The sequence below is a fragment of the Chaetodon auriga genome, chromosome 18 (genome assembly GCF_051107435.1).
Source record: "Chaetodon auriga isolate fChaAug3 chromosome 18, fChaAug3.hap1, whole genome shotgun sequence".
NCBI classification, from domain to species: Eukaryota; Metazoa; Chordata; class Actinopteri; order Chaetodontiformes; family Chaetodontidae; genus Chaetodon; species Chaetodon auriga.
Genome location: NC_135091.1, coordinates 2,058,775 through 2,187,500, shown reverse-complemented (window position 1 = coordinate 2,187,500; position 128,726 = coordinate 2,058,775). Strand labels below are relative to the sequence as shown.

The following is a 128,726-nucleotide window of genomic DNA, read 5'->3' as shown; positions in this document are numbered from 1 at the left end:
TGTCTACTGTGAGCCCACTGGCTGCGTCCAGTTCGACCAAAAAGTGTCTCCTCCCGCTCAGATCGTGTGATTTAAATCATATTTGAAGGCCAGAAGATGCAAAATAATCCAGTAATTCTGTCTGAGTCTGAAAAACTTTTCGTTTCACGTAGAAAATTAATGTTCTTTATACTTTCCAGTTCCATTAATCTTGTAATCTCAGATTTATTCAGAGTTCCAGGTTGGAAACTGCTGCATATAATCAACACTATCGTCACTATCTTGTGTCTGTGCTGTTTTGTAATGAGATCTGGATCTCACTTTGTGTTGAAACCTCTTCAACCTGCGTTTCTCTGTCTGCTCAGAGGCCTAAAACTCAGACCAACACGAGGGGCCCAGCAGTGCAAAGCACGACACCGACAGCTGCGTGTTAAAGCGTTTAAGGCTGGACTGTTTCTTTAAGTTTCACTATCCACGCCTGAAATATACGAGGGCTTAAAAACTCTGTCTTTAATCTGCCTCCGCCTCTTCTTCTCCATCTCGCCTTCACGACTGAAGTGGATTTAAGAGGTGAAATCAATGAGACATCTGCTTCGCTCAGATCCACCGTCTCAGTCTATTTCAAGGACCGGCTCTGCCTCATGTTTCAAACACTCGGTGTGTTTTCTCTCAGTGTAATTCCCTCTAATTCACTGCACTCATTAACAGAGCACAAAATACAAAAGAAAATTAGGAAATTGGAGGAAACCGCCGCAGAAAAGATGAAAAAAAGGACAGGATTCAAAAGCACCGAGGCGAAATAAGAGGCGAACAAATGTGATGAGGTATCAGAGCAGATACAGTTGTAACGCCGTCTGCTCCGTGATCGTTTCGACACGCAGCCGTCTCAGAGACAGAGCAGGACGGTTAGCTCAGGCGCTAGCTACGGTAAAGCCGCTTAGCATCACTGTCACTCCGCGCTCTTGTAGAGCACCGGGGTGCTTCACAGCTCAGGTTCCACATCAGCAGATTACCCACAATACACCAAGGGGATTTCCTCGCCTCGCAGAGAGCATTCTGCCGCGGTCTGTGCTGTTTGTTAGACTCAGTGTAAACAGTGGTAAACATGACAGGAGTCGCAGCGTGCCTTCTGACAAAGGAACTTCTGGACCGGTGAACCAGAGTTCAGGCTCAAGCTGAGGACGTTCGATTGTGTCCTGTTTGATCAAAGACATTTGATCACTACAAAGGCAACGCTGAATCTGTCTCATTGACTTTAAGACTGATGAATATTCATGAATCCAGAACTTGTTCAAAGTGATCTGAGTGAAAGCGTCACAGCTGGAATCAGTCCAACCTCACTGGCTTGAACAGGCACTTCCACTACTTTTAAACCGTGTTTTTCTCAACAGACCTTTCAGGTGTGCAGATTCCATTTTTACATCACATTATTTAGCTGACACTTCCATCCAAAGCCACTTATAATAAGTGCATTCAAGCAAAAGTACATCAGCTTTATCAGACACACTGAACTGCTTCAACATTTTTGCCACCCAATCTATAAAATGTCATGCATTGTAATTCCAACCTGATGGAGAGAAAACACCATTTCTATTCAGCAATAATTAAAGTCACTAATAGATTTTTCTCAAGGAATAATTACATTTTGCAGCATGCTCATTACATCCTATAAATAACGATGTAAAATAGGCTGAAATGGGAGTCTGAAGTGTCAAAGTTGACGGCTCTGAGGGGCTCTGAATTAGCTTGGTTCGTCGCCCAAACCCCTGACTTTTCAGTAATTCAGCTCGGTCTGGTGTTGCGCCCTCTGACAGTCCAGAGGTGACATAAGAAGGTACATAATCTTGTTTTCATCTGGGGGGGTCAAAAATCAAGCTGTTCCCTCGGTGCTCCCCCTAGAGGCCTGGAGAACATCTGTTGTGGTAACTGGATTTGCAGCATGTGTGTTTCTGTGTGTTTCAGACACTGTACAGTTTCTGTTTGCTGCAAATATATTTCGTTTGGCATTCTGCAGCACATTTTGCTTGTGGTGGTTGAGCCTAACTTGATGTTTGTCATGCTGACTGGATTAATATGTCGATTTAGGAGTTGTTGTACGTCAACTTCTAACAACCTGTGTAGTTATGTAAATCTCATCCACACCAGTTTTCTGGCTCCGGCACAGAAACAGGACGTCGCCATCCTTAATCCTTTCAACAAAGCTCTGATTGTCTGAGTTGTTTTTCCAAACAGGAGAGCAGTTGTCAATGAGCACGCCATCAGACCTATTTCATCTGCGATGTGGGCGTCTATTCAGAGGTCTGGAACCAGACTGGTTGAAACAACCTCGATATCCGAAAAACTTCGCCTGTTCAAACAAATTTCGCCTTTCTAATCCAAACGTCTAGACATATATTGACTTGCAAATCACCAAATCAGTGTTTTCCTGGGAGGAAGTGAACAAAGTAATGCAGTGAATGATGTTTAAAGTTGTTGGAGGTCAAATGTGCTTTTTGAAATCCCAGGCTTTTTGAGTTCATAGCGAATCAGAGCCTCCAGGGTGTTAAATGTTTCCTCCATCTGCTTTTGATGCCAGACTCTGTGATCATTCATCACTGGAGCAGGTAATCAAATAAACGAGCTTGACGAGGAAAAATAAAAATCATTCAGTGTCGGGATCCAGGGGTTTTTTTCTTCTTTGTGTTTTTTCAGGGCTGTGATCTGAGAAGGATGAGGAGCGTCGGCGTAGGAGGCACCAAAGCTAATACACTGATTAATGTTTAGCTGCATGTTGTGATTCATGGAAACATGACTAAGAGGTTGACTGAGTGTGAAAGACACTGGCGCCAGTGTAGACACACACACACACACACACACACACACACACACACACACACACACACACACACACACACACACAGACTGCATGATCTAGTTAGTGTTCAAGGATCACTGGATCACAATGCAACTTCATAATTACTAACCAACCAGCATCCATTGATCTTTTCCTGACAGATATGAGGCGGATCATGCCTCCACTTTGGAGCAGAGACGACAAAACACTGGAGCGTTATTGCGTCTCCCACCGTGGCTTTAACACAGAAAATGACAAATGTGTGCCGGCTGGTGTGTTTTTCAGTCGTGCATCAGTGGAGAGAGAAGTAATAATTTTACACCCTTTCAACGCTTCAACGTGCTGACATTTCTCTGGTGACCGGCGGACCCCTCTGTTGTTTTAGTGGAAAGATGTTTCCTTGTGCTGCACATCAATTACCGGAAAGTGTTTGTTGCTGAGCCACACTATTGTCTGTTATTGGAACATCCCTTGTGTTTGGTTGATCTGAATGGTCATACTCACTCACCCTCTGTGGTGTCTGGCTACGCTGATAATTCGGGTTGTATCTGCAGATGTTCTGAGATATGCAAACGAATGAAAGAACAGAAGCTCAATGCAGAACAAACACTCCAAAAGAAGTAAAGTACGAAGTGATAAACGCAGCTCTGACCCTCGTCTGTGCGCGGTGACGTGAGCACGAGGGAGAGGAAGACGCAGCAGAGGAGGTTGTAGTGAAGCTACAGGCTAGCTGCCATCTATGTGTGAGATACAGTCCCTTGTTGTCTTGTAGTCTAACTTTAAAGGCGGTGAAACGATCTGCTCAGGGACAAAAGACACCGAGCTGCTCTTATCGCAGCACGTTCACAAAAGTTCCATGAAATCACTTTTCCTCCTCTGCATTGTTCAAACAGCTTCGTTCATCTTCAGCACATTTCCTCCGTGTTCTCCTTTGTCTTGCATTCGAGCAGTTGTCTCGCGCACTTCTTGTTGCCATATCAACCCGCCGTGTCCTACCGTCGGACGTGTCTCCACTGCGTACTGCGTCAGTCCATTGTCTCCATGCTTGGATCTAATCCCTGCAGCGGAGCGGCTGTTGGGCTTATAGACTGTCTGTCTGTCAGAGAGCAGACGGAGGGAGGTTCCCCTGTTCACTGAGATAATAGCAGAGCACTGGAGTGGAGTGGTTTACACACACACACACACACACACACACACACACACACACACACACACACACACACACACACACACACACACACACACACAGCCTCTCAAGCTCTGCATGTGGCAATTATCTCTCCTCTCAGCAGATTGTGGCATCTCCCCCATCTCCTCTCCTCCTCCACCTCTCCTTGCCTCCTCTCCCTAATCTCCTCTTGACTTTTCTTCAGCAACCTCTTCTTCCTCTTTCCTCCGACAACCACCTCCTCTCCCCTATCTCCCCATCTCTCCCTAAGCCGCCTATTGCTCTCCTATCACCTCCTTCCTCGCCTCCTCCTTCAAACTTGAGATAGTGACAGAGCACTCCTCCCTTACATGATAACAACCTGAACAATCTGCCTCCCCTCCCAAAAAAATGAAAGGCTGCCTTAAAAGACAAAGCTCTTCACACCTCACTGGTCCCCCTTTCCACCTAAAACATAAAAACACCACTATTTTCAACGCAGTGACTGTAACATGCACAGACACACAGACACACACACACACACACACACACACACACACACACACACACACAGACACACAGACAGACACAGACACAGACACACACACACACACACACACACACACACACACACAATGCAACTGATGGCCTGAGTGAACAGAAGTCAAAATCACGCGGCTGCAGACACGTCAACCTGCAGGGACTCTCTGTGTTTGCGGTGTGTTTTTGACACACTCTTCAGGTGCTAATATCTGCTCTATCTTTGTGTGCAAAAACACTAAATTTCATCACATAACTGGGATGTCTGAATCAGATGCTTGTTGAAAAATGGCGCCTGAATGTCAGTTTTTAAAAATGAGTTTATACTTGGAAGTCCGGCTCTGAAGCAAAGACTGAAAAATGTTAACGTTGGCTGCTTGACGAGGAACTGCTTCATTCATTTTATCTATTCAAACATGGGAGGAAACATGGAAAACAGGAGTCTGAGTGTGGACAAACATCAGGTACCGTCCCACTGCTCCCTCCTCTAAAGATTAATAACCAGTAAAATGTTCCCACTGAGAGTCGACTCTCCGCCTGCACTGCATCCGTCTCTGTGGAAGCTGTCCGGTGCATCCACGCTCTTTGACTGTCCAGGATTAAGTATCTTATTATTTTCCCAGATTTCTTCCAGCCCGCAGGCTATACGAAGACCAGCATCTCTGATCTTTAGGTTATCGTCGGCCCACTGGGAAAATAACAGACCTGGAGCCTCTTCTCTAAGCCTGCTGTGCTTTCTCTACTGGAGCTTTGCTTTAGAGTGCTAATCTAGCAGCTTCTCTTCTAGCTGTGTGCCTTTATTTTTTAGTTTTTAAGACTACAGCTGAGGTGTCTCTGCAGTGCATTACCAAGACATCACCTGCCAATCAAACAGCATCTTTCCTTACATTTCTCAGTGGTGAGGTTTTGATTTTCTCTCATCTTCGAGCACTATGAGAACTGTTGCTGCTGATGTGTTTATTGTTTGTTTGTTTGGTTTAAGGATCCTTATCGACATAAAACTGCAGAACGTCCTGACTGAGATGAAGAGCAAATCCTTCAACTTGGATGGACTGTTTGTCACAAAAATGTCTTACAGCTTGATCACAAAAGAGTAAAAGCACGTAAATCACTCTGAATAATTTGGTATGAACATGACCTTATTTTCCTACGAGGGTAACAGTGAGGCAGACGAGGGTCATGATTTCAAGCTATATAATGATCCTGCTATCATCAAGATGTTTCCCATTGGGTAACATCTTAATAACAATAATAGTGACCTTGTTAATAATGCTGGAAGCAGCATGTGAATGCATGCTTGTCATGTTGAAAGCTGTTTGTCATTCAGGTGCCATTTACAGTGAAGTGATATTTACAGTGCAACAGCTGGTAAGAAGCAGGAAAAACAGATAGAAATCTGCATTTAGGGGCATATTTGAAGTACACGTGAATGAAAATGAATGTTGATATGAGTCATGACTCAATGACCGTGAGGGAAAGACGAAGGCACACAGAAAAATAATCAGTATTCTCTGAAACGAGTGCGTGTGAGCTGTCACAGAACGAGGTTCGAGGAAGAATCCTCACCATCACTCCATCAACGTCTCCGCCGGTCCAACCGGAGAAAAATAACTCCAGCTCCAGATTCACTTCACATGTTATCAAAATGCAGCTTGCTCAAAAAGATGGATTTCCTCCTGCAGTGAGAGCACAAACTTCCACTTTGAAAAATGCTCGTTTGGGTTTTTCTCCCTGATGCTGGTGAGAAAATGATCCTTTAAAATCTTACTGGTGCCTCAATGGTGCCTGAACGCACACTGCAAAAACCAAACAAAAACAAAAGAGACTGGAATAAAATGACGGTCGATGACATTAAAAAATTGATTTTTTTTTTATTACCAAAGCAAATCAGAACTTGAACAACTTATTAACAGTTAACCATTTACACTATATGAAATATATAAATATAAATAAATCTGAAACACTACAAATTTACCTAACAAATTCACATAATAAAGAAAACCTTGTCCAATTACAATAACTTAAAACTAAATATAAAATACAACCGTATTTTCTCCCTTTCACAGTCCAGCATGTAGGATTCAGGGGATCTATTGGCAGAAACATAATATAATATTCATAATTCTCTTTTCATTAGTGTATAATCACCTTAAATATTGTGTTTTTGTTACCTCAGAATGAGCTCTTTATACGTCCGTCATGTTTCTACAGGAGCCCAGAGCAGACAAACAAACACACTGACTTTCAGATGCCTCTTTAATCCTACACACTGGTCCTTTAAATCTTCATTTTGGTAGCTTTACAGTGTTTTGACTGTAATGTATTTATGTATGTTCCTCAGTGTGGTGTCGACCACCATGAAGTGAATTTTCAACTGCTCCACCTTCTCAAATCTCCTCCGACCAGCTCTTTAACAGTTATTCCCTTTTTGTGCCCTTTCTTCACATTACCGTCGCACCACCCTGAACGCCCCGCGTTGGAAACAGACCCAGAGTGCACCTCGGCGAGTCCGCAGCAGAAGGCGTTTCTAAGAAAACGAAACCTCGGCGGCTTCAGTCGGGAATTTCACTGCTGTTGTTTCTCCATCCTAGAAGAGCTCGGGGTGCTATCACTTTCCCCTGTCAAGCACTCCAGAGCTCCACAGTAACTGAGTTAACAGATAATCACATAACACAAACCGCCCTCATCCACACACACACACACACACACACACACACACACACACACACACACACACACACACACACCCACACTCACCCTTCATCGCTGTCCTATATGAGATAAATGAGCACTATCAGCCCCCTACCTCCCTGCTAACAGATTAATGTGTAAGTGTTTCCCTGGTTTCCCGCCTCCTACACACACTTCTCACTTTCTCTGTCACACACACACACACACACACACACTCTCACACACTTCTCAGCTGCCTTATGTCTGCTCGACAGCAGATGATGCAGGCGATCGACACAACGCAATTACACGCATTAGCATAGACATGTGTATACGTAGAAACACACGCACACAAACACACACTGGAGCGCACACGCAGTTTAACACACGCCGTGTCAGAAGCAGCTCGCGCTATGATTGAGTCAGACATCATACATCCCATCATCTGCAGGATACATCCTCAAAACGTCACACACATGCACACACACACTGAGTGATGTACGTGCCAGTTATGCTAACAGATTTTCGCTTCCTACGTTTGTCGTGGAGCCGCAGCCTGCTGTGTTCACCACCACCAGCTGCAGCGGCAGCAAACACCCAGGACTTAGTCATGTTCACCGCAACTGCCAGAACAAACAGCCACCCAATTAACGCCCACATGCAGCTTCCTTTTAGAGAGCTGGGTCACCACGAGCTGCCTGGTAACCTTTAATCACACGGCGAACATCAGCTGAAAGTCACCACAGGGACAAACGGATGTTCCAGCTGGACGTGTTTGTCTTTAGCATTAAGCTACCTTTTCTGTGCAGCTCCAGAAAATATAGGAAACTACCATCCCTCAGTGGATGTAAAAAGTCATTTCGTGAATGTCAGCCAGTGTGGAGTGGAGCTCTATAGCTCGGAGATATGGTTTTGATAAGCACACAGTACTTTTCAGTAGAATTAATTCATTGTTGCTTTTGGACTTTTCAAGGTATTTGTTAACAACAATAATAATAATAATAATAATAATAATAATAATAATAATAATAATAATAATAATAATAATAATAATAATAATAAAAAGAGTATATCGCCAGCCTCAGACAATACAAATTCAAGCTGGATGCACAGAACACGTTAAGCTTGACACAACTTTAAAAGTGCATTCAGGGGCCCAAAGTTTAGAAACATTTCAAATATGTCTGGTCGAATCTGAGGAAACGTATAAATTCATGCCCCGCACATCTCGAATATTCCCATCTGAAGTAAAAACTAAACGCCTCATGCATGAATATTTAATTCAGTGATGACATAAACCACAAACAGCAGATGCAGAATATATCTGATTCTGACACACAATGAAGAAAAGGTCTATTTGCTCATTTGTGCAGGAAGAATAAAAGACATTTGATCACAAACATCCCTTTGTGAACATCATCAAATCATTCATGAGACCAAGACAGAAAATACTCTGATGTAATGCAATGAAAACGGATCTATGTTGACACACAGTGTTTTTGACACATGACCATAATAAAATATGTCAAAAATGATTCAAATAAAAGTTCAAGTATTAATAGTGTAATAAAAGATCAAAGTTCTCAAAGAACCAGTGTGGATTTCGACAGATCCACTGGCACAAATGGAATATAACCATCTGAAAATAAAAACCGGTGTGTGTTCACGACCTCAGAACAGCCATGTTTCTACAGCAGCCCAGAGCGGACAAACCAAACACCGGCTCTACAGGAAACCTTTCATTTTTCAAGTTTCCCGTCCACGCTGGGTTCTCCGACGTGCTTTGACAGGGAAGGTGAAGTGAGGGGCACTCAGCTGGCTGCAATCTGCAACCTCACCACCAGACGTCACCTTGATTCCTGGGAGCATCGTGGAAACAGTAGTTCAGGACAGGTGTGTGTGTGTGCGTGTGTGTGTGTGTGTGTGTGTGTGCGTGTGTGTGTGAGATCCCAGCAGCCCGGCCACACTGGACCTCTTCACACTTTGCACAAGTGCCTGGAAGTTTTTATCTCCTGAACTGTGTAAGAAGGCGGCTGCTGTCAAAGCGGCGCGCTCCTTATCTTCCTCCTGAGCGTCTTTCCAACAGACGAGGACGGCGCTCCGCTAAGAGGATTTCTATTTTGGTGTTTAATTTAATTTCTTCGCGGACAGACAGATTGTAATTTGGTGGTTTTTCTATGAAAATGTGTTTGGTTCCATAATCTAAATTTGTTTTAGCACAGATAGGGGATTAATTACGAGCTCGGGGAGCTGCTGCTGTGTTACTGTTTGACTCTGTGTGTGTGTGTGTGTGTGTGTGTGTGTGTGTGTGTGTGTGTGTGTGTGTGTGTGTGTGTGTACCTGTCATACTGAGAGTTGATCTGTAGGGTCCTGTGTGTTCTATGATGTGTTTGTTCATGTCTGCAGGCTGTTTGGGTTCGTACTTGTACTGATAAGCTTTATTTCTATGCAGTGCACTTGGGACAGATTCATACATTGCACTGGTGTGTGTGTGTGTGTGTGTGTGTGTGTGTGTGTGTGTGTGTGGAATATATACATATTCCTCCAGAGGTTGGATTGAACTCAGCAGGTTGCACAGATACAGCTCGCCACACAGGATCTGACTTCTTACACACCGACTCAAACCAAAAAAATGAGCAACAGGAGAAGAGTGTGCGTGAGTTTTCGTGTGTGTGTGCGTACCTGTAATGCCGCGTGTCTCTCAGGGCGCGGTTGCTGGGGATACGTTCGCTCTCTCTCTGGTTGAAGGCGTACAGAGTGTACGGGTCGTCACCGGGCTTCCAGCGCCGAGCGTTCAGGTAACTCCGCTCATCAAACCCCTCCAACATGTCCTCCCACTCCGCATCCGAGATCTGTCAATCAAGAGTCGGCCAGTCAGCTGGGGCTACAGCTAATAATCATTTCTATTTTCAGTTAATGTTTTTTTCATTAACGGTTTAGTCTTCAGAAGTCCTGAAAATAGAGAAAAATTAGAAGTTTTACCAACAGTCCAAAAACAAAGAGATTCACAGAAGAGCAGCTAATCCTCAAATTTAAGAAGGTGGGACCTGAAAATAGCATTTTCTTCAGTTGATTGATTAATTCATTGATTTTCTCCACCTTCTGTACATCTAAATGTGTCTGGACTTTAGCACGTGGCACACATCAACACCCTCACCCTGCTGTCCATGTCCGGTGTGTATTGATCCAGTAATTGTGAGATTACACACATCAGGATGTTGGGATATGCCACTGCTCTTTTTCCCAGAAAGTCAATTAGCGAGTGATTTTTTTTTTATTTTTTTTTTTTATCATTATTCACTGTAGATGATAAGTCACCATCACCACCAGCACACATGCTGCACATCCATACTGTTTACATGCGCGGGAGGTTATCAATAAATCCATGAAATTATTGAGCTGTTGCGGGTCCAATTTATCAGCCTGTCAATCAATCAGCTGCAGCAGCGTATCAGCTCATCAGTTACCAAACTGTGCTGCAGGCTGGTGTCATTCAGTTAACCCAGTCAAACATCTCAGAGCAGAGCAACACTGTCCCTGAGTCAGTCATCGGCCGCGAGGACGAGTCCATGTGAGATTTAGTCATAAATGTCACAAACTGAGTCTTGGCTTGTAACCTGTGACTACCCAGCAAAGACGTGTCGAGTGTGAGTGTGTGTGTGTGTGTGTGTGTGTGTGTGTGTGTGTGTGTGTGTGTGTGTGTGCGCGTGTGTTCAGCTGTCCACAGCAAAGGCCTTTTTAAAAGCATCAGGGGAGCTTTTAGAGGTAATTTGACTTAAAGAAGATTCAGGGGGGTTTTAACTTTTTGCTCTTCGGCATTTAAGAAGATGAATGTTGAACTTCGGCTTTTCATCGTCTTTGTTCTCTCCTTGTTTTGTGACTAAATGCTGCACTTTGTCTCTCAGCAGCTTTTGTTGTGCTGATCTGTGCTTTGCTGGAGGCTTTATGTTGGTTTGGGCTTTAAAGTCACAAATCTTGATTTTCTGATCACATTCATTTGACCGAAATAAATGCACATATTTAACTGTCCCGTTTTCAATCCTGCCTGCGTTTCACTATACATCTGTTTCTATTTGGATCACAAAGCAGTTCAGTTCACTTGGCGATAGAGACCAGGGATAAAAATATACATGACGCCTTTTAATTTGGGTTCGTTTCCGAGTCGTTCTCATGTATCACATTTAGGAAGTCGCTGCCATGACACTTCCCACAATCAGCAGATGGATGCAGCAGTAGTTCAGCTTCGGCACAAGCCTAAACAAACCCGACCAACTGGGCAAACACACCAGAGTCGGCTTCAACCACGCCAAGCCGGGAAGGTCTGAAACCCTGTCATAAGGCTTCATGACAGCCTCTGCTTTCTGCTCCTCTCTGTAATGTATGAAAATCACATGCAGAGGCTGCAGGAGGTGCTCCGTCTCACCTTATCTTTTTGTCTTATTTTTAGTGGAGATGAATGTGCATTTTCACATTGGAAAATTAATGGCTGGCTGTTTAACTGCACTGCAGTCATGTTTTTTTTTTTTTGCTGTTGGAAAATCAACCTCAGAAGACAAATCGTGAACACACATGAATGTTGTGAAAAGAATAGTGAGAATGTGCTTGCTTCTTGCATTTAAAATTCCTTTTCAGGTGTCCTTGAACAAATCAATCAGGGCAGACTTTTCAACTGCAGAGCCACACAACAGAAACCTTGACTGACAATGAAATAAAGATAACTGTAAGTTCACTGTGATGAATATCTGAGCTCAGGCTCGTTTGGGGTCCCTGCAGGTTGAGTTCCTTGCACCAGGTAATAAATGGAAATCAATATGACTGTCTGGAAGGTAGGAAATCAACCTTAAAACCTGCAGAATAGGCACAAATAATGTAAAATAATGAAGAAACTGACACCTGCCCGATGCTTCAGATCCTTCGTGGCAAGGCAAGGAAAACTAGCAGCTGGCTAACACTGGCACACGGACAGAAATGTCGATTAATGTGCAGCGTATTTATAAATAAATGAAATTAGCTTATATAACACATCCACAATTTGTAGTTAATGGCGCTAAAGCACGCAAAAGCAGCTGTACGGACCTTTAATATGCTAATCAGAGACGACGCTCTCGCTGTGAGAGCAGTAAAAGACGGTCTCTCTTCATGTCATTCAGCACCAAGAAAATTCAGAAACAAGAAACAACCAACTCTGCAAAACCCAAACTTCAACTCCAGAAAACACAAATGTTATAAAATAAGATGTAAAATGTTAATGCAGCTCATAAATCCCACTCAGCTCGTAACAGCTGGTGGAGAAAAACACAAGGTGGCAGCGACTTAAGAAAAAAAACAGCTACAGCTGCACTTTCTGTCTGTCGGAGAGTGTGTGTGTGTGTGTGTGTGTAGTTTAAAAGAGAGCGTACATCATTTATGAGACAGTACAGATGCCTGTTTGCATGCGGGAAGGAGTGTGTGTGTGTGTGTGTGTGTGTACAACTGAGGGAGTAAATGTGTTTGTGTGTGTATCATTTATGAGTGTGTGTGCTTGTAGGTATGTGTGTGTCAGTTGACAGAGAGGGAGTGTGGGTTTCCGTGTGTGTTTGTGTGATGCATAAGAAAGCAAGAGAGAGAGAGGATGTTCCTTTGAGGGCGAGAGGCATAAAGAGCGTACATTATCATTCTCTCTCTCTTTCGCCCTATCATAAACATAACACAGGAGCTTCAGCAAAAACCCCAGAGGCCATATTTCTCCCCAACGACCACACACACTGGCACATAGTGGAGATGAATGGACACGCTCGCTCGTTCTCACACACACACACACACACACACACACACACACACACACACACACACACACACACACACACACACACACACACAGGGTCACAGAGCTGATGGTGTGTGTAACAGAACAACATTTACGGTGGGGCAGCAGCAGTCAGGATGGAAGGATGCGGAAAACGACTGACACTCCTCCTTATCTTCTTCCTCTCTTGTCCTCCTCCTCCTCCTCCTTCTTCTTCTCTCCTCATTATTCAGCCATACGACTTGCTGATGCGACACATTGTCTAAATGGGGCCATTAGAGGGCTGGGAGTCAGACTCTTTGTGTGAGTGTGTGTGTGTTAGTCTGTGTTGCTAGTTCTTCCCCTGGTGGCTGTAACAACGAAGCATGAAGAACAAGGGGGGGGATAAAGAGAAGAAGAAGCACAGAGGAGGAAACAGAAAAAAATGAATGACAAGAGAGGATGAGTGGGAGAAGGAGAGGGAGGAATGGAGTGAGGAAAAGAGACAGAGGGAGAAGAAGGAAGGAAGAAAGAGGGAGAGACGGGAAAAGGGAAGGGACAAAAGCAGAGGAAAGAGGGTGAGAGACAAAGTCACAGAGGATGAGGAGGGAGACAAAACAGAAACTGAGGAAGGAGAAAGAAGAGATGTGAGGAATGAAGGAGAGAATGTCCAATGAGAGGAGAGACACATGGACACAGACAGAGGAGAGCGGTGGACACAGGAGACGAGATGAGAGAAGACGTGAGACAAGGCCGGCATTCGATTAATCTTCACACACAGACACACACCCACCCACACCCACACCCACACACACACACACATACACACACATACACACATACACACACACACACCTGCGGACTTCTTGTCTCCTTGTAAGATTTGTTTGCATCTCGTCTCGCTAGGAGCTCAGGAGAGGTTGCGTTCAAGGTCCTGTGGATTTTATCCTATTTATGAAAGACACACACACACACACACACACACACACGCACACACATGCACACGCACACACGCACACACACAGCTTGTCCTCCTAATGCACCGTGGCATCCTCTCAATGCCTCTCACGGCCTCTTACATGAACACAGACATTCAATTAACAAACCTGAGGCACGACGCGCTGGACAAACAATGTGTGTGAGTGTGTGTGTGTGTGTGTGTGTGTGTGTGTGTGTGTGTGTGTGCGCCAAGCCACCAAGGAACCTATTAATTCATCCAGACGAGACAGACTGATACATTTAGAATCATAATGAGAAAGCCTGAAGTGTGAGTGCACACACACACACTCTCTCTCTCTCTCTCACACACACACACACACACACACACACACACACACACACACACACTCTCTCCCTCTCTCTCTCTCTCTCTCTCACACACACACACACACACACACACACACACACACACACACACCCCGTGTATCAGGGCCATACTCTTTGACAGCTCACATGAAGAGAGGGAGGAGAGGACACTGTGTACTAAAACCTACTGGTCGTGGAACTGGAAGGTTGCTGGTTTGAATTCCTCTGACCAGTTTGAAAAGGTCAAGCAGAGACCAAACCAAACCTCAGAGGACATTATCCTAAACTATGATGAGAGTTTCAGTTACCAAAAATACACTTCCTGTAAATTTAACTGGAAAGTTTCCTCACAGTTAAATAACTGTCTAGTCCAGTTTCTTTTTATCTTGTGGCTTTTCACTTCCTGCTCATACTGGTTAGAGGTAAAGGTAGAGAAGCGTGAGTCCACTGTTCATCCCATCTACCAGCAACACTGCATGGACTGGTCCCAGTTGACAGTCTGGGTGTTGTGCATCACTCATTCATCTGACATCAAACCAGCGATGGAGTGTGTCTGCCCTGTGATCCGGACGCATTCCAATATTTTACGTGTTCTTCCTTGGCTTGTGCCGCACCCTTCCTCCAAGCGAGCGCACAAGCAAACCGGACTGAAAACACCACCTCCTGGCAGAGGCACTAAAAGGGTGGAAACACAGCATCTTGCTGGGATACGACTGAAGTACAGCATCACACACAGCACATCCGTTTGGTGTTGTTAGCAGCAGGAGAAAACGCTGATCTATAAACCTAAAACTCCACCGCAGAGGCTCCTACTAACCTTTTGCATCAACCATAAATCCAGCTAATAGATCAAGATGTTATAAAACTGTAGTGGTGATAACACAGAGGGGCAAGAGAAACAGTACAAGTTGTAATAGTAGTAGTATTAGTAAAGGCGATGATGGTCACAGAATGAAGTAACATGAACACTATTATTGCAGTATTAGTACCTGCATCAGTGTCACTGCCTGTTTTTATCAGTGTCAGGGTTGTTCAGATGTATATTTTCAGCCTGATTCACACACAGAAGCAAACAGCTGAAGAATTACAGAAGAGAGACATCAGCCTCTGAACGCAGGACTGCTGCTAATGAGACCACGGCTCTTTGAAGACATGTGTGTCTCTGTGTGTGTTGGGGGGTGAGACAGGGACAGATTCAGCTGGACTTGTGAGGACACATCAAAATGTCTTCATTTTTAAATCGACCATTTCTCCTTGCTGACATTTTATCCAAAGTGCTTCACAGTTTCATGTCGTTCTCACACACACTCACACGTCAATGGAAGCGAGCCGCCGTGCAGGACGCGGCTCTAACCATCAGGAGCGTCTGGGTTTCAGTGTGGTGCTCACGGGCACTAAAGCTCCAGCCTGGGATTAGCGGTCAACGCGCTCTGCTGGCTGAGTCATCTTCAATGTGGGTGTTGATGCAGAATAGTGTGCAAATGTCTCCACATCTGGTGCGGTTATTAGCAATTTTGCCAAAGCTGAAAAACGATCCGTTCCCGTTTTTTGGATGTCGGCCTGTAGTCCACACTTGGGTGTGTTTGTGTGTGTAACTGGGAGAGTCACAGATTACCCAGCACAACGCAATGAAGAAAATACAAGATAGTTTCAGAAAAACAGCCGTTACAAATCAAGCTCTCGACGTACTGCTACTGTTATTCCTGATAAACCAAAGAGCGCTGAGCTCTCTCAGCGTCTCTTCACCTTAATATGAGACCCAGTCAGATGATGAATTACCCATTATATCCAAGGCATAAATCATGTATGGACTGTGTGTGTGTATGTCTCTGCTTTATTATCCCCTGTTCATGTGCACCACATGAACAAATGACCTCCCTCCTGCAAACACACACACACACACACACACACACACACACACACACACACACACACGTCAACCCCTGTGTTATATCGTGATGTATCACCTCTGTAACAACAGTAACAAAACGGAAAAACAAATGTGATATCTCCATTATGTTTGTTCCTTCTTAAATTATCTCTCAAAGGCGAGCTTCAACCCAGACAGCTGGCGGTTATCAGAGGCATTATGACGAAGGTAAGAAGAATATCATCCTCCATCTCCTCCAGCTTCAAAATGATCTGACTCAGGTTACAGAGGTGGGATTAAGGCAGAGAGGCTGCTGAGATAAGATGGCTCCAACGCTCTTAGTTTCTCTCTTTTCCTTTTTCTTACTTCGCTTGTTCTTTGTCCGTCAGTGAATTTGGTTCTGTAACATGACACTGCCTCCGTTTGGGCTCGGGTTATTTTTAAAAAAGAGATTTAGCGCCTTCTAGCTAAGTAAAAGTAGAGTAAAAAAAAAAGCTTCAGATGCTGGTGATGCAAAAGAGGCAAAAAAAAAAAAAAAGAGAAAGACGAACATCTGAATATTCATCTTCAGCTCCAGATTAACGCAGCACAGAAAGTCAAATCCATAATTCAAAAAATCTGACAAAAACAGATAAGAATCAGACTGATTATACAAGGTAAGCAATAAACAAAGACAGACAACATAAAAAGGCGGGATTAGCTTCAGTCCAGACGCTGCAGGAAGCATCCATGTTTAAAAACAGACGAATCTGCAGGACTCTTTAAATCACTCACAGCGACAGACCTCATTTGCATGGACTGTTCTGTAATCCTGTTATCTCAAACTCGCCAATTAGTTTTTGTGCCACAACGAGGTATCAAACTTTTCTTATCTCCAGGTCACGACTAACTATCTTGTTACGCTATGAAAGTGAGAAACAGTTTTGTCAGATGGTGACTTCAGATCTGGAGATCGACATCAGAGCGGCTCGGGGGGGCGTCGGCCTTTGTAGTCGGGCTCACTGAAGAGAAACCAAAGCGGAGGAGATACAGTCGGAGGAAGTGATTGATCAGCGCTCCACAGGCTGCTTTAATCAGAGTGGAACAGGCGGGAACTGCACCGAGCTTTTCTGTTCCAGATAAAATTCAAAGTTCACTTGAACTAACAGCTTTTATATTTTGCTGTCTTCAGATAATGAGATTACTAAACCTTCATCATGACAAAATGGAGTTTGATATCTTTTGGCAATGACAATTAATTTGTTCAAGGGCAGACAAGTCTGAAAACAAAAGTTCACTCCTAAACTTCTGAGCTTCATAAAGAAAGAAACTGTACTTTTTATTTGTTTGCTTTCTTTTTGAGACGAGCGTTATTAGCGGACGTTAGCATTTATACATGATGTGAACTTTCTGTGTTGATAAAATATGAATTTAATGTGTAGAAAATTTTTTTGTTTTGTGGCAAAATTACAGAAATGTATTGTTTAGTGTCCTCAACCTCTAGAACTTTCTGGATCGAAGCTGAATGGATGAAATGACCAATGTGTGATTAGATGATCTCATTTTTTATTTCCACCTCCTTCAGTCGTGTTTACAATCAACCAGATGAATTTACAGACATCATTTTCAAAGAATCCCAAAAGTTTTAACACATCAGCCACTAAAACAATGCTTTGTCCTCTGTTAACTGAATGTTTTACATCCACATTCACACCAGCGAGCAGGCTGATTCTTCCCTGAAGTGTTGCTATCGTACGTCTTTATATCATCACCATCACCAACGCTCGATCTGCAGAGCAGCATGAAACCATCTGCAGGACTTTGGTCTCCTTGGTGTTGTGGGTAACTGCAGGAGCTCACTGATGAATCGACACACGGATTTCCCAAATCACAACACTGCACGGAGGTGAGTTTTAAACAGACGCATTAAGATTTTCCCAAAAATCTGTGTAAAGAAAAGTGTTGTAAAGGCAAACAGAAGTGCTCAAAGCATCGCTTGATGGCACAGATAGTGGTGAGAAGCCTTTTAGTGACACCAGTCCAACCCAAACGCTTAGAGACAGCTGAACTGTGACTGGTCAGACTGAGACAAAATGATGTAAAGCAAACTGAGTTTTGATCTGAGCAATTTTCTCTGTAAATACTCGTTAGTACGAGACTGAACACAGTGAAAAAATCCTCCCTCTGTGCTTGAACACATCGCTGCTCCTCTGAGATTAGAAAGCCAAGACGTGGTCACATCAGCTACATGGAGCTTTTTTTCCACTTCTCACCCTTTGTCTCTCCTCATCTTCTTTCTCCTCATGCTCCGGCCCCTCCTCATCCTCCCTCTATTCTCACCTGTCCTCTCCTTTCCAGTCCTCGCCTCTTCCCTCATCTGTCGCTCTCTACCCACATCGCTCCTTCTCCTTGGTTATTCTAAGCTCCCTCGTCCTTCTCTCCTCTGCTATCCCTTTATTTATCTTCACCTCCTCGTCCTTCCTCCCCCCTCTCCTCCCTTCTCCTCTCCTCCTGCGTGAAGTGGTTGCTGTTTGTTTGAAGTCGGGGCTTATTGAGCTCAGGTCTGGAGAGAGCAGCGCTACGTCAATACTACACACAGGCAGACACACACACACACACACACACACACATACATACACACACACACACACACACACACACACCGAGACAAACACCCTCTCCTCTTTCTCCCTCTCGTCTCCCTTCAAAACTGTCTCACACACACACACACACGCACATGCACGCACCCACACACACTCCCCAGTCATCAATTAAGGGTGTGTATAGATCTCTCCCTGCAGCAGTGGTGCTTGTTTGGTTTCTACATTGTTTTCTGTTCCAGCTCATACATCTCTGTCTATGACACACACACACACACACACACACACACACACACACACACACTAGCATACTGCTGCACATTTAGACTTTTTTGCCACAACGGGAGATGTTTTCCCAGAATCTTTTCAGAAGCTAGAAGAACTTAATCTGCATTTAGACCTCGAGGGTGAGGTTCTAGTTTTGAGTTCTGGGCTCTAAAAAGTTCCTGATCGCAATAAATAAAACCCCACTCCTGAGGTAAAACTCACTGATGGCACACAAACTATCAGTGGATGGATGCTTAAACAGAAAATCTGGTTATTATAGTGAGAAATTCAACATTTCATTTGGACAAATTTGTTTCAGGGACTTCCTGACAGGGCCAAGAACAACAAGGGTAAAGACTTCGTAAAGAGCCGAGTGAATGTAACGATGCACTAAAGCAGAAGAATAAGTGGACAGAGCTCTGTTCCAACGTTAGTCTGTCCCCCTCTGCATGTCTCACACCCAGCACTCAAACAGGAAATTAGACTGACATGATGTCTCTTTGTGATCATCTCATCAGATGCTTTTAATTATGTAAATCAAACACAAAGGTAAACAAAGGGAATTATCAGGCGACAACAAAGCTGCAAAAGCATCATCAAAAGACCACACACACACACACACACACACCTGTATCATATCTCATAACACAGATACAAAACTCTCCACTGAACCTGCAATCTTCCAGCAACGCAATGAATCATGGGAACACAGGGACATGAGTGGAATTGGTCCGACAGCTGTTGGGTGGCGTTGCAGTGTGCATGTGTGTGTGTGTGTGTCTGTGTGTGTTTCTCTATAGCTAAATGCATGACGAGGTCAGTGGCTGACAACAGAAAGCAACAACACTTGTCTTCCCCTTAAAAGCACAGAAATGGTTTCGACATCGACCCAGCATGCATTATGTGTGGTCACATGACTACACACACACACACACACACACACACACACACACACACACACACACAGTGTACAGTGAAGAGGCAGAAATGTGTGTCACTCAACGCTTTTCTTTTTTTTAAAACAGAAAAAAATGAAACACACAACAAAGCTTCACCTGCCTCCTTTTCTTCAACCAGGACACTTACAGTCCAGGTGAAGTGTCCGTAGGTAAGGCACTGAATCTGAGCCTGACCTCTGACCTCTTAACCCCCCTGTGGAGGCGGCAGAGCGTAGACAAGGCACAACTTCCCCACAGGGATCAAGAGAGGATCACATCGCATATTCATGGTACGGCAAAGAGCCGGGGATGAAAGCATCCACCATAAAGCACACAGAGAGAGAGAGAGAGAGAGAGAGAGAGAGAGAGAGAGAGGACGACATGAACAGAGAGAGAGAGAGAGAATATGTTTGTAGGTGTTTACATCGAAAATTCTCCTTGAATTTAAAGTGTTTTTCTTTGCAGCTCTCCAAGGCTTTCTGTGTGTGTTCAGCTGAGCTCAAAACTGTGGAGAAAAACAACCAAGGCTGCTCGTCTGTGCGTGTGTGTGCGTGTGTGTGGCTCTGCATGCATATGTATGAGGTGACAGATGGGGTGTAATTTAAACGTTACCTTGTACAGATGCACATTTTACCCTTCACACACACATATGAGACGCCTCAGAATGAAAACTGATGCACTGAAGTACTGTGATAAACTGCTATACTGTAAGTCAGCAGTTATGAAAATAATGTATCTGTACTACTGAAACCGTACACATTACTGAAATACTCTTAAACACAACACTGAAGTATTGTCAGAAACTACTCATCTATTGCCGCAAAAGACTGTGATGACCAGTAATTCACTATTAACAACACAACCCTGATTACAAAACAGCTGGGATGATCCGACATGAGCAGATGTGGCCTCTGCACTGTACGAGGTTTTTGGATAAATACTCGGTTTCTTAACATTGACATTCAGTATCCATGAAGGAAAGTAAGGTATCGTTATGGTCAGCCACGTAAAAACTTCTTTGTTGGTTAAAATGAGGAAAAGAACTGCGACCACAGTAGAAACACTTCAAACTGCAGGTCAAAGCCTCCTTCCACACTGACTCTCTCTAAAACTAAAAACACTGTATGTGCAGCTTTGCTCTCCACAGCTCTTGACTTCCTGCATGTGGCTGCAAAACAGAAATGCGCTTTCCTTACCTGTTGCAACAAGCCAATCAGAGCCGTCTGTGAAACCAAACAGTGTCATTTTTGAAATTTGAGCAAAACTCATTGACAGTTTTCATGCTCTGACTTGCATTTTTTAGCACTTTGCAGCCGCACTGTCTGCACGTAGACGGAGACTGGGCATGAATCCAGTGCTGGACTCGAAGACTGAATACACACAAGAGTCTGCCACCCCGTCTGTGCCTCCACACCTTCCCTGTTCGACATGAACGTCACTTTACTTCCTGCATAGTGAATGTAATCCGTATTTTAAACTGCCTTTCTGTCTTCCTGGCTGGGTAACGTTTGCTAATGCACAACACTGCCACACACTCCTGGAAACCAGAACGTTTCCTCACTCCTTTACAAAATAACACCACATCAACTATTCAGGTGCTGTTGTTGCCATAGGATATTGCTGCTCTCTCTCTCTCTCTCTCTCTCTCTCTCTCTCTCTCTCTCTCTCTCTCTCCACCCCCCCCCCCCCCTCTCTCCTCTAATCCATACACATATCCCACTGGACACCAGACTGGGAAACTGTTTATCCAATCACAGCTGTTCAAAATTCCTCACCTTCTCCTGCAAAACCTACCTTCACTGGTGAATATAAATAAAGTGTGTTTGTGTGTGTGTGTGTGTGTGTGTGTGTGTGTGTGTGTGTGTGTGTGTGTTTGTGTGTGTGTTGTGGAAAGGGATGCTTAGCAAACACTGCAGAGCAAGCAGTCTGGAAGCAGAGCAATAATTCACCCTCTGCAAAAGCCATGAATAAAAACAAACTTAAAAGATGCCACAAAATAGAAAATGTGCTCGTTCTTTTCTACTATTCCTCTGTCTCCTCTCGCTCGCTCTGACCTTCTGTCTCTGTCCATCACAGAGGACATTACATTGACTGATATTCAGAGGCCTGGTTCAGACAACACGATTTCGTCATGCCCGACAAATGACCAGCGTCGTGGCAGATTGTGAACGATCATGTGTACTCATGTAGCGTGACATGCTAAACGACACCCCGACACAAACACAGGCTTGTCAAAATGCTCCTGAGCGTTGACCAATCAGGTGCTCTCTCCAGAGCGCAGTCAGGTGGCCATGACAAAGAGGAGGAGGGATGCTGAGATTGCTGCCATCAGGTGGGACAATGAAAGAGAGGAACACCTGTCCTGCTTGATGTTTCTTCAAAAAAAAAAAAAAAAAAGAAATTTTGGCGAGAAAAGGCGGGAGCTCTTCATCAGCCCAGCGGTCATCACACTATCCCGGTCCGAACTGCAGGAATAGGCTTATCGTTACTGATTCCAGACCTGACATTGAAAGAGCCTGTTTGTTATGTTAAATCTGACACGATGACAGTCCCTGAGGACAAGAAACCGTGCAGTCTGATCCAGACCCAACCCTAACCATAACGTGAAGTCTACACACTAAAATTCTATCATTTACAAACCTGTGTTTTGTCCCCGAAAGGAAGGCAAGTCCCCACAATTCTCCTGTAAACAGATTTATGTCCTCACAACATGACTAATATATGTCACACACACACACACACAAAGAAACACACCCTCTATTTCACCTGTGGTGTGAATCAAGTCTTCTTCAATGAAAATATATTTTTGGAAATTCAACCCAGGTAACCAACAGAAATGAAATAAATATCAAGTTGAAACAGCTGTCAAACACACACACACACACACACACACACACACACACACACACACACACACACACACACACACAGAGTGCACTGTTATCAAACAACAAACAGCAGAAGTAATAAAAAACTAATAAGAATGGCCTCTCTGTGAAAACACACTCACACACACTTAAGGACGAAATCACAAGACACACACAGATTCATTATTAAATGTCATGAAGGCATCTGTGTGTGTGTGTGTGTGTGTGTGTGTGTGTGTGTGTGTGTGTGTGTGTGTGTTTTAGAGGTGTGCGCAGAGTTTAGAGCTTTCAATCTAATCCCGTTCTTTATTGGCCACAGGCAGTGGGACCAGTCGTGTAATACACAATAACGTGCCTGCGTGCGTGCGTTTGTGCCTGTGTATGTGTGTGTGTGTGTGTGTGTGTGTGTGTGTGTGTGTGTGTGTCTTTGTTGCTGAGGAAGAAGGAAAGATTTGAGTTTTCAGAGGGGAGTTGAGCAGGAGGAGGAAGAAGAAGATAGAGGAGCGCTCGTTTAAATCCTCCTGGTAATATTGCTTTCTTCACTCTCTTGGCAAGGAGATTAGCTGCTAATGGAGAGGATATGTCTGCTATTAGCCCCAACAACAACAGCGGCAGCAGCACTGACTGCGCCGACAGCAAGGCAGTGCCACTGTGTTGATGGCGACTACGTCGACAGCAGAATGTACAGAGACTGTTTCCTGGGAAGTGAAGCTGAGCGTTTCGAACCAACGTGAGTTTGAGCAGCATCATCAGCCGGACTCCAGCCGGACTGAACGGCAGAGGGATTTTTTGGTCTCTGCTTGTGAACATGCTCAAAGATGGCCCCCGCTAGCCGGCTCAACCTGGTCTCTGCATTGTTAGAGTCCCGCCCTCACACTGTGCACACTGTTATCCACTGGGGACTGCACACCCACCGCCCTGAAAGGTCCTGAACACAGCAAAATAAGGAAACACAGGCAGAGGGCAGGGTCTCTGCAGATACCACCACACACTTTAAGAGCGTCAAAAGTGATGACTAAAGGATTATTTTTGAATGACTTGTACATTGCTTTTCTATGAAAATCCCCCTCGTTCTGCCTCTAAGTCACAAAAATCTGAGCCTGACTGCTCTGAGACTTTCGTTTTGAAGACAGACGAATGAAACGAACCTTCACACGCTCTGAAATTCAACTTTAAGACGTGCGCCTGTAGCTTCTCCAAGCAATGAGGCATTTTATCCAACACTTCAGGTGCGCTCACTCTCAGTTCTGGGAGTTTGTGTGCGACCTGTGTGATGTGGCCACTCACGTCCTTTCCCTGTTGGACTCTAGCAAGAACATAAGAGACAAAAATGTTGATGTCTCTGTTAGAAAGATGGACAAAAATCTGAATAAGTCATCACATCAAATCACATTTAGGATATCCACGTTGCCCTCTGAACAAAGGCAGCAACTTGGGGCTGCGATGGGGCTTCTTGTACGCTTCACCTCGACACCTGGACCGTCCTTGCAGCTCTGCAGCTGTATGGAAAGGAGCTGCTGCTCACACAGAGGCAGCGACAGGAGAAGCTGGCTGTAACTGGCACGGAGCACAGAAATGACACATTGAGCACAAATGACTGGTGACAGCGAAAACAGCTTGTACTCTGTCTGCTTTAAACCAGTTCATTTGCTCCCTGTCGCCTCACTGTTGTTGTTCGTGTGTGTGTGTGTGTGTGTGTGTGTGTGTGTGTGTGTGTGTGTTGGCTATTTCTCTCTCTCCCTTTGTCTCTCTTTTCCTCCCACCCTCTCTATTTTTCTATATTTTCCTGTTTTTTTCTGTCTTTTATCCATTTTTTTCTTCTTTCTCATTTTTGTTCTCATCTTGCATCACGCTCTCCTCCTCGTCCTCCTCCGCCACTCCTATTCTTCGTCTTCTCTATTCTCTCCCAATCTCATATTCTTTTTCTCTCCACTTTTCCATCCTCCATTTCTGTCACTGTTGTTGTCTCTCATTTCTCTCCCTTTCTTTGACTCTCTCTCTCTCTCTCTCTCCATTCTTTATCTTGTTCTCTCAGTTCATCGTCTTTGGTTCACCCCCCCGCCTTCCTCTCCCTCCCTCCCTCTCGGTTATCGTTCTCCCTCACTCTCTTTATCCTCACTTTACCCTCCGCTCTCTATAAACTAGATTGATGGCTTAATCCTACATGCATCAAGGTGAGAATTACAATTTTCACACCAGCACACACCAGCACACACACGTACACACTCACACAAATGGCAGTAGACAATGACAGGCCTATTCACACACACTACCTCCCCCACACACATTATCCTTTCCTCTCTTTGACTATGTTGACATTTGCAAAGTAACCCGTTTACTGGCAGAAATCAGGTTTAAGGAGTTTAAAGAGGCCATATGATGCTTTTTGACTGAGCCTTCAGTGTGTGTGTGTGTGTGTGTGTGTGTGTGTGTGTGTATGTGTGTGTCGTAGCTTTTCTGTGCCAGTAAAACATCTGCAAGTGTCAAAGCCCAAAGTCCACGACAAAGAGAGTTCAACTCTCCCACAAAAACTGCTCCTGAATTACCTGAAACACCTCATCAGCAGTCCAGCCTTCACTTCAGCTACTTGTCTATGTCATTATGTAACACAGCACCACCTCCACCTTTGCGACCAGCCTCCGCCTCTGTGTTGCTGTTTCCATACAAAGGTGTGGAACATAACGTTTTGAGCAAAGCAGCCATTTTCTGTTATTGGCTGCAGGAACCAACACATAAGTCTTGATCTGCTCCGAACATCTGAGTGCAAACGCAGTGGATTAACTTTATTTTTGATGGAAATGTGACGGAAATTTCCCCACAAGGACTGGAAAACTCTGCTAACCATTTTACTTCAGACTGCTTTGAGGGCCAGCATGAAGCTAAGAGCTAAACACAGAAAAGCTCTACTGTTGGCTGCAAGAAGCAACACATAAGTCTTGATGTACTCACACCATATGAGAATGTCGAGACCCCATGGACCTCGAGTCTACCTCATTTTTAATGGAAATGTCCCCACAATGACAGGAAAATGTTGTAATATTGAGGGACAGTCAAGAGAAACTGTGTCAACGTTAAGCCTCGTTTGAAGCCAGCTAAATAACGAGAGCACTCGATGCCAGTAACTGTTTTTTCCTGTTGCTTTTTGTGTGTTTGTACTGCAGCACGAGCTCATTTAGCCTGAGCAAATGTGAACACTGGAAGTGATGTTGGACTAATTTTGTAATACGGACAGTCAAGAGAAAGTGTGTGTGAATGTTAAGCCTCATTTGAAGCCAACTAAATAACAAGAGCTGTAGGTTTGATGCCAGTAATTGTTTTTTTTTCATGTGTTTATACTGCACTGCCAGCTCAGCTACTGTTAGCGTTGTTGTTATACAAAGCATGGAAATGTGCTGCTGCTGTATGTAAATGTAATTGAAAGACAAGCTCTGAAGGTAACAGTTTAGCCATGTGTGAAAAGCAAAGGGTCAAACTGCATCAGTTCATTTGCTTGGTCACATTGTGTATGTTATAAGTGGTTACTGTGGTGATATTCACCGCAGATGTGCAGCTAGCTGGAAGCTAAATACACAGGAAGAGCTGACAGGAAACACAGTGAGCGATGCCTGCTGTGGCCTGTGTGAACTGACCAATCAGAGCAGACTGGGCTATTCAGGAGGGCTGGAGCTAAAATAGAGCATTTCATAAACAGCAGCACTGCAACATTGGCCAGTATGAGAAAAGTAATGTGTTTTTGAACATTAAAGCACGTAAACCTTTTCTGTTGGACACCTTAAATCAACATTTCAACCTGAAAATGAACATAATATGGCCTCTTGAGATGGAACTGGTCAATAACCAGATATCTTCTCTCCAAATATTTCTGAACAGATGGACGCACAGTATTTAGACCACGGCCACCAGAAATACTGATCCCGCTTGGCTTGCAGGTGCATTAAGATCCTCAGGTCTCTGGCTTTAAAGGTTCACTAATATGAATCAGAAAACTGATATGAAAGTCAAAGATGTGGCTGCATCGGTACAGAAGCGCAGATCTGACCCAAATTCTGCTTTATGAAATAAATACAGCTGGATTTATTTCTTAATGCAAAAAAGGCATGATTTTTCAAAGTAAGTCTGGTTTCTTCAGCAGCCATGTTAACCTGGTTTCTCTTAATCCCTGCACCGATTAAAGAAGCTGTTTTCAAAAACTGGTCACCGTGGAAAGCTGACAGTGAACTGGTTGCTCAAACTCATGGGAACATAGACTCTCTTTATTCCTCTCTCACGCACTCAAACACGCACACACACGCACACACACACACACACACACACACAGACCGTAGCGTAAAGCATGTGTTGTGTAGCGTGACAGAGCGGCGCATGTCTTGTCACTGGCAGTTCAATTTCAGTGAATGCTTGACATTTATACAGACACAGAGACACAGAGTGTGTGTGTGTGTGTGTGTGTGTGTGTGTGACACTCATATGGTACTGATATCAGTGTAACATAAATGAAATACGTATAAATGTAATTTCAACACACATACGGTTGTGATTTATTGACACTGGATGAAGCCATCCCAAAGCTAGACTTATCAGCTGCTTTCAGTCCTTCCATGCCTGTTTATCTGTCTGTGTGTATCGCACACACACACGCACACACACAGTATCCTCAGATAATTTTGCAGTCAAAGATGCTTGATTATGCCGCATCCTCAACTTAAAAAAATCCCATTTATGCTGATTCTTGCTGTTTTTTTATTTTTTTTCTGAATCGTCTGAATGATTTATAAAGGAGGAAGGGATGAGGAGGGAAAAATGCAAAACACACTTTCTTGTGCTTTTGTGAGAAACGTGCTTCTTAATGGTGGAACGGCACGGTGATTGCAAATTGCCTGTCTGTGTATAATATCACAGCAACTGTTCATTTAGCTGAATGCCATGGAGAAGGAAAACAAGAAATCACTGGAGTTGGTGTCTAAAACTCCTCACTTACTTATCCGTCATCTCCTCAATGAGCACTTCTCTACCCTCATAACATTTAGCTCAACCTTCGTCTGGTAGCCTGTGACCTCTGACCTTCAGAGTTCAAGGTGCGTCTGCATAATGCTGCTCTCACTATTCTCACATCTGTTGCATTTGGTTCCATATATAATAATGCTTCTCTATACCGTTTAAACAAAAACATAAATGAATAAACAGTGCGGCACTCTGGGAGACGAGGTTCAACGCAAACACCTAAAATATCCAAATTTGAGACCTGAGAAACCTAACAGACACATAAACTCTACAAAATGACACTCAAGCTACATTCAGGTGATGCTCGTCAACTCATTCAACTGGAAAATCACAACAACAAGTGGTCATAATTCACTGAATCTGACTCGGATATAAACTCCAGTTTGCTCAGTTAGGGGAGACCGCCTGACTGCTCTACGGGCCTTTCTCACAGCCTCGTCATAGCAGGGAAATTAGGTGTAATTAATTATGGTACTAATTATGGTATCTACTCAATTGACAACAGCACAAAGTCAATATATTTAATGTTTTTCTTCATCAGCTTCATTGATTTCTGTAAATATCTCTTATTGTGAATCTGATGCAGCAACATGTTTCACAGACTGAAAGATGTGGAACGCTCCAAAAACACCTGTTTGGAACATTCCACAGGTAAACAGGCTGATTGGAAACAGGTGAGAGGATCATGATTGGGTATGAAAGGGGCATCCTGGAAAGGCTCAGTCGTTCATAGAGGATGGAGCGAGGTTCACCACTTTGTGAACACATGATTGGATGAAGGAGATGAACACATGAACTCAGAGACACTTCAGGAAACTGCTGTCAGTGAACAGTTTGATGCAGAAGGTGACAAGGTGAACGGCAAATTGGAGGAAATTAATTTCCTCTTGAAATGAAACGCTATCTCTGAACGTGTTCAGTTGAACATTTTATTAATCACCTATTAGTGAGATTTGTCATCTCTGGCAGTCCACAGTCCATTTAAATTGTCGTTAATTTAACCTTTTATAATGTTTTAAAAGGCTGGACTGGAGCCAGCTGAGCTCTCCTGTCTGCACAAATTATGACAAAAAAACAAACAAATTAACACGGTGTAAAATTCAGCTGTTTAAATATTGAGTCTGGCAGCCGATTGTTTTTGCATTTCTCCAAAATGGACTCCGGCTGCCAAAAGAGTAGAACTGGCAGGTGACTTTTGTGATTTATCGGCCGCTGTAGCTGTTGAACCACAGATGGGTTCATTTCCCCAGCGTGTTTCACAAATGAGGCCCCCGGTGCCAGAGGCCAGTCTAGTTAGCCAACCTGTGGGCCCTGCTGTACAGAGAAGCTCATATAAAACATTATTATTATTATTCCCTCCCTGGGAGCTGGTTATAGCCGCTCTGAAAACTCATTTCCCTCTCCTCTTGTCCATGTGAATACCTCCTGATAGGGAGAGGGAAGGAGAAAGGAACAATAACTGCATTTCATATGATGGGGAAATGAATAATTTCAACTGCGCGTGTGCATGCAGTGTGTGTAAATGTGCCGGCGCTGTGTGGGGCTCTGTGTGTGAGTGTGTGTTTTCCTTGTGACACCGTGGAGCGATTGGGCGTTGAGATACACGAGGCGAGCACACAGATTGGAGCATCGATCTTGTTTCCTCGAGAAGCGAGAGCGAGAGACAGAAACTGAGACAGAAAGTAAGAAATAGAAACAGAGATCCAGCTGCAAAGAAAGCTGCGCGATACATGAGTTCAAAGAAACATCCACGAGTTTTGTATTTTACCAATTCATACTGTGCCATACCTTTCAATGTCTGCTCTCTATGAACGCCTGTTTTAGTCAGCTTGTGTCATTCACAGAGACACATACAGGGAGGGAAATACAGAAAAAGAGACTGGATGGAATGAATTTCATTTTCACCGATCAACTAACCAGTTTCAGATTACATCACTTAATAAGCTGTTTTACAGGATGTACAGGAAATCTGTGCCAAAGCTTGATTCATCCGGGCCTGAGCACGACAGCCACCACAATGTTTCAGCCCGAAATATTTCAATTCAACTCGTTATTACAGACTGACAGACCAAATCTGGAAATCATCACCCACTGATAGAGAGCACATTAAAACTAGCATAATGATGAACGGCGGAGCAGCTCCTTAATAAGCAGAAATTGCCTAATTTTGCCCTGATGTAAGCAGAAGACAATGACAAAACGCACGTTCAAAAACACTCTCCAAGAAAAATACACACTGAGCAGAAGAAGGGATGTCAACAGTTAACTGTTCATCAGTTAACCACCGAGGATATTTTTGACCGGTTATGCGTGTCAGTCACAGTTAGCGGTCTCAAAAACGAAGCTCAGTGTTGGAACATTTCCTCCAGAAAGAAACAGTCAAATGTGAACTGTGTGAAGCTACTTTCAGTTCAGCAGCAGCATTAGCACTACGCTGTACCACATTAAGAACAAGAGCCCGGCTCGCTGTTAGCGGGGGGAGAAAGGGTGAAGAGCGCCGGTCATCTCGCTGCTGGTGTGTAAATGATTGAGGCTGATAGTGATGGAGGAGGAGTACGTACTGCAGCCAGTTTATCTTTGTACTGTTTTCCATTTTAATACTGACAGTAAAATGTCATGTTCAATAGGAATACTTCATATTCATATTGAAATGTGCATTAGCCTGGTGAAACACATCAAGCCCATCAGTCCCATCAGCTCAGCTGGAGGATGAAACCACCAACAACTTGGGCTAAACTATGCACAAAAATGTATTTAAATAAATGCGTGGTTTGGAGTCGGCGTCAAGGCGTTTTATTAAGCCCGTTCTCAACAGTGCTGCACCTGAACGGTTTCTGGCCTGATTATAAGCACCCTTCGGCTCATTTGACAGATTTATAAAGGTTGAAGTCAGTCTTAGGCGCTGTGCTGTGGCTGCTATAGAGAGCACTAACCAACAAAACACCACAAAACACAACAGTCAGCCTGCTGTGTTTGCAATGTGTCAGGCAGCATTGGCAGCAGTCAGCCACGAGAGTTACAGCAGAACAATCTGCTGAGACACACAGATGGTTTTTGGGAACAATGTTCCAAAAGAAGGATCTTCACTATAGACAAGTGTCATCACCAGAACGGTGTGCTATCAAATCACTTCTGTCTGGTTCATCATACAGGACATCCTGCTTTGAATGTGATCAGACACCTGATGGTTCACATTCAGCCATTACAGGGAGAGAGCGAGAGAGAGAGAGAGCAGGAGAAACAGAGCGAGAGACAGAGAGAGAGACAGACACAGAGAGAGAGACAGAGAGAGAGACACAGTGTCCTTCAGTATTCAACAAACCAACAGATTGTTTCCTCTCATGTTTGGACTTCTGAAGGCAGAAACTCCATGAAGATCGCCTGCCAACCTGCCTGAGGACACAGGCACACTCTTACCACCCTGCTTCAAAGGCTCTCTCAGTGTGTGTGTGTGTGTGTGTGTGTGTGTGTGTCAGTGCATGTGTGTGTTCTTGCTTCTGTGCAAGACACATCATCTTTCCTGTGTGCACATGCAGATGAGGGTGTGATCCTGCATATCAGCTTTTCTGCGTATGTGTGTGTGTGCAAACAGGAGCACCATGCCTTGTACAGGAAGTAGTCGTGCGATAGGTAAACAGGAGTGCGGGCTAATCCTGTGAGGACTGGGAATTCTGCATTAGCATTTGAATAGCGCACGGTGCCACGAGTGCTGCTGACAAAACTAACACACATCCTCGGTCTTGGCTCACACTCGCACGCAAACACGCTGCATTTATTCAGAGCTGAAGAGGAAGATCTTTTTCCAGCACTCAGAAACATGTAGCTTATATGTTCAAAGGATATTTCAGAGAAAAATGTCTACCTGCTGATTGTTCTTAACACACTGGAGGTTTATCCACAGAGGGTGTCTGAACTACAGTTTGTTTCAAACAGTCTCACCAAACACAAACAGGCTCCATGTGCATGCACATTAATAATGTGATTATGCTATGATCAGGCCGATAATGAAGGTGAGAACCCATCTGATCACATGCAAGTATGCATAATCACAGAAATGTGTGCTGGTGTCTGGAGGGAAACCTTGCTTTTCCCAAATTTTATTACCTGTGCAACTATGCATTTATGACGAAGAGACTTAAATGATAAAGACCCACAAAGTGACAAGCTTTGGTCCTTTTTAGCAACATCTATTTTGGCCACCTGAACCCTGTTTCAGTTTGGGTTTTCAGACCTTAGATTCTGCCCTCCAAAAGGTGGACTTGATGATGAGCCAAGAACGATCAGAGTGGAGTCTGCAGAGCTGAAAGTCACTGGTCAAACACAAGAATCAAGACTGAACAATGTGTCTGCAGCATTCGCTCACACAGTAGTAAGTATTGTGTGGTAGTACTATCAACATTACGTATCAGACACCTCAACCAGTCAAAAAATGAAAAATGAGAGTGGAGGGCTTTTTCTTTTGTTCAGTTACAGTTTTTTTCTGCTAAGTTACTCAACAATAAACATATGAAGAGCAGAATGATGGCTCTGTGTTGTCGTCTCATTGCGTGCCATCTCACATAAAGCAGTTTTAGTCAGTTACAGGTTTAGTCCATTAAAGCTAGCTCCTGGGGCTCACATGTTTCTGGTCATACGACGTAGAAGTCTACTGCACTCAACAATCGCCTGCCTGTGTGAAGCAAACATTCAACTGCAAACAAGCGCCGGCTGTCACTCATGTTAACGTTAGCACCTGAGAGCTGCAGCAGATTACATCATTTAGTACCTTTTTTAAGGGGGAAAACAGCCCAAACTGCAGGTGGTCTTACAGTAAGGTAATGCCATTTATCAGTTTTTTTGCAATGACAGTGTTAACCTCTATATATCCAATTAAATTTGACATTGGACTAAGCATCCTGCTTTTTGTCCATGTGTCTTAGACAAACTTTCGGTTCAAACATTCTCTAATTAAGGCTGTATCATCTCACTGATCCTGTTTTAACTTGTGTTTGAATTATATATCAGTGCAACAGAAACATCCAGTTTAGGTCTCCCTTACTGACAGGACCAGACTGTGTTTTTGTAACGATGATACAGGCGGCCTGCGGCTGCTGACAGACTCTGCGCTTTCACACTGGATGTAAAGAAGTGCAGGATTAAGTTGGCAGGTGTGTATGTGGCACAGGTATTAGCAGAGGTGTGTTACAGCATGTGACTTGAAAATGATTCACTCACTGAGGCCCTCTGCCTCACACACACACACACACACACACACACACACACACACACACATCCTCTCGTTCGCTCGTAGGCTCGCGCCTCGCAGAACGAGTCCACGCAAGACATTTCTTGCTTTCTCGTCTTTTTTCCGTCTTCTGCTGATCAGTTAAGTGGCTGCAGCTGTTTCTACTGAAGTACTTTAATCACATTTCAAATTTCACATCGGAGGCATTTAGCCGAGGATCTTATCCGGTCAACTTACAATGAGAGAAACAGCAGATTAGGCTTCAATGCCTGAATGATCCACCATTTGAAAAACACCTCCCACTCATAGAAATTTAATGCGAGCCTCAAAATTAAGACAAAGTGCGGCTCTTCTTTAAGAACTGTTGATGTCTTAAGAGATTTGTTGACACACAATTATGAGACTTTTACTGACTGGATTCTCCATTTTTCACAAATGATGCCGAGTTTCTGCAAAATCATTTTGTAAATTAGCTACTGTTATATTTCGGGGGCTTTCTTCTTAAAGCAATCATGACCTGATCATCTTGTTAAACTAACCTCAACTGCGTTCCCATGTGTATACAGATACTGCGTACAACGAAGGTCATGTGGACCGAATTTTTGAGCAGGTATAATTACTTCCGTGTTTACCGTCTTTTAGTATGTTAGCATGCAATTCGCTAATTAGCACTAAACATAATCCAGAACAGAGAAAGATGGGAATGCCATTAGTTTTGCTGGTATTTAACCATAACCCAAACTAATGGACAAATTACAAAAATGACCTGATGGAGGCGCTAGAAGAAAAGACGAGGAACCACCAAAGTGACTTCTGGTTCCTTTTTAAACGAGCGTAGCTCTAAAACAGAAACACACACATGCCTTTAAAACCAGGTGGTCTTACACTGATGTGTGTTTATGCTGTGTACTCAGGCCTCCCTAAAAGCTTTCATTCAGTGACTGATGTGCATTTGCATTTTACATTTCAGCCGTTTAACTGATGCTCATATCCAAAAGGACTCGCATTGCAAAGAGTGCCAGATTAAGGTTCAGTTTCTAGATCACACGCAACACAAGCAACCTCTAATGAATTAATGAGGAGCTCGGGGAGGTCAGAGGGCACAACATGCTGTTGATCAAAGCATACAAATCTGACGATGAATTAATCATCAACATATACGCTCACAGAACACAGTATATATTCTATGAAAGCACAACGAGCTGAGTGAAGAGCTATCAGACTTCTGCGTAATTCTGTTGTCTCTACATTAACACTTGTCACCTTGACACAGACTGCTGAGTCTCAGTGTGTGCTGGAGGAGCTGATTATGCAGCAGCCCTCACACACACACACATACACATACACACACAGAGAAATGCACTGCACACACACACACATTAATACAATGGTCTTTCCATCTAAAAAATCTTTTGTATTGTTGCCTTGGAAATATTCATTAAATTCATGCCATTAAAGTACACTGAACTGGGTGGATTTCGCCTTTAGTGCTCAGTGAGTCACAAATAAAGAAATAAATTCAGATTCTGGTACAAGCAAGTTTCATTATTCAAATAAGTGGCAGCAGAACCCACTGCTATCCTTTGTGGGTACTTTACTTTCACTGTTCTGTTCATGTGAAACCTCACACACTCAAACCAATCCAGCAACATACAACAACACTCTCAGATGGGCTAATAATGTCTGTAAGTGCAAAGATTGACTTTATGGATGCATGTTATATTCATCCAGTATTCCTACAAGCGCAGACAGTGTCTACAATGCAAATTAAGTACAGTTGACATCACTTGATATTCGTACATCCTCTCGTCTCACAGCACTCCGACAGAGAAGTGTGTCTCAAAAATGTGGGCTGCTCGAGTTTGTATGTGCGTGTGCTCGTGGTTCAATGAAATAAGGTACGAGAGGCAGGATCAATACAATCTATCCCAGCAGCCACAGTGAACATGCTGCAGGTCTTTTACATAAAAGGCATCCTGCAGTGCATGCTGGGTGCTGACACCAAGCCGGGTCGAAAATGAGCCCAATTATCTTCAAAGGAGCCACAGCAATCTGATAATGAGCGTTTGCAATTATATGAGTGCCTATAGTGGATGTATGGGTGTATTCTTAGGGTAATAAAGGTAAAGCAAGCATAGTATTATCAAAGGAAATAACAGAAAATATCTATAGAGCCACTGCACACAGGAATATCGTAGGATTGAACAAGAATATCCTGTAAATGCTCACTGATCCAAAGATAAAACTCCAGAAAATGAGGTTTTAAAGTTACAACATAGCCGCTTTTCTTTAGTTCACATGAGGAACTGACAGAAGAAACAGGAGGAGTAAACAATCAGGTACATTTACTCGTTTACGCGAATTAAGGTCTTCAGGCTGTGTTTGGTAACATCTGGTGTTTGAGTTTTGAGAGATTTTTTTTACCTTAACTCACCTACATCACTGAATTAGCTGCATGGCAAGAATTAATTTTCAAACCGAGTGAAAGTCTCAGAAATCAATCAGATCAGATCCATTTGTTGTACCAGGACCAACTGCAACAGTTAAGCACATACACCTTAATGAAGTCATCATTTACTATGCCAAAGTATATTTCCCTAAATATACCTTACTGTTTCTGTGGTAATCGACTAGGCTGCTTCCTCGTGGTACTGCTCAGGACTCAAGTACACTTTCTCCACCACTGAATCTAAATCTATCCTTAAGGTTTTGGAGAAAGTTACAGCCAAACTACGACTCTTTGAAGGGACATAAGCGCCATTAAACATCCAGAAAACCGCCACTGATGTCAGTATAAACTCGTTATTGGCGCGTTTTACGAGCGGATACTGCGATATTCTGGGTTTATTGCATGAGAACAGCCCCCAGTGTGACTGCTGTGAACTCCACAGACACACTCAAGTCCTACAGGGACATCAGAGCCATTTTCTTTCGGACACACACTCCGTTTCAGCCGCGCACTCACACACTGTAGTTGGAGGAGCTGGTAAGATCTCTACTTCACCTGGTTGTACGCTGTTTCTCCGCCTCCCGCTACTCCTCCTCCTCCTCCCCCTGCTCCTGCTCCGCTACCGAGCTCCGGCAGCCTCCTCCGGCTCAGCACCAGCAGGTAAACCAGCGCCCCCAGCCACACCAGCACCGCCACGGCCACCGCCAGCCTCCGACAGAGACGCTTCATTTTCCGGTCAGGAGGAGCCGGCGGCGCCCGCAGCCCGGCTGCTGTCAGAATCCCATTTTAAGGAGGCGAGAAAACAAATGAAACAAGCGCCACCAAGCAGCCAACCAACACTAACTAACGCGCACAAGTCCGTCCGGTCCCGCCGCCGGTGAAACGCTGGCTCCACAGCGCGCGCTCTCCCTCGCGCTCTCTCCCAACTCACAGAGGCTCGAGCGCTTCTCTGACACGCCTGACAGCCGCGTGCGTGTGCGTGCGTGCGTGAATCAGTGTGCTTCTCTGAGGGTGTCCTGGACCCTCCTGAAGGTCTGAATGGGAGAGCATGGAGCTCCACCTGCCGACACCAACAACTCCTCCACTGAAGTAGAACGGAACAGAACGGAACAGAACACAATAGAACAGAATAGAACACAGTAATGTAGAAAAGGATAGAATAGAATAGAATAGTCACAGGTGAAGGGGGGTGGTGGTGGTGGGGGGGTATTCAGAACAAGCAGAAGACAAAAGCAGCAATGGAAAATTAATCTGAAATAAATGTATGCTGTAATCATTTAAGTCACTTCTTATCCAAACATGTCAATAGTTCACTTGGTCCAGCTTCTCACATCTTGGGCCATAAAGGAAAAAGGACGCACCCTCATTTGTTTTTTATCGAGTCAGACAAAACAAGCAAACTGAATGGGAATCTATCTAATTTCAGAAATTGTTTTTACCAGATTGATGGAGAAAAAGCAGTAATCATTAGTCTGAAATGAGAGCCAAAGAGGAAATATCACATTATCACTGTAGACTAAAATAAAACCCCCAAGCTTATGACAGCACAGTAGGACAAAGCTGAGCAGAAGGAACCAGAGTAGATCTGTTCCCAGCAGAACTTACAAGGACAAAATGACTCCCTGTCCATTTGGTTGTAACCAATCTAAAAAATAAAATAGACACACAAAAAACCATTGGCCCAGCGGTGGCGAGAGAAGCACATATACTAGTTTAACTTTTCCCAGCAGCCATGGGATGCTGTTCTAAGAAGAGGATTATTCTAAGTTGCAGTGACATGAACAGACAAGTTGATGAGAAGAAAACTGTCAGTTAGCCCGCATTTTATTTCAATAAATTATCAGACACACCCCTGAGTGCATGAGTCCATCTTAGCGTGATCAATAAAACATGTGGAACAAAAATAAAAATGATCCTTCTTATGAGGGACCAAGGAAGAAGGTGTCTTTGCTGTCTTAGAGCACCACCTAGTGTTCACGCAGAGTAACCGCCCTTTGTATGCATAGTGGAGTCATCTTAAACCACAACATTTTAAAAAGTCACCTTCCTCTGTGTTACACAGACCTTTGCACTGAAATTGAACAAATCTGTCTCAAAACATTGCTAGAAAACTCAACATCTCCACAGGATGTAAAAATAGAAATCCGGACTCAAACTGAGCTCTGTTCAGCATATCAAAGATGAAAATATACTTACAACCACTGAACATGCTGCAATGTCAGGTTCAAAAGCTGTTAAGTCACCAAAGCGCACTTGCAGTGAAAGCATAAAAAGTGTCAGGACAGTAAAGGTTTGTAGAATCAACACTAATATTAGTTTTACTTCAGCTCCAGCACACGTTTCCATGAATGGTGACTTGTTTGTGGACAACTTAACTGTTTGTATTGTTCAGACCACGATTAAAATGTTCACATCAGCCTCATTGTTGTATTCCACATCAGAGATGTCAGGAAGTTCTCACAGCAACAATATTTCACACTTGGTAGAAATGAACTACAGAACTGTCAACTAACCACTGAGCGAAAGGGCTGCAAAGCCAGTGTGGCTGGAAGACTCATTAAAATGAAACCCAACATTAACTCAATAGATTCAGCTGATGTCAAAGGAGCAACACAATGTTTGCATCTGGCTTCACTTGTAAAAACATACAGATGATGTACTTAAGGAGCTAATTGGGGCTATTTGAGCGATGTGACTACAAGGCTAGCAGTGGGGTTAACCATCGTGGAATAACAGTCGCAGTAACAGCAGGTTTCTATTCAATCTGCTGTTTGTGGATTAATATTACTGCTGCATAAATGTGTTTGTTGCATTTTACTGCTGCAGATGTTTCATGTTGAGCTCATTGAACTACTTTATATCCTCTTGGCTGCTTGAATCTACAGCAATGCATCATATTCTATAAGATCATCAGATGTTTGCAGCGTGAGCGGCCTGTGAGAACCACGTATCTCTAAAAACTTTGATGAGCTCAGAAAAACAGCCTGTTTATCACAAACATTCACCATCAACACACCCGGAGATACGTGCTTTTCACTGGACAGGAAGGAATCTGCAAAGTAACTAGTAACTAAAGCTATCACACAAATGTAGTGGAGTACAATATTAGCCTCTGAAATGTAGTGGAGTAGAAATATAAAGTTGCATAAAATACAAATACTCAATTAAAATAAAATCACATCAAATTTGTACTCTAGGACAGTACTTAGAACTGAACTTTTGTGTACCTTCAGGTGACTTCCTGCAGCGTCCACTGGGATGAAGAGAACATGGAGGAGCAACAAGCAGAATGCTGACCACGAAGACAGACATGTGTTTAAATCCCTGCAGCAACAGACAAACAAATAAAAGCCAATAAAGAAATATGACTCATTATTTATCAAAAACATAGACAATACTGTAACAGTCATGGCCAGTTTGTCGCTTAGTAATGAGCAAATGCTTAAAAAACATTTAGTGACCGAGTTTATTTGTACTCTACCTCATCTGACTCATTTTTATGTCTTCTTTGTATTGTCTCTCTCTCTTGTATCTTGTTTTACAGCCTGTTTATGTTTTACAAGGCTTTCTAAATTGCCTTCACATTGAAAGGTCCTGTACAAACTTACCCTGCCCTAAGCCAGCCAAACTCAGATGACAAGCTCAATGTTTCATTTTATTAATTCAATTTTATCACTTACCTGGTCCAGTACTCTAATGTTTAAATAAGCTTTTATGTTTATGGACCTGTTAACACTCTGCCCACTACATCAACTCACCGAACAAAGACTTTACTCGACTGCTAGCTTACGTGTACAGTGATTTTTAGAGGATAAAAAGTTAGCATAGCTATTTTGCAGAGTCAAAATGCCTGTTGGCAGTTTGTTAGCTAGCTAACAAAATGTACCCACCTAGCTTGCTAGCTTAACCACAGCGCCTCCAACGGCTAGCTCAGAGTAAAACACCTGGCACTTTGAAAACGTTTATAACTGTGATTTAAGCACGTCAGAGACGGAAGGGGAAACTTTCCTCCACGAACTTACTCCGTTTTTGTTGGTCAAAACTGTGAACTGACTTGTTGAGCGTAACAAACATGGCGTCACGCTCAAAATATGGCCAAAAACCGGCGTCCTCATCCGTCTTTACAAAAAACCGCGCAATTTCTACCCCGCCCAGTTTAGTTAACTCAACCAATGAGATTAGTCCTGATTTTGACAGGCACGATGACGTCTGAAACAGCGGCTGAAAGAACAACCTGAACTCAACGTCCCTCGCGAGCTGTCAGTGGAGGCTTTGACCGTGTCAAACGGTCCTCATCCGCAGGCTGGGTTTGCTCCTTTCTAATCCAGCTGGAGAAAGTCAACTCAAATGCAGCACACAAGTACAACTGTGAGGTATTCTTCTTTACTTGAGGATTCCCATTTTCTAATACTTGTACTCCACTCAGTACTTCAGATGAAATATTGTACTTTTCACTCCATCTTTCTCACAGCCACATTTGCTAATGACCTTTTAGAAAATGATGTTAGACATTTTACACAGACAAGCAGATTTAGTCAAATTAAAATTAGGCATACATGTAGTAGTGGAAGAAGTACTCTGATCTTTTAAGTAAAAAAAAGCAATAGCAAGTCATAAAAGTGCTTATTCTGCCAAATGGGCAATACAGTACTTCAGTAAATGTACTTACCATACTGTCTACATGTAATGTAATAACATATGATTAAGGCAATACAATACAGACAGGACTGCCTGATGAATACTTTTCATACTTCAAAGTTTGTTGCTAGTACTGCTACTTTTACTGAAGTACTTCTTCAGCATTATGCTCATCCACGCCGACTTCAGCGTTGAGCTTCAGATCTCTGTTGACCTTGGAAACCAGCGTTGACCAAACAGTGAGCTCAAGGTCTCCTTACTTGATCTTGAGCTTCTGCCAGCGTCTCAAGGTCGTCTTCAGCACATCCTCTTTGCAAAAACAGAAATGAAAGCACTCACAGGGAGGCCGCGACTGTCCTCCTGGATACTCAAAAAATGCTTTTGTATTGAGGTGAGGCTCCTTTTTAGAAACTGCAATGTCTTGGCTTTAAAGGCAGTTTTGGTGGTAGCCCAATAAGTACCTCAACCACAAAAAACACTGCAATCATAGTTCATCAATAATTTTGGATATCTGCTAAAGCTCCACACTGTGAGCCCTCATTGTGAGTTACAACCTTTTAATAATCATTAAACCTAATCAACACACTGCAGGCTACCATCTGAGGAACTGTCCAGTAAACGAACACTGAATCTTACAGGGCTTCTTCCTCTTGCACCAGTCAGGCACATACATTAGATCATATACAACATATCATATGTGGCATCTTAACATGTGTTAAAATGGGATCAACTTTAACACACTGACTGCAGGACAAACAAAACCTGTGGCACTTTTAGCTCCTGACCCACATGACTTCAACTGCTTGACATTTTAACTAACAATGAACTGGATATTATGGTACGTTCATGGTTTATTTTCAGAGAGGAAACCTTTCAAACAAATGTCAATTTATGGGAAAAGAAACAGAGAGATTTACACACACCACATCCTCTAATCCAGTTTATTTTCCTCAGCAGAAAATGGAACACGATAAAATTAAAGGAGAAAATAGGACAGAATTATGTTCTTGCTTTTTTATACATTTAACTAAATATGCCACTCTATGCTAGGGTGTAAGTAACTCAAACTGATATAAGGTTAAATAATTTTTTTCTCTAAAAGGTACAGAAAGATATTCCATTTCTTCCATTTCTCATTAGCACTCAAAAAAGGAACAAGTTTTTCAAAATATCAAAATAAGAACCAGCCAAGCTCCCTTTTTCCTTCGCTGTGTTCTCATTGGAGAAGACGAGCGCGGGGGTGGGGGGTGGGGGGTGACAGAGCAGAAACAATAGCTTGTGCATGACGATTAGCATAGTTAAGTGGTGTCTGGTTATAAGGGCTCTCCACCGGACTCAACTTTTCTGAAGTTAATTTGCAAAAAAAAAAAAAAAAAGGAAGAGAAAAGGACGCTTTCCGATTTTCCTGCTATTCAAGGAAATCCACCACTTCGTGTTTCTTAGTTCTCCGAATTGAAAAACAGTAATATACAATTCAACATCACCAACTTGCACTTCCTGTGATGCTGCAGAGTACATTTTCTGGAGGTTCCGTACCTGTTTTGAACAAACTTATACTTTTTAATGCACCTACAATATTTGCTTAATGCCAAACAAACGGCAAACATTAAAATTTGAAGGAAAAAGTGAGCTCCTGCAACATCACAAACAGAAAAGTCGATTTGGGTAGGACACCCCTTGGAGAGAGGAAGGAAGAGAGGTGTGTAACTGAACAATATGCACAGCACAAAGTCCAAGCAGCCAGACTGTGCAGGCTGATCAAGAGCAGGATGACAAACAATGACAAAAACATATGAGGAAAGGGGAAACCACTCAATTTCAGAATTCACGTTATTTCTGCAGCCAAAACAAGCTGAGGCATCCTCACACAGTCTGCATCTGTGACGTGGGGAGAAAAGAGTCCATGACTGGGAGTCTTAGATCTACGTACACAAGGATGAGGTTAATTCACAGCAAAACTGAAGAGAACCAATCACGGTTGACATCTTTGAGTCCAGCCGTATCTAAAAGTTTTTAGTTCTGCTTTAGGTGTACGACGTCTCCAGGTTAACCAGATTTGGTTAATTTCTCAGCCTTAAAAAAAGAAAACAATTTTCGCTTGTGCTGTGTATCAATGTGACATCACTGATTTAACCTGTGGGACGAGCCCACCTCGCTTCAACTTAGTGATAGAAGAGACAGAAGTGACGCCCCAGCCAGCAATCAATGTAAAAAAAAAAAAAAAACAAAGGAAAGAAATTAACATAACATTTCAAGAATTATGTTTCAAATAGATATCCCCGATTTGACAATGAAATGACACCTAATCCTACCCACAAAACACAAAATAAGAAATAAATTATAGAAGGATTTAAAGGGTAGTAAGTATGTGTGTATTCAGTTTAGCACTCTGGACTCAGCGATGAACCTGCGCGGTTTAAAAATGAACACATGGCGTTTTGGCGAAGAACTCTTCTTCTGAATACAAAAATTCAGTCGTATCCCCTTCTGTAAAACAACAGTACTACTCTGTATACTGAAAAAGGGGAGGGAAAGAGGGAGAAGAGGATCTGCTACACAGAGGATTTATCCAAGTGACTCTTGTCCATTAGTGTGGTTTTTATTATTTTTTTTTAATATTTATTTGTATTTTTCTTTTTGTCAACAGTCCATGTGAGCAGAGGCAGGGATTGGCTGTATTGTCCTCCACGACACCGTGGTTAAGCAGTAAAAACAGAGCGAATCACCATGACAGCCACACGGGAAAAAAAAAAAAAATCAAACCATGACGGCATCCTTGGACTGCCTCACATTACCACACTCAAACCTGCACAAATACACTGCTGCAGGCACCATGCACGAGCAAAACACGGTCAGTGATGCTGCACATGGACCTCATGTTGGTGGAAGAAAAAAAGAAGAAGAGGAAGGCGGGGTTACAGGTTTGATACTCCAACCCCTTGATGACGACCTGAGGAGCGGTCGTGGGATAGAGCTAGACCCCTCACCCGCGACCAAGAAATGGAAAGAAAAATAAACAAAAACCTTGTCGAGTGACAATCCGAACGGATCAGTTCAGCCGAACGCTACAACAGTTCATCTGCCGGAACTTCCTGTGCTGAAAAAAAGGAGCGTGAGCAAAGAGGAGGGAACCATGGCGAGAAACAGCGGAGCTGTGCGTGATGTACGACTAACGGATTCGTCTCTACGGCGTCCTTCCTCTGAAGACGGGGGTTGGGTTAAGGCTGTGTGTGTGAACATGCGATACTGAACGTGGCTCCGCAGGACAACCACCAGGCCCCCTGTCGGCCCCCCGAGCGGCCTCGTCCAGAGCCAAGTCCAAACAGACGCTCCACGCAGGAAATCAGGACATCAACAGGGCGGCGTCAAGCTCAGATCCAGAATTGTCGGGTCAGATGCAGGATGTTACGACCGTGCTACCCCCCCTCCTCCTCCTCTTCTTCTTCTTCCCTCCCTCCCTCCCTCCCCCTCCCACCCATCACCCCATTTGTCATTCCTCCTAGCTCTCCTTCCACCTCCTCCTCCTCCTCCTCCTCTTTGTAAGCGCCTCATCTCAGATTGGATGGCTGGTCACATTGTGGCCAATCAGGAGCACTCCTCCCCGATGCGTTGGCACGAGCGGCCCACCTTGCGGTCCAGCTTCACCATCTTGAGGACGGCCTCCTCGCGCCCGCGGCCCAGATGGTCAAACAGACAGTCGTGTTGCTCGGGTAGACGGTGAAGCATGCAGAACACATAGCCTGGGAGGGGAAGCAGAAAACAGGCTGGTGAGGGGAGAAGTGACCCCGATAAACGCTGCGCTGTTCTCACTTCGTTTCAACGGTTTTACCTCGACAAGCCTTCCGCCAAACACTGACAGAAAAACTGACCTCTCTGACTGACTTTCACCGTCCAGCTTCAAGAGACAGTGATGGAAATAAAAAAAAGTCTATTATCTGTATACACATTAGTGGGACTGCTGTATGTGCCCATGCAAAAGGTGTGAGTTCTGAGTTCACATGAAGAGCACTGTTCGACATTCATTAACACACCTGTCTGTGCTGACGGCTCACCTGCCATCAGTGAAAAGCACTCTGACACATCCAGGAATATCAGAGCCCCGTCCATCACACCAAACACATTCACAAACAGAAGAAAAATCTCTAAACCTGCCCCCTTTAAAAACAGTAGCAGGTTAAAATCTGTCATTTTTAACAGTGACCCTTCCTCTTCTTCACATTTGGAGTACAGACTGTGCCTTTAAAAGTAAAACACTAACACTTAGCTGAAAGTAGGGCTAACAGCAGGGCTGACGTACCTGCTTCAGATTAGTGGTTTATGTACTTTCAGTTTTTCAGGTCAAACTGAAACAGCTGACTCTGCTGCTCGACACGTTTTGACCCACAGTGGGGAAACGAAGCAGCGGCACGAAGGTGGAAGTTAGCGCGGCCTTGAATGACAACACATGACTGAAAGCCACAGGGATGCGTTGGTACTGACCACAGCGGCAGGAGCCCAGTTCCTGCTGCACCAGCTCTAGTTTGGTTTGGCAGCGATAGCAGCGCCGGCGGTTCTTCTGCTTGGGCGTCCCGCGGGCCTCCTCGCTGCCCCCCTCCTTTTCGTCTGTTCGTGGCCGCTTCTCTGGCGTCGCCTCGCTCTCCGAGCCCGACGCTAGGAAGAAAAAAAACCCCGACAGGGTTAAGAGTTAGCGCTGAAAGTGGGGCAGGTCACGCAGAGCAGCTGGCAGGAAGAGGCGGCTGACTGTACCTGATTCTCGTGGACGTTTTGTGGGTGTGCAGAGTGTGCCTTGGGCTGTTTCTGTGGACGACACGCCTGCAGATGCACGAGAAGAAACGAAGAGACGTGTGAGACAGGATGTGAAACGCTGTGACGAGGCTCACGGGCGGGTAGGTGAACACAGGTGACTTAATTCAGTACCAACTGAAAATTCTTTACATTTAAGTCCTTTTCAGCTCTAGAAACAAAAAATCAAAACATGCTCTAGTCCACAACAGATGACGCCATTTAACATTTATTAGAAATCATTATTTATTTGTTAGTTTAATGTTTAGATGATCTGAAAATGACCGAATTATCCAACAGATCAGATGATTCCACCACTCTCCAGATCGGTTTGTTCATTTCCAAAGCACCACGAAACAAACAGAATAAACATCCTCAGCATTCTTTCAACGTGTTCATTTGCAGTGCAAAGAGGTGACTTCTGCTTCCCAGTTGGTAGGTTTCACTTACTTTACAAAAATGCCAGTTTCAGACCTCACAAACAGACTTCTTACGGTGCTGTGCTGTGCAGGCTGGTACACACTGGGCAGTCAGACTGAAAAACCAGGTGTTCTCACTGAGAAACGTGAGCTCTCGACTGTCTGTCGTACATCTCGCACTGTGTGTGAGGTCCAGCCTAGCTGTGCGTGTCACACACTGCACTGATATGAATGCTGTACAGCAGCGTCGACGCTTGTTCGACTGGTCGACATCGTATTACTGACATCTGTACAGAGACACTGCTGACGCCGTCCTGAGCTCAGCAGCGGCTGCTTTCTGGGTTTTTCCTACATTAAACTTCCTCAGTGTGTGAAACCAGCCTGAACTTTATCTCCTGTTTGTGCTCACTCTGTTCTTTCCACTGCGTTTGAAGACTCAGAGAATGGACAGTCCATTCTTCACCAACAGCCTTTTGTTCTTGACGTGGATATCACTGACGGCCCCATCTTACCTTCCCTCATGCTTGGAAACGTGGGCGAGGGCTCTTCGGCCGACGGCTGCTCGGAGCTAGAGGGCGGCGACGACAATAGGGATTGGCTACTGGTACTGCTCGTCTCGCTACTGAAAACTGGTGATTGGCTACTCCCAGTGCTTTGGATAGGCTTGGAGGTGCAGTCCTCCCCTGGCTGCTTCTTCTGAATGTCTGTGGTCAAGGACAGCAAGCAGAGAGAAATGTATATATAGGACAGGGAAACAGACAGACGGAGGAAGAGAAGAAAAGGGACGACACAGAAACAGTCAAAACAGTCAAATCTGGACTCCTCGCCTGTTTATGCTGCGTAGCGCCGAGATGCAGCTGCACAACCCAAACCTCCCGACTGAGTCCGTAATAACACGTTATACGCAGCAAATGCAACTGTGGAGAAAACAGGGCAGTGTAGCTACCAGGCCGGCGAGCATTGTCGATATTTTTACATGAAGCTAAGCCCTGCAAGACGTTTTTGTATGAATATATGTTTCACCAAATCTGAATTGCAGGTTGGTTGTGGACAGGAAGTGATTAATTGGAAGTGAGGAGCAGCTGAACGGGCCTCTCAGACGCTGCCTCTGTGCTTCCTTTGGGATTCGGGTTTTTCCTGTCGCCTCGTCAGCTGGATACACATCATCTTCCTCCACCTTTAGCAGAGACTTGGCTGAGACGGGGGATCCGTGTCGGTGACCCTTGAGCTGCCTTGTGTTGTGGGGTCAAACATCGAGCGGCTGAGAGCAGTTTAGAAAACTCTTCTTTGTTGCTGCATTCCTCCGGACTCAGGCACCAGTTTGACAGTTAGCTGCTGCAAAACATTCAATTTGTGTTTTTGTTGGAGAGAAAATCGAGCAACAAAATGGAAGCGGTCTGAGCAAACACTGACATGATGCAGAAGAAAATATGAGTTTACATTTAGTCCATTCATTCATTCATCAGGGAGCAGAACATTTACATTTTGAACAAAAACTGCTCCGCTCTGGCTAACTATCTGAGCCTTTAATGGCAGCAGCGTGAACATCTTGGGGTTGGACTGCTTTACTGTCCCCCTGGCTGTCCCTTGTCCATTGTGATTGGCAGTTTTCACCAGCGCCGTCTGTCTACTGAAGACAAATCCTTTTCAGAGCTCTAAACGCACCAAATTCAGAGTTTTTTGAGTTGCGAGTCAACTTTGCCGACTGAATCCTGATCTGGTTTGAGACAGACGTGATCGCCTTGGACGAGCTGCACTTCAGACCTTCGTGTCATGATAATCTGGGAAGATATCGATCCAGGAGGGGGTTGTCTTTCCCTCCCCCTCCAGGGAGGGTGAGGCAGGTCAGCCTAGATTTGAGTTTCTCCTCCACATGTGGACTAACCCACTTCTGCTCAGCTTCTATACTCATGTGTATTGAGTCTATTCTGAGCGTTGCTGCTGTCTGTGATGCTCGACTCAAAGCCGGGCCCTCAGGTCCTCGCTGTCTGCCATGCTCGCTGGTTGCCATGGCCACCGACAGGGCTGCGGTGCACCCTAAACCCATCCTCCTGAACCAGACCGGGGAGCCATTGAGAAAACTTGACATTTCCAAACTTGAACTGGACATTTTTCTTTGTCAGATGCGTCACATTGTGGAAAAGTCTGAACGTTTAAGGGGGTTTCTCCACAAAACGCTGAACGAGGAAACCAGACTGAGTCTCACTGGTCTGTTTTCCCAAACGTGCAGCTGATTCTGCCCTCAAATCAAGCACTCTCCACACGGCAGCTTCACATCCGTGTTTAATAATCGAATCCCATCGTTCTTACCACGAGCGCTGACCCTTTGACTCAAGCAACGCTCTCCAGGAAATGGTGGCTACATCGCTTTGGTGTGAGACTTACTTTCATCTTCCTGGAATGACTTCTTAGCATTGTTAGCATTCCTAACTGAAATCAGCTGGCACACTTAACCTCGAGCTTCTGCTAGCCGTGTCTGTGAGAGCAGCTCTGCACGCCAAGAAGAAGCTTAAGAGAAAAAACAAATGTGGAACTGTTTCCCTCATTAACGTGTGACCAGCTGAAAGCAAGTCTAAAGAGACAACATCACAGACGGCAAACTTAAAATTCAACGTCCCCTTCTGGTCCAAATGTGTGCATCAGCTAAAAACTGCACTTTTTCCAGGTGAACACTTTGGACTTGGAAAAGGACGTCGAACAGCAGCTAGTCACCGTCCAGAGAGCAAGAGGGCAACTTTTCAGCTGCAGTGTGTCAAATTATTTCATGACAACTGTGACTGCAGCTGCAAGGCACATTTGTTGAGGGGACAGTAAGCCGTGAAGAGACCATGTAGAGTTAAAGACGACCAGGCTATGAGTGGACATCATCGGTCCAGTGTGTAGGATTCAGGGGGATCTATTAACACAAATAGAATATTATATCCATGCTTTAGTTTTCATTAGTGTGGAATCACCTGAAAATAAGAAGAATGAGCTCTTTATATCTACAGAGGGAGCCGGTCCTCTTCCACAGAGTCCGCCATGTTTCTACAGTAGCCCAGAGTGGACAAACCAAACACTGGCTCCAGAGAGGCGTGTCCAATTACCAGAGATACCACTAAATCCTGCACACTGGTCCTTTAAGGAAAACGTTGTTGAGGAAAGACTTACCAGCAAAACATTTGGAGCAAAGATTCATGGTTTTACTGGACCTGAGGAGACAGGTGAGAGAATGAACGTCATTGACCTCCTCAGATACCAAAGCTCTGCCTCTGCTTATGAAACCTGTTTCCATGGCACAAACCTTCTCTGATACAAACCTAAAGGCATGAACAACCAAACAAAGATCAATTATATCAAGATGAACATGAAACAAAACTGCACATGTGAATTCTGTGATTATCGGGGAATATGTGGAACACTGTTTTCAAGAAAACATGAAGTTCATCTCTCTGTGAAGTAAGACTTTGTTTCCCACATTCATTTCATGCAGAGCAGCTGAACAGAAGACAAACGTCTTCATGACCTATGGCTGTGTTTTTGAGTAGGACCATTCCCCTTTTTCGGTGTCTCAAATGACGATTGTATCGCACCCCGCACCTCAACCATCACATCTTTCATAATGGCTCCTAATGTTTCATCTCAGGAGCCCTTCTTTTGTCCGTCAGTGAGGCGACTGGGCCTGTGGGTCAATAAATTCAGGGCGGGATGACAGCAAAGCACAGAGGACGGGGACGCAAATGGCTGTTGGGGGGACACTAAAAATCACTTACAGGAGGAGCAGAAAGTTGGAATAAATCAGATTTGACTGTTCTACTGCTGTCATTGATTAATTTCCTGTCAATAGAGTAATTGTTTTAGCAGTAATAGTTTCATTCAAGCACAGAGACAAAAATCAAGTCCATCTCAGAGATACTGGCATCGAGTCCCGTGGATCCAGTCAAACGAGGAAAGCTTTGGCTATCATGTCACTTAAACTGGGTTCAGCTCAAATCGAAACAGGTACGCTGCCGTCACGCTGATTTAAGGCCCACGTCCACACCTGAACATGCCAACAGTGTGTGTATTTGACACAGAAGTCTAAACTCCATCAGTCTGGACCTGTCTCCACTCAGTGCAGCTCAGTCTGATGAAAGCCGAGACAAGTCGGACCTGGGACTCCCTAAAATCTTGGTATTTCACCCGCTGGCGGTGCCTTAAATCCTGTATCTCAGAGTGTTTGTGTACCCTGTGTGTGTGTTTCCATCAGCTCGCATTGAATCGTCTCGTCACTTTTTGGATAAACTAGCAAAAACGTAACCTAGAAAGTAGTTTATTAACCTAATCATTGCCTTAAACCCGAGATTAGACCTACAGGGGACCTCACGCCGGACTAACAAGCAGAGATGAGACACACTGCTGGCACAGCTGACAAATCAAAAAGCATTACAGGAAAACATGCTGCCGGACCTCCCCGAAACTGATCTGTCCTGCAAATCCATGCCCGGGTCCGACCTCTACGTTATTAGGGTGTCCCTAACAAGCCCAGTATGAGACGTCCTAAAATGGCCCTCACAACTCTGAAGGTCTACTGGCTGCCTTGAGGGCGAGGTGGTGGATGTGTAACAGATGCAGGATTCACTTACAGAGTTGGGTCCTGCAAATGCCCAGTCAGCTGATTCAGCCATGGCTGCGCAGTTTGCCAGAATTTTCAACAAAAACGTCATTTTTAAAACACTTCTGCCACGACGGACAGCGATTTTACTGTGGCGGAGGACACAGGGAAAGCACTATCACCGCACAGTTCAATACGAACACGACTAAACGCGAAGCATACCATAATACTCTCTATGACCATGAAGTTCAACAGCTCATTTTAAGACCATCCATCACTGGTGAACCAAGAGAAGTATCTCAAACTCTGCACCGACACACTCTGCACAGTGAAGCTCCAACATTCACGGACTTTGAACTCATCTTTAAAACCAGAGCATTTTGGAGATGTACTTTGTCTCCTGGTTTTCTTGGCGGTACCTTTTCCACCAGGTACGTCACGTCTTTCCCTCGCATTCTGGACTTCTCTCTAATGTTCACACCACCACAATGCAGCGTTTCTGTCAGCTGAGGCCGGTCAATGACGCAGAGGCTGGAACTCCGTGGGGTATTCAGATCATTGTTCCTACAGGAGCTATGTGACTAATGCAGCAGGACAAGCCTGCACAGACTGTTTGTGACTCCACCAAGGAGGTCATGTTTTTCACCTGTCACTGTCACTGCATCTGTGTCACCAAAATATCTCCTTAGCTACAGACGGATTCCTGTGAAATTTGGTGGAAAGAAGGCCTGGGGTGGTGCCCTTTGTCATTATCGTATCTTTGGATTAATTACACTACTGGAGATACAGACTTGGAGTAGAAAGGCGCTTCTTTTCTTCATTTTGTTGTTCACACGTGAGGCGGACAGATCATTAGAATTTATAATGCAATCCACTATGACACCGCTAACCAGCGCCTCAACAGCTGCCAGAGAGCTCAATCAACTAATCCCTGACAGAACGTGAACAAAAGCTCAACATGATTCATAGACAGTGTTTATTCCAGGGCTGCTGGACTGACTAGACTGTACAGGTGTGCCTAATAAACTGGAAACTCGGTGTAAGTCACGTTCTGAAGCCCTGCACGCCCGTCACTTCAAAACAAACAACATATTGCGAAAAATGTGCAATTAAAACTGAACATGGGTAGTTTAAAACCAGTGAACCCGTGGTCGTCTTACCTATTTTAATAAAAAATAATTAAGTCTGCCTTTGGTTGTTATTCAGCAGCCATGATTCTGGACTCAGCGCTGAGTCAAAGTCTTTCCGTCTTCACTCAAACTGACCTGATGCGCAGTCACTTTACACTTCCTGGTCTCCTTTAAAGAAGCTGCTGAGGTCGACCCATCTCCTCACTGAATTAGCAAACATTTCTAATTAAAAAAGACGTTTCACCAGACACCAAGTGTGTCCTGTCCCTGAACAAATAACTTAAAGGTATGGTCTTAATGGGACGCTAAAGCAGCTTCATCACTATTATTTTGCTTTATAAAACTCAGACGATGTTGCATAACGGAGCTGAACAAAAGGACACGATGAAGGAAATGTTATCAGATGGCTCTCGTGTCGCCACGAGCAGCTCGGGGAGGCCGGCTGTCTGCGCTGCCTCTGGAGCCGAGCGAGCGCTCCATCCCACCACCAAGCTGCAGCCACACAAAATGGAAAGTGAATTTGGAGCTCGCTTCGACTGCCGGAGTGTTTCTGCAGTCTGTGCCTTTTGGCCACAAACTGTCAATGGACGAGTTCCCCGATGGACGTTTCCTGTGACAACAGGATCCGACTGTGTGTGTGTGTGTGTGTGTGTGTGTGTGTGTGTGTGTGTGTGTGTGGACTGACTTATTTCTTTCCAGCATTTCCAGTTTCATCTATTTCTCTGCACACACTCTCCTTTCTGCTGCCGTCTCCGTACATTCACACAGTCATACGGCTCTTTTTACGCCGAAGCCTTTCCGTTCATTTTGAATTGATGCTGTTTCGAGGAGTCGCTTGTAAAATGTAAGAGAACAGCAGAAAACACCTCATTTCCTCTGACAACTGCAGGCTGATGGCCAGTGAAAATGTTTGTCCAGCCAGGCTGAGACAGTCTGACTTTGTCCTCGTGAGCCTGTCATTCAGAAAACCAGGTGATGCATCTCATCTAAAATACATATAATTATATAAAACTGTGACAAAATCTAAGAGCTGTTCCTTCATCTTTCTTCTTCTTCTTTTGTTTGCAGTTACTGTCACAAAAACAAACTGCATTAAGGAGCCGAACCGTCAAAAAAGGCTGCACGGGAGCGTTTGATAAGGCCGACAGAAAAGTGCCACAAACGAGTAAAACATCTCGCCGAGGTGTTTAAAACACGCCGGGTTCATCTGATAGCCGCATGCAGAGTGGAAAACACAAACACAGATAAGAGCGCGCAGAAAACAAGCCATTAACCTTGAACCCTGGAAAAGGACTGAAGGCTGCAGCTATTTTCAATATTTCTCTGATAAACCGTTCAGTATCAGATAACCCCTCACACATCCCACCTGGCGAATATGTCATAACACATAACACAATGTTCGACATGTTTGTCACTATCATCACATGATCACCTGACAGCGATGATTTGAGCCGTTTGTGACCATCAGAATCGTTTCCGTTCACCTGGATGAACAGAAATCTCACACTTCCATCGCTATTTCTACGTCTGCTGCTCTGTTCACGGTGTCGCCTCGCTGCGCCTCCCTTTTCTGCCTCTGTTTAATGACACCTGACAGGAGAATCAGCGCCACCAACTGTTAATCTTCAGGTGTTTAACTTCTAACATTCACATAAAGGTGGAGATCTTTGTTACTTGGCGTTTTCTTTGGCTGATTTTCTGTAAATATGGTTCAAATTTGTGCTGCACGTGGATGGAAACCTGGCTAATGTTAGAAACGTTGAAACAAGTAGAGAATTATGAGTGTGTGTATCAGCTGGTTGAGGTAAATAACCCGACTGTCTGGACCTGACTGCTGCAGGTCAGGTTCTTTTGTTTCAGCTCATATGACGCCTTAGTTAAGGTGTGTGTGTGCATTATTAAACTATGAAGCTTATGCTTTAATAATGGTGCAAAACAAACACAAAAAGACAATTTAATCATTCATCGTAATTATTTTCATGACAATTAATCATCAACCAGTACATATTCTGTAGCCCGGAGAGCACTGATGAGCTTCATTTGCAGCTGTGACGTGTATTTCTGGATGTCAGTGACAGATCTTTAATCAAAACCAAAAGGAAAACTATCAAATACGTTTCTGTGATTCAATCTCGAAAATCAGCCTCAAGTATCAGGTGGGCTTCACAGATAGCCTTAAAAAACCCATAATTTCCTTCTTCCAGTGTTTAGAACCTGGTCAGGTTACCCTCCCAGTCAGAGTCCACTGATTAACACAGATTCAGGGGCAGTCCATGAAATCACCTGCTGCGCCTTTCAGCACATTTATGCACACCTGAGCATCATTTGAGGCTTCTGAAAACTGACAAGAATTGAAATGTTTGTGGAAACATTAAATTAATGTCACATAAGAAGAAACTGTTAACTAAGAATTAGCACTAAAACCACTGGATGCAGAGTTTGGATGAGCGTCGCATTAACACCGAGCGGGTGAGAGGGAGACCTGGTTCAAGATGTTTTCGAGAGGCCTTGACGTTCAGCGACATGTGTGAAGAGGCTGTGTGGGACAGGACAGTCAGACCCCCCCCCCCCCGACCAGGTGTTACCCCTAACTGACGCAGGCGGGGCCCTAAACGCACCACGCTGCCATTTGTGTCACCTGACATTGACAGGTGGGTTATTGGTTCCAGTTTGCTTACTGGACACCACAAAATGAAGACAACTGCGGGATGGGGCTTGTGTGAGGGGGGGGGGGTCACCAAATGACATGTCATATGACAATGTTCTGTCATGATTATACCTTCAATCAGGGGGGCAACTGTCTACCTGGTTGTATTTCGCGCACCAGTAGTAGATTACGACATGGAAATGAGTAAAATGACAGTAATGTGAGTATTAAGGGGGGGTGGGGGGTGGGGGGGGGTCTGTGCTGTCAGTACTGACAGTCTGATCCTCATCTGCTTTTTTCGGCTGTTTTGGAACAACGTCCATCCCTTTCAGCGGCAGACAGTCGTGTCTGAGAGTCGCTGCTTCATCGATTAAAGGTTGAATGTGGTCATTTTTCCTTCGGCTAACACAGGAGACATCAGTGAATCACATCCGGTATGCAACACACATCCACCACAAGGCAAACCGAGCCTGAAAACGGCGTAAAATAAGTCGAAAACGGGTTTATCGGCGCTGCTCGGTTTGAGGACTGAACCGAAGGGACGTGTCGATCGTTTCGCTGCTCATTATCTTCGAGGGGATCCGAGAAAACAGGGCAGGTTTAAAGGAACCTGCTGGCAATAAATCATGTTCAGTGTCGGGTACGTCATCTCCTGGTTTCCAAATTGCCTTAAAAACACGATAAAGCACGATTAAAAATAATAACCCGCGTTTGAAACGACGAGAGGGGGTTTAAAAACTTAGCGGGCAGCGGGAATTTAGCTAGTTTTCAAGCTAGCAGGTTTATTTATCAGCTAACTTCCCAACCCCCCACCCTCGGCCTGTACAACAGAACAACAACAATGGGTTTGGACTAGTTGAACCCGTTGAGCATATTTGATCCGGATTTACCTTTCAGTTCAAGATAGCAGGTTTAATCGACTTTGTATCGGGTTTAACACTTACCCCCAAAATCCACAGGGACACCGGGGAGGTAGACTCGGAGGCTTGCTTCGTTCACTTGTGTCTCCCATGACTTCCAACAAAAACCGATGTGGAAACGCGAGGCTGGGGATGAGTCCGGGGCCTGGTCCTTCAATGAGAAAAACGATCCGACACTCAAGTTTGACAAAAAAGATCAATGTCCTCTTTGTTTTAAGGTCCACGGGCCGGTGGGAAAGGGTGGCGAAGTTGGTCCGTTTCGGCCACAAAAACCTTCCGTGTGGCGAAACAAAACGTCTCAGTTTGAACTGGAATAATTGAACGGCACTCAAAGCAATCAGCTGGACGTTCGGACGTTACGACCGACCAACGAAAAGAGGGGGGCGTCCCGGTGTTTCACTCGACACTAAAAGGCGTCGAAAAATCGCCATCTGCCCACCGGTACGGATTAAATACAATAATGGCGACGAGAAATACGTGGGAGGGTACGAGAAAAGAAAAAATAAAGAGATTGAGGCAGGCCTTCCCCTCTTATCAGTTCATGACCACCCCTATTCACACGTCGCTGGTACGAAGTATGCTGGGCCGGAAACGCGTCCATCAAACCAGAAATGTCAATATTGCTCAACGAAATGAAGGCAAAACAGTGGCACAAAGTGACATGGAAATGCACCAGCGAGCCACGAAAACCAGGAAAAATAAAAAGTACAAACCGAAAGTGCTGCGTTCACTCCAAAGGAGTTCAGAGACAGAAAGTGTGGGCTTTGAGTGGATCTCTGGCTTCACTGTAATCCGTTTTACCCGATTACAGTGAAGACGATCCTCTAATTCGTTTGACATTTAAAGAAAATACAATCAAGTTGAAGCAGGCTTCCACGGAGGACATTTAGTACACACCTGTCTGAGTTATGGACAGAAACCTTGAGACAGAACGTACTTCACATCGACGTGTTCATCAAACGCTGATCTTACAGGCCTTCAGCCTCGTCTCCATACGCTCTGTACACTGTGTGTGTCCGTTAGTTTGGAGCTGTTAGTTTTATTGTGCAGCAACAAGCTGTAAACACAACCGTGACATATTCTCATTTAATAAAGCTGAAATGATGAACATGTCATTAGAGTCGTCCATGTATCCATCAGGCAGACACAGAGCAACACTGGCATTCATTTGCAATCACTTCTCAGCCGACTAGATGAACGGGTGTCCAGTATTTACTCTCCTTTTAGCTCAAATTTGGTCTCCTCCTACTCCTGGGGGAAATGTCTGGCTCCCCAGCCTCTGAATACTCCACTACGTCCACCAGCTGGTCTGGTTTTAGTACTGGGAAGACAGCGTACAATGACTTTACTGGAAAACAATAAGATGAAGGATGGGGAGGGTTGTCACTGTAAGCAACAGCTTCCAGACTACAGTCACCTGACCCCTTGTTAATGTACAAATACTGGAGCACATTTATGTACAAATTCGTCTAAGCTTGTGTGTCATTGAAGCACAGGATTGTGTCCTCAGGCTCCTCTGCAGGACGAGATGACTAACATACCTTTCAGTGGTGGAAACAGTGCTGCCAGCACCACCTGGTGAACCTGTAGGCTGGAATAATCCTGCTTATATTTGAGACAAACTACACAAAATACACAAAGCTTAACGGAAGTGTGTCTGTATAAGTCAAACAGATGTCTTTGCTCTCCATCACTTCTCTCCTAAAGCTCTCCTGTTCCACTCTTCTGCTGCTCCTACAGGCCGGGACAAACAAGACAAAAATGCTCTCTGAGGTTGAAAATGACATGTTTTTAAAGGTTTCATGAGAACAAAACAGCTCCTTGGGCAGCTTCACACATCAACATTTTGTAAAGGGCCACCAGAGCATCAGCGCCCGGAGCGCCATGAATACATGTTGACTGATAAATTCCCGCTGTTGGTCTGTAACAAGGCTCTCCAGGAGATAGAGATCACCGTACTGCTTGTATCAAAGACCTCCACTGTGTCTGACAGCAGCGGCTCGGGCCGGCTGACGAGCCTGAGCGCTCGCATAAATAAACATGAGCAATGTCAGTTGTTTCCATAATCACATTTTTGACAGGCATTATATTGAACGAGAGGCAGTGAAATGCAATCACACATCAATGGTAAAAACTAACACATATATTAAGTAAAACTATACACGTACATGAAGTTATATGGGGGATGGGGAGTGTGTTCTCTACATTAAAATGTAACCTGAACAAAGCCCTATTTCAGTACTGTGGTTAGTTATTGAGGAAGACTTTATCCAACTAAAGGTAATCTTCTAAAATGTAGACTGGGGTGACTGAAGAATGCTCGCAGAAACATCAGAGGGTCACCCAGGGCAGTTACATGTTTGAGGTTACTGAACATCAAATAAAAGGTTTGAAATGAAGGAGTTTTTCAAGACAAACAACTCAAGAGTGCAACATCAGGAAACAAATGAAACAAACAGGAACCACAGCACGGATAGCTTAATTCAAAAACAAATCTCCAAAAACACAGAAAACACAGCTCAAACCTGACACTTCCAAGAGCGAGGAGGCGTTTCAACTTAACACACAAACAGAAAGTTACCAAATCCAGCACCTCAGCACTGTACTTCAGTCACAAGACCCAAGCTGTAACCTTTATTTCTGTGTACTTGAGTAAAATAAAGTGCCGATAGCAGCTGCTCATTAATCTACTGTATAGAAACTTTCTTCCCTGTAGCCCAAGTGCATACAATAATTTGGTCCGAGCCCCTCAGCCCCAATTTTCACAACCTAATTGATTCCCCAAATCATTGTGCTAAGCTATTCAAGTGCTTTAAATACTAAATTAAGACACTTAATTCAATCTAAGTTTAGCTTTAGTGAGGTTTTCCTTGAGGTATGAATTTTATCAACTATCAAAAAGTCACACCAGGTGACAACCACAGATCGTGGTTTCGGGTGTGAAAGCCTGTCAACAAATACTCAACACCTATTACTTAATATGCAAATGCATAATTGGATTAAGTGCAAATTGCATACAAATGCCACAGAATGCATGAGCTCCACAGCTTTGGCAACCGTTTGAAGAATTTCTTTCCAAGCTTTGAAAAATACTTGACTGCTACTCTTTAGTCTGATGGTATGAAAAGTGAGTAGACTCATTTAAAGTCAGTTTCTTAAAAAAATAGCTTGTTTAAGGATAAAATCCATCTCTTTTGGAAATATTAACTCGTAAAATTGAGATAGCACCCCCCCACCCTGGTCTCACTGCTCTTTGGTGGTACAGTATAACCACAGTTCAGTGTGTGCCTCATCTTTGGAGAAGTAAAGATTCCACTTTATGGTTTTGAAGGAAAAAACTTGAGTTTTAGTAGCTAAAAAGTACCTTCATAAAATGTATGAGCCAGTGGATGCATTTCCTAACTTTCTGTTTTAAAACTGGGAAGACTGGAGCCCTAAGTGCTGCTGCTACAGATAAACCAGTCTCTAATGTTGCACTTCTGACAGACGAACCATGAGTTAGGACAATGAGACAGTCGCCTTTAGCAGCGTTGTAGCAGTGCAGTCTGGATGATGAAGGCTGTGCAAAATGGCATTCTGAGGTCTCCCTTCCTCTCCACACCTTCCAACGTGAGGGGCTCTTAATGATGGGACTGTGAGGAAGACGAGGAGGAGGAGGAGGGCTGGGAGGGCAGCAGGCTGTGTGTGCGTGAAGGTCGCTGAGGTCGCGACTGCTGGGAGGCGATCCCACAATCAGAGGAGTCCAGGCCCGGGCTGCCTTCATTCACCTCTGTGTCCAGCTGGGCCGGACACTCGAAGTGGACGCAGTGGAACACCTGAAGAGACACCGGAGGCAGACACGGACAGGAGAAGTCACCGTCACACACACACTCCTGTACGAGCCGCTAATGATGCTAACAACCAGCTAACATAACTACAGACACTGTTTGTCCAACGTTAAAACGACCCACCGACACACGAACAGATTCCAAAAGAAGCCTGATGACCACAGTGAACAGTGTTCTTACCTCGTTAGCAGTGTTGTGAGTCCCAACAATACGGATGAAGGAAGCAGGCTGCTTATCAAACTTCAGAGTCTGCCATGATCTGAGAGAGAGGAGGTAAGAAACATCAGAGCTGAAGTCCTGAACGCTCGGATCGTATCTCAGTCTAAATGTTTTGTTATGATTACATTTTCCTGTTCGTAGACTTTACAAGAAAAGTTTGTCAACTGCTTGACATTAAGCCTGGCATTTCCTGTTCCTTAAAAACAGTCTGGAGCAACAGCTTTTCAAGTGCACATCTGCCAAAAACTGAAGATTTATAACCGAATATAACAGAGTACGTTTCATCCTGCCAGACAAGCCTGCTCCTTCTTCAGCAAACAGCATGAGGCTCAAGGGTCCTGCACAATTGGACGGTTTTCAGAGGAGAAAGTGTCGTCTGTTGGTAACTGCAATGATGCCAAATGACCAACAAATGCAACTCTGACCTGCTGACACACTGAAATTATGTAGAGGATCCATCTACGCTTCAACACACAAACCTACATTTCTTGAATTTTTTAAGTTATTCAAGATGTGTTGAAGGATGTGATGTGTTCACGGAGTTCAGGTAACAGGAGGAAGTCACCGCGCTGAAGGAAGCGACAGAGGAGGAAATGGGAGCCTCACCGGCACGCCACCCTGGTGCGGTCGATCACCTTCGTCCACTGCTGCTGGTTGGTGGAGACTTCAATGTAATAACTGTAGGAGCGCTCGTCACAGTCCCACAGCAGCAGCCTGAACAGGAAGAGGAAGTGAAGGAACAACAAACACTGTCGGCCTGTTTTCAACTCCGCCGTCATCTCACTCACTCGCTCGCTCATTCAGACAGCAGATTAAAATGACTCCAACAGCCACACATCGACGTCAAACAGCTGCCATTAAAACGTCCAAACTGCCCTGTGATCTGTTTTAAACCTGAAGCAGCAGAATGATGACAAACAGCCGTGGTCTTTGATGACTCAGCAATCAAGATACAATTCAACGTTCACCTGATTTAGAAAGAACAAATACTTAATTTAATGCTGAATGTGCTTAAGATGCTCAATTTGACTGTTAAGGGCCGTCCACACACTCAACAGTAACTCTAACGATGTGAGCATCCATGCTGATGGATCCACGCTGATGGATCCACGCTGATGGATCCACGCTGATGGATCCATGCTGATGGATCCACGCTGTGTCAGGAGCTCAGTCTTACCTCAATGAGCTGACGGAGTAGGGCTGAGCCAGCTGGATGACGATCGCTCCAGAGCCCAGCTGATGGCAGGTGTAGCCGGAGTCCCAGTCGTAGTTGCGCGTGTCGCCGTTGAGCAAGGCGTTTCTGCTACGGCTCACGCCCTCGATGACGCTGGCACACGACGCGATGGTCGCCACGTTCTCACCGGGAACTGCAGACATTTGATGCAGGGTTATGGGTTTATTCACAACAACGACACAGAAACACTTCAGATCACGTACGTAGTGACGACGCCAGATTTGTTTCTTCGTCCATTTCTGAAACTTACCCAAAAGTCCGTTGTCCAGGGTGAACGAGCGGTTAGTGAACATGCATTCAAAAGCCACGAGGTGGAAGACCTTGTTGACTGTGTTGTGTGTTCCCACGATGCGAACGTACCTGAGACACAAAGAGCAACATCAGGTAATGATTCCATCCAGGCTCAAACGCAGCGGCAGAGGCTTTAAGATAAGCTGCTAAAGCAAAGGCGAGTTCTTGTTCGAAAAGATCAAGATAAAATCAAATTACAGCATAAATACTGATGTACATCATCAACATACATTAAGAGATCTTTAAGTTCAAGGGAGGGGTTATTGCCAGACTGTTGACTTGGACTGTATTGGTTTTAGCTGTACCTAATAAACTGCTAACTCGGTGTAAATATATTGTTTTAGGGTAAACTTGTGTGAGAACGTGCACTGAACAGTTCTTTGGCGGTGGAAAGTTGGTTGGTTGTGTTTGTGTGATGATGCAGCATCACGCTTGCATTCCTTCAGGCCAGCTTGAGTCACATCTGCTCACATCTGTTTGGATGTTTACGTTGTTATCTCAAACCAGGCGTGCCCACAACACGTTACTCCAAATCTAAAGCGTCTCCAACTCACGAGGCACCAAAACACTGAAACGCTTGAAATATTCTTCTCTGTCCTCGACCGAGCAAACATCAGTGCGGTTTGTAAACACTAATCCAAGTTAACTACAGACAACAACAGACGACAACCTCAAAAACACTGTAGCTGTTGTGCAAGTTATGGCAGAGAGCACTGACAGCTCCTTCGTGCTTGGCAAAGATTACAGAGATGGAATCGGGTTTGTTTTGACTCGTCTTGCCACCAAAACCTCCAGCCTGCCAAGACGACGGAACACCAAAAGATGACAAACCACGTGTCAGTACAGGTGTTTCTTATTGCCAAGTCCTGGTTTTCTTGGAAAGAAGATTCCAAAAAACTTGGGACGCTGTTTAAAACATAAATAGAACAGAATGTGATCACCTGCTCATCCTGTTTGACGTAAACTGACCTGAAATCAGCTCAAAGTCAATATATTTAATGTTTGTCCTCATCAGCTTCATTGATTTCTGTAAATATCTCTTATTATGAATCTGATGCAGCAACATGTTTCACAGACTGAAAGATGTGGAACCTCCAAAAACACCTGTTTGGATCATTCCACAGGTAAACAGGCTGATTGGTCACAGGTGAGAGGATCATGACTGGGTATGAAAGAGGCATCCTGGAAAGACTCGATCACAGAGGATGGAGCGAGTTCACCACTTTGTGAACACATGAAGGATGAAGGAGATGAACACATGAACTCAGACACGCTTGAACACAGATTGATTAGAAATGACTGATTCTGTTTTTTATTTACATTTTTTGGTCTGAACGTTCTGGATTCAGGGTCGTCACTGAATGAACCAAATGGTTTAGTTTCATTTACCTGCAAACTCGTGGTGTGAAGTACAGATTCTGCCACGAGCGGCAGAGATACTTAGAATGATCCACAACACGCACCCAGTCCAGCTCGTCCATAGATACCTCGATGTAGTAGGAGTAAGACCTGCAGTGATGAAGAGCGACATGTTGATTCAGAGCACGAGCTCTGACGCAGTTTGTTACCCTGTATAAAGTCAGTATGATGAGGCTCATTGAAAAGCAAAAACTACACACAGTACACACTTTCTTGTTCAAATATGGTAGAAACAGAAACAGAAAATTTCCTAGAAAGGAAAAAGTGTTGAAGGAGCATCATGATGTAAGATCTGCGTTTTTTTTCACTGCTGGTCTTTTTATTTTGGAACAAAATGCCTCAAGAAAACATGCCATGACACACTGATGACACACACAGATGAGTCCTATCTTATCTCTTATCTTACCTTATCTTATCTTATCTTTGTGCTGCTTTGTTCAATAAAAACACAGTGAATCATACCGTACATGTCTAAAAACAAAAAAAAAAAAAAAAATCAAACCCCGCTGTGCTAGTTTGTCTCACCGGCTGTCTTTGTCCCACAGCAGCAGGCGGATGTGGTTAATGATGGACGACTGGCCGAGTTTGACCTGGATCCCGGCCCTGCCGTCCTCCTCGATGGGATGTCTGGAGAAGCCGTGGTCCAGGTCGTAGTTCTGGGTGTCTCCATCCAGCAGCGCCGACTTCAGCTCCCCTTTCACCACCTGAGCTCCGTACTTCATGGTGGCAATGTTCTCCTCTGGGACTGAAACCCATGAAGAAGACAACACAGAAATAAACTATATTACATTTTGATTTGATATTTGAAGTGACTCACAGTATCATTAAGAACAGTAACCAGATGAGGGTCTAGGAGCACTGACTGAGCATGCCACGGTAGTTCAGGTCCATGTTGCGGCTCTCGGAGCGGGTCTTGATGGCGTCCAGCAGGTCGTCTGGGCTCAGAAGGCCCGACGGTCGCACCACGTTCAGCATCTCTGTCAGAGTCATGAGGGGCAGCCGCACTGCTGCCATCACTTCCTGGGTGTCGGTTCCCTCCACGTGCTGCCGGCACCAACGGCACAAGGCCTGGAAGATCTCCTTCTCGCTGGCAGCAAACGAGTCCCGCCTGACCACAGTCAGCAGCGCAGTCTGCACACACATATTTTAATCAAACAGTTGTTTAAGTTAACAAAATTAAACACGTAGTAGCTTCTTAGTTTTCCTGCATTTCGTATCACTGTAAAACAAATACTTTGGGAAGATTTGACTGTAGGTTTGGGACTTCTTCTGTGTCATTAGCTTAACAAACGTTCAGGTGGCATATGCTGTGTCCTGAGACCCTCTGGTTTCACACACAACTCTGTGGCACTGTCTCACAGACATCACCTGTCTGCCACTACAGGTCCCTGTATCTCAGATGTCACACCAAAAGAGAAACCTGTGTACAGAGATGAAGAATGAAGGCTGCCCTAATGTAAGAATGAAGCAGTCGTAACCCTGATTACAACTCTGCGTGAGCCATTCCACAATCCTGCAAACTCTTACCTTGGAGAGCATGAGGAAGCCGTCAGAACTCAACACTTCAGGTGCGTGTCTGTCCATGTAGGCACAGCAGGCTGCACTGAGCGCGCTCAGGGAGTACAGACTGGCCACATCAAAAACCAGGCAGACGTTGTTGGTGTGTAGGATGGTGCGGAGGAACTCGGAGGTGGAGTCCTCCAGCGGCTGGAGGCCGTAGCGGTGAGCCAGGCCCAGGAAGTCCAGCAGCACCTCTTCCCGGGCGGAGCTGAGGCTGGCCCGGCCCGTGTACAGGTAGTGTAGCAGCATCGAGAAGGCTTCGGCCCGCGTCTCCTCTAGACACACCTCGGCCTGGGGCTGGGACTCTTTCATCCCACCGTACAGCAGGGCCCTAACGGAGCCAAGAAGAGGGGAAAAGATGATAGGTTTCTACTTTATTTTCAGGGATTAGTAATTTTCTAACTTCCTATACAGAAATTTCAGTCATTCCTGCTCTCCTCTTTGAGGTTTGTGGATGTAAACACTTAAGGATGAGCTTCTTAAAGGATCTTTAGGATGGACAGTGCTAACTGAAGGGACAGGAACCATTGGTTTAGACATTTAGGCCCAATCCAAATGTTCCCCCTAAACTGCTTTCATGTCTTTTTACCACTTACTCCTTTTTTATTAACAAAAGTATAATATACACACATTCAGACAAACAAAAGCAGCACATACTCATTTAAATAACACATGAGAGGAACACAAAACGAAAATCACAGGAATGCACATGTACACAAATGTAAACCTCTTCAGACTGAGATTTCACTGACAAAAGCATCATCATCATCATCATCATCACTGAAGATGGGCTTCGCGGTTACCTGAAGTAGTGGCAGCGAGCTGCCAGGATGACCCGGTGCGCCGGGAAGCGCTTCCCCTCCACGATGAAGGTGACATCGCTGTACTCCTCGCCAAGCACCAGGGCTCCCAGCTGCTCCGACAGCAGGTGGATGTGATCGATCTCCGACACAGAGGCCAGTGGACGCAGAGGGTGGCTATTACTCATGGTCGACGGCTGCCAGAGTCACATCTGACACAGGAGTAAGAAAACCAGACATTAGCGAAAACCGGAGGCACAGCCAGAGGCTTGGCTAACGGTGCATAGCTAGCTTAATGCTAAAAAGAATGTCATGGGATCTAACGGCAGGCGGAAAAAATGTGGTAAACTAACTTTAATTTAAGAAATCTTGTATGTTTATTGTGTTTCTGTGTTTCATATTTCAGACGTGGATGCGACACAGAGCTAAGATGTTGAGCTTTCTTGTTTACAGCCGCTGGTCTCGCGGACATCTGACACCTGAATAAACGTTAGCTATTAGCTCGCTAACGTTTCCTTTTCTTTCCTCCGTTTATTTCACATTTTTAACTTACCGAGCAGCTCTCATTCACTCCGCTGTTTAAATAAAGATGATTTCAAAAATACAGTCTTGGTTATTTTTCCACTGTGAAGAAATATTCAGCATGAAATTCACAATCCTTCGAACATTACACCACCGGAAGTCAATTCTGGGTCATCGGACAGGAACTTCCGGTTCGAGAAACGGTTTTCAAAATAAAGAGCCCCGGAAAGGTGTTCGACAGGTTCGGTGATAGATACACTTCTTAAATTATTATAATTTTCACTAATTAACTCTTGTAACGGATGCTCCTTTAACAAACATTGCCATAAGTTTTAAATGCACTGCGCAATTCCAATCAAATTTCAGTGGTGGAAAGGAACAGAAGTACAATAGTACAATTCCTAATTATAGTATTTGCTACAGTTACTGTACTTACTTATACTATGTTTTGCAAATTAAGATTTTAAAAACCTACACTGTGCATATAAATACAATGCATTGTTACACAGTAAATGAAAACACCAAATAGTATCTAAAATAGGTATTTTTAGCTACAATCAAGAGAAAAATTCTGCCTACATTTCAATGCATCAGTAAAATATTCCAATAGTATAATATATAATAATGTAGTACTGACAGAGGCCATTTTGCCAACACACTGTGTACTGCTACTTTAGTAAAATGTTTACCTGTAAGTAAGAATTTGCTTGGAGTATTTTTACATTGTGATTTTGCTTTTTCTACTCAAAAGAAAGATCTGAATACTTCTTCCACCACTGCCCAAATTATTGAACTGTTAGTCATCACCTCTGGATCAACTCTCAACAATCTGAATGTAATTATTGTGCAGCTGTTTCTCTTTCCTCACATCCTGTGATCAGAAAGGTATCACTTCCTCATGGTGACCATGGTTACCCTTTATTATTCATAGTGATATAACTCAAGTCACTTTTGCATGAATCCTTTCCTATTCCAAGCTAACTGAACTGCAATAACTACGATAACAGAAACAACAGCAGTAAAAATATAAAAATAAAAAATAAAACCATTAAAAATATTGATGACGTTTTACCACAGATCAGCACATCCACCACGGAGGACAATTAAGTGCATGACAGCAAGCTCATCAAGCAAAATGTGTTATATATATAATGCTCATTTACATTTTAATCAACCACTCTTCAGTTATTACGCCTCCTTTTTACACTCTGCCACAAAATAAGGAACTACACCCTCCTCCTCTGAAGAAGAAGAAGAAGAAGAAGAAGAAGAAGAAGCTTTTTACAATAATCTAAATGATAATGATCATAAAAAAAACTTTAACAGACATCAGCGAAGATCTGGTGACACGAGTTTGGTGTGTGTGGTCAGCTGATGGTCGCGTAGAGGTTGCTGGGATCACAGGAGGATGCTTTCACACTCGTGTAGGTCACTGCATCACCTTCATCATCGTCCTTTTTACTCTGAACCTGCCAGGAAAAAACACAATATAAATGACACGGCGTAAGACAACACACAAAACACTGTGAAAGACTGGGACAACATAACAGAGTGCAGCACAACACACAAAACACACAACACAACATTAAAAACAGCAAAATGTAAAGCATCACAACATCACAAGTATGAGCAGTCGGACAGCTTACCGGGGCTTTACTGCTGGTCTTCTTGGTGTAGCTGATGGAGGCGTAGGAAACACCATCTACAGGATCAGCCTGCACAGAGAAGACAACATGGCCGCTCAGTCCTAACGTGGATTTACTCTGACTCACTTCAAACTTAATTCCATCCTATTTTGTCACAGTCAGCATTTTAAATTCCGTCACTTCTGCAGAGGAGGTCATGTTATGTTCCTGTCATGTCTCAAGTTGTTGTAGATTAGCTTATTTGTGGTGGTTTGACCTCTGACCTCAGGTGTTAGGACCCCCTTATTGACACTCATGTTATCTTCTGGTGAAGTCCAATTGCATCATCTAACTTCCCCTTTCATGGTTATTGCACATCCTGTCACTCATCACTGTACAGAAAGTAAAACACAGTTAGAGTTCAGAGAGGGTGACTTTGTGCTGGTGCACAATACAAACACCTGGACAACGCAGACAGTGAGTCTGTGCAGGATTCAGGTGCAGGTGGAGTGATGGGAGAACATCTTCAGAGCTACAGCTTCAGTCCAGTGGATGAATCCAACACAACCAGCACAAATACTGTCACTATGAAGCTGCTAATGTCCAGCTGACAACCTGTCAGAGCTGATTAAAGGCTGCAGCCGCTGAGTTTGAACACAGGACGGTCAGCACTGTTTATCTCATCTCATCCTTTCTCAGCTATCGAACCAAAATTTACAGTTTGTAAACTCACCACGTTGTCGTTGGTCCGTGATTTGTTCCCTGAGAAGACAAAAAAGAGTCGACTTCAGCTTCCAAACAGAACATCTAGTTTGATTAAAACTTCATGAAAGTTAAACCTGAGCTCTCACCTTCAGTCCTCCTCCCTCTGACCACTTTCACAGCAATCATTAAAAGTGCGACTGAAACCACAGCCCCAACGATGCACAACCACCACCAACCTGCAAACAGAATGAAAGTATGTGAAGCTTTGTGGCTGCAGCGGTCTGATCTGTTCAAGTCACTGAGCTGAAAGAGAATCACATGAGATTTTCATTCATGGTTTCAAACAAATCAAACACTTTAGTACAAAAACACGATCTGCAGCTTCTCAACAAGACAAACACTGAGCTCAGCTTCACTCACTGCTTCCTCCCAGAGCTTTCAGCCTCATGTCACAGTTGAAACGAGGTTGAAAACTCCACAAAAACCAGTAAGTGCAGCAGCAGCTGACCAACAAGACGAAGCAGAAAAGTCCAAACATGAAGCAGAGACACAAAGTGTCCGTCAGGATCTGAACGCTCTTCTGCCTGCAGGTCTTTGCTGACTGTGAATTCAGCAGAAACAGACACATGAAAACATTCAGCCTGAACCTTTAAGTTCTGTTGAAGCACCTTGGATTGCAGACGTTCTCCTGATGGTTCCTGCTTCCGTGCTGATTTCAGTTGTTCTGGTTAATTTAGTCACTGATGATTCTGTTGTTGTTGTTGTTTTGTCCTCACCTGAGCAGATGAACACAGCTCAACAAACTGTTCAGTACAAAACTTGTGTTTAAATCCATAAAATAAACCAATATTTTAGTTTATTATTCACGTCAGTGTGAAGTGACTTTAAACAGCTCAACATATTCTCACCTGGTTTCTCACCTGAGGGCTGAGGGATGAAGTCAAACAGTTGCTCTTTGTCACCATTGGTCACTTTACACTTGAGGGATTTATACCTTGATTTGTAAATGTAATGATAAGACAGAAACTTCACAGAGGCAGAGCAGCCTGACTGTGATGTCCTGATGTCTCGGTTATGTTTATCCACGTCTTCATCATTATATAACCACTGCACTTTGAGTGTACATCGTTCATATGTCCACACAGAGCAGTTTAACGTCACCATATCAGTGTTCTTACGTTCAGTCACTGAAGAAGTTGGAGAAAATGAGAGAAAGACAACAAGAGTAAAATCAGCCTCATCACTGGAATCAGAATTATTGTAATGTTTCAGCATTTTGTTCTAAAGTGACAGTTTGAGCTGAAAACACTTTGATGTAAATACTCACTGTTGATAACAGACAGATGAACCACAGAGTCTGAACCCTGTTTTTCTCCTGATTTCTTCTCTTGACACGTGTAACGACCAACATCCTCGACTGTGACCGTGGTTATGACCAGGGAGCAGTTCTCTGTGACGCTCAGTCTGTCTGACGCATTAACCAGCCCTGCTGCTGCTTCACGTCTTGAAACTCTGAAAGTCCACGTTGTCCTGTCACAGCTGGTCTGATCATTTGTCACACTGTCACATGGCAAAGTGACTTCATCTCCAAGTCTGACAATGACGGAGTCTCGTCCCGCTGAGAGGAGACAGAAATGTAAAGGATAAAGAGAAATATCACTATTAATGACTGTTAATCCATTTCCAAGAGTTCATCAAACTCATCATTCGCCTTGTCGGAGAACAAACAGACGACCTGGTTGTCAGTTAATAACATTCAAGATATTGATAAATGAACTTTTATAAATGTTTATTATTCACTCATGTTATATTTATTCTTACCCGTAAACTGAAGCACCAGCACCAGAAATACTGATATTTTAATCCATCTGAATTCAGCCATCGTGCCTCTGTCTCCTCTTTCTCTGCTTCTCTTACTTCTGAAAGAAAAATGTTCTATCTACTTCCTCTACTTATCAAAGTGTCACTTCCTCATCGTGACTGTCATCCTTCTTTTCTCTCATATGTCAGTTCTTGAATGTTTGTGATTAACTGAAGGATGAAGTGTTCCTTTATGTCTTCAGCTCAATAAACTCTTTAAAAAGCCTCTCGGATCAGCTGAAAATGCATCGTCGCAGAGCTGAAAACAGCCTGTTTTTCTGAGCTCATCAAACTTTTTGGAGATACGTGGTTCTCACAGGGCAGCCACGCTGCAAACATCTGATGATCTGATAGAATATGATGCATGGCTGTAGATGAAAGCAGCCAACAGGACATAAAGGAGTTCAAATGAGCTCAAGCTGAAACATCTGCAGCAGTAAAACGCAACAAACACATGAACGCAGCAGGAACATGAATCCACAAACAGCAGATAGAAAAACACATTTCACTGCTGCATGAGTACTTTTACTTCCATACCTGAAGTCAAATTTCCTTGGATATTGTCAGTGTGGTATTACTACTTATTAAAGATCTACTTGTTCCATCACTGGTTATTACTTCTTCTTTCCACTTTGTGCTGTGACTAGTCAACGTGCCACACCTCTCTCTGGAGAAAAAAGGCTTCCAAAGCAACAAATCATCAAAACGGTAGAAGAGGAAGCTTTCAGCCGTGTAGGTCACAGCTGCACCATCATCTTCATCAGATAAAATAATTTAGCCAGAACCTGGAACACAACAAGCAGCACAACACATAAAACACACAACATTAAATGACACAATAATGCAACAACAAACATTACAAAGAGCAAAAGAGCACAAAAATGTGATTCAGTGAAATATAAAAACACTGATGAGAATCAGGACGAGGAGCATCCACAGCAGCACCACAGCAGCATCTACTGACGTGAAAGTGTACGACATGAAGAACAAAGATTGTTGGACTGATTCAGTTCTTAAAAACATGAGGGTGTCTGTTTAAATAGCATTTCCGACCTGCTGCAGTGGAAACATTTGGAGTCGTGTAAGAACACAGCTCAACAAAATAAGTAACACAGATCGAGTTGTTTTGAGACGTTTAATGCAGAAATGTTATCCTAAATAATAAGCGTTTAGCTTCTGTAAGTCACTGCGCGGATGCTAACAGGCGTCATTTCAAAACGTTTCAAAAATAATTTTGTTTTCAGTAAGAATTTTAGAAATAAAAGCACAGCAGAACCCGACAGCACAGAAGATCTAAACGATCAGCTCAGTTCGAAGGTGGACGCCAAAGATTAGAGTCTCCAACTCAGCATCTGAGCAAATGTGAAATATGGTCACAACCTGCCTTCAGTTCCTGAGCGATGGACAGAAAAGAGTTTCTGCACATCATTACGAAGTCACAGTGGAGCTGACCTTTGACCTTTTGGATATTAAATGTCATCACTTTGTCCTCTGAGACGTTTGAGTGAAGAATCAGTCGGATGTGTAGCATCAGCGCTCTTCAACATGTTCACCAAGACCTCAAAATGAAATCAGGATCATGTTTTCATGTAACAAACGCTGCTAACAGCAGTGGCCTCATTTCTGCGCTGAGCTGATGTTGGTGTGGAGGTTGTCGAGTTTAACAGAGGCAGTCAGGTCTCCAACGTTTTCATATTTCACTGTGCCGCCATGTCGGCCTCCACCATGAAGCTCCTGTCAAACACAGAAACACACTTGAGTTCAAAGGCTGCTGCACCTGAACGCCTCGCTGCTCGGCTTCTTCCTGAGTTCAAAACCTGCACAAACACAAACAGTGAGACGTTCACAGTCCTGCGTTCCAGCAGCATGAACAGTTCCCACCAGCAGCCCTGATCATTCACACGTTTCCTTTGACACATCGCTTCACTTCAGCTTTGATCGTCCACTCACAGTGTGGTCATCAGCTGGTCTCTGCCTCCCTGGGAAATAACACACAGAGCAACATTTCAGCGTTTGTGTTAATCAGTCTGAACAAACGCTGCTCTGAACTTTCTCACCTCGAGCTCTGATGAGGAGAACGGTGATCACAGTGACGAGGACGAGTTCAGCCACACGCATCACCAACATTATGTAGTTCACAGCAGAACAATCTGCACGAGCTGTGGAGCAGAACAGTAACGTCAGCGAAGGAGGTTCCTATCAGACCCTCCACTGTGCTCCAGACTGACTGTGTTAGCATGCTGATGTTAGCATTAAGCTCAAAGTACCACCAGCACTGAACACAGCCAGTGCTGTTCTTAAAGGTCCAGTGTGGAGGAGTTAGTGGCATCTAGTGGTGAGTCTGCAGATTGCAACCAACAGAACAGCAACATAGCAGCAGCACTCCTTAAAGGCTCATTACTGAAACTTGAACAGGTGAAATAAGAACCTCTGTTTTCATGTTTGTTTTCAAGTGTGAGAGGAGCAAAGGCCCAAATGCGTCTAAGCTGCATTCACAGCCCAAAGTTTTGTTCTGCTACTTCGTTTCTCACCTTGTGCTGTTGTTGTTGTTGTTGTTGTTGGTGTTGTTGTTGGTGTTGTTGTTGTTGCTTCTGGTGTTGATCTTGCCGTCGTTGCAGCTTCATCTGACAAATAAAAAAACAAAAACCAACAAGTGAAAAAGAATGACGTCATCTTAAAAATTCAAATCCATCAAAGCATCAGATGTGGTCTCATCGTCATCTCACCTGATTTGTCACCTGAGGACTGAGGACTGAAGTCAAACCGCTGCACTGCTCCAGTGTGACGGTGCGTCACTTCACACCTGAGCGGCTCACCATCCACCTGCTTCAGGTAATCACCAGCAAACACCACGGCTTCGGAGCACCGAGGCTGTGACACCTCCACGTCTCCCTCCACATATGTCCCCCTGAACAGCCACTTCACTGTGTGATCGCAGCGTCCGAGCTGTGACACGGAGCAGGACAGCCTCGTGAAAACAGCGTTCTTCTGCTCCGTCACTGGGAGGGTGGAGAAAGACGAGACGACCCTTCATCACTGGAGTCTGTTGGGATGTGTCTGTACATGTTTGAACTGTTGTAAATACTCACTGGTCATGACAAACAGACCGACTTGACTGTTTCGAGTTACTCTGATGAACTGTACGCAGGTGTAAACACCTCCATCCTCGGCTGTGACGTTCTTTATGAACAGAGAACAGTTCTCTGTCAGACCCACTCTGTCCGCTGGAGATCTGGCAGCAGTCCGTCCAGGTCTGATCAACTCTACTGACATCCCGCTAGAACCACTGAGGAACCAACTGGTCTGGTCACATTCCACCTGATACTGCATCGCATCACAGTGCAGAGTGACGTCATCCCCCTCTCTGACCGTGAAGGAGGGATGCTGTCCAGGTACACCTGCAGAGGAAATGAGAGAAACGTGAAAATGAGTTGAAATCAAAACGCTGCCGTTGTATTTACGGTGGAGAAGAAAAGTAAATCTACAGGAAACGAAGATGAAATCAGTCTCACCTGTGACATGAAGCAGCATCAGGAGCAGTGAGACGTGAGTCCACCTGAGAGCCGACATTCTGTCCAATGAGCCGCTGTGTCCTCGGAGACGTTTCGTTTGTGGTGGAACTTCCTGTTTACTTCACGTCACTTTTCTGTCACCGACACACAAAACGTTTGTTCGAAGGCTCGACTCAAACGCTGCAGGACGACCTGCAGAAACCCAAACCGAAACGACCAAACTACCAAAAATCAGGGCTGCTGGAAAGCTTCAGTGAAGACGTGATGGTGCGTCTGTGGTCGACCAGCTGCCCGTTTCTTCCGTCTGTGCTGCAACTTCCCTTTTTCTGTTCCTCCCAACACTCAGATGTGAAGTCACTGCATCTGCTGGAGAAACCCCACATTTACAACACCAACAGGCTTCAGCTCCTCCCAAAACTCTGATTCATCTGAACTAACAACAACAACAACAACAATAATAACAATAATATTTATGTCGAAGAAAAAAGAAGCAGACGAGAGACAGAGCAGCTAAAAAAGAGGAAGAACAAAACACAAACTGGACAAATGAATCAAGTCCAAACAAGCAGCTTTCAGGTTCTCCTCCTGTCCTGAACCTGGAGCGGTTCAAGGATCTAATGGTCACAAGAATCTTGAACTGGATTCTGGATTGTATGTGAAACTGGTGTAAAGACATCGGGAATGGTTTCCATTGAGAGCTCAGCAGTCTTATGGACGCAGCTGAGCCTGAACCTGGAAATAAAAAAATCTGAGGAAAACTCCTTCTGATCAACAGAAAAAGACTCGTTAAAGCCACTGATTGTTTCTTTTCTGCGATTTGTGTTTTTTGAATCAACCAAAGCTGAAGTGAACAGTTAGTCAGGAAGCTGTTTGTTCATCATTTCAGCTCTTTGTGTGTCGAAAGACGAGCTGGAAGCTGTTTTGTAATCAGTGAAGTTCCAGCAGCAGCAGAGCTGTGTTGGTTTCCACACGATGAGAGCTGATAGATGACAGGAAGACGGACGGATGGTGACTTTTATTCAGTGTTTCCTTTCTCTTATTCCCTTCACACAACTCCACATCACTCACGTGAAGCTGTTAAAACCACTCAGCACACTGACTGAAAGGAGGAGGAAACATGTTTAACAACCAAATCCTGGTTTTTATGTCTGCAACAAGACAAAAACTGACACCAACCAGCTCGTCTTTTCTAACATAATGAACACAGAGGCAGCATGTAAGGGGGGTAACCAATATTTTAATAGAATTGTCAGTTGACAGCGCCTTCCAGAAGTGTCAGCGTCTGGACTTTTCCCACATCGTCGTGTCAGAAAGTCCATGAGGGCGAACACTCACGCAAGGCGCCGCCGATACCAAAGGCTTCATAAAAATTAACATTTTTTCCCAAATTGTCATGAGGAGATAATCTTTTAACTGGAGTGAAATAATTTCAAAACACTGCAATAAAATGGGCAGTTTTTGCAACAGTGATACAATTTTCCACGAGCTCGACGTCACAGAGGTCAAGAAAGACGATCCAGCTGCTGCGTCCTCAGAGACCAGACGAAGAAAAAAAACCTCACGGGTCGCCTGTGCAGACTCCACACATGCTGGACTAAAGAAAGGAAAAGGTACAGAATGTGTGTGTGTGTGAAATGAAGGTGTGTGTGTGTGAACACAGGTGGCCTTTAAAAAAACACAAAGTACAGAGGACGTCCACACGAAGCGGGACGCCTTCTAAAACTGTTTCAGGTGCGTCACACAGAAAAAAAACCCCTGTAATCTCTTCTTCTTCTCTCTCTGTTCATTCAGTAAACAAAACCGCCAACACGCGGTGAAGAGCAGGACCATCTCGGCTTGTTAAGCCTCTTTTCTGTCCCTCCTGCTCACCTGTGATCACCTGGATGGTCTCTGAATCCACTTCCTGTCAGAAATCAGAATGAGGACATCATGGTTTGGTCACAGCTCATAAATGCTGCACATTAATGCGCTTCAGTGCTGATCAAGGCTACAGCTAATGATTCTTTTCATCATCGAATGATCAGCTGTTCCCATCGTTCCACAAAACACCAGAAAGCAGCTTCAGACGTCTCTTAGAGCAGCTGACGAACTGAAACGTCGTGTCTCGTCCATCAAATTCAAGATGGAAAACAGACAAAAGCAGCAAATCGTCCAGCGTGAAAAGCTGGACAATAACTCAAAGTCATCAGAACAGCTGCACGTGGTTTTTCTGGCGAGCTCCAATCATGATCGACTCCTCTGACATTTAAAAGGATCACAGAGAGTCAGAAGCAACAGAAGACTTAGATCACAAGAGTCTGTCTCCGCGTGGACGGACGGCCCAGACAGGCAGACAGACGCAGCTTTAAATGAAGGCGGCCTGACGTGAACTCGCTCTGAGTCAGTGCAGTGGAGTTAAAAAGCAGAGCGCTCAGTCTGGACGCTGGACGCCGGCGTTCTGCAGCAGCTGGCTGTGACACTTTTCACAGTCGGCTTCTCTTGGCTTTGCCGAGGCTTCGGCGGCTTCGTGTGTCCTGATTCAACTCTCGGCTTTCCGCCGGCTGGACCTGTGATCGGGGAAGGAAAGAACTTCATCCACCAGCTGGTGAAGTTTCACCGTCACCTTCTGATTCGTCGGCTGTGTGCGACACTCTGAAGGGCCCAACCCTCTCCTGTGCTCTGAGCTGGTTGGTGGATTCATCAAAGTGGCCGGTCAAGCTTTGGAACAACACGAGTTTCCCGCCTTTCCCGATTTGAGTTTTCAGTGCAAATCAGTATGAAAAGTCTTTCTGTCATCTCTGTGCTTCACTCTGAAGGAGCTTAACAAAGTGCCTCAGTTCACAGGAGAAATTTTTCTTTTTTCTTTTTTTTGGAAAAAACCTCAGTAACAAAACTAGAATCTCAGTTAAAATAACAAGGAAAAATATACACAAATATATGTTCGCAATATATTCTGTACATTTACACGAGCTCTTTAAAAGTCCATCAGCTCAAGGCCGCCGTCACTTCCTGTCATGTAAACACGAGACGCCGATGGCGCCGCCGACGGAGATGAGGCGACCTCCTCACAGTCAGTCGTTCCAAAGTGTTCACAGAGGCCGGCGGCCCCTGTTGAATTATGGGAAACTGTACTGCAGCGAATAGAAACTCCCGACATTGTATTGCAGTGTGTTAAAGGCCAAAATCTGTTTGAGTCGACGCTAATCTTCCAATTGTTGGTTTTCAGTGTAAACCCGCTCCGGTCTGAACCTCCGGGACGCCGTCACGATTTATCCTGAACCTTCAGCAGCGACTTCAGGTGAACGGTCATCTGCTCTCGGCTTTGGTCGCTCTGTCCAGGCTCGTTTTCTCCCACCCAGTGGCTGGGCGGTTTGGGTAAGACGCTGGGTGACGGCGGCTCGCTGAACTTGGCTCCGGCGTAGACCTTGTCGCCATCTTTGAGGTCTTCGGCCGCAGCTTCAGCGGGCGGCGTGTTCACGATCTGAACGTGGAGGGGTTTCTTCTGCTGGCGGGGGGAGGAGGGCTTGCTCGGGCTGCTGTTATCTTTCTTCTTAGCGGAGGGGGAAGCGCCGGCGGTCTGGCCCTGTTTGGGCTTGTGGCTCCGCGGGCTCCCGTTCTGGGCGACCTGATCGTGGCGGGGCAGGCTGCGGGCCGGTGGGCCACCTGGCTGCATGGCCCCTCGCTCCAATCTGCCACCTTTGGATTTCAGCAGCTAAGAAACAGAAACAGACAGAATCAAACTACGTTTGAGTCTTTCCAACATTTTGATGGTTGAAATCCCATGAACAGAAACCCTCGGCGTGCACTGTGCACGTCCCATCACACGAGCAGCCGACACGAGTGCGCCGCCGGAGCCGAAGCTTCACCGGAGCCAACAGATGTTAGATTATATCATACTTCAGTCAACCGGCAGATTGTAGCCTGATGCAAAGTACTCAGTTTATAACTTGTACTTTAACTTGTTTAACTTGCTCTGCTAGTTCTTGCTAGCCAGCTGTTACCATGTAGCTTGTTTGCTAATCGGGGAGTTTTAGGGTATTTCCCAATCATTCTTGTTCAATGAGTCAATTAATTTAATTTAAGTTCAACTCAATTAAACTGTTGATTTTATTCATTTCTGTTTTAAATTAAGTCTCTTATGATACAATAAAAGGTTTGTTTCTATCTGCACACGACACGGCAGATACAACCCAAACAAATGAGCCCGATATTTCTACGTTATTCCCATTATTTCTCATTAATTCCCATGAAAGTTTCTGTCTTAATATATTCCTGGAATTTTGTATCACGACACTTTAATATCCATCAATGAATAAGCATCTGGTAAAAGTATGAATGTAGACACAAAACATCTGATGATATGTCCCGTTTATTATGGGATGGATTAAAAACCAGTGATGCTCATGCTGGAACCAACATTTAACCTTCAGCGACATGATGTGATTTTGGGCTTTTCAAGAAGAAAGTTTACAATAGAGCATCCTCTGCAGGGTTCACATCAGCTTCCTGTCCTTGTGGTGTTTTACAGAAGCGCCTGCCTGCAGACAGAGGAAGACGAGCTTGTTCATCACACGTCCACTGTCGGTTCTTCAAAATCAGGATTAACAGCTGCGTCATTTCCAGCTGCCTCGAGCTCTGCGGCGGATTAAAATCCATTTGGACAGATGAGTTTCATCAATGTGCTGCTGCTAACTTTCACTTTCAGCCGCTCGCTTTTTCTGGGTTAACAGAACAACTGTTTGGACAACAACAGCCAGATTAGTTTCACAGACGGACTCAGTCAGCGATGGCTGTTAAACCCAGCAAATACTCTCACGTGAGAGGTGAAGTTTAAGCACCTCTGCATGAAAAATGACGATTAATCGATCAAACAACTTATTTTTCTGTCAATCGACAAATCGACTGATAAAGTTCTAAACGTGCGACACGCACAGCAGGTGGGGTGTTTTCAGGAGAGGACAGACGTCAACACATCTCTGGGATTGTGTCTGATTTCTGGTTATAATTTTACAGGTTAAAAGTACAAACTAGGTGTCACATGTCCGTCAGGTTAAAGCAGCCTCTCTTCGGCTCTTTGTTAGCTGGCTGGTAAACGGTGTTTGTCATCTAACAGAAGAGCAGAGGCACAAATAACACCTCAAACCCAGAAGTTACCTCTTTCTTGGCTCCCTGTTTGAGGTGATGGAGGGTCAGGACGGGCTGCGGCGCGGCGGGCAGCTCGGTCCCGGGCTGAGCTGCGGGCTTGTTGGCAGGCGAAGCCGTCCAGGTCTTGTTGTTGTTGTTGTGGTCGCACAGGCGGATGTTGGAGTTGTTTCTCGGGGGTTTCTGGAGATGCAGCGGCGTCGTCGACCGCAGCTTCCTCCCTCCTTTCTTCAGCATAGTCTGCCTCGTCTTGTTACCCGCGTTCACCCCATCGCTGCTCGAAATCAACGATATCGGGTTGTTGTTTTCGACGTTGCCGATGTTGGCTTCATCGCCGAGAGCCGGAGATCCGTCCAACATTTCTCTGGACTGGCGAAAACATAAACAGACCGAAAAATCCTCCGCAGTTACGTCGCTTTAGCTAACAACGTCACAAGCTAACAGCTAGCTAGCGAACTAAGCTTCTTCTTCGCGAGTGGATGAAACACTTGGCCTTTCTCAATATTAAACGAATATAACGTTATTTTGTCGTCTCAGAAGTCCTGACAGTAAACTTGTGTGACTTTAATTATTTCTGCTGCTAAAAAAAATCGACCGACTTCCCGTATCCTGAGATGGCGTCGGTGCTCGTGAGCTTGTTAAAGCAGAAGCAACACAAAAGGTTAAGTTAGCCCGAAGAAGGTGCAGCCAGCAGAATAAAACGTACAACTTCCGGTATTGTATTTCAAAATAAAACGAGGTATTGACGGCCGGGCAAAGTACAGCGATACGTCATACTCAGAACTTTATTTTACTCGCGGGATCTGTGCATTGATATATAAAACAGGAGATTTAATAAATAATTTAAGGATCAAGTGTGTCTCCTGCCTTCACAGACAAGTTTATTTTACCATCAGTAATAACATTTCAAAGACCTACTGCATGTTTGTAGTATTTTCATGTTTAAAATGTGATAAAATGTTTAGCTCCACTGTTGATGGGACCTTTCAGAACAAAGGAAACAGTACTGGTGCTACTTTTCAGTATTTGTTTGCTCTCAGTTGAAGATGAAGTATTCAGATCATTTACTTAAATAAAAACTAAAACTGAAGTTAAATTTCAAAACGATTATCCAATCAACAAAACGTACTAAACGTACTCATAACCAGGCCAGAATGATAGAAATACTGATGATAACTTTGAATTTAAATTGTTAACTGTTAAATCATATATTTTTTTACATGTATAAAATACATTTTCCCACATGAAAATCTAAGTTCTGTCCTGAAGTCTTCTCCACAGGATCAGGAATACATTTCTGGGCAGAATATAGTGAACAGACATAGTTTTTTTAAACAGTCAAATTTAATTGAATTGACTCGGAATTACTGGAATCAGTATAAAAAGGTTGCTAAAACAGTACTTGAGCACAAGTAGCCAACATTCCACCACTGCTGTCTCCGCTATTATTTTGTAGACAGGCTCTTGTAGCTTCCGGTAATATTCTGTTGAGCTTTCCAGGGCTCCTCTTCCGGGTACCCTGTTTTCGGTAAGGGGCGTTGCCAACTGCATCCAGTCAGTGACGTTTACCTTTTTATTTGGTTGCAGTTGTGGGGGGCGGGGCACAAATCCAACACGAAAAACTACAAGAAAAAGTAAACTGGTGTGTTCACTGTTCACTGTTCTAGCAGCTGTCATTAACTTGTCTTTGACAATTATCAATATAAATATATACATAATTGATTAAGCAGAAATACCAACACATAAAGGGGATCAAGTCAGACATTAATAAACGTAGCTTTGCCAAATTATAGCTCCTGAGTGCTGTTTTGTAATAAATAAACTATGCAGAAACACAAATCCACAGACTCTGAACAGGTTTGGTGTCACACAGTTTTACTGTAGAAAATGTGATGCACAGCTGAACACTTAGTTCACAACTGACCTCAAACTCACCTCGAAAACATTCAGTAAATACACGTCTCTGTGTGGACGGTACCTCGGCTACGGCTACACCTCGTCCCTTTTTAGAACCAGGAAGAACCTGCTCAAGAAACACTGACAACAAAGTGACGGGCGGGGGGGCGATGCTCTTTATCCACACGTCTTCTGAGTGCACAAAAGTCTGAAAAACTATCAATAATGAGCGAGAAACCACCAGCGCGTTAACCTACAACAGAACAGGCCGATAATTATTTGGCAAAGAGAACCAAGAAACTTAAAGGCAAATCTGAAAGTCGCATCAGGAGGACAAGTTAAAGGTTTGTTTGTACAAAAAATAGATATATGAACAATATCCAAATACAACATAAAGGCCTAAATATCCGTCCCCGTGAGTGCAGTACATATTGTTTGTCAGCATGACTGTAGAAGGCAAATCACAGAGACATCGAGGGTCCTGGAGGCGGCGTCAGGGCTCAGGGCTGCGCCTCGGCCTCAGGATCGTCGTAGATGTAGCTGCCGACTCCTCCGGTGTTCACGCCTGAGAGGAACACAGTTTAAAGGGTCAGTTCACACAAACATGAAACAAACATCACGCAGATATTTTTGATTCTCTCATTTGAAAAAACTCAACAGCAGCTTGAGAAACAAGCTGCTTCTCAGCACTGGAACTACTTCCTGTGGAGGAAGTAGTCCCAGTGAGAGCTCGGCAGTGTGTGCTGCGGGTTATCCACAGGGGGCGCTGTTTCTGGAAAGACTGCTGCTCATCTAATGGCCACTTGAGGCTGACTCCAAACTCCCCATAGACCCCTCATATTAAAATGCCTGATTTTACAGCAGAAGTAAAATGTTTACAGCTTAGTACAAGACACTGTTTTGGTCTCTGCAGCTAATTTCCTCGTTTATGAAAACTGCACAGGGTGAATTTTGATGTAACTCACTCGTTTAAATGATATTAAAGCTTAAAGCTTCAGAAACCTGTGAGTGATGTCACAGAGACTACAGCCATGTTTTCTTCAGTCACAGATCTAAAATGACCGTCTGCAGACTGGTGGTTGAGGACGTGTTTTTTGTAGTTTCAGGTGTGTTCAAAGTGCGTCTGTCTTCATACCTTTGGGCCCAAACAGCACAGCGTAGCACGGCTTGTGGCAGTACGGCTGTCCATCGTGCTGCAGCGGAAAGAAAACATCTGCTCTTAGCTCCTCCTGAAGTGGACTCATGTCGTCTGAAAAGCTTTAATTTGATAGGATGAACACTGTGAGCGTGGTGTCATCTCTCACCTCCGCGTGGCTGCCAGGAGCCAGAGTCTTACTGCATCTCTCACAGCGCAGACAGGGCCGGTGCCAGTTCTTCCCCAGAGAGGACACCTTCTCAGCTGCACACAAACACACCGCCACGGAGACGGTCAGCACGCAGCCAGCCTGAGTCAGCCTGACACACTCCAACACTCAGACACCAAGAGACGCTGCGCTTACCGAAATACACCGTCTTGTTGCACCTGGGGCAGATGTTGGGTCCTCCAGAGAAAGATGAGAAGCTTGCAGCTGGAAAAGGCAAATGTGAATAATGTGAAATTTATGGTCCATGATGAGACACACTGTCCTCATTCAGGCTTTAAAAAAACGCTTTTCATCATGGAGCCCCGACACCTGCAACAAAATACAGCACCTCAACTCGTTTATGTTGATGCATTTTATTTTAATTTTCTTATCCAATTATTTTCTCTACTTTAAACATTTTAGTGGCTTTTTGTGCCCTTTCTTTGTTAATATATTTCTTTGCTTTGTTTTCATTGATGTAAATGCGTCCGCTCAGTCATGGAGTGTAAATAAAGGTTGACTGAATACATGATAATGATTTTGCTGTGGAATAATTTCATCATGACAGATTTACAACCTTTTTCACTTTATCGCTATTTTTATCTCTGCTGCTTTTCTCCTGAAACACATCTTCAAATGATCGCTCTCAGATCACATCTTCATCTCATCAGCCCTGTGCGGTTTTCCTCTGTCACATCTTCATCATCTTCATCATCTGTAAACCAAACCGCCTCCCACTCCCTCCGGAGACGGAGCTGCTCTGTTCCCGACATATGACAGTTTTTCTATTTTCGCTGCACGTTTCTCACCCTTCACTGGTCCCCGTGCGGGGGCTTTTTTCTCCTCCTGTGGTTTGCCATCTGTTTCCATGGAAACGGCAGCGGGGGCTTCGTTGACAGGATTGTCGTACACGTAGGAACCGGCTCCGCCGATGTTCACGCCTGAAACACATGCAAACGCTGCGTTCACAAACTGGATCCAGGACAACGCAGACGGAGAAAATGTTCTTTCTGAGGGTGAAAAATAAGAAATGGCACCTTTTGGTCCGAAGAGGGCGGCGTAGCACGGCTTGTGGCAGTAAGGCGTCCCATCGTGCTGCAAAATACACCAGAGAGGGAAAGTAAGCAGGCGTCCATCTGTCAAAGGAGCTGAAGGTCCGGTTTCTCTGATCTGACCCACAGTGGAAAAGTTTAGTCTGGATTCACATGATGCCAAAGAACGAATGAACCAGGACTCAATGACAGAAGCTTATGAGACGAGTCTGCTCTCTGTTAGTTTCTCTGTTCACACCATTTATAACGTGACAAAAAAAATTAAATATGAGCTCTGGCCCTTCACTGTTCTGCTTATTATGATTCTCTGAAAGCCACTTCCCTGGAAAACGACACCTCACAACTGACTAAAGCAGCAGAGAGGAATCCACCTCCTCCAGGAAAACGTCTTCAGCTCGACTGTCCACATGCAAACTCTCTCATGCATTAAACACTGCCGGTTTCATCTAAACTAAGAGTCTTTGTCATTCAGACATTTGTGTTCTTTATGTAAATGTTCTGTAACGGTTTGATTCAAACATGTCTGCAGCATTACATCCACACATGATGGTGTTTCAGCCATGTTTTCCAGCTGCTTTAATCCCTCTGATCTCTAACAGACTTTAAACTGAACCTGACTGAATGGTGATGCGTTCACTTGCTGTTGTATGAACTGAGGTGATCTACCACATTGATGAATTAACTTACATTACTGTTCAAAAGTTTGGAACCACCTGCCACAAATGCTGCAGATACGCAGGTGACCTACACTCGATGCTGCACCTGAACTCATCGTGGGCAGACAGATTGAGGCCTGAATCTGCTGCTGCTCTGTAACCTGCTGCTTTCACTGCTGATTGATGAGTTGGAGCTCTCTGGGTGTCTCAGTGAGATCACTGAAGAGAAACTGCTGCGCCTCAGTCATCCACATTCTTCTTCTTTTTGCCATTTACACCTTAAGTTTTCACCTTTGATGTCAGAGAAGGTAACCTCAGCAGGATGTGCATGCGGTTTCTTTGTGGTCAGTCAGTCACTGTACTGACTGTTCAGTCTGGTTAGAAAGTCAGTTGACTGTTGAAGTTTGACCACAAGGAAACCAAAGCACTTCCTGCTGAGCTCACGTCCTCTTCTGTCAAAGGCCAAAAAAAAGTCTCAGTTCTAGTTTGCATTCACACCACAACATCCTGTCACTGCAAATAGTTTCACACTCATCAGCGATTATTCCTCATCTTTGCTTTACACCTCCTCCCTTCATGATCCGTCAGATGATAATTCTACAGTAAGATAAAGGTGCTCCGCAGCCTGTGCGTATTTTTACACAAACGTGGGATTACTATGTCCACATATGTTGCTGTTTCACTTCAGAAACGACTCTGGATGAAAGCGTACCTCAGCGTGGCCTCCAGGGTTCAACGTCTTGTTGCAGCGCTCACATTTCAGACAGAACTTGTGCCAGTCCTTCCCTAAAGACGACACCTTCTCCGCTGCAGAGGAAGAGGAGGCAGAAATGAGGAATTTGTATCAGCCTGCGCTATGAAACAGTGTTACATGCTCATGTTTAAGGTGCTTAAACCCTTAACAGGTAAAAACGATGCAGCTGAGATGAATGGACCAGCTACTCAGTCCTGGGTAACAGATAACAGAGCAGACAGATAAATTAACGAAATCAGACACAAAGGACAACTGAAAAGTGTTTTTAGGAGGTCAAATAAGACCAAAGACTAATAACATGCTCATTAAAAATGCTTAAAGATCCCCACACACGTATTAAGCCATATATAAAAACTGTCTAATAATGTGTTTCTGATGTAGTCTTTGCTGAAAAAAGGGCAGATCACAACTCTGAAAAGGCCTCAGGTTTCAACATTGCCTTTGTGTAAGTTGAACATTGGAACAGGACTGATTTTCAATCTGTGCACTCCCATTAAAACCCTCTGAGTTTTAGTTAATTAGCACAGAGAAAACTGACACTTTCAGCGGGTGAAGGTGAAGGTGAAGCTCAAACATCCACCTGTGAGAAGATGGAGGAGCTTTGTGGCCATGGGTTCGATCCACGGTGGCTGTTCGCTGTTTGAAGGCTGATGTCCAAAGGAAAGAGTAAAAAGCTGTAAGAAAGAGCAGTTCACTGTGTCTATTTGACTGGCTCATTCAGTCAGAGGGCAGGTTTGAAGGCGAGGGTTCGACCCTCCGGCAGGAAGGTGCTTTTTGAAGTCCCAAACTCAGAGGAAAGAGTGAAGAGCTCGAAGAGCGAGACTGTGCCGGGGTTGGACTGAACAGCTCTGGGTGTTAAAGGTCCGCTGGGATGAATTTTGAAGTCTGACATTTAAAGAAAAGATCGAAAAGCTTAAAAAATGTGTGAGTGTGTTGGGCTGAATGACTCGAGGAGTAAGAGAACTGTTCAGAAGTTTCTAGGTTTCAAGGTTTCAGGGTTTGATTTTCGAGTGTCTCCACGAGTTTAGAAGTGCAAGAAGAGGGTCCAGCTGTGTAATCCAGCAGGTCAGGACGATGCAGGGCTGCTCTGAGTTCTGAGGATGTGGGTTCAACACATTTTAAACGGTCAATAAAAACTGCCTTTGTTCAAGCGACTCAACAGCAGACAGGACAGAAGGATGGACGGAGGGAGAGACTAACAGCCATTTATCTGTTTGTCCTCGTCCCAGAATATCCCAGCAGAGACACCGAGGCCCTGATACAACATGACACTTCCTGCTGAGACTCACTGAGCAGCCTGTCACTGTGATATGCGACCGAAAAGTCACCTTGGTACACAGCGAGCACTTTGCATTGATGTCAGAGGACGTGTGTGTGTGTGTGTGTGTGTGTGTGTGTGTGTGTGTGTGTGTGTGTGTGCAAATGAAAAAACATGTAGAAACTGCACAAAAAGGATTTGATGGATACAGACAACCTTGATGCTCAAAATGCCAAGACGGATCAAATTTCTGAGTTTCATATTTCTGAAATGCACTTCAACCAGAACCAAAGTCTCTGTGCAGCTACGACACAACTCAACATTTACTGCAGAGTCTCAGGGAGGAAAGAGAGAAAATGTTGACCTGCAGGCGGCTTTTTACTGCTGTTCTGCAGAGAAATGAAGGGAAAGAACAAAAACACAATCCATCCATATGGTGCATGTGCCACCCATGAATTATTTACAATGCCATGTGGTGCAGCTAAGACCTGATACACGGTCGCTAAACTCGCCTCTCAGTAAGATGATATCACCGCTTCTCATGGCTGTTCAGCAACACTGCACACAGTCAGGGAAAAGAAAGTGGTGTTTAATCTTATCAAAGGCGGTGCCCAGTAACCAGGGATCAACCCAGCTGAGATCATTCCCTAAAGCCTGTTTCCACGGCTCGACTCGGCTTGGCTCAGCTCGGCTCGGCTCGGCTCGGCTCGGCTGAAGTAGAGTCCTTCACGGGGCTGTTTTCAGTCTTCCAGACTGCCTGATGCTGTGACATCCCAATCCCACTGCAGCCCTCTGATGCACACCTGTCTGTAATAACATGGAAACATGCCGCTCTCCCCCTCTGCATTAAAACATTTGGTCTTTCTGAGCCACCGTACCTTGTAAGAGCATCGATGGCAAATAAGCCTGCTCAGGTTCAGTCTACCGATCTGTTCCTGTGGCCTTCATAAAGTGACTGACTCTCACATAAAGGAACTCATTTCTACATTTTTATTTTCAAAGTTTAAACCGCCTGTTTCCTCCCCGGACTCGTGGGATCCTGGTCCCAGAGCACCTCCTGCTCCGAGCGAGCTGAGCTGATTCTAAAGGTGGACGTACAGACGACCATTGGTCAGAAGCTGTCAGATAACAGCTGATGACCACAAGCAAGCAGGACGGTTCATGACTCCCTGTAATCTTATCCAAAGATAGTGAACCACTTAGAGCTCAGTCTGGGCTGCGTGAACTGAGCAGCTACCAGTTTCAGCGTGCCGCTCGCCGTCCGAGGCGTTCTTTGTAATGTTTGATTCGTTTCACAGCACAGTCTGAAGGGATGAAACACGGAGGCACACTGAAGCATCATCACAGCAGGAGGGTCATTGGATCACTTCTGTCCCTTATGACACATTCAGGCTTCTGCTGCATGTCGGCGGTGCTGAGCAGCCACATTATAACTGAGGTCTCATCATGTTCCTGGAATATTCCTGCTCGCACTTCAAGTTTTGTACTGTGGAAGTACTGCAAGTGTACAGTGTGGAGTCATTTTACTCTATTTCAGCTCTGATAGAAGTATTTCATGAAAGTACTGGGAGCCTGTACCGTCACTGGATGAACACATGACGCTGGCCGGCCTATTGGACGGTCGCTGCTTTGTCTATTTGTACATAAACACATAGACTCCGTCATTTTGATGAGTGAGTGAGCCTAATCATCCATATCATTTTTTGATTAAAATGTCTAAAAATTCACAGCTTCTAGCTTCTGAAAAGAGAGTTTTTGTTGGTTTTCTTCGTCTTTTATTACAGTAAACTTATTATCTCTGGGTTTCAGACTGATGACGATGGACAAAAGAAGCTTTCTGAATATCTAAACTTTGTCTTTAAGAGACTGCGACGGGACTTTTTCACCTTTTTTTGAGATTTGATTTGAACTAAACGATTAACTGATTGATCGATAATGAAAACAATCATTTCTCGCACCTTTTATCCATATTGCACAGTAATAAGTTCAATTTCACCACAAGATTTTACAATGTGACATCTGGAATATTTATATTTTATTAGATTTGGGATCATTAGAACTCAGCTGGACTCAGTGGGATGAATTTAACTTTTCACGTCATTTTGAAGCTTCACTATTAGAAAACTGTATTATCTGTAACTGTCTCATTAACTGGATCATCACCGTATCAATGTCCTCCAGCCCAGCCTTTAATAAAACATCCCTTCAAAAATAAAAGACGATTCATAAGATAATTGTGAATTAAGTCGAAACATTCAGGATGTATTTTGTACAATATTCCACGGTGCTTCCTAAAAAGTTGTCAGATGTGATTCTATCACATGAATAAAATAATGAAATAATGACTTTACAAAATGAACCCTGATTTCGGTCCATGGCTGCACGCCCCTGCACGCCCCTGCGCGCCCTGAGCAGCTGAGTCTGGTCTGAACACACGCAAAGCCTTAAAAACGATGGAGAGTGAACGAACAGTGTCTGATCACACACCCGGCACTCAAAGCTGTCGCCTCGGATTCAAGCTCCACGTCGGGCGGTGACACAGAGGACATGCACTTACCGAAATACACCGTCTTGTCGCATTTTGGACATTTTGACGCCATGATCCGCGCGAACAAAGAGATGCGGAGCCGCTCGTCTGTCTGCAGCTCCAGCGGCGCAGACACACCTCACAGGATGGTGATGGTGATGATGATGATGGTGATGGGAGAGACTCACATCCTCCCTGCCTCTCCTTCATTTGCATAACCCCGGCCCCGCGGTGACGTCATACAGCTCGCATCCTCACAGTCACGGGAGGAATTTAAGTACTTCACTGAAGTACTTGTACTGTACTCGAGTCATTTCTATTCATGCCACCTTCTACTTCTACTTGTGCTTTTTATTTCACTACATTTAGCATTTTTGGACACAAAATACATGAAGTGTTTATAAAATATGATGTTTTAAAGAGTATGAACAAGGACGCCTACAGTTGAAACGATTTTTGAATAATGATTGGAGTCACTTTTCCTGTGAAAAACATTTGATTTGAATGTATTTGTGATAACACTGAGCTTTGGACTGTTGGTTGGACTGAACAAACATGGTGAAGGTGTCACTTTGACTCATTGTGACCACATTTCTCACTATTTTCAGGATGTTTCCAAACCAAACGATCAATTGATTGATGGAGAAAATGATCAGCAGATTCATCCAGAATGAAAAGAATCACAAAAAACTTTAAAATGAGCTCCACCTCAAACAGTGAAATCCTGCTTTGACATGAATGCAGGAGACACAATAATCTACTGAGAAGAGGACACAGACACAGGGGACACTTTACTGCACTGAATACTTCGAATACTTTAAGCACATTTTCATGATTTCCTGAGCAACATTTTCAATGCAGGACCTTCACTTGTAACAGAGTACTTTTACAGTGTGGTATTAGTACTTCTCCTTCAGTAAAGGATCTGAACACTTTTGTATCTCAACACGTTTCTACATTCATTTAAACCTGCATTAACTGTTTTGACCATGAGGGGGCAGCGCAACAAACTATCACCACAACATTGAATATGAATATGGCAAACTTATTTACACATCCAGCAGCTACAGATCAACATTATCATTCATCAGTCGTGCTCCTGAAGCCCATCGTTCACCGTCCTGTTCGGTCTGTGTGGGTCCTGATCTGCCTCTTTAGCTTCAGAGCTTCCTGTTCACTGGCTCGGTGCTGACTGTGACATGACATCTACAATACAACCAAAACTTTTTTTTTTTTTCTTTTCGGTTTTTAAGGGACTTCCTGTCAGTCTTCCACTCTAAAAGCTTTGTTCTGGATGAATCCTGACTCATCGCGGTGTTGCCCGCCCTGCAGCCGTCAGTGTCACCCCTCAGCTCTGTTTGTTTCCTCTGTGGTTGTTAGGTTACGCTGCCTGACAGCACGGCTCTTCACAGGGAATGTTAAGTGATGCTCTGCAGCTCCCAAGAGAGCCGCTCTGCACATTCCTGGCACCGAGATAATAGAGCTGACTTATCGGTGGCCTTTTGTGTGGAATTAAGGATAAAACGGCTTGTGGTCTTTTTCTTTTTGAGGCCAAACGCTAAACAGAAATCTCAATGCGTTCTTGAAGCTCGAGCTGTTGGTTGAGCTGAGACAAATCAGACTCATCACAAAACCTGAGACAAGTGAACAATTCAAATAGCAAATGTCCAAAACTGAGGCCACATTACCAGGCAGCAGGTGGCACCAGCACAAAATGAGCTATGGGCTCCCTTTGACACCCACTCTGTGCCTCATGTGACAGACAGGACAGACAGAAAGGACAAGAATTCAGGGATTCATTTCAAATTTTGGGAAATGCCAGTTGACCGGCAACCAGTGATGCACCGACTCCAGGCTTTCATCCACTCACAGCTAGCACTGAAATCTTTCTCATTATTCGTGTCACCACCAACCAGTGCTTTACTTTTGCTCCCCGCTGATTAAAAGGGAGTGAGTGAAATGTGTTTTGGGTTCTGTTTGAGTACCAAACCAAAGTATTCAGCAGTGTTACTTCACAGCAGAGGTTGTTCGTTCTTGGTTCCCTCTGTCGTCCCAGAAAAAACCCGATGGACTGGAGACTGAAGACACTCGTGAACAAGACTCTGAGATGTGTTTGAAGGAGATACTGAGCAGTGGATTCGTGCCAGGAAGACTTTCCTTTCTATTGCGGCTCAGAGGGCGACTAGTGCATGCTGTGTTTTTAAATGAGATAAACACACATAAACAGCTTCAGCAAAGATGGAAACAGCAGCAATTTTTTTCCACAGTTAGTGCACTTGGTCTTGAGCCATCTCGGGCCTGGGAACGCACCAATCTTAAAATAAACACCCAGATTGTGCCTCTGTGTAAATCTGGCACAGACGTCAACAGTGACTGGACGTCTGGGGTCGACTCCCGGACAGCTTCTGTCTCATATCGGCCTAAAAGGCTTTTAACCTTCACATCTTCATCAGCAGGCTCTTCAGCGGACTCCAGGGATAATTTAGTTTTGAAGAATGCTTCTCGCTCTTTTCTCAAAGGACAAGTCAGGGGATGTTCGACACAGTGTACATGATGACCAGATCACATGCATGTATACATACGTGCACGTATAGACTTTAGAGGGTTAACAAACAGTCACTGCTAACGAGGGCGTGAGATGCTGACGTATCCTCCTCACAGTCTACGCTGCACCAAACCATAAAAGAACAAGCTGTTAAGATGTGTGCTACTATTTTTTTACTTTAAGGAGGTGTGACCGTGGTTTCTATTGGTCCTTTCAGCAGAGAACAAGCCAACGTTCACCTGTTTAACCTGGTTGTGTGGTTTTGAAATGTGGGCGACTGAAAAAAAAGTTAAATTGCTGCAACAACCGAGCGTCACGTCTCAGTTCACACGACAAATATTCCTGCTGTGAGCGAAGTTTGTGCTTCAGTGTGCACAGAAAATGAAATAAATATGTTTAGTCCACTCAAAAGCATTATATGATGAGGTGATAACTACAAACAGGAAGGACCTTAATCCTAAAATACCTCTGTGGAAAGGAAGTGTGCTGTGGTTTCGGCTGGTGGTGACGCACAATCGAACAGACGTGTTGCTTTGTTGCAAACTGGTGTTTTGAAGTGATATTGTTGGACTGGTGAAAATGGGAAATGGGAGCTGGATGTATAAAATGTAAAAGTTGAAATGGTTTATTCGCATTAAATATCTACAACAAGTTCAGGAGGATGAAGAGAAAATATGCTCCACCTGTACTTTCGACAGTTCACAGAAGAAAAACAGACGGACGTCACGATGAGGAGGAGGCCCTTCACTCGCCACAGGATGCAAACATTAACGAGCATGTCAAAGCTCTTTGGGTCAAACGTAGTAAAACACGAGAGACCGACACAGAAGAACAATGGTTGAACTCAGATCGATTAAAACGTCTCAGTTCCTCGTACTGCTGCTCCAGATTACAGGTAAGGATGCACACTTTCTAAAAAAACAAAGTCAGACATGAATTTGCTCAACATTTGTATAGAAAACTAAACTCACACAGAACTAAAAGATAAATTAGGCCTGCTGCTGTTATACATGATTCACTTTTCGGTTGAGTGACAGAGACTCTGATGGAGTTATGATAACAATAATTCTGTCCCAGAGACTGAACTCCTGTGACGAGACAGGTTTCTTTAGATCTCACCTGGCAGGACGGAGAAGACGTTGGTTTGAATCTGAATCTCCATCTTTAAGCTTTGGTATATGAATCCAAGTTCTAGCAGACTTTATGCTTCCACCCATTTATTGTTTTCACTTTCTCTTCAATCACTTGGTCAGACAATTCAACAAGGCAACACTGCCAATGCAGTCTTTGAGACCAGCCACCACCTTTCTATGCCGACGATACACCACTTCCTGTCAGTAACCCACCCAGTCTCTGCTTTGCTGTCACTGAATAAGATGCCTTCTGCAGACAAGTCTCGCTGATATGGCTTTGGTTATGCACATTCCTCTGCTTTTGGAGCATGGCAGGCAACAAGCTTTGACAAACTGAGCCTTGTCTGAAAATGTCCAAACTACTTAACCAACTGTAATGGAAATAGAGTCGGTTGACGGTAAAGGAGGAGCGGCACAGCTCGTTTTAGTTTGCTGCTCAGATGCTCTCAGCTCTGTGGCACACAAAGGTTTTATTACTGGACTTCGACCAGGAAACACACTTTATTTCCCCGACTGTGTGGAAATGTGACGTTTTCACATCACACAAAATGAGCAAAGGCATCAAAGCATGAGTCCAGGTAAATCCTAATACCTGACATGTAGCTGTGTAGGAGTCTAGTGTGGGTGCAGCTGTCAGTAGGTGGAGGCCATGAATCATCTAATTTCTCATAACTGTAAGTAAGGTAAGATGTCGTGTATTGTAGGAAAAAGGCTGATTTGGGTCCAGCCTAAATCATAACTAAATTTGTTCAGAACAAAATTGTGGCTACGTCCCAAATATCTTGATCCAGACTGAAGAATCTAGAGTCAAACCACAATGACTAGAAGCTGTGATGTTTTGTTATATTCTGTAATAAACTGTGGGCATTAGTTCATTCTGCCGTCGGTTACAGCTCGTTTAATGTGTCATTTCTTTCTCATCTTCTCACCAGTGGCACCCGGACAGCACACCTCCTGGTTCACTGTCGGAGTTGGAGATGAAGTCACTTTGCCTTGTGAAAACGTGACAGATAATGTGGATAAATGTGGCGGGATCAGCTGGGTCTTCAGCCGTTCAGGATTCACAGCAGCACAGCTGGTTAGACTCGGGCAGATTGATGAAAAGGACAAATCTAAATCCGACAGACTGAGCGTTTCATCAAACTGTTCTCTGGTTATAAAGAACGTCACCAGTCAGGATTTTGGTCGTTACATCTGCAGACAGTTCAAATCAGGACAACAGCAAGGTCCAGACTCTCAGGTTTATCTGTCTGTTGTTGTCAGTGAGTATTTACATCAGCTCAAAGCGTTTCTTTAGAACAATATACTGAAATATTACAACAACTGTGATTTAATGATGAAGTTAATTTGACTCTTTTTGTCTTTTTGTCTCAATGTCTCCATCTTCTCCAGCGACTGAACGTGAAGACAATGGTACGGTCATCTTGTCCTGCTTCGTGTCCAGATATGCAGGGTGCAGACACACAGTAGAGTGGCTTTATGAGGGTGATAGCAATGATTCCACAAGCACGGAGACACTGCAGCATCCCTGTTCAGCCACCGTGAAATTTATGGCTTCTAATTTCAACCATACATCAAAGCATTTGGAGTTATGGAAGTGTGTTGTGACAGAAATCAGTGTGCAAGTGCAGCACTGTAACCTGTCCTCATGTGGGACACCAGGTGAGAGTCTTCTAGAGAATATATTATTCAGCTTCTGCAGATGGTGAACGGGTCTTTTCTCACAGTTGTGTGCTGTTATTTCATTTTCAACAAACTCCAAATGAAACACAACAGAGTGGAGAAACAGAACATCGTCTGCGAAGGATGAACCTGGAACAGCATCCCTGGAAAGTGAGTGAAGGGCCTTCATCTCTCTTCTCTCTCTGGTTTGTTTAAACGTGTTGAAACGCTCTTCACGGTGGTGACCTGCAGTCTGAAATCTCTCCATCACTTTCATATTGGATTCATTTTGTCGACGCGGTTAAAGAGGAAAACCAAGCTTTCTTTAAGGTTTGATGAGCAAACAGCCAAAGAATGTTCTTGACACGATGCAGCCCATAATTGAAGTGAAGACCTAAAAAATATTTGTGTTACCAGGAGAAACAAAGTCAAAATACTGTCATCACAGCACTGATTTTAGCACTGATAAATATCTTCTCAGGTTGTGTAAGCAAATGTAATTCTCAACAGAGCAGAAAGCGGCAGCCAAAATGTTCTTCATGTTTGCAGATCTGTTCAGATTCGTCATCGTGTCCGCGGGTTTGGCAGCGCTCATGATCACTGTTGTGGCAGTCAACATGCGGACAGGAAGTAAAGGTGAGGACACTGACAGAGGAGACGGTCACTTCACACACGGCTGAGGTTAAAGCTGACACTCTTCTTCTTTCTGTCTTTTCAGGGAACCAAACTCAGATGGAAGAAAACATTGTGAGTCTAATCAGTGTTTGTAGTATTTGTTAAACACTGTTAGCTGTGCAGATACGACAGACAGCACAGACAGGAGCTCCCAGAGCGACCACAGAATTGAAATATCTCCTCTCTGCTGTCTCTACGGGATTTCATTCACATCCCCTCGTGCTTAATGTGGACGCCTGAAAGTCAGAGAAGTGGGACTGTAGGTCGAGAAATACAACCTGAGGATGTGAAGTACTTGTGCTTCAACACGTCTCCATTTTCAGAATCTCACCTGTGCTGTTTTCCACAGGTGCATAATGATGAAGATGATGATGCAGTGATCTATGAGAACATCGGAGAGCTTTCTTTCTGATCATCAGCATCAACTCACCAAATGTTTCTACAACAGCTGGACCTCAGCTTCATCTAACAGGGAAGATAATGTATTAAATTCATTCATTTCTCACATAACGCCTTTAATACGGCTCTCACATATCCACACATATCCATACCACTGTCCATACTGTATATATCTCATCAGCAGTGTGTACCTGCACTTCCTGCTCTACCTGCTGCACATACTGTTCATGCTGTACATAAATTAGCGTATTCATACTCTGCTCTTTGCTGCTTTTCGCACTTCTGGGCATAAAATTGCATTTCGTTACACTTGTTCTCGAAGTTGAATCTGATCTAATCTCGAATTAAAACTGGTTTCATGTTGCAAGATGTAGTGACTTTATGACTTTAACTTGAACATACTGGACGATGGGTTTGGCTTTAATGAGCTCTGGTGTTAATGGGATCTGAAATTAAAGGCAGATGATATAATTTCAAATAAAAAAGTATTTATATTTAACAAAGTGTTTTGCAGTTCTTTCTCTCTCAAACACACACACACACACACACACACTCTGTAACCTTGCCTCTGCTCTCACCTCAGTCGACCTCCCCTCGGTTAGGGCTGAACATCCCTTCGCTCTGGGCTCTGACGTTTGTCTGAATAACATCTAAATGCATCCGAAATGATGTTGGGCGGGTGTTCATGGTGGGTTCACGTGAACTCTGACTGCAGCAGGAACATGACTCCTAATGATCAAACAAACTGAAGAACGATCCTCAGCACGAGCGGAGCAGCGCGGACAGAACTGCTCCCACATGTTCGTTTCATCAACGCGCTCATCATCTGAGTTTCTGACATTTACTTGATCATCATCAGGGCATAAAACCTCAGAAGCTCTGCAGCTGATGAGCACACACCCTCTCACACACCCTCTTTCGGTTCCCTGAATACACACTCGCCTGCTTTCACACCTGACCAAGCGGACTCGGTTCGACTGGGCAGCTGAAAGTCGCAACATTGTCGCATTTGTTGTTTCGGTTCTGCTTTCACTGTGATTTCTAAAGCGAACCGAACTTTCCGAGCAGCATCACGTGGTTGAAAGTTGCGCTCGTTGACTGGACACAGTAAATCTTTCCCTCCCGGCCCGGAAAAACATGGAGCATCGTGTGAAGTTGGTTCGTTTAAAACCCATTCCTCCATGTTTGCTTCGGTTTGGAGGGCGCGCTGTACTTCCTCTGTCCCACAGTACAGCATCACTACGTACATTTGGTCCGGCGAGCTTTCACACTGCATACGAACCGAACCAGGGATCACTTACAAGCGAACCGAGACCCACGTTTTCAAGCGAACCAGAGTTCGCCTGAGCTTTCACACCTGCCCAGACGAAGCGGGCTATCCGAGGAAACGAGCTCTGGTCCGTTTAAAGCGGACCAAGCAGGTCTGGTGTGAAAGCGACCTAAACCTCATGTGGTCTCTGTTCGGTCCCCGCTGCTGCTGCAGTGTCACCATAGCTTCAGATTGTGATGAGGACTCTCTGTTCATGCATCCTGTCTGTTTTCCAACAAACTGTCTAAAGGCAACAAACGCACTACTGCAACAATCTAACGTCAGAGCTGAAATGTTCTGAAGTTTTCACAGAGAATAAAAGTTAACATCACACATAAATTCAACAGGAAACAGGTGAAAACACACGGACCGAAGTCAGAATGAGGAACTGAGCCTTTACTTATCGCAGGAAATACATGCAGCTCTCATTTTTTAAGAAGCAGCACTGAGAGAGAGGCGTGATGGTTGAATTCAGGCGGATTGTACTTTCTTTACTTGTGATGCTGCTGTTAAATTTTGCAGGTAAGGATCCATTAAACACACTTTAATATGAAACATTGCTCATCTGCAGAAGTTTTACTGATGGTACTTTATGAAGTATTCTTCCTTTAAGTAAGACGGACAAGTTTTGTTTGTTTGGTGACTTTAGTGAACTCTTGGAAACCAAAAATGAGACGAATTTAAAAAACTTTTGTTAAATCTCTGACATCTGTTCTGTTCTGTTGTGAGGTGATATTATTTTTTAAACTCCGTTTGTATATAATGTACATAATACATTTGATTTTTGTTGATTTTCTGTCTGTTTGTTCATTTTCATTTCCTTTTTATTCTTGTAGTCATTAACAACAAAATTTCTCCAGCAGGGGATCAATAAAGTTTTATCTTATCTTGGCATAAACTCACCTGAAAGAAGCACAAAATCAATATATTTAATGTTTTCCTCATCAGCTTCCTTGATTTCTGTAAATATCTCTTATTGTGAATCTGATGCAGCAACATGTTTCACAGACTGAAAGATGTGGAACCTCCAAAAACACCTGTTTGAACATTCCACAGGTAAACAGGCTGATTGGTAACAGGTGAGAGGATCATGATTGGGTATGAAAGGGGCATCCTGGAAAGACTCAGTTGATCATTATTTTTTTTTTTTTATTTTATTTTTTTTTATTTAACCTTTATTTAACCAGATAAAAAACCCATTGAGATCAGGATCTCTTTCACAAGGGTGACCTGGCCAAGAGGTCTGTACTGTATCATAGAGGATGGAGCGAGTTCACCACTTTGTGAACACATGATTGGATGAAGGAGATGAACACATGAACTCAGAGACACTTCAGGAAGCTGCTGTCAGTGAACAGTTTGATTATTGATGACTGATTCTGGTTTTGTAGATGCTCTCCACAGTGTCCGGACTGTTTTGGGATCAGGCTCGTATGAACACATGAGTCATATTCATGTTTCTCTCTCTTTCCTCAACAGCAGCGGAGGTGAAATACTCCTTGTTGGGAAATGAAGTCACGTTGCCTTGTGTGAACGTGGCAGATGATCAGGATAAGTGTAACAGGATCACTTGGCTCCTCATGGATTCAGGACACCAATTAACGTTGATCGGTAACGGCCAGTTCACCGAAGCAAAAGCAGGCCGTCTGAGCGTCACAGCGAACTGCTCTCTGGTGATAAAGAAGGTCACGGCTGAGGACAGAGGCAACTACATCTGCAGACAGCTGAAATCAGGAAAACATAAAGACACCCAAGTTTACCTGTCTGTTATTCACAGTGAGTGTTTACATCACAATGTTTCAGCTCAGACTGTCTATACGCTGAAACAGGCTGAGGTTGAATCTCCTGCTGTCTTTCCATCTTCACCAGTGATGGAACAAAAGACCAACGACAAGGTGACACTGTCCTGCTCTGTGTCAGTACATCCACAATGTGGACACACGGTGAGGTGGCTGTATGACGGTAAAGACGTGGATAAAGACAACATGAGGACATCTGAGTGCTCAGCCACCGTGACGTTTCTCACCTCGACGTCAAAGTCTCGTGACTTATTCCAATGTAAAGTGATTAATAATTACAGTAACAAAGTGCAGCTGTTTACCTTCGGCCATCAGCCCTCAGGTGAGAATATGATGAGAAACTGGACAATTGTTTGCACATTTTGATTCTTTGTTATTCGGCTCAGAGTTTTCTAACTGTGCGCTTTGTTGCATCCATGAAGGCGATGATGCAGTGACGGCTGCGATAAAACCAAGACAAACGTCGGCAACAGGAAATAAATGGACATCAGTGACACTGAGCAGACCAGAAGGGACAAACAAAACGTCATCAACAAACAATGATGATGGACCACAGCGGAAAGGTAAGGACGGGGTGGACAGACGTACACGCAGATCCCTGAGAGACCTGTTCATTCACTCCTCAGCTCTCTGCAGGCTGGTGGTGGTTCGTCTTTGTGTCTGTGGGTGCAGCAGCTCTCTTCATAATCATCGTGGCTGTCATCACATGGAGGGCGAAAGGTGTGGACATCCACGAATTAAACCTGTATAAAAAAGAAGTTGTGATAAAAGCTGGATTTTCACTCGACTCTGTTTTGCCTTTTCAGGAAGTAAAACGCAGAAGGACGGAAACATGGTGAGTTTTAAAATAACCAAACACTTTAACGATGTGATAAAATCAGAGCTTGTGTTCGAGTATTTAACTGTGACTCTACACCTGAAAGAGAGTAAGAAAACAAACAAGTGGCTGTGCAGCAGTATCAGTCACATGATTCCCTGAATAGAAACAGAAAATAAAGAAAATGTGAGCAGAGCCACAGAACAGACCCTGAACAACAGCCTCCAAACGGCCGAATCAACCTGACAAACAACCTGCACAGATACGTCACACATGTTGCATTACATGGCTCAGATACTGCTTGTGTTGTGTTTGGTATGAGGAGCTGAGCTGCATGTCCTCAGACCTTCAGTGCACATGTTTCTGTTGTCTGTGTAGGCCGATCCTGAAGACGGAGTTTTTTCCTACGCCTCCGTCAGCTACACCAGGAGGACCACCGGTGAAGCTCAGGTAAGCTGTCCACTGGATTATAGTGGTGACGCTGAAAGGATCTGTTTTATCTCTGAGTATTCATGGCCACAAGATGACGAGTCCTGGTGTTTTTGGTGACCTTTGGCGCCACCATCAGACCAACATGTGAACTTCACCCACCAGATATTTCAGTCGTTAAATGGTGGTGAATTCAGGTTGTGTTTATGTGTATGTAATTCTCTTTCCTTCCAGGTTCGGGGTGATAATGATGGTGATGATGATGAAGGTGATGCGGTGACCTACAGCGCAGTGAGAGCTTCCTCCTCCTCTGCTGGAGCCTCCACTGACCTCAGCAACTTCAATGCTGCTGACAACAACCCTGCTGACAAACGAGATGTTAATCTGTGAAGGCGAGGCGAATTTCTACGATGTGTAATTAGATGATAGATTTAGAATTTTAGACTAATAATGAGATGATCCTAATAGTTGCTCTTGCTGTTCCTTCTCTTGGCTTGAACACACAGTATGTAATTTCTGCCTCTAGAGGTCCTTCAGGTCAAAGCAATGAACACAAAAGATGAAGTCTGACGACGTTGTGAAATCAAACTCAAAGTGCTGACACCAGTCCATCATCGCACTCCATCCACAACCCATCGATCTCTCGTCATCCTTTCATCCTTCACCTCATGCCTTCATCCCCTGCATCCTAATATATCCTCTTCATCACCTCTACTTTCATTAAACCATTATAAATCTGCCCGTCATCGCGTGGTCTTTGTGAGTGAAAGTTTTAATGTGCATCACGCAGGTTTCTTGGACTTCACAGTGACAGTCAGGGAGGAGCTGCTGTGCTTTGGCTCCAGTTTGAGCTCCTTTAAGTCCAACAAACCACCAGATGTGACTGTGCTTGCAGCCCTGAAAGCCCCAAAGCGTCCTAACAGTTCACCTGCCGCCACCAGCAGAAACACGAGGTCTGATCTGAAAGACCGCAGGATGGAGTTCATCATAGAGAACTATGGTGGTAAATAGTTTGTGTCTGAGAAGAGATCAGTGGCTAATGTCCGTCGAGTGCTCACTGAACCTCAGCTTCCTCCTCTGCTTGTATTTTTACACAATCTTACTAACATTTTTATGGGTCTTATAACTTCCAAAAAAGGAACTAACTGCTGAAAGTTTTTAAGGAACTTGCTGCAAAGGACGACATAATTTGTTCTTAATTATATGAAAACAGATAAAACTTTGAATTAGTTCCAGTTAATTTGCTGCTTTGTTTTTTAAAGTAACTGTCTTCACTTTGTCTTTTGGTAAAAATTTACATTAAGCGACTGAAATGTGAAAATTTTGAGATTTTGTCAGATTTCAAAACAAATCAGGAAGAGTATCTGAGCATCTGACAAAAACAATTCAACAACTAGTGAAAGACACAGAAAGCAGACAGTCCCAATGAGGAAGTGACACATTCACAGGAAGTGGACTCCTCATGTCTTCATTAAGCACACATCAGTTCAGAGACTGTTCATACCTGAGAAGAGACAGACGGACAGACTGAAGCGCCATGGTTGGATTCAGACGGATGAGAGCGTCTTTGTTTCTGATACTGATGCTCCAGTTTACAGGTAAGGATGCACACATGTACAGAACACCAGCGACGTCACAAAACAGACTTCAGATGGATCTAAAACTGTCCTCACATCAACTGTCAGCATAAAAGCAGCAAAACTTTCTCATTTCATTGATTTTCATCACTTTCTTTCATCTTCTGAACAGCTGCAGCTAAACAACACTGCGACTCCGTCACTGTCAGAGTTGGAGATGACGTCTCGTTGCCTTGTGAACATGCAGTGGAAAATAAGCATAAATGTGACAGTTATACCTGGATCTTCAATACTTTAGGAAACAGAGAAGCAGTAGAGCTGGTTATTCTTGGGCGAGTTAAACATGACAAACCTGCATCAGACAGACTGAATGTCACAGAGAACTGTTCTCTGGTCATAAAGGAGGTCACAGTCGAGGATGTTGGTGGTTACACATGCAGAGAGTTCAGATCAGGAATACAAGGTTCAGACTCTGTGGTTCATCTGTCTGTTGTTCACAGTGAGTATTTACATCAAAGTGTTTTCAGCTCAAACTGTCACTTTAGAACAAAATGCTGAAACATTACAATAATTCTGATTCCACTGATGAGGCTGATTTTACTCTTGTTGTCTTTCTCTCATTTTCTCCATCTTCTCCAGTGACTGAACATAAGAACACTGATATGGTGACGTTAAACTGCTCTGTGTGGACAAATGAACGATGTACACTCAAAGTGCAGTGGATATATAATGATGAAGACGTGGATAAACATAACCGAGACATCAGGACATCACAGTCAGGCTGCTCTGCCTCTGTGAAGTTTCTGTCTTATCATTACATTTACACATCAAGGTATAAATCCTTCAAGTGTCAAGTGACCAATGGTGACAAAGAGCAGCTGTTTGACTTCATCCCTCAGCCCTCAGGTGAGAAACCAGGTGAGAATATGTTGAGCTGTTTAAAGTCACTTCACACTGACGTGAATAATAAACTAAAATATTGGTTTATTTTATGGATTTAAACACAAGTTTTGTACTGAACAGTTTGTTGAGCTGTGTTCATCTGCTCAGGTGAGGACAAAACAACAACAACAACAACAACAACAACAACAACAACAACAGCAGCACAAGAAGGTGAGAACAAAGCAGCTGACTCATGTGTGTTCAACATAAAACAAATCTAGAACCTGTGAATAAACAAGATAAACTGGAGATTTTGGTGACAACGTAGAAACACGTTTCCAGCAGCAGTAAAGAAAAGTTTTTATTTTACCATGGTTCATGCTCCTCTCACACAGCAACAGAGGATGACCAACGTCAGTCTGCTTCATCACCAGGGACCATGACTGACTGTACAAACTGTCATGACAATCCATCCAGCAGCTGTCGAGATAACGACAGACGTCACCGCCGTAGAGCCGAGTCCTTCACACCTGTTGTGTTTCTGCGTGTTTGATAGGAACCTCCTTCGCTGACGTTACTGTTCTGCTCCACAGCTCGTGCAGATTGTTCTGCTGTGAACTACATAATGTTGGTGATGCGTGTGGCTGAACTCGTCCTCGTCACTGTGATCACCGTTCTCCTCATCAGAGCTCGAGGTGAGAAAGTTCAGAGCAGCGTTTGTTCAGACTGATTAACACAAACGCTGAAATGTTGCTCTGTGTGTTATTTCCCAGGGAGGCAGAGACCAGCTGATGACCACACTGTGAGTGGACGATCAAAGCTGAAGTGAAGCGATGTGTCAAAGGAAACGTGTGAATGATCAGGGCTGCTGGTGGGAACTGTTCATGCTGCTGGAACGCAGGACTGTGAACGTCTCACTGTTTGTGTTTGTGCAGGTTTTGAACTCAGGAAGAAGCCGAACAGCGAGGCGTTCAGGTGCAGCAGCCAGGCAGGTAAAGATCAGATCAGACTGAACTCATGGTGCGTTCAGGGTCTGCTTGTTAATGTTTCTTAACATCAGCAGTTATTTTCTCAGATTATTTCTTATTGAACTGATGGTGCGTTCAGGTGTTGTCAGATCATTTCTGATTTCCTTGTGTTAAATGTGAGTCTGTGACATGAAAGGTGTCAGTTAAAGAGTGAGGGTTCGTTTGTGCTGTGTTTCACAGGTGGATAATGATGAAGATGAAGATGATGGTAGCCTGCAAAATGAAAACTCTGGAGCTACTTCTGCCTCTTTCAGACTCCACTGATCAACAACCTTCACATCAGCATCAACTCATTAGAGACAGAGATGAAGTTCAGCAACATCACATTTACATCAGTCGTTGAAACCTTTAGATAATAAGCTTCATAAGATAATTTGGTTTGAAGTGTTTGTACGCTGTCATTTCTGCTTTTGTCTGACTTTGGACAACAATTTTCAAGTCTTAATATCAGGAAGCCCACTGTGAGTTTTAGAAAATGTCTTTTTCCTGCATCAGGTGTGAAATCCTTTATTTCCTGCAGGTCTGAACACAGCAGCTGAGTTTCAGCTTCACCTAACAGGAAAGATCATTTAACTCTCGTGAACTTCCTTAAATCGTCTTCCAGTTGAGGCATTCAGCTAACGGCTTTAAGATGCACTGGTTGTTTTTGAAGCTGCAGCAGCTTGAGGTCAGTTTCTCTGTGAACTGATCATTTTAATTCACTTTCATTTTTGAGCATCAGTGTTAACATATTTGTTGGGATGTGTGTGTGTTTGGCTTGAATGTGTTTTCAGCCTTAATGGAGTCAGTAACAGTCCTCTGTTTATTACATCTGTTAACAATATAACCTCAAATAAAGAAATGTTTATCACTTAATTCTACACTCTGTTTCTTGATTCCTTCGTCATCATAATGAAAGTGAATTCCATTGTTACTTTCCCTCCATTGGGTTCAACAGCTCTTTTCTCACTGGACATTGAAATATGTATTAGTAGAGGTAGAAATGAACCCAAAGTGACCTGAGAATGCACAGACATCTAATAACTGAGCCTACTTTCAGACTTTCAGAGGGTTTGGATGCACATGACCGTCTTCTCTAACCTGAAATAAATGTGAACACAGTTCAGACATGTTCAAGGTTCAGTTAGACGTGTCTGCAGTGAGCACGTAGCAAGTAAAACCTCCGAACCACAGGTGAAATACTGATGAAAGACAGTTCAGTCAGGATGCTCATCAGTGTTTCCGTCATACGTGACAACTAATCTCCAAACCTTCCAGGAGTTAGTTTGAAACAAGAGTTCAATAAGCAGCTTTTTGTTTATGTCCTAATAAACAGGGATACACATACCTTTCTAAATGAGATACTCAGGTGAGTACCAGGACAGGGTACGCACGGCACACTGGAGGTCCTCACAGTCCAAACATTTGACCCATCGATTATCAGTTAGAGACCAACCACAGCCGACGAGCTCTGAACCCACGCACACACACATCTGTGCATCTTTACAGGCAGTCACACACACATCTTAAAGGTGCACACAGTGGTGGTATAACTCGGCTTATTTTGTTGTCAGATCCGCTCAGGTAATCAACACAGACTCACAGAAAACAGACAGAGAATCTGAGGGAGGCAGGACGTTAGTGCAGATCACATGTTCTAGGGTGCAAATACAACAATAACTTCAGCTGTTTCCCCTCTTTAACGCTCGACTGCTCATTGCACCCCCGCTAACAAACAGTGTTCCTGTGAGCCTCACGAGTTTCTGAGTTTCATCTGATCATTACAGGGTAAAACCACCAGAGTTCTGCTGCTGCTGAACCACATTCTCATAAAAACACTTCTTCAGTTCTCTGAAAAAAAAAAGTGTGAATATACAATGAGGAACAAACGAGTCTCACCACTAAAGTGTCATCTCATGTGTTCTCTTGCAGCAGCGACCGTCACCGTATTGCACCGTGAACGTCTCCAGTCAAACTCTGCTGGACGAGGAGTTCGACTCTTCACCTGTCTGTTCGTGTGTGCTGTCAAACATCGCCGTGACTCCTGTTGTTTTCAGAGAAATAATCTCTAAAGACAACAAGTGGCATGAGAGAAAACGTTTATCTCAGTCGATCTTAACACATTGAACTTCTGCTTCTTCTTCTCAGAAGGTGAAACACATAACTGTCAGAAATGCTCTGTGGGAGTCTTTGTATAGTTTCTTTGTGATGGCATTAGATCAGCTCAGCGAAAGCAGAAACGTGGTCTTTGTCTTCTTTACAGGCTCAGGACCTTCATCAGCCTGCTGCAGCCTCTGATGTCTTCACTGACGGCTGCATCTCACGCTGGTGATCAACACTGTGGTGTCGCTGTCAGTCGATGTGGATGAGAGAAAAATACATCTGAAAACTGTCAGAGTGAAAAGTTTCACAGAGCCTTTTTTAACGTTTACAAGAAATTCAGACAGATGAAAATCCAAAAGCACTAAAAATTGCGATGAGGAAGTGACATCACAGCTGCAACAGGAAATAGATAAAGCACATCACCACTAAAGCAGTACTTTAGAAACTCAGACAGTGATGAGCGTGAGAACAGGAAACAGAGGAGAGACAGAATCATGACGGCTGAGCTCAAATGGATTCACATTTCTTTATTTCTGATGGCCGTGCTTCAGTTTGCAGGTAAGACGACATAAATCACATATTTAAATGAAAGTGTATCATGAAAATAACTTCAGCATTATTATGACCACTACATTATTATCCAAGTTTATTGATCTGAGACAACCAAGTCTGGAAACTGGAACAAGGATGAAGAAATAATCTTCACATTAACGATGAACATAACAGACATTTTCTCATTTCATTGATTTTCATAACTTTCTCTCATCTTCTGAACAGCTGCAGCTAAACAACACCGCGGCTCCGTCACTGTCAGAGTTGGAGATGACGTCTCGTTGCCTTGTGAACATGCAGTGAAAAATAAGCATAAACGTAACAGTTATACCTGGCTCTCCAATACTTTAGGAAACACAGGAACAATAGAGCTGGTTAATCTTGGAATAGTTAAACAAGACAAACCTGCATCAGACAGACTGAATGTCCTAAAGAACTGTTCTCTGATCATAAAGGAGGTCACAGTCGAGGATGTTGGTCGTTACACATGCAGAGAGTTCAGGTCAGGAAAACAGGGTTCAGACTCTGTGGTTCATCTGTCTGTTGTTCACAGTGAGTGTTTACATCGAAGTGTTTTCAGCTCAAACTGTCACTTTAGAACAAAATGCTGAAACATTACAATAATTCTGATTCCACTGATGAGGCTGATTTTACTCTTGTTGTCTTTCTCTCATTGTCTCCATCTTCTCCAGTGACTGAACATAAGGACACTGATGAGGTGACGTTGAACTGCTTTGTGTCGACATATGAAGGATGTACACTCAAAGTGCAGTGGTTATATAAAGGTAAAGACGTGGATGAAGATAACAAAGACATCCAGACATCACAGTCAGGCTGCTCTGCCTCTGTGAAGTTTCTGTCTTATCATTACATTTACACACCAAGGTATGAATCCCTCAAGTGTAAAGTGACCAATGGTGACAAAGAACAACTGTTTGACTTCATCCCTCAGCCCTCAGGTGAGAAACCAGGTGAGAAAATGTTGAGCTGTTTCAAGTCACTTCACACTGACGTGAATAATAAACTAAAATATTGGTTTATTTTATGGATTTAAACACAAGTTTTGTACTGAACAGTTTGTTGAGCTGTGTTCATCTGCTCAGGTGAGGACAAAATAACAACAACAACAACAACAACAACAGAATCATCAGTGACTAAATTAACCAGAACAACTGAAATCAGCACGAAAGCAGGAACCATCAGGAGAACGTCTGCAATCCAAGGTGCTTCAACAGAACTTAAAGGTTCAGGCTGAATGTTTTCATGTGTCTGTTTCTGCTGAATTCACAGTCAGCAAAGACCTGCAGGCAGAAGAGCGTTCAGATCCTGACGGACACTTTGTGTCTCTGCTTCATGTTTGGACTTTTCTGCTTCGTCTTGTTGGTCAGCTGCTGCTGCACTTACTGGTTTTTGTGGAGTTTTCTACCTCGTTTCAACTGTGACATGAGGCTGAAAGCTCTGGGAGGAAGCAGTGAGTGAAGCTGAGCTCAGTGTTTGTCTTGTTGAGAAGCTGCAGATCGTGTTTTTGTACTAAAGTGTTTGATTTGTTTGAAACCATGAATGAAAATCTCATGTGATTCTCTTTCAGCTCAGTGACTTGAACAGATCAGACCGCTGCAGCCACAAAGCTTCACATACTTTCATTCTGTTTGCAGGTTGGTGGTGGTTGTGCATCGTTGGGGCTGTGGTTTCAGTCGCACTTTTAATGATTGTTGTGAAAGTCGTCAGAGGGAGGAGGACTGAAGGTGAGAGCTCAGGTTTAACCTTCATGAAGTTTTAATCAAACTACATGTTCTGTTTGGAAGCTGAAGTCGACTCTTTTTTGTCTTCTCAGGGAACAAATCATGGACCAACGACAACGTGGTGAGTTTACAAACTGTAAATTTTGGTTTTATAGCTGAGAAAGGATGAGATGAGATAAACAGTGCTGACTGTCCTGTGTTCAAACTCAGCGGCTGCAGCCTTTAATCAGCTCTGACAGGCTGTCAGCTGGACATTAGCAGCTTCATAGTGACAGTATTTGGGCTGGTTGTGTTGGATTCATCCACTGGACTGAAGCTGTAGCTCTGAAGATGTTCTCCCATCACTCCACCTGCACCTGAATCCTGCACAGACTCACTGTCTGCGTTGTCCAGGTGTTTGTATTGTGCATTAACTGAACTGTGAGATGCTTTTTGACCCAATCTGACTGTGTTTGTCCAGCTTCTGACCTCAAACCCTGCAGGGACTCCTCCTCCTCCTCCAGGAAGCAGCCAGGACACGGTGAGATCCCACACTCCACCAGCACAGTCACCCTCTCTGAACTCTAACTGTGTTTTACTTTCTGTACAGTGATGAGTGAGAGAACGTGCAATAACCATGAAAAGGGAAGTTGAAAATACAGTGAGGAAACCAGAGATAATGTGACCAGTGACAGATGTTTCACAGACAGTCGTAGGCAGTAAGTTGCTAAATCAGTTTGTTCGCTGACATTTACACTCAGTTGGGCGGGACACACGTCCACAGCTAGCATCCAATCAGAAACACACACCAAGGCAACAAAGAGTACTCGCCAATCACAGCACAGCAGAGCGAGACTTGGTAGAATTATCTGAGGAAAAAATAGAAAAACATTTCTGAACCATCTCTGATGACCGTATCGTTGACTTTGAAAACAAATGGTAACCTTTGAAAAATGAAGAGAAATGGAGGTGCAGAAAACTGCAGTTCCTCAAATATCCACTTGAGGCTGGTTCCAAAAGCGAGTCAGTCCTCATAGACCCCCACATCAAACTGGAAAAGGAAATAACCATGTTTACAGCCTGGTCTCTCCTGTTCGTCACTCACTGACATAACTCACTCGTTTAGATGATATTAAGACTTAAAGCTATGTATAATTATGGGCACGGCCACTTTGAGTAACAGCTAGCGACGTGGTGTCAACAGCCAGGCTTCATTCAGCCACCTCAGCTCCACCCACTCAGCTCCACCCACGCTCCACCTCTCCATCCATTTTTGCATTGGTTTCAGAAATAAAAGGATTTATCGTCACAAAAAGGTAGATTAATTGATTGCTGGGAGATGACCCGTGCAGGTCCAGGTAAGAGCAGGCAGGCAGGTGAGGTGACTCAGCAGGATTTCAGGTGGTGGACTGGAGCTGGGCTGACAAGGAAAAACTAGAGCAAAGAGCAAAACACCATGAGAGCTGAGAGACCGAGACGTGTCATCAGGCTGGAGGGTACGACAGTCTGACAGGTGACGAGAACCCGGATTTTATCCTGTGGCTGCTGATTGGTGGATTGGCTGCAGCTGTGGTGGCTGATTGGCACCAGGTTCAGGTGTAGGTGAGCCATGATTGAGGAGGGGCCGCCCATCCAGACAGTATAAATCCACGTGTGACTCAGCAGCCATGTTGTCTTCTCTGTGCAGGCTGATTGTGAGGATGGTGTTTCCTACGCCTCCATCAGCTTCTCCAAGAAGACCAGCAGTGGAGCTCAGGTGAGCTGTCTGCTTACAGCGATGAAGGTCACTTTGTGATGTTGTCTGTTGTTTCTTTGCTGAGCATCACGGTGCTTGACATCATAATGTTGCATTTACTTGCATGATCACTTAATGTTGTGCTGTTTGATGTTTTCCAGGTTCTGGAGAAAGATGAAGATGTGACCTACACCACTGTGAAAGCTTCCTCTTCTTCAGCTGGAGCTTCTGAAGATATTCACAACCTCTACGCCACCGTCAACAAATAAGAGACCTCAGTACAGCTCACATCATTCCACTTATTTTACTCTGATAACTGATTGATTATGATCATTTCCAGGATGTCTAGTCTGCTCCACTTCGTGCTGTCAGGTTGTAGTTAATGATGTATTAGTTTAACACCTGTTACTGTTCATACAAACTGATGCTAACATCTGTATCTGTGTCATGACTTAAACTGTAAGATATCTAGAAAAATGCATTTTCCTCCACACAAATACTGGCTTGTGTAATTCCAGCCATGATCAACATCAATGTCAAACAATTGTGCTAATTTGGGGGTCACATCTATAGAATAATTAATTACATCTTCAGTGGCTAAAGATATAATCTGGTGCTGTCACTCAATTGAATATAATCGGGAAAATCGGAGGAGAAAAACAAAAGTAGCTGATGGTTTTAATCCAATCAGAAGGACACCAGCCAGTTTTTTTAATACGATCATAAGCTTTTCTGTTCACCTCTAACTCGGCCTGAAACTCTGGTGCTTTGCTTCATGTTGACGCACGCCTGCACGTCTTTCAAATTGTTGTATTTCACTTGATTTTATGCATCTTCTGTACCTCTGTATTAGATTCTTTTTATTTTCCGGCTCATGTGATGTCTTTATTTTCATCTTTTATCATTCACAAGTGGGTTTTATTCTTCATACTTTACATTTAATTTGTGATTTCTTTGTTGTGAAGCTCTTCAAGCTGCAACTCCTGTACGAAAGATGCTACACAAATAAAGTTTATATTATATATAAGTTGAAAAGAGATCGTCTGTGTGTCATTAAGATGTCACAAATGACTTTTGAGTATTGCACCTAAGGTCCAGTCATATAAAAGTTAATTTCCTTTTAAAACAACATCATATAAATAAGAAACTTTTCAAACACATATGTAACAAATTCACTGAAAAGGGCCAATCAGAGGGAACGATACAAGAAAATCCACAATGACATGTAGCCCTTAGAGCGCAGCCAGGTCAGTCATGAAAGAAGAAATTAAAATATGACACACAGTCACTGCTCATCGAAACATACATTCAAACACAGGCGCTTTTCTGCTTCTTACCAGAGGGCGGCGCCAGAGATCCTTCACAGCATGTGGAGGTCAGCGCTGTCCACTCAGCACACACTGCAGAGACAAAAGTATGTGGACGCCTCAACAGGCAGCCATATGTGACTATTGATCCTGTTCCAAAAGCATTGTGTAATACTGTTTGCTGCTGATCCTGGACCAGCAGACTGAGCCCCTGGGAAGGAAATCAGAGTCAAACAGAGCGAGCTTCAGCTGCATTAACTGGACCAGGACATGCTTTCAAAGAAACAGTGGTGTCAAATACACGTTCTGCAATCTAAATGTTAGGAAAATAAAACAACAATAAAATGTACAGGGAGCCAAAATAAAAGTTCTTTTCTTACATTGAAGTATAGAATATTCCTTTGGTAACAGCCTGTTCTGTTTTCATGTTTTCAGATTAGACGAAGAAGAGAAAAAAGGGAAAAGGGGATGAAGAAATTAAACAAGAAGCAGTGAAAGCATGAAAAGAAAGAAAACACTGAAGAAAAGGAGGGAAAGTGAAAAGAGATACAAGGACACAGAGGGAGAAGGTAGAGAGGGAAGGAGTGAAAATATTTATCTTTATATTTGTCTCTTATGCAAGAAAAAGACGAATGCCAGCCCTTATCAGACAGATATCTGACAGGAAACATGCACTGACTCACAGAAAAGAGCAGATTCACGTTGTCAAACTGCTGTTTATCATGAAGACGTGTGTCTCTGAGGGAGCAAGTACGGTGGCCCTGAGAGCTCAACCCACAAAAACAAATTCAAGAAAACATCACCACGTTTAGAAAAAAACAGACGACAACAGGACGTGTTTCCAGGGGACGTTAAAAAGTGATGGACACAGCTGGGACACACTCGTTGTCCTCAGCTCATAAACACTGTGTCCACACATCACCTGCAGTTTGCCTCCTTTACTCACTGCATCAACAAGAAAAACACTCTTACATCCAGAGCTGGAGGCAGACATGACACTAACATACATTTACTTTGTGTGAGAAAGCAGAACCTGTGCGCACACACACACACACACACACACACACACACACACACACACACACACACACACACACACGTTTGGAGACAGTAATTACTGTGTGTGTTGAGCATGAAGAAATTGCAGTTGGGGGGGGTCGTTAATGCAGTTCAGGACAAAGGGCTGTCAAACAAACTGATTCTGCTCCACTGACGCTCCCCTACAGGACACATTCCAGACACAAGGAGGTCTGTCTCCAGCACGAGGCTCACAGGGGATTAAGATGAGGACATTAATTAAAACATAAATATGGATTAGCCGCTAAAGCTCGCTGACTGACTGAGGAAGCTTCCTCAGTCTGAGCTTTTTCAAACAGAGGCCTTACTGAATGCTTCCCTGCGAGGTTTTACTGCTTTCTGATCTGAAATGCAAACAAATCAAACTTTTTGGTCTTTGCTGTCTTTCAGCCTGAAATGAGGATTTCGTTCAGCTGAGATTCGACACTTCACCTCACCAAACACGACTGATGAGAGCAATTGCATCATTAGGCATACAAATGAGCTAATTAAGCTTCTTTTTTCTCGTCTAAGGGTCCGTAAGATCATGACCCAATTTAAATATCCAATAACGACTGAGAGGAAATCTCCTGAGCCAATGGGATGCATGGCGCCACCCACCTGCATGCATAATAATAAGGAGCAGAATAATAACACAAGGGGGGAAACTTGGACAAGCTGCAGCTCGCTCAGTGTGCTTTGGAGTTACTTTGCCTCTGAAAACCTTCACCATGGTCGACGCCTTCTGTGCCACTTGGAAACTGGTTGACAGTGAGAACTTCGATGAGTACATGAAAGCACTCGGTGAGTAACTGACTCTTCTTCTCTGTTTTGTTTCACTTCACTCACACATGCAGTAAATCAAGGCGGAATAAGAGCTGAACATCATGTGTGCCTGTAACAAATGATACGTTCAGGGGTTGTCGTAAACCAGGCCGTCACGTTTCACCCCTGTGCCCCCGTCAGGTGTGGGCTTCGCCACCCGGCAGGTTGGTAATGTGACCAAGCCGACCGTTATCATCAGCCAGGAGGGTGACAAGGTGGTGATCCGCACCCAGAGCACCTTCAAAAACACAGAGATCTCCTTCAAGCTGGGAGAGGAGTTTGATGAGACCACCGCTGACGACAGGAACTGCAAAGTGAGTCGAATCCTTTTCAAAATCCTTTTCTACAGTCTGAAATACGTACAGGCAGTGTCTGACGGGGTGTCTAACTTTAACTGGGCTTTAATTCAAATCACCCTAATCTTAAAATTTATCTAAAATGTGTTGTTTAATGCATTAATTTTTGTTTGTTTTTAAGACAAAAAGTATTATTTTCAGGGTGTTTTTTGTTTCTATTTGCGGGTCGGTGACAAGAATTGACATCTTGAGACGTCCAGAAACAGACGAGCGTTTGGCAGCATCTCAGTGCTGCACATTCTCCTCCTCACTCACTTCAAAACATTCTTGCCTTTTGTCTTTCAGTCCACAGTGACTATGGACGGAGACAAGTTGGTCCATGTCCAGAAGTGGGACGGCAAAGAGACCAAGTTCGTCAGAGAAATGAAGGATGGCAAGATGGTCATGGTAAGAACAGACGCAGATCTGTCAGACGTCTTATTCGCGCCTGGTGTGACTTCAGCCTCATAAAGGACTTAGATGGAGTACATTTACTGACAAAGACGAGAAGGACGTTCAAACTGAAAGGGGCCATAAATGACAGTTATTTAGCCCTTCTGGGAAATATTTGGTTTTATAAAATGTTTATGATGTTTCAGTGCCCTCAGAAAGCAAATGAACAGACAGGAATACCAACTGTCAGATCAACATCCAGTCACTGTGTGCCAGAATCCGCCAACTTTCCTTTCAAATGCCCTCAAATAAAAAGAAATATCCCAAAAATCCTGAGAATTTCAGAAAATGTAACATGTAGAGAAGAAAGCGTGCAGCTAGTTAAATATCATTCATGTCTTATTACATGTAAAACCTCTGCAGGTCGTCACTTTGGGCTGAAAATAAGGGGAAAACATGTTTCAGACAGTTTTGTTGTATTTCTGAAGTTCCAGCTGAGAAGAGTGAATGAGTGAGCGTGCCTTTTCATGCATTCATAGTCAAATTAGTTTGCTCTTTACCAACCAGTCAGCTTCCAAAGCTTCCTCTGGTCAGGTTTCTGCACTCCGTCACAGCGCTGACCTGCTTCTGTCTGTGAAATGAGCAGACTGGGAGCGTCCAGTTCGTTGTCCTGGTAACTGTCCTCTCTCCTCTGCAGAATTTGACCTTTGAAGACATCCACGCCGTGCGTACCTACGAGAAGGCATGAGTGCTCCGGCTGACGGCGTCCCAAACCGGCCAAGAAGTGTTGATTTTCTAATTATTATTGACTGTATGCTTCTCTTTGCACTTCGTCTTCCTCCGCATGTACTCGGCCTGCAGGCTGCACGTGTTTTGTAAGAATTTTTTTTATATGAAAACATTTCTGTCGTGATGGATGGATCGTCTTTGCAGCCCTGTGTGAAACATGAAATAAAAAAAAACACAGAGTAAATGTTTGTCTCCTCTCTGATGTGTTGATATTGTGTTATAACAGTTCTATCAGTCAATACAGAGAACAGAGAATCAGCTTTAACCCTCAGATACTGAATCCCTGTCTGTGAAGAGAGAAAAACGTACTCTGCATGACTTTAAGTGTCACTGCATTGCTGAAACATATTATTCTTTAGTCACACAATAAAATAATACACCACAGTCTCTGATTATGGCTAAATTTCCTCAAACTCCGACACAATATTCCAGCCCAGCTTCAAAACCTGGAGGCGTAATGAGACTATTCTCTGGAGCAGCTGCATCAGTAATCCTAACGATCCCGTCAGAGCAAACATTCAGTCTCTGATTAGTCCCCTGATGTGATTTTAAGGCCTCAAATGACTCGTCAGTCCTTGCTGTAGACGTATGCTTTCACAGTGTGTTCAAGTGCTCTATTTTAAAGACCTTAGCGCCCAGATTTTCACATTTTTAGCAGCAGTTCAGGGATCAGTGTCCCTGTTACTCTGTTTCCCCATGAGAGCTGGAAATGTGGCTTTCATGATTTTTGAGTGGACTGACCCTTTAACCCCCAAGACAAATCTGAAGAGTCACATGATGATTGAACGGACAGGAAAGAAAAGAGGTTATGTACACAAGTGATGTGTATAATTCTCCATCTGTGTGTGAGAGACTGGTCAGTTTTTCCTCTTTGGTTCGCTACAAATCCTTAAAATGAAAGGGTTAAAGGCTCATAACTCAAGCCCACATGCTGAGAGGCCACATGTCCTCTTATAAAGGGGTCATAGCTACAATTCATGTATTGTGAGATTAATATTTACTTCATGTCCTGCACTGGATGACTCTTGGGAGGATATGGAGCACTTAACACCGACAGATGGATTTTTCTGATCAATGCGAGACTTTCCTGTCACACACACACACACACACACACACACACACACACACACACACACACACACACACACACATTCTGCCAGCCCTGCTGTTTGAAGGGCTGAACAAACACATCCAGGCTTTGTTAAATACATGAACATAAAGGAACAGAAGAAGAAAATACCTCAAAACTCGAGATTTTTTGTTTACAACTTCCATATTTGGAGGAATATGTGTAAATAAAAGTTCTGCATTGGGAATGTCATTTAAATGAGAGTATATATAACTCAGGAAAAGTACTGAAAGTATTAAAAATGACAGGATAATGGTCCCTCTGACAGTTATAGCTACAAATAATATATGTAGTTTCACATTATTATAACCTACAGTTATTGATCCTGTTTTAACAGATCATTGATCAGGTGGAGCCTTGCAGACTTCTCCAGCTCCTGAACTTCCTCCTCTGAGCGCCAAAATACAGGCAGTCACGTGACCACGTCTCGACTTCCTGTTTGTGTCTGAGGAGAGAGCTGCTCCGGTTTGCTGCTTTAGTTTACATGTCGTCTTTATGAAACTACTCAGTCGGTCTGTGACACGATGAACACGGTCTGTGTTTGGTGGTTTGTGTTGCTGACTTGTGGCGCGGCTCCGCTCGCGGCGGCGCCCGCTAGAAGCAGCTACCTGCAGGGTACAGGTGAGTGGAAACTCCAGAACATGTCGTTAGTCAGAACTCAGGTGAACGTCTAGCAGTTTATCACCGCATTCTGTCAGTATTTATAGACACTCAGAGGTCAAAACGTAGCGCAACCTTTTGTTTATCTGCTGGGCTTCATTTAGCGGGATGAACTGATCAAACATATTCTGACATTTGGCTGTAGAAGTGGATGTTTTTTGAAATTTGCTGCTGCTTGGTGGATGTCATTGTCGCCGAATTTACCCAAAGACACTGAGGATTCATTTCAAGTGTTCAGGTTTGCTTTGAAAGTTGTGTTTTGCCTGCAATTGAAGAAAACGTATAAATTGACTATTTTTTAAACGGAGTTCAAGCGGAAACGTCACCACGGAGACGACGTACGACGTACGTCCAGTTAATAGAGCTGATGTTTTTTTGTTTTGTTTTTAACTTTAACTGTAAAACATCTTGGAGCTAGATGATTAAACTAGCATGAAATAAGACTTTAATAGTAAAAATTAAACCAGGGAAGGAAGAGAGACTGTACTGTGAGACAGAAATATGAAACAGGAGATCTTATCCCTTCATCCTTTCTTCTTCCTCACTTTTCCTCCATCCATCCAGGCAGGTTCTGGCACATCACAGACCTCCACCTGGACCCCACCTACCACCTGGCCCCAGATCCCACCAAGGTTTGCTTCTCGTCCAAAGGAGTCCCCGCCACCCACGCCGGCCCGTACGGGGACTTCCTGTGTGACTCCCCGTACCGCCTCATCCAGTCAGCGCTGGCTCACATGGCTCCGCTCACACAGCCGCAGGACTTCATCATTTGGACCGGGTGGGTTTGCTGATGAGGGAGAGTCAGAATGAAGTGTTTTTTTTGCGTGTAAATGATGAACTCATAGAAACAGTATCTGTGGCTTCCCTGAAGTTTCACATCCTGTTGGCACAGCGGCCGTGTGCTTCGTGTGCTTCCGTGTGCGTCATGTGCTTTCATGTGGGAACCAAACCGCTTTGAGGTTTGAAGAATGAGGACGTTGTAATGAGATGAACTCCCTCTTTCCTCAAGGGAGAGTTTCATGGTTGTTTTTAGCCGCACAAAAAAGCAGAAGTGTCTATTTTATTAGGTACAGACTTTCACGTTCTGCACGTGATCAAAATTCAGTTTATCCAATGTCTGTTTGTTCTCAGTTACCTGCAGAACTCGTGACCGTCCCATCAGGCTCTGCTGGAGTTTGTCTTTAATGCTAATAAGAAAACGCTATCCTGCTAAAACACAAAACTTTGTCTGTGGTGAATATTCTACCTACTAAACATCGCCATGTTAGCATTTTCTGTGGAGAGCAGGTGATCCGGCCGCGTGGTGCGTGATGGATACGGCACGGCGAGTTGACGGATCCGTCCTTCATGACTCATCCAGCACGACCAGGCTCACGAAAACCAGATCAAACTGTCAAATCAGGCAGAGCTTACCAGACCTCTGCAGCTGCTCCTCTCTTTTAGACGCTAGCGGCTCAAAGCTGCATTAGCTGCTACGAGTGTAACGCACCCGAATCTCTGACTGAACCATCTGTGTTGCATTGTGGGTAATGTAGGAGCCAGTTTTCACTGTCCGCTTTTAGACCAGCTGTAAAAGCAAAGCTGAATCAGTGGAGAGCTCTTGACGAACACATCCTGGCCTTGATTCACTCCTCACAGGTAGTCTGAACACACCTTTACTGTGGCGACAGTTGAAGCGGTGAGGTCGTTTACGGTTAGGGTCAGAGTTTCATCGTTGCGGTGGTTCCTGTAAGAAGTGTCAGCAAGCAGAAGTGACACTTCCTGAATATGAAAACCCACCATTTCACAAACGTCCATAATTAAGAATGATGTCTTAACTTACAGATTTCAGATCTGAGCGGGATTCAAACGATCATTCACCACGATCAGGGTTGGAGAGGGTACGAGGCCGACAGCGTGTTTAAAGGCAGTGAATAAAGTCTGCAGATGAGCTGAAGTCTCTCAAAGTGCTGCTCTGTATCTCTGAGGAAACTGATAATGACAGAAAAACTGTGAGCAGCATCAGTCACAGCAGCAGTACGTCCACACAGCTCTCGATTAATCGGCAGCTAATCAGCTAATCCAGGAATTCATGGGCTTATTAAACGCTTAGGAGGATGCCATGCCACTTAATCCTCTACACCGGGGAGTCCTTTTCAAGTTTTAAGTTACTGTGCAAGCAGATTTTTGCTTTATTCTGTTGTTCTTGGGCTTTGTGGCATGAGTTTGCCTTTTCACTTAATCCACTGTGCAGAAGACGTCACGTGATGTCTGCAGGATTGTACAGACGCGTGCAGCTCTGCTGAGTCGGCCATGTTTGGAGAGAAAGAGTCAGCCGCCGTGCTGTGATGGACAGGAAGTACAGTCGTGTTGAGACATGAGGGTTTCCCTTCAGATCACGTGGTGCAGTTACTTCATTTAAAGTCATGCTTAGTTCTCTTTGCTGGAAGTCTTTTATTATTAAAGCTTGGAGCTGCAACAACTTGTGGAGTTAAATATGGTCTGGAAACCCCAGAAAATGACGAAACGTGCAGATCGTCATGAACGTGACCTGGGTTAATGACGCTGCATCTTCTTTTCCCTCCCTACCAGTGACAGTCCGCCTCACGTCCCTGCAGACGAGCTCTCCACAGACATCGTGATCCAGGTGATCAGTAACATGACCCAGACCATCAGGCAACACTTCCCCAACCTGACGGTCTATCCCGCCCTGGGAAACCACGACTACTGGCCTCAGGTAACAGCATGTCACATGACAGCAGGGTGACACATGCAGGACAAATGAAGCAGCTATGAGGTGAAATGAAAGCGTGACCTTGTGCCAGTCTTAATGAATGTACTTTAATTTATTATGACTGCTGCTGTGTGTGAGAGTGCGTTCGATGCTGCCGTGTGACGCGCTGGTTGCTTCGCTGTTCTTAGGACCAGATGCCGACCTCCACCAACGCCATCTACAAAGCTGCTGCCCAGCTGTGGAAAGCCTGGCTGCAGCCTGAAGCTCTGCTCACACTCTCACAAGGTGACATGTTGGCACATCAGCTGCTGTGAGGGTGTTTCTGTCACAGTGCTGCACTTAAAGCCCCCCAGACCTAAACAGGTTGAACCCATTATTTACTGGATTCAGTCTGAATGCAAGTTCTTCTAATATTTGTATCTTCACTAAGTGTTGGTTTTGGTATCATAACACAGTCCAGACTGAGCGTCATGCTAACGCTCTCTCCTTAGCGTCGACTGAGGCATCATTTTGAGCTTCGCTCTGTCTGCAGGTGGTTTCTACTCCCAGCTGGTAAAGCCTGGTTTACGTGTGGTTAGTCTCAACACCATCCTCTACTACGGCCCTGATAAAGTCACCAGTAACATGACAGACCCTGCCGGACAGTTCGAGTGGCTGGAGAAAACCCTGGAGAAAGCAGCTCAGAGCCTGGAGAAGGTCTACAATGTTTTCTTGAGCCCTGCCGACCTTTGACCCACCTCACAGTGCTGCATGTCAATGATCATACCTTTAACGTGGCTCACTTCCTGCTGCAGGTGTACATCATCGCTCATGTACCTGTGGGCTACCTGCCCTTTGCCAGAAACACCACCGCTGTCAGAGAGAGCCACAACGAGAGGCTGGTCGCCATCTGCAGGGAGTACAGTCACGTCATCGCCGGGCATTTCTACGGCCACACCCACCGGGACAGCATCATGGTGCTGCTGGACAAACAGGGTGACAGCAGCAGAACAGATGTGTTGATCACGATATTCTGTATTTGTAATGTGTGATTATGTAGAACGTTGCACAGAAGATGTATTTCTACACAGACAGCTGCTACGTACTGTTGAATATTACATATTTTACATATTGACATATGTGGTGTTGTTTGTTTTGTCTCTGCAGGTAAACCAGTGAACTCGCTCTTTGTGTCTCCGGCTGTTACACCAATCAAACATGTTTTGGAGCCTTACTCCAACAACCCAGCTTTCCGCATGTACAAGTACAACGCTGAGGACTACGCTGTGATGGTAAGAAACTCTGTGCTGTGATTTCCCTTTAGTGGAACTAAACCAGCCCACTGCCCCAAAAAGAGGCAGAAATGTGTGGACAGGTCCCACATGCTGAATAAAAACAGACACACAGTGAAGAAATAAGCTTAAAGCAGAGGGTAAAACCTTGAAATCACACCTGGCAAACTAAAATCTGGACGTTTGATGCTTTTAATCTGACAAGTTTGAGCTTCAGAGGTGATGCAGACCTGCTCTTCCCTGATTTTTAGTTCAATGAAACCTTAAAACCTGATTGGTTAAGCTGATTTTGATCTTCAGGTGATTGTTGCACCAGGTGATGAAGCTCTCTGAAGTCTTCAGTCCATCTGTTATGAGTCTGGACACTCATGGATGTTCATGAAACCTGACGGTAAATCCAGTTAAAGGTCTGAAACGGTTCAGGGGAGCTGAGAGCTGCTCAAGTTAGCAAACATTTTGACAAATTCAGGTCAAACTAAAAATGTCCTGCACTGAAACGCCTCCTCTGACGTTTGTCTCCCGATCAAAGCCAGAAGAAAAAGTCCCTCCTGATGATTAATCACGGTGTCAGTCAGCACACAAAAACTGTTTCTGCCGTTGAAAAAGGCTCAAAGACGTTTTCTTTCTCCCCTCTCGCTCTCTTTTGGTGCCTTTCTGCCTCTCTGAAGGATATCTGGCAGTACTATTTGAATCTGACGGAAGCCAACGAGAAACAAAGATCTGACTGGAGGCTTGAATACATCATGACGGAGGCTTTTGGACTGACTGACCTGCGGCCACTGAGCCTGCTCCAGCTGGGCCTGAGCTTCAGGCTGCCGCAGACCAAAGCCTTCGACAAGTATTTCAGCCACTACATGGTCGGCTACGACAGCAGCATCATCTGCAACGGAGACTGTAAGCTCAGCCAGGTGTGCGCCGTGCTCTACCTGGACCAGCCGTCCTACTCCAGGTGTGTCACAAAGGGAGGATGGTAGCGTGCTCGTGGATGAAAATGGGGATTTGTCTCAGGAATCAGATTTAGTTTTTAAATCAGCATTTTTTGTTTTGCTCTGCTGGAATCATGAGGGGGAAGCCATGCACTCATTAATCCACATATTTTACTTTCTGGCTTCAAAAGTACAAAATGCACAATTCCACAGTGAATCAGTTTAATAAGGAGGAAATCAGCAATACAATGTGATTTATGTACAAAAAGTCTCAAAAATGAAGGAACTTAAGGGCTTTGCCTCAGGACTCTGTTTAGTTTTTGATTTTCAAAATGATTTATGTAGATATTATATATTTTTTTACTGAATAAACTATGAAAAAGGGGTATCACATGCTTTTCCTTTGTGTGATATTCTATCTAACATCATAATCCTTTGCAACGTGGACCTCAAATGCAGCACACACAGACGTCTTGATGACGTTGTCTTTAAGCATTAAAAACCTCCTCGAGCTCGTCTCAGTTTTGAGGCTGCTGTAGACGCCGTGAGGGAAATCATTCGGCCGTGGTCGCTTTTAGACGCTGCACCTCGTGATAAGGAGTCATTTGAAATCTGCTGCACAGAACGAGTGAAGCCCCTCAGTCCTTCACACCAGTCGGTCCCCGTATCCCTTCTTGCACTAATGGATTACTCCTAATCTCTGGAACCATCTAATTGCCGACCATCACTTGAGCTGATGGTGCTGCTTGATCCTGAATGCTGAGGAGTGTTGAAGTGGCAGGAAAAAGGCAGTTTGAGCGTCTTTATCTTCTGTAATGTGACGCATTTCTGAGTGATAGAAGGACTGCTGACCTCCACCAGCACCTCCCTAACACACTTTGGGTGTTCAGGATGAAATTCTAACTATGACGTGTGCACCAGAAATACGTCTAACTTGTGGTGATTTTCTGTTACAAATGAGTGTCTGTTGTAATTTTGCACTTTATTTTTCTACTAAATAAAGGTGTTTATTCGTTCAAAGCGTGTGTGTAAAGCACCTCGTCTGTTCCAGGAGCAGGTCAATGAAGCCGCTGTGTGTTACTGAGGATAAAGAAGCTAAGCGCAGCGCTGTGACAGTTGCTAACTCGAAGGCCGCGGTGAAAACTTGTGCAGGCTAGTTTGCCTCTGCGGGGGGGGGGGGGGTGAAGGAACAGCGACTAACCTCATCTGACCCCCTCACATCACTTTCACCCCCTCCCACCATCGGCCCCCGATCTTATTCAACGCCTGTTCAAACTTTCCAGAAACTCCTCTTGTTTCTCAGCCACCACCTCAAGCATTCGCCCCCGTCCTCCCCCCTCCCCCTCCCCCCTCCCCCCTCCCAGCTCTTTTGTCCCTTCGCCTCCCTCCGAAAATGTTGATTACGCCTCACTAAAGCAGCTTCTTCATGCAAAAACACTCCAACTCAAATCAACAAAAGTTGGGCCGCAACAGCCAAATTTGCCATATTTTGCTTAAATTGGATTTTGGCTGCAGAACGAGAAAGTTCTCTCGAGCAGTGGTTCCTAACCTGGATCACCCACCAAAGAAAGGGGTTTATTTGTAGATCTTCAGTGTATTTGTTGTGAATTACTGGATCATTTTAGCTCCTCATACCCCTTAAAGTTTGGAGGGAAGGATCATGCTTTGATTCAGGTGGTAACAACCTGAACACATGCAGAAGAAAACACAACTCCCATTTTTAGGGGCCACAAGCTGGATTTCCCAAAGTGTGATGGTCGTTTAGCTGCTTTTAAACATTTACGTTGTATTTAAAGTAAACATTCATGTCACTAACTGTTCATATTATTCAAACTTCAGATGGAGAAAAGACAGACTGAGTCTCCTTTCGAGCCTCGAGCTGTAAATCTGTTCTTTGTGTGTGTCTTTGTTAAAGTCTTTCCCCTCATGTGCCCCCAGCACCATTATTATTCCTGCCTGAGCCGAGCGTCCCGCCACTCAGCGCCTAACAGAACGTAACCCTGGAGACAGAGTTCGTGGCGAGCATGACGATGGTGAGGACTCCATTGCCACGGTAACGGCAGTAGAGCCCTCAGTCCTCTGAATCCATCCCTGAGGTCACTGTTAGTGGCCATTATTTAACCACTGACCTGCCAGTCAGCATGTAAAGGTCTGTGTGTTAGTATGAGAGGTAGAGCCTCACACACTGTTCCAACTTACCGTCCCACCAAACTCCATTCAAATTTCAACCAATTTTATATACGCTTGAGTGAACATGCAGTTTTTGAAAGGTATTACCACTGTTTGTCATTTTCACAACATATACATACATATATAGTACAAAACAGCAGTCATGGACTGTACTTAAGTACAATTCTGAAGTACATTATACACTTTACACTTCTACTCCACTACATTTCAGAGGCAAACTTTTTTTCTGCAGAACAATAATACTTCAACTGGTTAAACGTCCGCTGCTTACATTTTATGCAGTTATCATCAAACTGGTTTATATACCAATGATAATGCTGGTATTTAAAGTAATTTATTTACTAATTTAATGTATATGGCAACAGAAAATCATTATATAATACAGCAATAAGACACATTTCTACTCACATAGCCTGAATTTTCAAGATGTGCTTGTTCATACAGTTTTGCTGGCGTGTCAGAATCTGCACTGACATTAAATCATTTATTTTCCTGAAACATGGTGCCAGTTAGTGAAACTGGAGCTGGTCAGTAAACGGGAGGCAGGACCAGGAGGCAGAAGCAATACAGCAATGCAAAAATACTCCATTACAAAGTATTAGCAGTAGTATTTCCCACTGAAACAGAGTACTAATGAGATTGTTGCTGAAGGGTCAAAGAGAGGCGATCCAGCGGCAGAAAACCTTTAGAAACCTTCTTAGAAGGTGGCTGTCTTCATAAATGACGGGCCGGCTCTCTGACTGGTGGTGCCCCACAACCAGTTAATCTGAGGATTACTGTCAGGACAGTATAGCCATCCAACTGCCCTCTCCTGGGGAGCTGGAATCTGTGTGTGTGTACCATTACCCTCCAAGCTTCCAGCTCACCTAATCCCTTTTAACATCTTCACGTTCCAAACACTGTCCCTCCCTTGTGTTTGAAGAGGCAGTGGTCTCCTGTAGGCAGAGATATGTCATGATTAAAGTGGAATATTTTCAGAAGCTTCCTCCCTGTCTGCTTATTGTGAATCTGATGCAGCAACACGTTTCACAGACTGAAAGATGTGGAACGCTCCAAAAACACCTGTTTGGAACGTTCCACAGGTAAACAGGCTGATTGGTAACAGGTGAGAGCATAGAGGATGGAGCGAGGTTCACCACTTTGTGAACACATGAAGGATGAAGGAGATGAACACATGGACTCAGAGACACTTCAGGAATCTGCTGTCAGTGAACACAGTTTGATTTTGAGTGACTTTTTTTAGAATCAGGGCTGTAATACTTTAAAGTTAGCAGAAGATCTCGACGTCTTTTGTCCTGCAAATGATCAAATCAGTTCTGAGTGAGGATGCACAGAGAACTGCAGATGTTTCCAGCATATTTATGCTCTTCAGGGGTAGATACTGTGCTGTGTGAGAGGGGCCCTGCTGTTCATCTGACCGTCCTCCTGAAGGTTTGGCTTGGATTCCAGTTTGGACACCCGACACAGGGCCTGCAGATCCAACATGTTTGGGCAGGTCTTATCTCACAGGCAGGGTCAGCAGTGGCCTGTGACCGCAGGTGACCCCCTCCTTCTGGACCTGAGCTAATCCTTTTGTGTAAAACAGCCCTTGTCTGGTCTGGATTGAACTAAAAGTGATTAAAGCTGTTTGTTGCTGAGTCGCCGTTAAACTTGGGTCTACATACAAGAGCAGTGTTATGCAACATTTTCAGAATGGCTTTGACTTCATGTGCAGTTGAAGCTATTTCACTAATCGTCTCTGAATATCACCTTTAACTGTTGCCTCCTTGTCTTTAATCCAGACCCCCTCCTCACACTCCCCTCGCCGCCCTGCATCATGTGTGAGCATATCTCGCTAATCGCCGTGCAGCTGATCTCATTAAAAGATCTAGTAAAGCAAAGAAAAGGCTTTAATCTGTCCTCTTTGTATATTGAACAGGTAGGCGGAGACGTTTGGGGAGGCTGAACAATCAGGCCAATATTTTAACTGTTCTCTTTATTATCCAAAAAGTGAAAAACAAAACAGTATTTTAATGGATTTTATTTCTCTCTCTTCTGTATATTTTCCCTGTTTTCTGCCTTCTTTTAAAGCCCTAAAATAACTTGCTTTGAAAAATGCAGTAAAAAGGAATTATTACTGTTTCCAGTGAAACTTTCCACTTTGTGTTCTGTGGATTGTCAGAAACATAAAGCTCCTTTCATAACGCCGGTTTACCGTGTGATATTGTCTCACACCCAAGTCTCACACAGTCCATAATGGAGAGAGAGACACAGAGACGGAGGGGTGGGGGGTCTCTTTAGTCTCATGCTTCAGTAGTAATTTGTCAGCGGGCATGAATGGACTCCTTCATCAGCGAGTGGAGACAGCAACAGGCAATCTGGTGTGTGTGTGTGTGTGTGTGTGTGTGTGTGTGTGTGTGTGTATACACACTAGTGGGGGTCTGGTCTCAGACTGGAGTTTGCTCTAAGCCTCTTCTAGCCCTGATCGCTCTTGTATGGGCCCACCATAGGCCGTTTCCCAGCAGCCAATCAGACTCCACAAAGCCCATTACTTCACTCCCTTATGGCGGCTGTGTCAGGTTGGACCAGCATCCACCAAAAAGATGCTAATTTGAGGAGAGCAGGAAAGCAGGACAGAAAGAAGAAAGTGTCATTCTGTAAAAAAGACGTTCACTTTACAACTGACAACCCAAGAATATTGATATTAGATTGTATTTCTGCCAATAGATCCCCAGAAATCCTGCACACTGGACCTTTAAGACGACCTCAGTGATGAACGTTTGCTTCATCAAACACTGTCAGGCCGACCGGTCTCATTCCCAGGTCGTCAAATGTTTTGCTCCGGTGTCTTTCTAACACGTGATTAACGCCGTCGCTGTTTGGTAAGCTTTTCAAAAATATCATGAACGCTGACGGCTGACACAAACGGTGGTCTCCTGGGTGAAGGTCCAGTATTTGACCCTCCATATGCAGGACGTACTGCTCTTCATACTGCCTGACTTGTCTCTGAGGGTCTAATATAACCACAGTGGAGTGAGATGAAGCTCATACAGACACTAAAGGGTTCATCTTGTGTCTGTCAGACGTGGATGTTCTGATGCAAAGGCACAGCAGACACACGAGATCATTTCCTAAACTGGTGAAGATCAGGGCGGCTGTGGCTACAAGCCAATCAGCACCTCGTCGAGCAAGACGCTGAACCTGAAACAGTTTAAAACAGAGTTTTAAAGTTCCACCAGTGATAAAACTCAAACATCTGAAAAACTGTTATCACTTCAAGTTATAATGAGCCGAGCAGCCAAACACTTACACAACTTACTTAACAACCTTTCTAGAGAGCTGCTGTCTAGGAAGGAAAGACTGGTTGTGGGTCTGTGTGTGTGTGTGTGTGTGTGTGTGTGTGTGTGTGTGTGTGTGTCAGTACGAATGAGCTGGAAGGAGGTCAGCTCCTGACACGCCGGCTGCACGGTCGAGTCTCCACTTCCAATTAAAATTTCACCCAGAAACGGGAGTTGTACATTTCCCACTGGAGTAAAGCTTTTGTACGAGAACACAAAGCTGCGATTATTGTGCTGCTGAATTTATGAATGGCCACCAAAAGATGGCGGCCATTGAAAAAGGGACTCATTATACTTGAGGGTTGTGGAATTTGTGTTTGCGTGTGTGACAGCAGCGCTGGAGAGGTGAAACATGGACGCGTGTGAAACACATGCTGCACTGATTCACTGTCAGGGCTTCCATTGGTTCATTTAACTGCTTTTTCTGGAGCTTTCATCCACATCTCACAGTCTTCAGTTTGGAGCTGGCTGGCTGACGATTTATTAACTTTTTAAAATCTTTCATCCATGACAACTTCTGACCAAGCAAGTCAGTCTTCTGGTCTGACTCTCCTCCAGCCTGAAGGTCAATAAACACATTTCCTAAAATCTGAGCGATGCTTTCGGTGCTTTTCAGGAGAGAAGACGAAGTTAAATCAGGTCAAAACATTTCATTTTCAGACATTTAGCCGAGAACCTGATTCATCTCTGATCTCAGTCATTTTATTATCACATGGAACAGATTTCACTTGAAATGCTCTTAAATAACCAAATGTCACCGAAAAAGGAAAGTACCGTGAAGAAATGTGATGGTCCACCTTCCACCTTTCAGGTCTGGTGGGACAGGTGTGACTCACCTGTAGCTGCAGGACTGGACTCTGCTGTATCACCCACCCATCATGGGATCCGTTGTGGATCCTTAATTGTTACACAACTAATTAAAAGCTCACCTTTGCAGACTGTCTCACTGAGGTGAAACTTGCTGCTTGTTTCTACAACACGATGTTTCATTTGTCTGACTGATCCATCACACTTCTTTCACGCCTTCATTGGTCTCTTTCCTGCACAGCGGCCATATTGCACACATGCAACAGCTAATAATTCTCTGAAGACAATCCAGGAGGTTAAGCTGACTGTTAATGCTTAATCTCTGTTCTGTCCTCACTCCATCCATCCTCCATCCGTCCCTCACTCAGGGTCTCCCAGCCCCTCCTCCCCCCCGCCCGCTCTGCTTGCAGGGTCACTGAGTTTGCCCTCGGAGAGGTTTGTACAGGAAGAGAGGGGCAGAGGGGTGTGGCATGTCCACCAGTGTCTTTGATCACGATGGGGGTTGCAACCCTTTTTATTCCACCTGATAGACACTGTACTGACCTTGTGGTCCGACCCCCAGTGGAGAAACGACTGTGACTGGGGCTGGGGGAGGTGCACGGGGAACGTTGACCAGAAATTCTCCATTTTTACCAACTTTTCTCCTCATTGAAACGCTGTGCTTGTAACGTGTTTCCAGGTCCAGTAAAACAAACGTCATGAAACCACATATCAAATAGAAAACTAACAAACTCATGATCTGAACATAATCATTATATAAGCAATGATTTGTTGTCATTGTGGCCACATGAATGCAAAACCTGTGAGAGACAGCAAGCGTTGAAAGCATATTTGAAAAGGATCAGACCTCCTCATATCTCTGCAAACTGTCCCATGTTGAGAGTTTTCTCTCCTCTTTTCCCTCCTTTATACATCAAAACATTTCAGAACTATGGTCTATGTATGCAGAGGGTACGAAAAAGAGTTAAAAACAACATAAGTAACAAATGACATAATGTATATATATATAAAACATAAGATACAACTTGTAATCATACAGACTGCAGCTGCATTAACACTGAATTTTACCAGCAGCTCTCGTGTCATTTGGGTGAAATCATGTTTGAGGTTTTAGGAGTTGCTTTATTAACTGCTGCCATCTGCTGTTCGTCCAGTGTTGTTGCTGGTTCTGAGTGTTGGAGTCGAGGACGCTTTAAGCTGCTGCTGCTGGTCTGGAGGTTCGAGAGCTGTAAGTACTGTGAGTGCTCGTAGCTGCAGTCTTCCTCTTATTGGGTGTTAGATTAATGGTGCGTCTTAAACTTTATGGTAACGTTCATAAAGGCCAAGCGTTCAGACTGCACATTCAGTCAGTCATTCAGTATTTTCAAACTTCTTAGGTGAAGGATCTTCCTCCATCACTGATACATTCCACCAGTTTTTGAATATTCGGTCAATGAGGAGGGATCGTGAGGAAACTTTAGATTAACACCACAGTTCACACACACGTTTGATTACTGCATACTTAAATAATCCTGTGCAGCACGGAAACAAACAGAATCCCATCATCATGAACTCTTCATGGTCTCCTGTTAAATACATTGTGTGGATCCCACATTGACCAGCAGAGGGCGTCATGGCGCCTCTGTAAGTATCTCAGATTTAAGATGTCCCCCTTCTGCTAAATTCCCAGATTTCACCTGCTTGTCTGCTCAAATGAGCCAAATAAAGACACGACAGAACTGACTGCGATAGAACAAAATAACTAATACATAAAGTATATAATCAGTCCTGTTCTGAGTATTAATTATCAATATTTTGACTTTAAAAGTCATATTTCTGACTGGGATATATACATACAATATAGAGTCAGTGGCCAGTTTATTAGGTACACCTGCATTATAACCTTCATGAGGGCAGGATTTACTGACTGTTCTACTACATTAGGTTCAACCAGGTGCATAGAATAAACTGGAAACAGGGTGTCTTTGTATTTTAAGTGACAGTGTGTGGTGGAGCTGGGGGGGGGGCAGCTTCTGTTGGGCTGCAGAGTCCCAGAGCCTCAGACTCCCTGAACGTCCTCATGATAACATTTTAAGTCCAGTTGTCATTTTCTAATCAGACATTCAGCCCTGAGAGACTAGAAGCCGAATCAAAGAAGCACTCCACAAAATGACAGCTGTGCCACTGGAAAGCAGAGGTAATTTCCAATGCATGTAGCAATTCATTCGCTCCAGCAGCGGCCCATCAGAGCTGAGGGCAATTATTCCCACCCTGCAGACTTCCCCCGGGACTCTGTTACTTTCCCTCTGCCCTCCTCTGTGCAGGATATCATCCTAACCCGCTCTTTGCCCACTGCCTGATTCAAGCTTTAGACAGAGGACGTATGGGCAGCGTGACATGACAGATCCTGTGAGATCATCTGTGAGGAGATGGAGAGGCAGGCAGCAGCAGAGCATCATAACCTCCTTCAATGAGGAAGAATGGGTTACGTGTGTCTTTGAATTAGTGTGAAAAATGCATGAGAGACAAGACAATGTGAGCAGATAGTGGACTGGTGTAGGATCCCAACGCGCTCGGATCTGTCTGGATGCGAGTGGGAGGTCGTTTCTTTGTGTTTGGTTCAGTTGGAAATGTGCTCACTGAAATGAGCTACACTCTCTGGGCGACCTTAAAAGACATCAGCGAGAGTCATCCTGAGTTCTCCATCCTGAATTTTATATGAAGTCTTTGATGCATGAAGGCGTGTGTGATCTTTGTCTGCTTGTTCTTTTTATGGACTTTATGATGATGAGGGGAAGAATTTATTATACAGAAAATCAACATATTTCATTGTATTAAAGTTATTAAATGAAAGCAAGATTAATTATATGTTACAAGCCTTATTCCAAAAATGATCTCCTCTGTGTGAAGCATCTACAAAACCAGAACCAGTCATCAATAATCAAACTGTTCACTGACAGCAGCTTCCTGAAGTGTCTCTGAGCTCATGTGTTCATCTCCTTCATCCTTCATGTGTTCACAAAGTGGTGAACTGGCTCCATCCTCTGTGATCGACTGAGTCTTTCCAGGATGCCCCTTTCATACCCAATCATGATCCTCTCACCTGTTACCAATCAGCCTGTTTACCTGTGGAATGTTCCAAACAGGTGTTTTTGGAGCGTTCCACACGTTTTATTTGTGCTGTTTGCACAGCGTCCCAACTGTTTTGGAATCAGGGTTGTATACTTACTACATACTATAATTACTACATTTCAGCTCATATTCAGTATCCTATCATATCTTTCACATATTATATGTTTGTTTTATTATCTAACATACAACATGATCTCACATACTATTAATACAGACAAGCACAAAGTTTCATTACTGAGTCAGATTATATTATAGTCGTGGACGCTGGTCGCTTTGACACTGGTTGTAGTTATTTTTATTCTTATCTAAACTTTATTTTTTTTTTTACTTTTCCATATTTATTATTCTTTCTTCTGTCCCTGTGCTGCTGCAGCGCCTGAGTTTCCCCTGTGAGGATCGATAACGGCCCATCTTCTCCTAACAATGGAGGACAGAGTGCAGCCCATTTACTCCCAGTGTTCCTTCCGCTTCCTTTATTTGTTTGTCACGTGTGTGTCTGGACCACGTTGACGTAGCAGAGAGCAGTGAATGTAAGCGAGCTGCACGTTCAGCTCAGCACTCAGCCGTGAGCGCTGACACAGTGAACCACAGAACGCATACAAAAGAAATTAATTCAGCATGTTTAAGTGCAGCTGTCTGGTCACCGCTGAGCAGGTGCCACTCCTCCACCACCCCTCCCCTCTCCATCCATCTATTCATGCATACGCCCCTCCATTTCATCTGTTTCTACTGACTAACTGAGTCAGCAGCTCTCTCATAAACCCTCACAGCTACTATGCTCTGTTTGACTCCAGGCAGTATGATTGAACTGAGTGAATTCACTGCGATG

At 44.1% G+C, this 128,726-nt stretch overlaps 11 protein-coding genes across 16 annotated transcripts in view; 4 read left to right on the top strand and 7 right to left on the bottom strand.

Annotated features, from left to right (window-relative positions):
• The window catches only part of galnt14 (UDP-N-acetyl-alpha-D-galactosamine:polypeptide N-acetylgalactosaminyltransferase 14 (GalNAc-T14)), a 120,523-nt gene extending 84,139 nt beyond the window's left edge, over positions 1 to 36,384 (bottom strand). The window contains exons 1-2 of the mRNA XM_076756124.1: positions 35,989 to 36,384; positions 9,852 to 10,021 (exon numbers count right to left, since the gene is read on the bottom strand). Of these exons, the coding sequence (XP_076612239.1) occupies positions 9,852 to 10,021; positions 35,989 to 36,162 (344 nt within the window). The 5' untranslated portion in view covers positions 36,163 to 36,384. The remainder of the gene's footprint in view (positions 1 to 9,851; positions 10,022 to 35,988) is intronic.
• Positions 36,385 to 42,710: 6,326 nt separating this feature from the next.
• Positions 42,711 to 54,968, bottom strand: zfand3 (zinc finger, AN1-type domain 3). Its single transcript, XM_076756480.1, has 6 exons — positions 54,567 to 54,968; positions 48,423 to 48,463; positions 45,785 to 45,976; positions 44,818 to 44,883; positions 44,551 to 44,721; positions 42,711 to 43,811 (listed from the first exon to the last, which is right to left on the bottom strand). The coding sequence occupies exons 1-6, from the start codon at positions 54,632 to 54,634 to the stop codon at positions 43,657 to 43,659; spliced, it is 693 nt and encodes a 230-aa protein (XP_076612595.1). The 5' UTR covers positions 54,635 to 54,968; the 3' UTR covers positions 42,711 to 43,656.
• Positions 54,969 to 56,312: 1,344 nt separating this feature from the next.
• On the bottom strand, positions 56,313 to 64,594 carry btbd9 (BTB (POZ) domain containing 9). The gene is made up of 11 exons (XM_076756777.1): positions 64,446 to 64,594; positions 63,896 to 64,104; positions 63,060 to 63,423; positions 62,396 to 62,663; positions 62,058 to 62,277; positions 61,503 to 61,622; positions 60,073 to 60,182; positions 59,766 to 59,955; positions 59,195 to 59,302; positions 58,550 to 58,628; positions 56,313 to 58,357 (listed from the first exon to the last, which is right to left on the bottom strand). The coding sequence occupies exons 2-11, from the start codon at positions 64,078 to 64,080 to the stop codon at positions 58,163 to 58,165; spliced, it is 1,839 nt and encodes a 612-aa protein (XP_076612892.1). The 5' UTR covers positions 64,081 to 64,104; positions 64,446 to 64,594; the 3' UTR covers positions 56,313 to 58,162.
• Positions 64,595 to 65,314: 720 nt separating this feature from the next.
• LOC143336273 (uncharacterized) lies at positions 65,315 to 69,254 on the bottom strand. 2 transcript variants are annotated; one of them, XM_076756327.1, is made up of 8 exons: positions 68,566 to 69,254; positions 68,072 to 68,362; positions 67,653 to 67,931; positions 67,413 to 67,520; positions 66,891 to 66,980; positions 66,773 to 66,801; positions 66,061 to 66,129; positions 65,315 to 65,883 (listed from the first exon to the last, which is right to left on the bottom strand). In XM_076756327.1, the coding sequence occupies exons 1-8, from the start codon at positions 68,624 to 68,626 to the stop codon at positions 65,782 to 65,784; spliced, it is 1,029 nt and encodes a 342-aa protein (XP_076612442.1). In that variant the 5' UTR covers positions 68,627 to 69,254; the 3' UTR covers positions 65,315 to 65,781. The 2 variants fall into 2 exon arrangements, with proteins under 2 accessions (XP_076612442.1, XP_076612443.1); XM_076756328.1 differs by having other exon boundaries at positions 65,348 to 65,883; positions 67,665 to 67,931.
• A 157-nt stretch (positions 69,255 to 69,411) lies between these two features.
• On the bottom strand, positions 69,412 to 73,265 carry LOC143336274 (uncharacterized). Its single transcript, XM_076756330.1, has 7 exons — positions 72,117 to 73,265; positions 71,694 to 72,002; positions 71,331 to 71,603; positions 71,136 to 71,228; positions 70,662 to 70,763; positions 70,555 to 70,583; positions 69,412 to 70,338 (listed from the first exon to the last, which is right to left on the bottom strand). Exons 1-7 carry the CDS (start codon positions 72,172 to 72,174, stop codon positions 70,222 to 70,224), a joined length of 981 nt encoding a protein of 326 aa, XP_076612445.1. The 5' UTR covers positions 72,175 to 73,265; the 3' UTR covers positions 69,412 to 70,221.
• Positions 73,266 to 73,333: 68 nt separating this feature from the next.
• LOC143336275 (uncharacterized) lies at positions 73,334 to 77,888 on the bottom strand. Its single transcript, XM_076756331.1, has 2 exons — positions 77,250 to 77,888; positions 73,334 to 75,807 (listed from the first exon to the last, which is right to left on the bottom strand). The coding sequence occupies exons 1-2, from the start codon at positions 77,595 to 77,597 to the stop codon at positions 75,358 to 75,360; spliced, it is 798 nt and encodes a 265-aa protein (XP_076612446.1). The 5' UTR covers positions 77,598 to 77,888; the 3' UTR covers positions 73,334 to 75,357.
• Positions 77,889 to 78,093: 205 nt separating this feature from the next.
• Positions 78,094 to 86,966, bottom strand: LOC143336742 (cysteine-rich protein 2-like). 2 transcript variants are annotated; one of them, XR_013078546.1, is made up of 9 exons: positions 86,754 to 86,903; positions 82,897 to 82,991; positions 81,514 to 81,571; positions 81,286 to 81,417; positions 80,633 to 80,701; positions 80,438 to 80,532; positions 80,269 to 80,326; positions 79,173 to 79,698; positions 78,570 to 78,859 (listed from the first exon to the last, which is right to left on the bottom strand). XR_013078546.1 is itself a non-coding variant. In XM_076757027.1 (8 exons), the coding sequence occupies exons 1-8, from the start codon at positions 86,794 to 86,796 to the stop codon at positions 79,634 to 79,636; spliced, it is 615 nt and encodes a 204-aa protein (XP_076613142.1). In that variant the 5' UTR covers positions 86,797 to 86,966; the 3' UTR covers positions 78,094 to 79,633. The 2 variants fall into 2 exon arrangements, 1 of the variants encoding a protein (XP_076613142.1); XM_076757027.1 differs by having other exon boundaries at positions 78,094 to 79,698; positions 86,754 to 86,966.
• A 7,313-nt stretch (positions 86,967 to 94,279) lies between these two features.
• LOC143335906 (uncharacterized) lies at positions 94,280 to 98,854 on the top strand. The gene is made up of 8 exons (XM_076755595.1): positions 94,280 to 94,968; positions 95,926 to 96,222; positions 96,316 to 96,567; positions 96,668 to 96,808; positions 96,882 to 96,965; positions 97,052 to 97,080; positions 97,441 to 97,512; positions 97,726 to 98,854. Exons 1-8 carry the CDS (start codon positions 94,908 to 94,910, stop codon positions 97,879 to 97,881), a joined length of 1,092 nt encoding a protein of 363 aa, XP_076611710.1. The 5' UTR covers positions 94,280 to 94,907; the 3' UTR covers positions 97,882 to 98,854.
• On the top strand, positions 98,846 to 107,951 carry LOC143335907 (uncharacterized). 4 transcript variants are annotated; one of them, XM_076755597.1, is made up of 9 exons: positions 98,846 to 99,089; positions 99,241 to 99,567; positions 99,708 to 99,974; positions 100,119 to 100,181; positions 105,268 to 105,357; positions 105,447 to 105,475; positions 105,815 to 105,874; positions 107,021 to 107,089; positions 107,230 to 107,951. In XM_076755597.1, the coding sequence occupies exons 1-9, from the start codon at positions 99,029 to 99,031 to the stop codon at positions 107,335 to 107,337; spliced, it is 1,074 nt and encodes a 357-aa protein (XP_076611712.1). In that variant the 5' UTR covers positions 98,846 to 99,028; the 3' UTR covers positions 107,338 to 107,951. The 4 variants fall into 4 exon arrangements, with proteins under 4 accessions (XP_076611712.1, XP_076611711.1, XP_076611714.1 ...); XM_076755596.1 differs by having other exon boundaries at positions 99,708 to 99,986; XM_076755599.1 differs by lacking the exons at positions 105,268 to 105,357; positions 105,447 to 105,475; positions 105,815 to 105,874; positions 107,021 to 107,089; positions 107,230 to 107,951 and adding exons at positions 100,544 to 100,645; positions 100,724 to 100,752; positions 100,886 to 100,942; positions 101,159 to 101,754.
• Positions 107,952 to 110,097: 2,146 nt separating this feature from the next.
• LOC143336412 (fatty acid-binding protein, brain) lies at positions 110,098 to 111,957 on the top strand. Its single transcript, XM_076756560.1, has 4 exons — positions 110,098 to 110,235; positions 110,398 to 110,570; positions 110,898 to 110,999; positions 111,682 to 111,957. The coding sequence occupies exons 1-4, from the start codon at positions 110,163 to 110,165 to the stop codon at positions 111,730 to 111,732; spliced, it is 399 nt and encodes a 132-aa protein (XP_076612675.1). The 5' UTR covers positions 110,098 to 110,162; the 3' UTR covers positions 111,733 to 111,957.
• Positions 111,958 to 113,312: 1,355 nt separating this feature from the next.
• Positions 113,313 to 119,492, top strand: smpdl3a (sphingomyelin phosphodiesterase acid like 3A). The gene is made up of 8 exons (XM_076755555.1): positions 113,313 to 113,523; positions 114,127 to 114,340; positions 116,134 to 116,278; positions 116,464 to 116,560; positions 116,808 to 116,971; positions 117,070 to 117,250; positions 117,422 to 117,546; positions 118,215 to 119,492. Exons 1-8 carry the CDS (start codon positions 113,427 to 113,429, stop codon positions 118,518 to 118,520), a joined length of 1,329 nt encoding a protein of 442 aa, XP_076611670.1. The 5' UTR covers positions 113,313 to 113,426; the 3' UTR covers positions 118,521 to 119,492.
• Positions 119,493 to 128,726: the final 9,234 nt, after the last annotated feature.

Bases quoted from the DNA above. Each gene is read 5' to 3' on its own strand.
- zfand3 (XM_076756480.1), bottom strand. From the start codon at position 54,634: ATGGGAGACACAAGTGAACGAAGCAAGCCTCCGAGTCTACCTCCCCGG. The intron at 48,464-54,566 runs GTAAGTGTTAAA...CTGTCTCCTCAG, and splicing joins TGTCCCTGTGGATTTTGGGG to GTCCAGTAAAACCATGAATC. The intron at 44,722-44,817 runs GTACAGTCAGCC...TTTTCTTCCTAG, and splicing joins AAAACGTCCACGAGAATCAG to CGTCGGGCTCGGAGAGCGAG.
- btbd9 (XM_076756777.1), bottom strand. From the start codon at position 64,080: ATGAGTAATAGCCACCCTCTGCGTCCACTGGCCTCTGTGTCGGAGATC. The intron at 59,303-59,765 runs GTAAGACTGAGC...CTTCCTGTTCAG, and splicing joins TACTCCGTCAGCTCATTGAG to GCTGCTGCTGTGGGACTGTG. The intron at 58,358-58,549 runs GTAAGAACACTG...GTGTCTCTTCAG, and splicing joins CTCACAACACTGCTAACGAG to GTGTTCCACTGCGTCCACTT.
- LOC143336273 (XM_076756327.1), bottom strand. From the start codon at position 68,626: ATGGCTGAATTCAGATGGATTAAAATATCAGTATTTCTGGTGCTGGTG. The intron at 67,521-67,652 runs GTGAGAATATGT...TCATCTGCTCAG, and splicing joins GCCCTCAGGTGAGAAACCAG to GTGAGGACAAAACAACAACA. The intron at 66,130-66,772 runs GTGAGTTTACAA...TTCTCTGTGCAG, and splicing joins CACGGACCAACGACAACGTG to GCTGATCCTGTAGATGGTGT.
- LOC143336274 (XM_076756330.1), bottom strand. From the start codon at position 72,174: ATGTCGGCTCTCAGGTGGACTCACGTCTCACTGCTCCTGATGCTGCTT. The intron at 71,604-71,693 runs GTGAGTATTTAC...CCACCCTCCCAG, and splicing joins CGGTCTGTTTGTCATGACCA to TGACGGAGCAGAAGAACGCT. The intron at 71,229-71,330 runs GTGAGATGACGA...TTTATTTGTCAG, and splicing joins GTCCTCAGGTGACAAATCAG to ATGAAGCTGCAACGACGGCA.
- LOC143336275 (XM_076756331.1), bottom strand. From the start codon at position 77,597: ATGTTGGACGGATCTCCGGCTCTCGGCGATGAAGCCAACATCGGCAAC. The intron at 75,808-77,249 runs GTAACTTCTGGG...TCTGTTTCTTAG, and splicing joins AACAGGGAGCCAAGAAAGAG to CTGCTGAAATCCAAAGGTGG.
- LOC143336742 (XM_076757027.1), bottom strand. From the start codon at position 86,796: ATGGCGTCAAAATGTCCAAAATGCGACAAGACGGTGTATTTCG. The intron at 81,418-81,513 runs GTGCCATTTCTT...CATGTGTTTCAG, and splicing joins CGCCCTCTTCGGACCAAAAG to GCGTGAACATCGGCGGAGCC. The intron at 80,533-80,632 runs GTAAGCGCAGCG...GTTTGTGTGCAG, and splicing joins CAACAAGACGGTGTATTTCG to CTGAGAAGGTGTCCTCTCTG.
- LOC143335906 (XM_076755595.1), top strand. From the start codon at position 94,908: ATGGTTGAATTCAGGCGGATTGTACTTTCTTTACTTGTGATGCTGCTG. The intron at 96,809-96,881 runs GTAAGGACGGGG...AGCTCTCTGCAG, and splicing joins TGATGGACCACAGCGGAAAG to GCTGGTGGTGGTTCGTCTTT. The intron at 97,513-97,725 runs GTAAGCTGTCCA...CTTTCCTTCCAG, and splicing joins GGACCACCGGTGAAGCTCAG to GTTCGGGGTGATAATGATGG.
- LOC143335907 (XM_076755596.1), top strand. From the start codon at position 99,029: ATGGTTGGATTCAGACGGATGAGAGCGTCTTTGTTTCTGATACTGATG. The intron at 99,090-99,240 runs GTAAGGATGCAC...TCTTCTGAACAG, and splicing joins ACTGATGCTCCAGTTTACAG to CTGCAGCTAAACAACACTGC. The intron at 105,875-107,020 runs GTGAGATCCCAC...TTCTCTGTGCAG, and splicing joins CAGGAAGCAGCCAGGACACG to GCTGATTGTGAGGATGGTGT.
- LOC143336412 (XM_076756560.1), top strand. From the start codon at position 110,163: ATGGTCGACGCCTTCTGTGCCACTTGGAAACTGGTTGACAGTGAGAAC. The intron at 110,236-110,397 runs GTGAGTAACTGA...TGCCCCCGTCAG, and splicing joins TGAGTACATGAAAGCACTCG to GTGTGGGCTTCGCCACCCGG. The intron at 111,000-111,681 runs GTAAGAACAGAC...TCTCCTCTGCAG, and splicing joins AGGATGGCAAGATGGTCATG to AATTTGACCTTTGAAGACAT.
- smpdl3a (XM_076755555.1), top strand. From the start codon at position 113,427: ATGAACACGGTCTGTGTTTGGTGGTTTGTGTTGCTGACTTGTGGCGCG. The intron at 117,251-117,421 runs GTGACAGCAGCA...TTGTCTCTGCAG, and splicing joins GGTGCTGCTGGACAAACAGG to GTAAACCAGTGAACTCGCTC. The intron at 117,547-118,214 runs GTAAGAAACTCT...GCCTCTCTGAAG, and splicing joins CTGAGGACTACGCTGTGATG to GATATCTGGCAGTACTATTT.